Source organism: Clytia hemisphaerica, unplaced genomic scaffold (genome assembly GCF_902728285.1).
Source record: "Clytia hemisphaerica strain Z4C2 unplaced genomic scaffold, Clytia hemisphaerica genome assembly, whole genome shotgun sequence".
NCBI classification, from domain to species: domain Eukaryota; kingdom Metazoa; phylum Cnidaria; class Hydrozoa; order Leptothecata; family Clytiidae; genus Clytia; species Clytia hemisphaerica.
In genome coordinates this window covers 2273833-2418011 of record NW_027103528.1, presented here as the reverse complement: position 1 = coordinate 2418011, position 144179 = coordinate 2273833, and the positions used below count along the sequence as shown (strand labels likewise).

General features: G+C 36.1%; 12 protein-coding genes across 12 annotated transcripts in view; 7 read left to right on the top strand and 5 right to left on the bottom strand.

The window, feature by feature from the left end:
• LOC136799538 (E3 ubiquitin-protein ligase MARCHF4-like) overlaps nucleotides 1-3051 on the top strand; it is a 4492-nt gene extending 1441 nt beyond the window's left edge. Inside the window, exon 2 of the mRNA XM_067056257.1 lies at nucleotides 2083-3051. Within this exon, the coding sequence (XP_066912358.1) occupies nucleotides 2083-2631 (549 nt within the window). The 3' untranslated portion in view covers nucleotides 2632-3051. The remainder of the gene's footprint in view (nucleotides 1-2082) is intronic.
• A 512-nt stretch (nucleotides 3052-3563) lies between these two features.
• On the bottom strand, nucleotides 3564-8610 carry LOC136799537 (tricarboxylate transport protein, mitochondrial-like). The gene is made up of 6 exons (XM_067056256.1): nucleotides 8448-8610; nucleotides 7956-8163; nucleotides 7474-7697; nucleotides 5992-6212; nucleotides 5241-5314; nucleotides 3564-4555 (listed from the first exon to the last, which is right to left on the bottom strand). Exons 1-6 carry the CDS (start codon nucleotides 8554-8556, stop codon nucleotides 4441-4443), a joined length of 951 nt encoding a protein of 316 aa, XP_066912357.1. The 5' UTR covers nucleotides 8557-8610; the 3' UTR covers nucleotides 3564-4440.
• A 4189-nt stretch (nucleotides 8611-12799) lies between these two features.
• LOC136799536 (uncharacterized) lies at nucleotides 12800-19825 on the top strand. The gene is made up of 2 exons (XM_067056255.1): nucleotides 12800-13111; nucleotides 13420-19825. The coding sequence occupies exon 2, from the start codon at nucleotides 13531-13533 to the stop codon at nucleotides 19681-19683; it is 6153 nt and encodes a 2050-aa protein (XP_066912356.1). The 5' UTR covers nucleotides 12800-13111; nucleotides 13420-13530; the 3' UTR covers nucleotides 19684-19825.
• A 22153-nt stretch (nucleotides 19826-41978) lies between these two features.
• Nucleotides 41979-51135, top strand: LOC136799535 (uncharacterized). Its single transcript, XM_067056254.1, has 12 exons — nucleotides 41979-42236; nucleotides 44423-44490; nucleotides 44850-44930; nucleotides 45451-45529; nucleotides 45817-45896; nucleotides 46503-46614; nucleotides 47177-47235; nucleotides 47603-47725; nucleotides 48020-48105; nucleotides 48526-48620; nucleotides 49495-49581; nucleotides 49997-51135. Exons 1-12 carry the CDS (start codon nucleotides 42128-42130, stop codon nucleotides 51028-51030), a joined length of 2013 nt encoding a protein of 670 aa, XP_066912355.1. The 5' UTR covers nucleotides 41979-42127; the 3' UTR covers nucleotides 51031-51135.
• Nucleotides 51136-54463: 3328 nt separating this feature from the next.
• LOC136799534 (insulin-like growth factor 2 mRNA-binding protein 2) lies at nucleotides 54464-65923 on the bottom strand. Its single transcript, XM_067056252.1, has 9 exons — nucleotides 65609-65923; nucleotides 59281-59533; nucleotides 58884-58970; nucleotides 58060-58344; nucleotides 57429-57603; nucleotides 56850-56978; nucleotides 56308-56601; nucleotides 55720-55956; nucleotides 54464-55036 (listed from the first exon to the last, which is right to left on the bottom strand). Exons 1-9 carry the CDS (start codon nucleotides 65802-65804, stop codon nucleotides 54959-54961), a joined length of 1734 nt encoding a protein of 577 aa, XP_066912353.1. The 5' UTR covers nucleotides 65805-65923; the 3' UTR covers nucleotides 54464-54958.
• A 3842-nt stretch (nucleotides 65924-69765) lies between these two features.
• LOC136799533 (uncharacterized) lies at nucleotides 69766-92321 on the bottom strand. The gene is made up of 14 exons (XM_067056251.1): nucleotides 92140-92321; nucleotides 91643-91788; nucleotides 91355-91494; nucleotides 91026-91085; nucleotides 90747-90777; nucleotides 90277-90318; nucleotides 90002-90074; nucleotides 89584-89666; nucleotides 89317-89362; nucleotides 89074-89119; nucleotides 88676-88870; nucleotides 88150-88297; nucleotides 73665-73810; nucleotides 69766-73365 (listed from the first exon to the last, which is right to left on the bottom strand). Exons 1-14 carry the CDS (start codon nucleotides 92228-92230, stop codon nucleotides 69843-69845), a joined length of 4770 nt encoding a protein of 1589 aa, XP_066912352.1. The 5' UTR covers nucleotides 92231-92321; the 3' UTR covers nucleotides 69766-69842.
• On the top strand, nucleotides 80424-81566 carry LOC136799421 (5-hydroxytryptamine receptor 2C-like). The gene has a single exon (XM_067056131.1). It carries the CDS (start codon nucleotides 80441-80443, stop codon nucleotides 81398-81400), a length of 960 nt encoding a protein of 319 aa, XP_066912232.1. The 5' UTR covers nucleotides 80424-80440; the 3' UTR covers nucleotides 81401-81566.
• Nucleotides 85214-86498, top strand: LOC136799532 (5-hydroxytryptamine receptor 2C-like). Its single transcript, XM_067056250.1, has one exon. The coding sequence runs from the start codon at nucleotides 85294-85296 to the stop codon at nucleotides 86323-86325; it is 1032 nt and encodes a 343-aa protein (XP_066912351.1). The 5' UTR covers nucleotides 85214-85293; the 3' UTR covers nucleotides 86326-86498.
• A 12490-nt stretch (nucleotides 92322-104811) lies between the features above and the next one.
• LOC136799530 (uncharacterized) lies at nucleotides 104812-107027 on the bottom strand. The gene is made up of 2 exons (XM_067056249.1): nucleotides 106574-107027; nucleotides 104812-106265 (listed from the first exon to the last, which is right to left on the bottom strand). Exon 2 carries the CDS (start codon nucleotides 106152-106154, stop codon nucleotides 105192-105194), a length of 963 nt encoding a protein of 320 aa, XP_066912350.1. The 5' UTR covers nucleotides 106155-106265; nucleotides 106574-107027; the 3' UTR covers nucleotides 104812-105191.
• A 1390-nt stretch (nucleotides 107028-108417) lies between these two features.
• LOC136799529 (uncharacterized) lies at nucleotides 108418-115397 on the top strand. Its single transcript, XM_067056248.1, has 5 exons — nucleotides 108418-108562; nucleotides 113079-113115; nucleotides 113544-113566; nucleotides 113803-113896; nucleotides 115157-115397. Exons 1-5 carry the CDS (start codon nucleotides 108521-108523, stop codon nucleotides 115324-115326), a joined length of 366 nt encoding a protein of 121 aa, XP_066912349.1. The 5' UTR covers nucleotides 108418-108520; the 3' UTR covers nucleotides 115327-115397.
• Nucleotides 115398-125088: 9691 nt separating this feature from the next.
• Nucleotides 125089-126998, top strand: LOC136799528 (leucine-rich repeat-containing protein 70-like). The gene has a single exon (XM_067056247.1). The coding sequence runs from the start codon at nucleotides 125138-125140 to the stop codon at nucleotides 126593-126595; it is 1458 nt and encodes a 485-aa protein (XP_066912348.1). The 5' UTR covers nucleotides 125089-125137; the 3' UTR covers nucleotides 126596-126998.
• Nucleotides 126999-141700: 14702 nt separating this feature from the next.
• The window catches only part of LOC136799527 (cyclin-dependent-like kinase 5), a 7417-nt gene continuing 4938 nt past the window's right edge, over nucleotides 141701-144179 (bottom strand). The window contains exon 12 of the mRNA XM_067056246.1: nucleotides 141701-142612. Coding sequence (XP_066912347.1) covers nucleotides 142514-142612 — 99 coding nt within the window. The 3' untranslated portion in view covers nucleotides 141701-142513. The remainder of the gene's footprint in view (nucleotides 142613-144179) is intronic.

Here is a 144179-nt window from a genome sequence, read left to right as displayed (position 1 = left end):
TTCATCAAGAGGAGATTTCGAAAATCCTCCTACTCACATTATATTATCATTTGTTTTTCAAGACAAAAACAAAAAGTCAATATTTTATTCAAATAAAAACGATTTCAAGTATTATACTTGTTCACAACAAGAAAATCACTTGAACTGAAATATCGATCCACTTTTACGAAATCTCACCAGAAGAATAAGATCCTTTTCATTACAGTAACTCACAAAGTAAACTTTAAAGTTATTTGTTCAAATATATACCTAAGTGTTAATGGCGTACGAGCACAACATTTCAAAATATTTTCCTGCAGATTTCAAAAAAATACCTTAAAAGATAGACGATAGTGGATATAGAATCTTCTAGAGTTTAGAGTTTCTCTAAAAATATCTCACATGATCTCGCCTCCAAAATTTGGTCAAAGTTTTGTTCCCAACGGGAAAAATGCCCTACAATTTCAATCCCACTGGAAAAAATTGCAGTTCAAAACTATCCCACTATCCTAGCTGGGAACAATAGGATTTACACGTGTTTTTTATAAGAACATTCAAAATATTTGAAAGCCTTCAGATGTTCTTAAGTTTTTGAGTTTTAAGCCTAAAAATGTTCTTAACTTGTTCTTATTTTTACCATTTTGTGAATATTTCTGTCCATTTTTTAAAGAAAATAGGCGGTGGTGTTTTTAACTTGTTCTTTATAATATTTTGGACATCGAAGCCTGATGTTCTTATATAGTTCGTTCTTATAAAAAAAAGCTTATAAGGGGAATCGGAGATGTGATCATACGACCATACATATTGGAAGTCAAGGTCATACATAGACTTCCTCTTGTAGGATAAGTCAACATTAGCAAGCTTTTCACCAAAGGATTAGAGTACGATAGCATCAGACCATCCCAGATATCTCTCTCAACACAAACAAACAAGGAAAGAACTGATTGGATTAGAAGCACATTGAAAATCAAACTGTCTTAGCACATAGGTGATAATCAGTGGTAAACAAAGTTAAAACACAAATCAAGTTTCGAGAATTTGAAATTGAGAGTTTCCGTAAATTTAAAATCCTAGCCTTTTTTTAAATGGTTGTCTTATAGGGTAATGAAAGGAATTTTTATTGAGTCAATATCAGATCCACTTCCTTCTAGGATGTAAGAACTGATTTTTGCAAGAACTAAATTATAGAATCATTTCTTTTCATTGCAATAATGAGGCTTAAAAATGCAAAACGAGGGCAATTTTAAGAACTACGTGACCTAAGGCCGGTCTCCACTTTCGCGCGAAATGAGCGACAGTTTTTTTCTTAACCTTTTTTGCCTGAAGAAAAGATTACGTCATAAAAAAGTTTCGCGCGAACAAAAAAAAGTTGAAGGAAGTTCTACTTTTATCATCCGTTACGTCAATTTCGACCAATGGAATTGCTTCATTTTTCAACCGACCAATGACCTTACAAAAACGTCAAAAGTTTTTGCTCATGTCGCGCGAAAGTGGAGACCGGCCTCTAGTTAGCTTAATTTTAAGCAAAGATTAAAATGTGGAAAACTAGGGTAACGAAGGAAGAACTTAAAACATCCCCCAAAAAAGATCTGAATAATTTATAAGAAGCTACAAAGAAATGCGTGGTATGTGTGGCATTTGGATAATGTACCAAAAAGAAGAAGGATTCAAAAACACCAAAACCCACGTTTTCAAACGTATGCAAGAAAACCTTCCCTTTCGCAAGGTTTTAAGGAGCCAGAAGCGGAGGAGAAAAGGGTAGAAAATATTACCCTTTTTCATCTGTTTTGAGTAAGAAGCTGAAAAAGTGTTAAAAGAAGGGAGGCTCTTACCACGCACCTAATACCTTTTCATTAAGGACCAGTTATATAACTAAATAAAATAGAATTCAATGAAAAACTTTACATCAGAATAAGAAATTTACTCGAAAGAAAATGGAATGTTCCATAAAGAATAATCTTGCGAAAAACTAATTCTTACACAAAATAAAGTAAAGTAAATCCATGGTCAACAAATGGTATACAGTCACTTGTAATCTCATTTTACCGTATGTTAAGATATAAAATCAGAGACTCAAAATTAATTTTTTTTCTTTCTTTTTAGTGGCGTTTACCGGACAGCGGTTGTGATTTCATCGTCTACTTATTCGGTTTATATTTCCTCATCATGATCGTTTTCACCGGAATGATCACGTGGATTGCTACGCAAGGTTGTATCGCTCCCGTTTGTGTTACGTTATACACCGTATGCGCCGTTGCTGTGTTCTATTTTTTCTACTGCTGTGGGTGCGTGGAGTATTCACGCCGCTACTGGAGGGCGTTATTATCCGTTAATAAGGTATGGCGTATTTATGGGCGGGCTGATAGTCTAAAAAACTTTAAGCATCAAGTTAAGAAGGGTGATTGCAAGACACCAACGAATAATATCTTAACGTCCAATAAAAACGAACCTTTTGTGATTAATATTGAGACGAAATTGACGGCACCGATTGAAGTATGCGCCGAAGCCTCCTCATCTAGTTTACAAGAAGACAATAATAATTTGAATGCGGTACCGGATGATTCGATGGGCATTGATAATGTTGCTATGGAAATTGAAGATATGGAATGCACATGTGCAAATAATCAAGATGGTAGCAAAGCAACAGTATGATATTTTTAGAAAAATGTTTTTCAAGTGATTGTTTGATTTTCTAGTTCCTCTTTTCGCAAAAGCTTAGAACTATCCCTATGTTAGTACATTACTGTCGGGATTATTGAAGATATTTCAGATCTAGTTCTCAACATAAAATATGCTCTGTCACTCACAGTGTTTTCAGCACTAAGTGCATTATTTGTTTAAATGACTATTATATAGTTTTATTTTATTTCACTTATAAAATTTCAAATTTTATTTATTTCGTTTTATGATTTTTATTGAAGTTATTTAGCCACCACTTTTTCATACTAACCCACTTTTTACATATCAAGTTTTTTTATTTGTATTGATGTAAATAGTCGACGAAAATTTTTACTTTATGAAATAATTTGTACAAAAAAATATGAAAATTATGTAAAAATAACCATTCAACATAAAAGGTCTTTTTTTTAACATTCCTTTTTGTTATGAGAGTATGTTTATCTTAGACCTTGAATAAATTCCCTCGAAAACAAATAACAAACAGAGACCCGAGGAAAACATATACCAGAGATTACCCACAAAACTGACGAGAAACGATTGAATAGATTTATAATAACGTTGTCGAAATTCGCTATTCATGATATGCAGCATTGCGATGTCTTCTATTCTTACACTGCATCACGAACCCAATAGCTGATTGTTTGTAGGTGACGTATTGACTAATTTTACGTCACATACAACCAATCAGCTGTTGGTTCTATGGTGTGATACCGAAAACATTGCAGTGATGCATATCATGTATACCAAAAACGTCCTTAGGCTCTAATAAAAATATACTTTGCAAAAAAAAACATTATCAGGGCGATGATGATCTTCAGAAAAGTATCCAGATTTAAGAAAATATATTTTTGGGATAATTTTAAAAGGTTCTTGGATTTTAGTCAAACAGTGCGAAATATTCTGTGTTTTGAAATGCTGGAAATTTATATCTTTTCGTTATAAAAATTGAAAGACCTTTAAAAATGAAGGCCATAAAATTTTAGAAGTCAAATATCACAAAAATATTCTGAAGAAAAAAAATTCTAAACTTTCACCTAATAAATATATGTAAAATACATTTTCATCTTTAGAATTAGTTCTTTTTTCAAAATCACTATTAGAATTTGCCCTATAATCATTTAAAAGCGCAGTTCAAACTCAGTGAGAGGATTTCAAAGTGATGAAATCTCCTCCCAAACATGCAAGCTCTTTTAATGAATATCTGAGAAGAACTTTTCTTTCTGTTGAAATCTCAAGGGTGTGTATATGCGTGTGTAAAAAATATTTCACAACTGAAATTGGGAAAAATTGATCAATCGATTATAGAAAATCACTCAGGGGCCATCAAGATGGAGAGAAAGTGACTTTCACAAAAGAATTCATGATAGAAACATGGCTACAAAAAAACTAAAGCTATCTACAATTACAAAATCATTCATTATTTTTTTCATATCTAAAAATACAGCCATGGGCTAAATTAACAAACGAGCGAACAAAAAACAAAAACTAACGAACAAATGAGCGAACTGAACGGACACAGAATTAAACAGATTTCAAATCCACATCTAACTGCCAAAAACCATAAAAATTGTTGGAAACAGAAAAATGTGTTTCCCTAATAGCCACCTCAGCAGAATGAAAAGCCTTTGGATAGCTGTTACGAAACACTGAATGCCACTATACCACCATACCACGAATAATGACAGGATTCAAGAAAACGATACAAAATTTAAAAAAAAATCACTTACAGAATCCAGCAAAAACTTGAAAAGTTCATACCAGTCTGTTTACAAAGGCTAAACATTAGTTAGTGTCCCATGTATAGTCTAATAATTTCATTACTTGTTCGTACAACGTGAACACGAAAGCAACATCGAAACATACACGTCCCAGACGCGGGATAGTACCTTTGTAAAATCTGAAAAAGAAAAAAAAGATCCTGAACGAAATCCATTAGGAGTGTGATGGGTGATTCTTTGTCAAAAACACTGAATCTTAAAAATGTGAGGGTAATTTATGGTGGTGATTAAGGGGATTTTGAACATATGGCAAGAGTATCGAATGTTAACGTTAATAAGGAAAATAATCTTTAATTTTTTCAGCAGCAGCTCATTACATTGAATACTTTAATCGTAGAAATTTTAGCGAGACTAATTTTAGCGTATATTAGCGAGTCGGTAAAATCTTGATTTTTTTTTGGATTTATTTTAGCGAATCACAATTTCAAGAAATTTCGCGTGGATAAATTTAGTTAGCGAATACTCGTATTACATTATTGATTTAATTCGTTTTCTAGCATTTCTTTGCACTGAAACCCTTTCTTTTGATAAAAAATGTATCAAGGCAATATAACCAGAAATTTCGCGTGGATAAATTTTAGCAACCTGTCGATTCGGCGTGATTTAGCGAGATTTGTTTTAGCGAAAATAGGGAAAACTCGCTAAAACGCTAAAATTAGTCTCGCTAAAATTCCTACGATTAAAGTAATGGTTTCGGTTAAAATATAATGTCTACAATGTTCAAGAATAATGACCAAGATAATCACCAGATGTAATGGGAAATCACTTTTTTAGTTTATATCCAATATTAAAAGAATAACATACGCTAGTGCTCCTTCTTCAGCCCATGTCTTTTTCACACAATCCCATGTGTTCTTATATCTATTTGCTTCCAAACCCTATAAAGAAAAAACAATAGCAATATTCAACGTTGAAAAACTGTTGAACGTGTTACTATGTAACTGGTGTAACTTCAGCATCTTTTAAATTATTCAAAGGCACAATACACCTTTTCGACCGTAGCCGCGCGGCCAGGCGCGTGCCACTTAATTATTTAATTATCCCCCTAAACTCGATCCAATCCTTTTTGACACCTTTTTTTATTGTCCATAAGTGTGAAAAAAGGACTGCAACCGTTTTAGTGGGACAAACTAACGAAAAATTTCATGGACCAGAGTGCGTAAAAATTATCACTTTTTAAATGAAGATGAAAATGAGGTAAAACTTTTCACGAAATTAAAAGTCAATATTAATTGTTTCGATTGATTTCTAGCGCTTATCCAGAAAAAAATAGCGAAATAAAGCGAAAGAACAAGTGAAAAGAGATAAAAAATTGGTATAATTTCTGACGTCAGAAATAAAAAATGAGAGAAATGATGTCAACGCATTGCATTGTTCATTTTCCTTTGAAAAAGTGACGTCGCAATGAATTTTCTTAACGACGGGCAACTCTGGACAGTGTAGGCCCGTCGTCATGCGAAAAGAACCAATTGCATTGCGCAAAAAGCCGTGTAGCCCGAATCGAAAAAGTAACCGGTTAACAACATTTAATAGAGAATTCAGCAAAGGAATATACCTGCATGCGAGTTTTAACAACATCGATTGGTGTATTACCAAACACGCTGGCAGCTCCAGCTAATCCTCCAATAGCAAAGGTGCGAACCATGCCTATTTCTTTTGTGTTGTCCCCATCTTGTAACCAAAGCTTCATGTTGTTATAAACAAAAAATCGAATGGCTTGGTTACTACCCTGTTTCAAAATGGTAGCCGTTAAACCTTGGTACGTACCACGAATACCTAAGGACGAAAAAGATTATATAATTTTTTTTTCAACCCTCGTATTACAATCTAGAGCCATGAAATTAGACTTTCTAGACAAGGTTTGTACTAAACTAGATCATTGATAAAGGGAAGGATAATAAGAGCATTTTTCATTGAAAAACAGGGGGGTCAACATCCAGATACCAGACCCATAGCCGGGTGGTGGTGTCTTTTTTTCCTTTAAAAGTCTGAAAAGTCAAGTTGGTATTGATAGGGGTGGGTCCCTCTTTTTTTAGAAAAAAGAGTTATCCTCAGTTGGTTTTGATACCAAAATAGGGGGTGGGTACCCCTTTTTTTAAATAATATGATTCAGAAAGTTGGTATCCATATCAAAATGACAGCAAAACTTTCCTAATTTTTGCCCTTATAGCTAGAAAATACCCCGGGGTACATATCAGTCTAAACAGGTTTCAATTGGATTTGTTTTAGCTTTGGAGTATAATGACTGCAAATAAGTAATAAGTATAAATGACTTTGAAGTTTGTTTATTTTGGACTTTTTCGATATTCTCAAGTTTTATTTTTGATCAAGCCTGAAGCAAAAACATTTTTTCTGTGATAGCATTTGGTAATGAATGAATCTATTATGTACTAATAATAGTTTCTCTTAGTTTATGCACATCAATTATTATATTCAGATAATATTGATTCAGATTGATTTTGCTAGCTCCATTGGGTTTGTTTTTATTATATTGTCAGTTTTCAGTCATTTTCTATTTTAACATATGACATTTTTTGTGTTGTTTTGAAGAAAGAGTTTTCAAAAATGAGTTTTTTTGAAGTTTCTCTTAGTACCCTGTTTGTGTGGGAGGGGTATGGGTCCCCTTTAAACAGCTTTAAGCTCAAATTTGTCAGATTGGTATTAGTACTAAATTAGGGGGTGGGTCCCATGATATTTTGTCAAATTCAAAAAGTCATGTTGGTATCGATACCAAATTAAGGGGGTGGGTCCCCCCTTTTTCTGAAAATTATGATTTTCAAGTTGGTATCGATACCAATTTTGGGGTGGTGGTGTTAACTTAGTTCAAAAGGTCAAAAGTCAGGTTTTTGGGCTATGGGTTGGTATTATAAATGTTGACCCCCCCTGTGAAAAAAGTTTCTCATTTTCCCTAAGCTGTTGAGCAGATGTATTGAGAAATTCCACCGGTAGCTGCTCCCGATTCTAAAAGGTGCGAAACAATACTACTAGGTGAGCTTTTTGTTATATTGATTTTGCTATTATATAATTAAAATCATACCGTCTGTTTTGACGATGGTGTAAACGCCGTGGAAGAATCCTCTGTATTTTGGGTTAGCTTGGGTTTGGTCGTGGATAAATTTTACTTTCACCGTCTCCATAGGACAAACAATCAGGATAGCTTCTGCAACTCCTGCCCCTAGACCACAGGTTAGGTTTCCAACCTGTGTTAGTTTGCCGTTTGAGTCTGCCATTTGGTTTCTCAAGTATTCATACATGGAAAACCTGAAAAGTTGAAAGATTAAAAGAATAATTCATCTTTATTTGGGAAATTCAACGAAAATATGTAGTCCTTCGAATTGAAGCGCTCAAAGTCGGTGGTTTTGCAAATATTTGGAGGTCAAATTGTAGTATTAGAATTTTATTCTAGTAACCACTTAGATTACTCAATTCTACGATGTACAAAAGGCTGTATGAATATGCAGATATACCAACAAGAAGGATTGATCTGCAAAACTTTAATTGGCTGTAAAGTAAATTTACCTAATAGAAGCTTTGGGTATCGATCCATATAAAAGTGAACTCAACCCACGATAGAGTCCAAAGAATCCAAATTCTTTGACTGTAGTTCGTGCACAGTCCCATGGTCCTTTGTATTTTGGAAATTCAGCACGCGAGTCTAATTGTAATTGTGTTTTGACATATTCTGTTGGAAATGTACAGCATATTTCCAGACCTCCAGCAATCCCACCTTAAAATTGAAGGAAGATACCAAGGCTGATTTATACCAAATATAATAAGGTTTCAAAATAACAATGACCTTGAGTGAATGTCTCAAATGAGGAGTGCCATCACAACAAACATGATAATCTAGTTCGCTTGCAAATTCTTAGTAGTAGAATCGTTTTTATAATAATTAAAAATATTTTTAAATTAGGTCATCATTTTGTTGAATGTTTGCAATCATATATGTATTGTCTATTGGATTCAAACAGGATTTGAATGGAACAAAAATCCCAGACAAAGAATGTTTACCTGCAAGGACAGCTTTCACTGGATGTTTCTTTCGTGCAGCTCCTGTAGCTGCAGCCATCAAGTGTGGTCTTTTATAAAGCACTGACGTCCCATTGTCTTTTGGATTCATATTTCTTTTTTAAAATCAATTCTTAATTTTGAACTAAAATTATCCAACATTCTTTATGATGGCTAGTCTCATTCAAGTCAAAACAATCCGTGGGTAATTTTCTAAAGCCTACCCCTATATAACATGCAGCCAAAACAAAACAGGAAAATTTTTAATGAAAAAAGGGTGCTGGGTATGTGCGGACGATAAGGGTTGGGTTTTGCACCGTCAAAAGTCTCTCTAAGGGTCACAAAAATCAGAAAATTTCAAAGTAGTCCCTCTAACGGTTAGAAAATTCAGGATTTTTAGGAACTCTTTTTGATTTTGAGAGAAAGTTTTTCAAAAAAAATCTCTCTAAGGGACACTTTTTCACTTAATATTTGGTCTCTCTAGGGGTCTAAGCAGGCCCTGTCAGTACATACCCCTTATCCCCCAATCCTAGTACCCCTCCCCCCCCCGACTTTTTGTATAAAGAGACATCTCAACTTGAGGGAAAAAAGGGCAATAAAAGCTATCAAACAGAACCTAGGATACTTTCACTCATATGCAAAAGAATATTCAAAAACTAAATTGAAGAAGGAAATTTGATCAGCAATCCAGAAATGATTGCAGGGATTGCCTCTAAGCAACCTCATTCTTCATTCTTCATTCTTCAGTACACCTGAACACCCTTATCCTCCAACAGCTGTAAATTGAATGTATTCCACTAACAAGAAAATGTTTTGAGGCTATACTTGAGGATATGATTGATGAGCTCAATAATACCACTGCAGCTGGTCCAGATGGCTTTCCAGAAATCTTTCTGAAGAACTGCAAAGAATCACTGTCTTGTTTTGACTGGCAAAAAATGCACACATCTTTTTTTCTGGCAAAACCTTTTTTCTTTGGATGGGATGGACTTAAAAAAGTCTCTGCCACTACATACCGTCAACAGCTCTAACTTGTACTTATGTGTACTTTCTATTCCACTGATACACTGAGAAGACAATTATCGAAACCTAAAGACACAGTTCCTATGGACAAAAGGAATAATGTTGTATACAAAATCCCTTGTAAAGACTGTAATGCTATATTTATATCAGCGAGTCTAAGAGATCTTTCGGTGTCAGATACAAAGAACATAATAGAGCTGTTCGAAATGGTGATACAGATAAAAACGAAATAGCTGATCATTGCTGGGGAATGATCATGAAATGAATTGGGACGAAAAGAAAGTGATAGATACTGAGGCTTATATTAAGAACAGAAAGATAAAAAAGACGATTCATTCCTTAAAGGATGAGAATCACATTAACACCATTTCATACATTCTACCCAATATTTGGGTACCTAACATCCAGACAGAGAGGCGAAAATGGAAATAAGAGTAATGAGTAATCTCGCAAATTCAAGAGATAATTTACCTTACACCTATGGTAACATGGGTATTCACACCTTGTAAGGAAATTAAACTTGATAATTATGGGTAATCAAAAGGTCTATTAGAACAAATAGTAGCCAAACATAAATCTTGTGATCCAAGCCACGATAAACTTCCGTTATCAATATCACTGGGTCGATAAACGCAAACTTATTTAGATTAGCTCTAACTTATTTGGCCTGTATCTTCCCTTACTTGATTTTTTTTTTATACTTCAACCAAATTTATCAATCAAACCACCCATAATCACAACCAAATGTTTTTTTAGAGCAGTTTAAAAGTACATAATTTGAAGAAGTAATTAAAAATCTAATCACACACATGCTGCTCACATATTGACGCCATTTTTTGTTTTGTACTGTTTTTCTCTAAAGACTTTTTTCCAGTGTGCACGATTCAGCGCGATTGATGGACATGTCAAAGTTACTGAGTGTTTCCGCGGAAAAACATCATTTGCTATCTATGATTTGCGGTATGTTAATTAACTGACTTTGGAGATACAGAGAAATGGTGGCTGATATGCCGTCTTATGTTTTGTCAGATAGTCCAAAGTTAGAGGCGTTGAAGGTATCGTTTCGTAGTACACTCTGTGTGAATTGTCTGTTTGATAAAAAAATCCCTCTTTGGAAATCTCTGCAATGAATTATAATTTAAGAATAGCAACACTCTCGTCGTTTCTCCTCCTCTCCCCTCTCTCACCCACTCTCATCCGATACTGTCAACGACTCTAACTTGGGACTATCTGACAAAACATGGGATTGCAATACTTGTTTTGGAGAACGCGTCGGCCTTTTGAATTACAAATTACTCCACATACTACTTTCCCTTTATTTAGCTAATAAAAATGTGATAAATTATCTTGTCTCTAGGTAACTGTTGTGGAGTAATTAGTTATTCAATAGGCCGTCTTGTCTCCAAAACAACTATTTGGCCACCATTTCACCAAACCTTGGAGGTCATTTGATTAACATAATTGCAAATCATAGATATCAAATGATGTGAATACGCTTCTCTCACCAGGTAGGTTTTCCATAGTGGAGAAAGGGGTCTGACCCCCCCTCCCTTCTTGGCATCCCCCCTAACCTTTAAAAATGCCTATTCTTTCCCTAGGATTTTGGACAAAAATAGCTAAGAAAGATATGTGAAATATCTTTAGAGAGAGAAAGCGAAATAGTAAACTTTTTTCTTCTTTTTGACTCAGACTACTCTAACAGAAAACTTCCTTTCATAAAGAAATTTCATAACAGTAATGAAAATAATCTACAATATATATGTAAGCCCCCCTTCCTTGCTGCCCCTTTTTCATATGAAAATTTCTGATCCCCCTTCATTTTTTCGGAAGGTGTCATTCCCCTTAAGAACAAACTATGGGGGGACTATGCTTTCACACTGCAAAAGGAACAAATCTTTGTGATGAGAAACGTGTAAATGCGACTGAGCACAGATATAAAAAAATTTCATTCTTCTGCGGAAAATTGTGAGATCTGTTATCGAAATCAATCTTACTTTTGGGGGGGGGGGCTAAGAAATAATTTGGCCTTTAAAGAGCCTGGGGCTAAAATTACCAAAATATTTGGGGGGACCTAGATTGTTGGGGGGGGGGCCTAGATGAACTGACTGAGATTCTCGGGGCTGTTCAGCTATAATTTCAAAAGGTCTCTTATCTCACTATTAAATCAAATAAGTCAAAAAGCAAAAGATTTGTAAACATAAATATTAATACAAGTAGAAATTAGTTTTCATTTATCAGTACTGTACTCACATATATTTCTTATTGACTTCTTTCTATGGGGGCGAGAGGACAATGCTTGGGGGGGGACCTGAAGTGTTAGGGGACCTAGCACAAGGTAATTTTTGGGGGGAACCTGAAGTGTTAGGGGAAGCTAGAAACCTGGTTGAAGCTATGCCAAGTTAAAGCCAGTTGATGGTAAATGTGAGATACACTCTGGTACAGAGTAGGGAGAAAGAGACTGGATACCGTCAACTGCTCTAACTTGGGACGGTTGGACGAAACATGGGACTGTTGATATCTGGCCTGTATTTTTACTTACTGTTAAATCTCTTTGACAACTAATTTGTTTTGATAATTCCACCAAGTTTATCAATCATACTTTCTGTCATAACATGTCATGATAACTTAAACTGGACGCCAATTGGAAAATCAGAGAACACCCACCGCCTAACCACCTATCGCCCGATTGGATTAATAAATAACAAGTGTGTAACTTGCTGCGTGAGTGACGTCAAACGCTCCATTGTTTTGCAACTAATTTAATCTTCTTTGTTCCAAACATTCGCATGTGTTCCACTACGGATTTTTTTCATATTTTTCAATTTAAAAGCCTACTTGATGCGAAAGAGAACTCGTGTATATTTTTTAATACGCCGTTCATTACCGTAAGTTGGTCTAATGTCGACATCCGTCTTCTAATTCCGACACTCTTCTATAGAGATAGGAACAATAGAAACTGAGGAAGGTTGGAATCGCTGATTGACTTTGATTAGCGCGGTGAGAGGAAAAATCTTTAGTCTATCAGTGATTTCAACCTTTTTCTTATTCCTATCTATAAGAAGGAGCGAATAAGCGGAGTCACTAGCCACACGGAGTATCAATATTGGGTTTGGGAAAGGGGCCAATGCGCCCTTTCAAGTCAGTTGGCATGAAACTGATTTTATTGTTTTTTTTTTTCTTTTATTTAAATATCTTCCTTGAATTTATCAAAATATATTTCAAAAACAAAAATAAAAAGTACAAAATTTAATTTATAAATCATGAAACAAAAATTTGTTGCACCTTGGAAATAGTGTTTATTTATCATATACTTACTGTAATTTATCTCATTTGTGTGCCATTAGTCTAGGCTAGCTAGACTAGGCTATATTTATTCATTTATTTTATTTTAGTATGTTAGGCACACCTGGTTTCCATGGCCTCATTTTCAGTATCATGTCACAGTGTGAACTCAGTCTATTTAAGGCCTCACTTCAGTCACACCTCAGAGCTACCATTTTGTGTCATGTCATGCTGACTGACCATAATGGCATCATAATTCATAAGGCTCTAACCTTAAAGTAATTTTCAATTCAATGTGTCAATGTTCAACTCAAGTCAATCAATAGTCAATTCATTCACAGCATTTTTATATTGGCTACCTGGTAGGTTTCATTTCTTGTTCTTGTTCTTTGGCAGCCATCTTGTTTTTGCATTTAGGCAGCCATTTTGTTTTGTTCTTTCAGTTCACACTGATACATTAGGGCCTTGCCTTGACATGATTCATAGGTTCAGTATTTCATTCAAGCCTTTATTTTCATTTAAGAACTTAACTTTTTCAATCAGACTTATACTTTTTCATTTTTCAATCAGACTTATACTTTTTCATTGAATTCAGACATTTTCATTTTTGAACTTAGACTTATTTTTTATAAACACAATACTCATAGACCTTTGTTATTTATTTCTACAGTTTGAACACATCAACAAAATCAATCAAACAAAGTTACAAACAGTGTCATTTCCTGTAACGCCACATTCAAACAGAACGCATTGAACAGTTACCAACGTTTCAACGATTTACATGTCAACCAACCGGTCAAGACGCACTATCAAGCGCATTGACTACTCACAACTCAACTCAACCGGTCAAAGAGTCTATTTGACGCCAACTTCAAACGACGAAATGTCTCAACCCGATGAGTCGTCTAACCCAAACACAAGTTCTCAATCAATTAATCAATCGTCTCGTTCCATAGAAGATACAGAACTAGATGCACACGTTTTAATGCATGAAGCACTTGACCTGATCGATGAAAATCCCATCATTGCCGAAAATGCAGATCACATCTCAGTCACCATCCAGCGACTTCAAGCCCTACGAAATAAATTATACCGTCTTGATGGGATCTTGAAGAAAGCCAAAAGCAACCCTGAATTATTACATGAGATTAATGCCACCCTACTTGCAATCAAGGAATACTTCAAGGATTCAAAGAACCTCAAACCAGATATCAAATCAATTCAACCCACTCTGGACGTCACCAATTTCAAGGAGCAATCCAGACGTTTTGCAATCAGTGAGTTGAAAAGAACTATAAATGAACTTAAAAAGGATTTTGATATTACCTTTAATGATTTAACTGACAATGAACTTATCCAGTTAAAAGCTGAACTATCATCAAAAGCTGAGAAAGTCGACAAAGCTGCAGAGAGGTATGAATCTATTCTTCAAACACCAGTCTCAGAAACCAAGGACGTAACTGAAATTAAGGACCTTGGTGAACAATACGATTCATTGCTGAAATCCAAGTCAAGCTACACCACTCAACTTCTCAAACTTGTGAAAGACCGTGACGTCTACAAAGTTAAGTCTTTTACTGAATCAAAACTGAACATTCGCCTCGAAAAATTTTCCGGCTCAAGTGATTCCAGTATCGATTTTTATACGTTCAAATCAAACTTTGTTAAGCTTCATGAGAGATCTACACCTCGACATTTGCTACCTGACTTGCTCAAAAACAACTATCTCAAAGACCCTGCTCTGAGCATGGTCAAAAGTCTTACCGATATCGAGAGTATCTGGGGACAACTTCAATTTGCCTACGGAGACGTTAAACATCTACTGACTAGGAAGTTGAATCAACTCAACACCATCGACAATATTTCAAAGATCAAGGGCGCAGACAATATTGCGTTCGCATTGAGCAAAGTCATCAACCTCATCAAAGATCTCATTCTCATCGCGGATACTCACAACATCCAGGAATACCTCTACTATGGGGACGGTATTCAACGCATCTACGCACTGCTCGGAGATTCTCGCCTATCAAGATGGTTATCAACAATGGATGAAAGCACCTCACCTCACGTCATATGGAAGAGATTGGTCGAATTCCTAGAGAAAGAACTGAAGCTACAACAACAAAAGGTGATCATCATGGGTCCATCAGAATCCTCGTCAAAAAGACCACCATCAGACCAATCAAAGTCTAAGCAAGATTCATCCAAAACAAATCGACGAGGAGGATACAATTCCAACCCGCCATCACCATCAACCACAACATGCACCATCTGCAACTCAGCCGATGGATCAACAGATCACATATCAACATCTGGACCAAAAGGAACACGACTCATCCAGTACCACACCTGCAAGCAATTCGTGGAACTGACACCAGCCAAACGTCTTTCACTACTCAAAGGGAAAGGCTACTGCTTCCAATGCCTCTATCCAGGGGCTGACATATCAACTGGCAAACACAAAGAGGGACGCTGCCAACACGATTTTGTTTGTCCACATCAATCCCACGACAATGACATCCCAAGAAAACATGTTCTTGTATGCGAAGAACATAAGGACACTCAAGCCAACAAAGATGTTTTGCAGAAGTACAAGGAACGTTGCACTAGAAGTCTGCGGCTACCAACATTTGCCAAGGAGATCAGCCTGTCATTCATGAATGCCTGCTTCAAATCAAACCCAATAAATGATGTTGACGTTCCTCAAGGTATCTTCTTATTTCAATCAATCCTGATCAACAATCGTCAATATACAATCTTCTTCGACAATGGCTGCTTTGATTTCATTGTCAAGCACTCTGCAGTGAAATCTCTCGGACCGCTGGCTATTCAAGAATCATCTCGATCCATTGAAATCAGTGGTGTTGGTAACACCACAACTCACTCAACCTATGGTACGTACAATGTCAAGATACCCATGCACAATGGTCAAATGGCATCAATGTCTGGCACATGTATGGAAGAAATCACTGCTGTCTTCCCACACTACACACTCGATGAACCATTTCAAGACATCCAAAGATCATATCAAACCTCTGGTCGAGATTCAAAGACACTTCCCATCCCATCATCAGTAGTTGGAGGAGAAGTGCACCTCATGATCGGTATGCGTTATTTACGTTATCACCCTAAGATGATACATCAACTTCATTCTGGCTTAGCAATTTACGAATCTCCATTCAAGAACGTCAACGGTGGTAGAGGAGTGATAGGAGGTCCGCATCCTATCTTTACCAGCATCCATCGGTGTTTCTTTGCTGACAAACCAGGAGCTTCAGCATTCTTCACCAGCCAACTCCGATTGTACAACTCTGGTTCAAATTTTGATCCTGACGTATCATTATCTGTCCTGCCTTCTCATCCAGGAAAGCATTTTGACACATCAGAATCAGTTGGCTCAGAAATAACCTATCGTTGTGTCAATTGTAGAAGCTGCAAGGACTGCAAGCAATCAAGCCATCAAGAAGCAATCAGCATCAGGGAGGAGATAGAACAAGAAATCATCAATTCTTCCATCACAATTGATACCAACAATCAGACCATCACAGCAAAACTGCCATTCATCGAAGAGGCTGATGTCAAGCTCACCCCAAACAAATCAATCGCACAGAAGATCTACTACCAGCAGCTGAGGAAACTTGATCGCAACTCTAAAGACAAGGAAGATATCCTGAAGTCTGAAGCAAAGCTACAGAGCATGGGCTTTGTGGATTATGTCAGCAACTTATCAGAAGACATCCGTCAATCACTTCACGCAAACTCAACTCAAAACTTCATCCCATGGCGTGCAGTTTGGAAATCAACTTCACTCAGCACACCATGTCGTATTGTATTTGATGCTTCCTTCCCTACCGCATCTGGTTACAGCTTAAACGACTGCCTTGCCAAAGGAAGCAACAATCTAAACAAGCTGCAAGAAGTACTGCTACGCTGGTCAACTCATAGAATTGGCATACATACCGATGTATGCAAGATGTACAACACTATCCACCTCAACCCAGACCATTGGTGCTATCAGCGTTATATTTGGCACCCAGAACTTGACTCATCAAAGACACCAATGGAAAAAGTGATCAAAACACTAATCTATGGAATCAGATCCAGCGGAAATCAGGCGGAGCGAGGACTTCGTCAGATTGCCTACTTATTTCAAGATCAATATCCTGAAGTTTATCGCATCGTCAATGAAGATGTTTATGTCGATGATTGTCTAACAGGAGAAGAATCAATCAAGATCGCCCATCAGCGTGCAGATGAATTTGAATATGTCATTGGTCATGGAGGCTTCCGTCTCAAAGGAGTCACTTTCACTGGCGAAGATCCGCTAACAGACCTCACTGATGATGGTGAATCAATTATCGTTGGAGGATTGAAATGGTATCCAAAGACAGATGAGGTATCACTTAACATTTCTGAACTGAACTTCTCCAAAAAGACAAGAGGCAAGAAGAATCAAGATCGATTGAATATCATTCCTGAAAAACTCACACGTCGTCAATGTATCTCAAAGGTTGCAGAGATCTACGACCTCACTGGCAAGATTGCACCTCTTGTGGCTGCAATGAAGTTAGACCTCCAACAACTAAACCTACGACAACTTCAATGGGATGATGTCCTGCCCAACGAGCTGCGACAAGTATGGCTCAATCATTTTGAAACAATGCAAGAAATTGGATCCATCCGCTTCAAACGATCAATCGTACCCAAGGATGCTGTCGATATGCAAATCGAAACTCTGGATTTTGGGGATGCAAGTCAAAGCTTGGTATGTGTTAGTATCTATGCACGATTCCGTCTCAAAGATGGCTCTCATTCCTGTCAACTTGTCTTCTCACGCACAAGAACTGTTCAAAAGACATCATTACCAAGAGCTGAGTTGTATGCTGCGTTATTGAATGCATACACAAGTGAAATCGTCAAAAGATCATTCAAAGGACTTGTTGTATCATCCAAGAAGTTTACAGACAGTCAAATCGCATTACATTGGATCAGTAACGATCAAAAGCCATTGAAGGAATGGGTCCGGAACCGTGTCATTGAAATCAATCGTTTTTCATCAAAGGACCAGTGGGCCTACATTCAATCGAACGACAACATTGCTGATCTTGGTACAAGACCAGGAGCTCAAATCAAGGATGTTGACCAATCTTCAAATTGGATCAATGGATTACCATGGATGCGGTTGCCATCATCTCAATTTCCAACACAATCTGCTGACCAGTTGAAGCTTACAGCCCAGCAACAATCAGAAGTTCAAAAGGAGAAGTCATTCCATTATGTCTCGTTCACATCCGAAAGCATTCTCAATGAAATGAAGAAACGGTATGAATATTCCATGTACCTTCTGGATCCAATGAAACACAAATTTACAGTTGTTATCAGAATCATGGCTTACGTTATCCGTTTTGTAAGAAATTTTGTCAAGCGAGCTCGAGACAAATCAGAGATTGTATCATCACAGAATGTATCATCACAGAAGAACAGCATTATTCTGACCAATGAAGAAATCACAGATGCTGAGATGTACTACTACAGAAAGGGATCAGATGAAGTACGTCATTTCACTTCCAAATCAAAGTATGAGAAGATTTCAACCGACAAAAATGGCATCTTAATCTACACAGGCAGAATTCTTCCAAGCAAAGGTGTATCGATTGTTGGCGCATTCACAGATATTATGAAGGATCTATCAACCGATTCATTTTGTGTACCATTGCTGGATAGATATTCACCAATTGCGTATAGCATCTCAATGGATATCCACTGGAATCATTCCACCGTCAAGCATTCCGGCATCGAAACAACCCATCGGTATGTTCTGAAGAAAGTTCATGTCATCGAAGGGAGATTGCTCATCAAACACATCAAGAGAAATTGCCATAGATGTCGATACCTCGCTAAACGCACTGTGGAGATGGCAATGGGACCAGTATCATCCTTCAATCTAACCATTGCTCCCTCATTTTACTACACACAGTTAGATCTGTCTGGACCGTATCAGTCATTTTCACCAAGTCACAAACGTACTACCGTCAAAATATGGCTTATAGTATTTTGCTGTTGTGCTACATCTGCAATCAAAATAAAAGTCATGGACGATTATTCAACCACCTCTTTCATACAAGCATTCACGAGATTTTCATGCGACCATGGCTATCCAAAACGCCTATTGTGCGATGAGGGTAGTCAACTTCTGAAGGGATGCAAGGAGATGCGTATCGATCTCCATGACCTGAGATCCAAGTTGATGCAGAACCTACACATTGATTTTGATGCATGCCCTGTTCAAGGACACAACATGCACGGAAAGGTTGAACGTAAAATCAAGGAGGTCAATCAATCAATTGAGAAGAGCCTTCAAAATCATCGCCTATCTATACTACAATGGGAAACACTCAGCTCAAGTATCGCAAATCAAATCAATAATCTTCCTATTGCCATCGGTGACATTACAGGAGATTTCGAATGTCTAGATTTGATCACCCCGAATCGTCTCTTGTTGGGTCGTAATAACGAACGATGCCCTGACAACACCATTTTCTGCGACAATCCAACCAGAATAATGAAGGAAAATCAAAAAATCTACAACTCATGGTTCGAAGTTTGGTTGCTAGTTCATGTGCCCAAACTTATGAAACAGTCAAAATGGTTCAACAGTGATAAAATCAATATCGGTGATGTTGTAATTTTCACCAAACGAGAGTCAACGTTAACAAATCAATATACCTATGGAATCATCAAAAGCCTGGAGTTCGGTGATGACATGCTTCCGAGAAAAGCAGTTATTCAATACAGAAACGAAAACGAGGATATCATGCGAGAAACGAATCGTTCAGTACGTGGTCTTGTTATTATTCACCCTATTGATGAATGTGATTTTATGGTCGAGCTTGGCGAAATGGCTAAGAATGTGGACATGAAATTTGTCAATTAAATTTTTCCCTTTTTGGTGGGGAATGTAAAGTGAATTTTATCAAAATATATTTCAAAAACAAAAATAAAAAGTACAAAATTTAATTTATAAATCATGAAACAAAAATTTGTTGCACCTTGGAAATAGTGTTTATTTATCATATACTTACTGTAATTTATCTCATTTGTGTGCCATTAGTCTAGGCTAGCTAGACTAGGCTATATTTATTCATTTATTTTATTTTAGTATGTTAGGCACACCTGGTTTCCATGGCCTCATTTTCAGTATCATGTCACAGTGTGAACTCAGTCTATTTAAGGCCTCACTTCAGTCACACCTCAGAGCTACCATTTTGTGTCATGTCATGCTGACTGACCATAATGGCATCATAATTCATAAGGCTCTAACCTTAAAGTAATTTTCAATTCAATGTGTCAATGTTCAACTCAAGTCAATCAATAGTCAATTCATTCACAGCATTTTTATATTGGCTACCTGGTAGGTTTCATTTCTTGTTCTTGTTCTTTGGCAGCCATCTTGTTTTTGCTTTTAGGCAGCCATTTTGTTTTGTTCTTTCAGTTCACACTGATAGATTAGGGCCTTGCCTTGACATGATTCATAGGTTCAGTATTTCATTCAAGCCTTTATTTTCATTTAAGAACTTAACTTTTTCAATCAGACTTATACTTTTTCATTTTTCAATCAGACTTATACTTTTTCATTGAATTCAGACATTTTCATTTTTGAACTTAGACTTATTTTTTATAAACACAATACTCATAGACCTTTGTTATTTATTTCTACAGTTTGAACACATCAACAAAATCAATCAAACAAAGTTACAAACAGTGTCATTTCCTGTAACGCCACATTCTCTCTGGGAACTTCACCCCGTGCACGTCTTGTCGTTTTGGGAAAAATGACAGTTTTACGCTTTCCGCCATAACTTTTGATCTACTAAACCGATTCAAAAAAATAAGCCCATTCTGGAAAGCCCAACTATCTTGCTTTTCAAAAATGTTAAAATAAAGGATTTTTCTCTATCAATGGTGACACAGTAGTCTTCTGCCTTAGAGTTGAAAAAAATTCAAAACGCAATTTGTCATATTTTTCAAAATTTTTAAGTTCCGGTTAAAAAAAAAGTGGGGAGAACATTTGCGATACCATAATTCTCTGGCTCATTGTTTCCACCATTATAACTACAACTGCTAGCCAAAAAATCACCATCATACCTTTATTAGAAAGGGCAGAATTCATTTTTAGAAAACCTTGGTTTTCGAGAAAATTTCCACGTAATTCAGAGGCACGTAAGGCAGAGGCCCCTTGAGGTAATTTTTATGGGAAATATCACTAAAAACAGCTTAAAATGACTTTCCTATCATCAACCAGCATGAAAGCAATAGAAATAACATAGTATATACACTTTGAAACTCTTTGCAGCCTTATCAGAAGCCTTAACTTGGGTTTCGGTAACGGTCGATGACGGCCGACAAGCCTCCAGTCCTCACCCTTAATGTACCGTCATACTAATAAAGAAGTCAGAAACTTACCTCAAACACTGACTAAACTACAAACAAGCAATACATAACATTTCCAACCAATAAAACAAACCATTTTCCACTAAATAAACATAAAAATATAGTCACAGCAGTCAATGAGCTCATAATTTCCCAAAGAATATTTTGCCTGATTTTCCAGTTTGTTTTGACAGTTAAAATCGAAAGTAGGTGGTTTCAAACTATTGAAAATATATTGTTTACATTTTCTCTCTGTCATATAAGACATTTCCCGGGATTTAAAGGCGTCTTTAAGGCGGTAGGGCGGCTTTTCTTAAAACCGCACGAAAAACGTATATTTACGGCCTCGGCTATAGCTTAAAAAGTAAATTTACGGCCTCGGCGTGGTAAAGGTTAAAGAAGACAGAAAAGTGTAAAATCAAACAACAAACCACCACACCTGGAAAATGCCACCCTTATAACCAGAAATTTCTATCAACCCAGTCCCCACCTTTTTTAAGTCTGAAAATCCTCAACCACCCCCTTCCCCAGCAGAATCATCCAGCAGCAGGTGGGGGTGCGCACTTTCTTTCAGGATTGAGAATTAGGTTATTACACGAAAGGATGCAACCATCACCCGAAAGCTATATTTTTTGCAAAAAGTAGCTAGGGCTTATGCCAAATCTCAAAAATTTCAAGACAAATTTTCATTTTTAAAGCACAAAATCCACACAGTTCTTACTAAAGCCCTAAGGAACAGAAAAAAATAAAAAAAATAAATTTCTCCCACTTTTAAAAGAAGAGCGCGACTCCTTTGTGATACCGATAACAACTTGAAAACCTCCTAGCCCTGGAAATTTATGCTGCCATGCAAAAACTGATGAAAATTCCACAATATGACCAGCCACATATCTTGTCTTGAATTGTCAAACCAGCCCAGTCAGTGCAATGAGACAAAAGTAAAAAGGGAAATTCTCTCATAATGAAAGAGAAAATTGAAAGGAAATTTGTGGAAAATCACCTAATTAATAATACATTTAATTAACAATGTAAGTTGGCAAGGAGAAAAGAAAAAAAGCAACTACTGGCGAGGGGCTTTCTATTTTGATTTTGCAAGTTAGCTAAAAGTATAAACAAAAAACATGTAAACAGAGCAACTTTATGTACATATATATCCTCCCACAATTATACCATACTATATCACGATGGACAGTCATGACCTTGACAAAAAAGTTAGTCAAAATTCAACCTTTGGATCTTTGGATGGTATTTCTTTTCTCCAGAGAGCTGCAACACGGACCTGCAACACTCACAAATTTGATTGATTGTATCCGGGTTTGCGATTATCATTTATTTTTGTAAAACCATGTAAAACAGCAGTAGTTAAGTCAGGGGGTTTTTTATAGAAAAGACTTTATAGTATTCTTATATACAAATTAATCTATCTGAATTCTGTTTACCTCAAAATTACAATTCTTCAACTAATTCTATCAAGAGTTTTACCATTAACTGATGTCCAGTTTTCTTTAAAAAATAATCTAATTTCAAAATCTGTACAATATTACTCGACTCCCTGAAAAAATTGGACACACACTCTACACGCCGCTTGGTTGTTGTGATCACGTGCTCAAAACATATGTATTATTTTCCATTGCTTGAAATATCAAAACAAACAAAATGGTAGAATTTCCCGCGCGAACTTTTTCCTTGAAATTTTGACTTAAATTTGCAAGCATGCATGTAATGATCAATGTTACTAAGTACAGAACAAGAGTGTCATCCATCAGGCAATCAGAAAATCAAACTTTCAACAAATAAGGAAGAATATAGAAGAAACATACGAGAGTGACAACAACAATAAAAAGAAAAGGTAATTTTCTTATCTTTCAGTCTTTCCATTTCATAATCTATTTGGTCTATACTATATATAGGGCTATTAGAAAAATCTCATTCGGATCAAAACACAAGTAATCTCTTCCTTCACAAACATAAAATTATCAATTCACTCCAAAAAATAAAATGATAGCATATATTCACTTTTGAAAAGAGGTGCTTTTGAATCTATTCGTAGTATTCATTCTGAAAATTGGTTAAAACAGATTCCGAGCGAAGTGAGCAAGAAAATCTTTAAGATTTTTACCCAGTCCAAGACTACAAAACTACAAATTTAGAGGGATGGGTTCAGAGAACTTTGCTAAGGCGTTTACCCCCTTTCTAGATGACCCTCCCCATTTAGAAAACTTCCCTCTTTCTAGAAGAAATTCTCTTAGCCCTCCCTTTCTGAGATTTTTGAACATCGCTATCCACTCGCTTTATAGAAAGGCCAATGTCCCTTGACACTTGGTAAGAAACCCCCATGGTTAATCGGCAAGCAAAGCTGCAAGGAAAAACTGTTCGCGATTGCCAGAGTGGATGCCGAGTTGATCATTCAAAAGTGTTATGCAAGATGAGCTGCTGAGTTGACGAGATACACTGCCAACGCCGGAACTGCGGTATAGATTTATAACTGAAAACCACCGATATCATACCCTGACAATGAGGAATGTACACAAAGCCTAGTAAAAGGAAGGAGTCGCCCTTCCTCACCATTTCGGGGATCTCCAGCGGGGCCTGAAAACCTATCAACTTATAACTATATTATGCTTACATAAGCAAAAAATGTTTTTCTTTTCCTGTTTCTGTCCAATCTTACTCCACATCCGTGTCAATTCAATGTGAAAAAGCTTGAATGTGAATTAGCCACATTCCGTAAAAGGGCCTGGTAACTAGCTGTAGGGACTTTTTCGATGATATGCGCCATCTTGCGAAAATTCCAAACCAAAACAAGCCAAGATTGAGAGGAAAAGTTATAGAGAAGACTGAAACTTTTAGCAGATTGGAGTTGTTTTCACAATATCCACAATGAAAAGTAACTGCAGTTCCAGCTTGTGTTTTTGTGAAAGACTTTAATGGTAACCCTATTAAATTCCATCGTTTGCCAAATGCCAAAGGATCCTGAATTGTCAAAACAGAAGGATTTGGAAATTTGGTGTCATATGTTATGACCATTGGAGTATGTTTCAGATCATCTTCTAATGATTTACCAGATGTTATAGTTCCTGAATCCCAATACAAACTGATCAAGAAAATTAAGTATGAACGAGTAAAGAAGCGTTGGGTTTTTTATCTGGAATTCTATCAGTTTCAAGAACAGTGCTATGGAGAAAATGAGCAAGCAGCAGTACATAATCGAAACCCCAACAGCAACAACAACCAGGAAGTTAACCATCGGGAGATTTCTTTTGATAGTTGCTCACTTAGCTTTGTTTTGGTTTTGGTCTTGGCTTTGTTGAACACTTTATTACAGCTCGATGTTTAATAGCAAATAGGATACACGAAGGGTACAAACACATCAAAGGTCGTGCTTCAAGGATGAGGTTGCAGAAGACATTATTTATGTGCTGGCTTGAAAATTAATGCCAATAATGGATGTTTTTATAGAACTGAATTCTGAAGTTCATAAAAAAATTACATATATACAAACAATATGAGAGTCCTCAAGATTATTGCAGTCAATCAGTCAATCACGGTATGAATTCTCCACCCCTAGTTTTGAATTCAGGATGTGTATTATATTATTTTCATTTGCGTAGTCATATAATTTTGCATACAATTCAATCCCACTGTGGACTGAGACAGCGAGATTGAGCCTATGGACTCTGATCAAATTACAACATGGGATTATACAGTTAAATGACATTTTTTTGTATGGAACTCTTGGAATTCAAGATTGCAAAATAAATTTCAAAACAGACAAAATATTTTTTTGTATCAACAAGAATTTCTATTTGGTGGGATGTTTGTAATATATTTGTAGGTATATATGTAATATCTTTAAAATGTAATTCATGGAAAATATTTTATGACTTCAAATATTTAAAAAAACAAATTTGAAAGAAGATCTTATCTTTCTCACTCTATACTGCCCTCTTTACACACTTTTCTTGTTATACAAAGTACAGTAATAGATCAAACTCTCAATTTTTTTTTTGCTCTTTTGCTGTTTGCTTTTCATTAAATATTTATATGGTTTCTCTTTTATTTGGTCTTGTTATTATTATTGGTATTATACAGAGAAAAGAACGATTTTGTTTAAATTTATACTATACTGAAAATTAATGGTTTTTATGAGAGAAAGCAAAGGACAAACTTTTCATACTAATTCCGACTAAAATTTTAATGTAAACCTGATAAAAAGGTTAAGTTTTTGCATGGTACCCTCAAAATCCTAGATCCATCCCTGATTCCTCAGCTTCTTCTTTGCTAAATCTGTTTATTTCTCTTATAGTGCTCAGATTTGCTCAGATCCATAAGCCGCCTAACTGAAAACGAAAGTGAAATCTACCATTTTGAAAAATTTATCCCTACACGCCAATTCGACCGCGTCCGCGGAATGTGGCTAATTAAGATTGATGAGTAAGCACTCCTTCTTTTCACTAAACCTTGTCAATGGTGAGGGAGCTTGTGTGCATCTACGATCCGGAGAGCTATGTCGGCGGGAGTTCGTCTCCTGGTAGGTTCAACCAAGCCGAACAGGTCAAAGGGGAGAAGCCAGACGAATGTAGTGAAACAAACAAACCTCTATTCTTGCGGGTAGTTGAAGTCTCCTTAGCATATATTGACAGACTAATATTTTGGTTTTGAGACAACGTGTTCATTCAGTCACATCGCCCAAGTTAGCTGGGAACCGTAAGGCAGCAACAGAACTGGCTACTCGACGCTGCTATTTCAGCCATTAGACAACATGAACAGTTCTTTAAATCGCTCCAGGGTTGAAGCCCCTGATTTTCGTCCTTTCCAACCTATTAAATCGACAATCGATTCCAATGACGGCGATACCCCAAACCCCACAAGGAGGGTACCTCCTGATGATAGGAGAAAGAAAGGACTCTTTAACCAAAGGCATCACATTCACATCGCACAACTCAATTGTCGCACTCTGAACTCTCTTAACTCACGAAAAGAGATGGTCGTCCACCTTGAGAAATTCAACATTCCAATATGCTCTATCCAAGAACATCGCTTCCTCCATAATGCAAACGACCCTGAGATAATTGCTCAACCATTGAATCGATAACACGCTTCCGCCTGGAAAGCAGCAAACAATGCAACTATTGGTGGAGTAGGAATCATCATCCGAACAGATCTTCTACCAATTCTGTCGTCAGTTCGAAAGATTTCAGATCGCATTATCATCGCTGATTTCAGAGGTAACCCAAAATCCAGCATAATATCTTGCTACTCTCCACATAGCGGTTACGATGAAGAAGATATCAAAAGATTCTACACTGAAATGCGCAACCTAGTTCTTACAATACCAATTCATTCATTCCTTGCAATATGTGGAGATTTCAACGCCCGTATAACCGACAACTCTTCATACCATAACATCTGCAACCAGAATGGTGATTTTCTCCAAGAGTTCATTGCAGAATTCAACTTATTCTCCACAAACACATCTTTCAAAAAACGAACAAGCTCCCTTTGGACTTGGAAATCTCCCACCGGAGACCTTAGCCAAATTGACTATATACTCTGCCGAAAGAAATGGAGAAACAATATCCATGATTCTCAAGAACACTCTTCTTCTGATCCCATCGGTTCTGACCACCGCTTCGTCGTGACCAAGTGCAAGCTAAGCCTCCGTGCCCCAAAGACTAACCGTAAACTCGATAAACAAGAATCTATCAGTAAGCTGGGAAAACTGTACGGACGAATCGTATAAATCCTTTACTGTACAATGTATCAACACGGCAAAAACAGTCCTACTGACAAAGAAATAAATCTATCAATATAACCTGAAAGTGTCACCAAAGCTCGCACAGAAGTGTTAAACGCACCACTGGAGGATGTATCGTTAAAACAACAACACCTCAAAGCAACACATTACCAAGAAGAGGAAACAAAGATCAACATCATCCTAGACGAATTTGACAAGTCCAAATCGTCACAGATCGTCAAACAGCTCAAAAAACGCCTGGAAACTTGTTAAGGAAAAGAAAAAGCCCTTTACTTGTTTCATTTCAGGAGACGATAGACTAAAAACTTGGAAAGACCACTTCCAGAAACTACTTAACAACGTTACCACTGATGAAAACGAACTTTTTGATCCTTTTTGAACTCAACGAAAACATCTCTACCGGAGACTTCACTATGACAGAAATTGAAACAGCCATCAAACAAATGAAAAACAACAAGGAACCCGGTCTCGATAGTATTCCACTCGGACTGTGGAAGCTCCCTAAATGTAAAGAAATTCTTCTTACCTTTTGCAATGCAACTCTAGATGGCGCTCGACCTCCTGAGTGGGGATTGTCTGCCATCGTACCAGTTCCGAAGAAAGGTGATTTAACTAAAACCGATAACTATCGCGGAATCAGTCTCAGTCAAGTCTCGGCTAAAATCTATAATCGCTTGATTCTAAATAGGCGGCGTCCTAAAATTGATAAAGTACTTCGACCAAACCAAAATGGGTTTCGTAGCTCTCGATCGACATCATCCCAGATCCTTGCCCTCAGACGAATAATTGAAGAGATGAAAGATCACAAAATGGAAGGGGTTGTCACATTCATCGACTTCCGTAAGGCTTTCGACAGCATCGACCAAAAACGTATGTTCAAAATCCTGCATGCATACGGAATTCCACCGAAGATAGTTGATGCCATCAGAATAATGTACGAAAACAACTCTGCGACAGTTCTTACTCAGGAAGGTGAAACTGAGCTCTTTAAAATCGAAACAGGGGTATTACAAGGCGATCCACTTGCACCTTTCTTATTTATCATCGTTCTGGACTACGCACTAAGAAAGGCCATAAAGAGTTCTGATGGATTGACTTTGTTCAGACAAAGAAGCCGCCGTCACCCTTCAATTCATATTGCCGACTTAGACTTCGCAGACGATATTGCCCTAATTGACGAAAGCATCAAAGAGGCAGAGCGTGTTCTCCACAAAGTTGAATTAGCAACACAATCTATTGGCTTGTTTTTGAATATACAAAAAAACCAAATACTTGCATATCAACTCAACAAGCAACCAAAGCTTCAAAACCATCGATGGATCAGAACTTGAAAAGGTCCAAGACTTCAAATACATTGGCTCGTACTCCGAAACATCTACTGAAGTCAATAAGAGAATGGCACAAGCTTGGTCTGCTCTCAACAGGCTTGATAAATGCTGGAAGTCGAAAATCTCTGCTAAAACGAAACTAAAGATCTTTGATGCGACAATCATGTCGAACCTTTTTATATGCATGTGAATCCTGGTCCCTCAATAAATCTCTCGAGAGAAAAATTGATGGGACCTACACAAGGATGCTGAGAAGGGTGAAAAACATCAATCCCCAATAAATCCTCAATCAACCTCCAATCAGCAAAGTCATTCATATCCGTCGTCTCCGCCTAGCTGGCCATATCATACGTGGTAACGAACCTGCAACAAAACTTTTGTTCTGGGAACCTGAAAAGCCTAGACGAAGAGGTCGACCAACCAAAACGATTAAATCACTGATATATGAAGACACTTGGTTGGAAGAGAGGGAACTTATACGGCTGATGCACGACAGAAATAGATGGAGGGAACACATCATGTCACCCCAAGTGAATGCCTAAAGTAAGTAAAGTAAGTAAGCAAACGATATCCCTCTTATTTAAAAACAAAAACTTTAAACATTACTTTTTTTACATTACAGAAAATGTCCTATTTTGTAGAGGACATTTTTATTCAGCTCAATACCAGGGTCAATCGAAAACAAATTAAAAATAGAGATTGACACTACCAGTACTAACAAAACCTCCTTAGAAATTTTCAGGACAGCTAAATATCTTTTGAGATAAACTTTTCTTACTTTATATTCCATCACAACTAATACAGTTTTTTTGTTTACAAGAAGTCTGTAGAAGTTATTTTATAGCAAATTTTATTAGATTTTTAAATGTGATGTTTTATGTACACAATAAACCACAAAATTGCGAAACTTTGAGGTTTAGCAGAATATCGATCGAGTGACAACCGATTAAATTTAAAGTTATTTCTTTTATGGTTTCTCCTGTATACTTCCACAAAGAACCCCTACTTTTAAGGTTCTCAAAGTACATGACCAGTTTTTAAAAACAGGGCAACATATTGCTCTAAAGTTTATGTATTACAATTATGCACTAATGTTTCCTTGCACATTTTTCAACGAATAATTCAAATCTAACAAATGAGAGATAGTGCCTCTGTACCAAAGATAAAAATTTTTATTTTTGGTAAACTTCATTTTCTAAAATGTCTTGAGTTATTTTTTTTCGGGAATTCCAATGCTCTGAATTAGAGTTCTGATATTCGTCGAGAGATACTAGGTGTGAAAGACATACTAGATACACCTATCAATGACATTATCGCACTTGTTGAAAGCAAGGAGATGGCGCGCGATGCGCTTCCCCTGTCAGTTGGGAGTGTATCATCCTCTTCCTATCGTCGCAACAGGTCGAAACAAGTCGAAACATCTCAGACCGACATTCCTGTTCCTTGCCCTGGATGCCAGAAGCCATTCCTGCGTTTCAGTGAAGGTCGAAATGGTCGCAATAAGGTACCTCACAAGCTCTGCATCGAATGTTACCGTATCCAACGTCGCCAAGATAAAACCAATTCCAATCCGCCGACCAAGCCAGACGCATCAAATACTGCCGGTGTTGGTACCATGTTTAGTCAAGTATCAGGAATCACCACTGCGAGATCAGATCCCACTTCTGTTGCCGACCAAAATGCAATTGCTTCACCTCACAGTATATTTACCAAGGGCCAGTGGCGGAAGTCGAAGTTCAAAAATCACCCTAGGGTAGAACTCTTATTATCTGTTCTGTCATCTGATTATAAACAGTTCAGTAAAAGATGCCCTAACGTTGCTCCTACCAAAATCACAGCACTGGCCGATACCGGTGCTCAGTCTTGTCTTTGGTCGCTGAAAGAATTCGAGTCACTTGGCTTCACGAAAAATGATTTGATTCCCGTTAACATCAACCTCATGGCTGCAAACAAGTCACCCATAACCGTTGAAGGAGCTGCTTGCGTTCGATTAGAGGGTGTCGCATCAGACGGCTCCAAGCAGTCCTGCTCCACTATGGTTTATATCAGTCGGCAGGCACAGGGATTCTACCTTTCGCTGGAGAACATGATGGAACTGGGTATAGTCCCAAGAGACTTTTCTTCCATTAAACCGTTGTCATCGATCGATCAAGTTGGTCACACCACGAGCACCGTTGATATCGATTCCATCAAGGAAAAGAGTTGCTCCTGTCGTATTCGCACACCCGTTCCAGAAATGCCCAAAGAGTTACCGTTCGATTGCGTGCCTGAGAACAATGACAAGATGAAAAAGTGGATTCTAGAACATTTTGCTTCTTTCACTTTTAACACCTGCCCTCATCAGACCCTCGAGAAAATAGAGGGGCCACCTGTTGAAATCCACTTGAAGGAGAACGCAATTCCCAAAGCCGTTCACACTCCTGCAAGCATCCCAATCCATTGGCAAGACCAAGTGCACAAGGACCTTTTGAGAGACGAAGCACTTGGCGTTATTGAAAAAGTGCCATATGGTAAACCAGTGTCATGGCGCCACCGCATGGTCGTCACACTAAAACATGACGGCTCCCCCAGGAGGACTGTTGATTTATCTCCTCTGAACAAACATTGCCAACGAGAAACTTTCCCCACTGCATCTCCATTCCAGGCTGCTAGACGTGTACCACCCAACACCTGGAAGACCGTAAACGGCGCATGGAACGGCTTCCATAGCGTCCCTCTTCGCGAGTCAGACAAGCATCTAACCACGTTCATTACACCCTACGGTCGTTGGAGGTATCGTGCTACACCCCAAGGGTTCTCCGGGTCCGGTGACGGATACAACCGCCGATTTGATCAGATATTATCGGACTTTGAAAGGAAGGAGCGTGTCACTGACGACGTTCTTCATTATGACGCTTCTCTCAGGGAACATTGGTGGAGAACCTTAGAAATGCTTACCACGTCTGGTAGAGCAGGAATTACGATGAACCCAGACAAGTTTCAATTTGCCCAAGGTACTGTGGACTTTGCAGGTTTCCGAATTACAGATACGTCCGTTGAACCACTCCCGAAATACACTGATGCAATACGTAATTTTCCGACACCGAAATCAATCACCGACATCCGCAGCTGGTTCGGTCTTGTAAACCAAGTGTCAAATTACGCCCAACTACGTGATTATATGGAACCCTTTAGACCTTTCCTCAGTCCACGTGTACAATTTCAGTGGTCTCCCGAGCTCGATCTTGCTTCCCGACAATCCAAGGAGTCAATCATCCAAGCCATAAACGAAGGTGTTACCATTTTCGACCCAGCCCGCAAGACCTGTATCCGTCCTGACTGGTCCCGTAAAGGTATCGGCTTTTTCCTCTATCAGCAACATTGTGAATGTCCAACCGATACACCAGATTGCTGCAAACTAGGATGGCGGATTGTATTTGCAGGATCTCGTTTCTTGTCAACAACGCAACAACGCTACGCACCTGTCGAAGGTGAGGCATTAGCTGTCGCTTGGTCGCTCGAACAGTCCAAGTATTTCACACAGGGCTGCCCCTCCCTTATCGTTGTAACCGACCATGAGCCTTTGGTGAAAATCCTTGGAGATCGAACGCTCAACGAGATTACGAACGATAGAATTTTTCGACTGAAACAGCGAACACTGCCATGGTCCTTCAAGATTTATCATCTACCAGGGAAAACGAACCTTGCATCCGACGCCACGTCACGCTATCCATCGGCTGTCATTGGATTATTGACTTTTGCTGACCAGGTAGAAGATGCCATTAATGCGGCCATTCGTGCTGATACCAACGCCACCTTCAACATGAGCTGGGACCAGATCATTGTTGAGACAGCTAAAGATCCATCGCTTTCCCTCCTCCTGAAGCAGTCTGGCTTCGACGAAATCCAACCTGACGAAATTGCCACAATATCCCAGTACTGGCGATATCGCGAGTCTCTCTACATATTGGATGATGTATTGCTTTATCAAGATCGGGTTGTTGTTCAACCATCTCTTCGCGAAACCGTCCTTTCGATACTTCACTCAGCACACCAAGGAGTATCTGCCATGTCATCCAGAGCTCAATCCACTGTCTTCTGGCCCGGTATGTCAAGAGATATCAATGCAACACGTGCCAACTGTACCCAATGCAACCGAAATGCTCCATCCCAAGCGGCCATGCCTGCAGCCCCACCATCGACACCGTCCACTCCATTCGAGATGATAATCGCTGACTTCTTCTCTTATGCTGGTTCCCACTATTTACTCGCCGGAGATCGACTATCTGGATGGGTTGAAGTTTATCGTTCGCTAAATCTGGTGCCAAGGGACTCATCACTGCGTTACGCTCTCTTTTCGCCACATTCGGTGTACCTGAGGAGCTATCGAGTGATGGCGGCCCAGAATTCTCCGCACATGAAACTGAATTGTTCTTGAAGAAATGGGGAGTGAGTCACCGTATTTCATCGGCTTACTTTCCCCAGTCCAACGGTCGCGCAGAGGTAGCGGTTAAGAAGTGCAAACGTCTTCTCATGGAGAATATCGACCCGAACGGTTCTCTTGACAACGATCGTTTCCTACGTGCTCTCCTTCAGATGAGGAACACACCCGACACCGACTGCAAGATCAGCCCCGCTGAAATTATCTTTGACAAGCCGTTACGTGACGCTTTCTCCTTCGTAAATCGTCTCCCGATGTACACCAACCCGTCCATCCGTCCAAGATTTCTCACCGACGATTGTCATTGATTCACCACCCTCTAACATTCAAACCGAGGGTGATAGGAGAACTGTAACTCCAACCAACGGGGATTCAGTCGCATTGTCTCGTCCCCGTCGTACTACAAGACCACCCCCAAGATATGAACCAGAGAGTGGAACTTGGTCTTGAGCTATATTGATGATTTGGTTATTTACGCGAGTTATATTTGTTTCTTATTACGAACGGTCCTTTGCGATCTGATACGTTAACGTTCATGATTTACTCGCTAGCTTTGTTTCGTTTCTTAGGGACACTCCTTGTTGCTTGACGTCTTGCACGTCATTACTGACAGTTTACCCGGCGTACGGGTGGAACAATGACATAATATGTGTTATTTTTTTTTCTTATGTTGATCTCATCTTACATGGTCTCAACATGGGGGGATATAGGATTTTATGTCATGTATATATCTTTCTCTTGTTCTTTAGATTAACATTCATAGTTACTTTAAATAAACATATGAATAAGACATTCTTCACTTGATATGCTGATGAAGTCTCAAAAGATGACGAAAATTTCTACTTAATCAGTCGCTTCATTTTTCTGTTTCCTAATTATTCTTAGATTTGATGAATCATTTACATATGCATACTCTCTTGCCCCTCCTCGTTCAGCTTTGGGACCCCAATAATCAATGTGACGATGTTAAACTTTGTTATTTTCACTTATATAATTGAAAGTACAAAATTAAACATTTTGCCATCGCCAAATGAAAGATGTTATAAATCAAATATAGATACATGTTATAAATCTAATACGTTAACCCAATACATACAAATATTGAATGTTCACTTTTCTTTAGTTTTAGAATAGAATAGAAACAGTAAATATACATGTTTATAATGGTTGTAAACTTTGAAGGGGTAGCTCAGACCCTCATATCCAATATTTCTAATGGGTCAACATTCTTTTTTACATAAATGAAATAGATATATAACGAGTATCTACGCTTGGGAATTTAAGTTGTTAAATTATATTAAATGAAAATTCTTATTCAGATAAGCATGTAATTATTTACTTTTTTTTCTACTCATTAAATCTGTAGAAAAAACTTTCTTAAATCATAATTTTGATGAACTTGTTAACTTGAGAAATATGGTATGATAGGCTCTAATACTTATTTGCTATGTGTAGTTTATTGATCGGGAAAAAGCTAAAAATCGGATTAAGTTGTTTTCGCAATTCCGCGGTAATTAATCCGATTAATGTATTCATTCAATACTTAAGCTTTTGATTGAGGAAGGATCAGCAGTACAAAACTGTTTGCAATGAGTAATAGTGAGTTTATTGGAAAACGTCTATGTTGTTCCAATTTTTGTACTCTGTACTCTCAGAGTGTATCTCACCTTTATCGTTTCGTAGTAATGAACTCTGAAATTAGCCGTAAATATCGGGTCAGTGTATACACGATTTTTTTTAATAAGAATATGCTTTATAAGAATGTGCATGATGAAATTTGCCAAAAAAATAATAATATGCTCAGAATATCACCATCATGGAACTAGGCAACAAAACCTACGAATGCCATTTACAGAGCAATTTTAACTGTGAATTGCCAGTCCCCCCATAGAATATTTCAGGATGATTTTTCCCAAAAAGTTAATAATATCCATGATGAAATGGATTGAAAACCATTCTTATAAAAAAAGAGTGTATTTTTATCGTCGGAGGAACAATCTTGGATTATCATTATTCGGACATATCATGCTACTCCCCTACTGTGGTGTATTAATATTAATAATCACTTTATACCTCTATATTTCCTTTTTTGGAATTGCAGTATCAGCAGATCCAAAACTTATGGTGAGAAGCAAGAGTTTTGAATTATACCTTTTTCATAAGAGCAAAGTATATAAGAACTTAATACTTCCAGACTGAAAAAATTAATAATATTTTGCAAACTTTAAAACATGCTATCTCTTAGAAAATGGAATTTTGAAAATAAATCCGTTTATGAACATTTTAGGCTAAAAACCTAAAAACTTAGGAACAACAATGGTTTCAAAATTTTTTGACGTTGTTCAATTTTTCGACTTTTGGTACTTACTTTTACCTCTACTGGCTGAAAAAGATCCGACTGGATCTGTGAGAAGGGGGTGTAATAAAGTTTTTCGAAATTTTGGAACTTGAATGTTTTAATTTTTCAACCTATCTATGGTTGGGCTTTAGACAGTATGTTCTTTGTAAGTTATGGAAGCTGAGGTTCAGATTCTTTTTATTAATATTCTTTTAGAGGCTCTTGTTTTCATGCGAAAAAGCGTTTGCTGTGCAACTAAATCGTATACTGTTGTTTGAAAGTGCCGAAAGGGAAATTACTAGAACTGATGGATCTTGAAAAAAACATGAGGCTTTTTTATAAAGCACGAGTGACACAATCAAATCTAAAGGCTAAAATCAAGACTTTGAAACGATACATATAACCAACAGCGAATTATTTTGATATTCATTGTCGGGTATCTTATGGGGTCCTTAAATGAATATTTCTTTTAATACTTTTACCAATGTTGACTTGTCAATAAAGAAGACCCCTGTGTTCAAACTTATTTGTCAGCAGTACGAGAAAAGCAAATATGATATTCTGTGAAGTAAGGTATTTTTCACAGGACAATGAATGAACTACAAACTATCTGGGGGAGTGTAACTTGTGATATCTGTGGGCTTTTTACACTTGATATACTCACACCTTCGGAGGTGTTTTTGAGTGTATTTTTGAAACTATATGGTTCCATAAATGTATCTAATGTCTAAAGTAGTGAATTAGTTTATTAATCTTTTTGTCAGCGTTCTGTCTTGAATTGAGTACGTTCGTTTGGGTCGACAATGTAGAAATGTTTTATCATGGGAGTTTGAGAACTTTGCGTTATTAGAACACCCCTGTTTCAGTGATCCGATGAGAAGTTTTCAGAAAGTGTGGATAAATTGAAGGGATAAATGCTAATGGGAATGTCGGTAATTTTTGAGATTTCTAAACAACAATCTTATTAATCTTATTCTCTTTCTAATTTTTCGAGCAGGAATATGTTAAAGAGAAGATTGGTCTCATCCAGAAAACTTTTGTACATGGGGGTGGAGGATATACACGTTTTTTTTTTATAAGGAACACGTTTATAATAAGGAACTCGAGGCTGAAAATGGTCCAAAAAATAAGGAATTGTTAAGGAACTGCTCAGGCTGAGAATAAGAAAACAAGTTTTAAGGAACAGTAAGAGATGGTTATCCAAACTTAGCAGCTATGTAAATAAGGGACTCGATAAGGAACTTTGAGGCTGAAATTCTCTGTAAAAATAAGGAACTCAAGGCTCAGAGCAAAGTTAAGGTTCCTTATAAAAAAAAACGTGTATTGGATATTTTGTCCGGGGAAGGGTGCAAATTTTGCCTTGTTTTGGGGGCAAATTTGCTCTGTTTAGGGGTAATTTTAACTGTCCGGGGGGGGTCAACTTATGCTAGGTAAGTTCTGTTGTCCGGGGCGTCATAATTCACTATGTCCGGGGGGGGGGGGGGGGTAAATTTCCAAAAAATGTTATATCCTCCACCACCTACAATCAAATTTTTTCTGGAAAAGCCCGTTGTCTGTGACTTCCAGGTGTTTCAGATATTTCAACAAGTTTTCAATATTTAGATGACCTAGTGTTTCGATGACTCCCTTTCTCTTTTTCTCATTGGCCAGTTGAATATGTTAATGAAGTAATCAGTACAACTTATATTTAGACTGGAGTCGTTTATAATGCGTGTAATACAGTAATATAGGCGTTATATGATAATGCGATTATCGTTACCTCCATTACCTTTTGCTTTATTTTGTCGTCTAGCTTGCTAGACTACTTATATCAAAAAATGGTCTAATTACTTCAACATCAATATCAAAGTCTACTAATGTATTTTATGATGATGATGACGTTGATGATTGATTTCCTTTTCATGGTCAAATTTCATTGATTCCCTGTTGTTGCTGTTTCAAAAGTTTGTTTCAGTTCCAAGAAGACTTGTACAAAATTTCCCTTTTTGTATGGTGATGTATCACAGCAAAGTATGACTCGACACGTTTAGTGTATAGCATATGATTTGTGTTACACGTTTTTTTATAAGAATATCCAACATTTTTTAAAGCCTTCGGATGTTCTTAACTTTTTGAGCTTTAAGCCTAAATATGTTCTTAACATGTTCTTATTTTTATCAGCTTGTGGTCATTTTTGTCCGTTTTTCTAAAAAGTCGGGTGTTTTAGAGTCTCCAAAGCCTTAAAATGTTCTTAACATTTTGGCCATCGAAGCCTTATGTTCTTATATAGTTTGTTCTTATAAAGAAAAACGTGTTGGCTAAAGACTGGATACAAAAGTGCAAGGATATAAAGGTATAAAAATGCCGTGAAGTGAGAATGATGTCAAATTGCTTATAATACTCAACCACGTAAAAAGAGAAAAAAAACGGTTTGGGTTTACTTTTGTAAGAATGCAAAGCCAACAATCTTAATTGCGGTGTGATGAAAGGTTTAGTTTTACATGTGTTCATGGATTTTTTTTGCGTGATGTTCAATATCGCTATAAAACGGAGAAATGTTGCAATAGCTGTTTTCAAAAATGATGCTACCTTTTTATAATCGATCTGAGGGGTATCACATTCGCTAGAAATCATTTTATAAATTGTTTGATAATGCGATCATATCATGATACGAAGATCTTTGTAAACCATAGTGTATTATTTAATCCAATTCACAAATAATTTGGATTAAAGATGCCATTTTTTTTGTTTAGAGGCTTTGAAAGCATATGTGACGGTATGTAAACTGGCTTGTTAATGTTTCTTAGTGGTAGGCTTTAAAAACTTTAACGGTTGTTTTTTTTCGAAAAAGCTCAACTCATTCTACGTAACTGGTTGGTTCAATTCAGGGTACAACTTTATCGAAATCTTACTAAACTAAATGGATTTATGAAAAATTCATATCACGCTATAGCCCAGCGGTTGACGACATCCCCGATCGTAATTTTTGGCATTTTGGGTCCAATAACGTCATTAAAACATTTTGAGTTTGAGAAGGATTAGGGCTCAAAGCGAATTTTTAACCTTTCTCAGGCAAGAGAAAGTGAAGCCTTAGAAATACGCCTTATTTTTGACGACTGGTTGAATTTAGCGGTGTCTTTGTTTTCGATTGGTATATATTTTTAAATCTAGCGGGAAATTTTACTTTCAATCCGGAGTTTTGAATAAAAACCACATGGGTCGCTCAAGGCCGCGCAACTTAGGTAGGATCTAGCGCCTTCAAATCCTACCTAGGAGATTCGCTTCTAACCCTTCGGGCTTTTACTTCATTGGGTGTGACGCTCGGTGACGACATGATATAGATTTTTAGACCTAACTCGGAGGTCCTTTAATTTAACCTTTGTTCGTTCGTCTGTTACCAGCTTTTCTCGAATTAGTTTTTTCCGGATTTTTTGCATAGTGACGCAAAATGACAGTACCTAAAAAGTGACGGAGCCTGATTTTTTTTGGGAAAGTTCGGACCAGAAAGTACTTAAAAATTGGGTTTTTTGGACTTTGTGTGTGAAATTGCTTCATTTGTTTTTCCTATTTTTTTGCATAAAGATAGCGAGAAAGTTCTTTAAAAAGTGGCTGGAGCAGTTTTTTTCGGAAATTTTTCTGGTCGTAAAAATCGGATTTTCTTATTTGGTGAAATTCCCTTTTGTCGTTTTTAGGAAAAATAAGCATTTCTTGCGATTGGCTTGATATTTTTTTCTGATTTCTTGCACAATGATTTAAATTATGATGGAGCCCGAGTTTTATGGGGTACAGTGACGTGACGTTGGTCAGGATCGAAAAATCACTAATTTTTGAAAGTTGTATCCGCGTTGGGCTCGACCATTGGTCATGTCAAACGCATTCAGGGTGTGTTCAGGAAAGAATAGCCAAGAAAGAGGTTTCAAATTTTGTCTCACAATGTTAAAATTCCAGCGGAGCGTCGTCCTAATGGCCTTGAAGATCAGTATCAGCACCCGCAGTCCTTGACCTTCGGTCTGACTTTTATTTACTTTATTTGTATTTTCTCTCGCATGATAAAGTATGTCTGAAATTTTAATTAATTTTAGATAATTGATTTTGTAAAAACCACCCAAAAGTGTCTCGCAAAGACTTGCTAATTAAGGAACATTTTCCAAACTTTGATTTGTCTTTTTTGTTATAACCGTAAATTCAATAAAGTTTTATCGGTATTGCTTTTGTCTGGATCAGTATGACAGTATACCGAATATAAAAATGATTAAAATTGCTTAGTCTGTATCAGAAAGGTGTCTATTGGTTCCTGCAAGTAATGTAGTCTTACTAATGTAGTCTGCAGTAACGTCTATGTAGGATTACTTAATTTCATCATTTACGGCTATCCTATTGTCTACACAAGGTCACTAAAAAGAGAATAATTTACGAAGCGGGGATAAATTTGAAAATAGAGTTTAGCCCGGGGCGGATTAAACAGCGGCGGAGGTGTTTACAGCTTGTTCCAAACTCTACTGCTACTTTATTTTCCGTAAACCACCCTGATTCCCCGTAAATCGTAGTGAGCACCTCGTTGAAAACCGGGATTTTTCATCCCGTTTCTTAGTGAGTTCCACTTTGACGATTTTCGAAAAATAGAAGCCTTTCAAGTGCTTTGACGCAAATTCGACGCAAATTTTTTTGCTACTGCAGGAGCTTCGAAAGTTAAAAGTGACGTCAAAAAATTGAATGTTTAGAGCCCGTAAAACCCGGGCTCAAAACATTCGAAAAATTCGCAAAGTGGAATAGACGTTAATCACGTTAAAAAACGCGGGCGACGTCTAGTATAGTAAATCGCTGTGGTGGTGTAAACTCTGCACATTATATTTCCCGCGTTTACTATTCCTAACGAACGATAGCATCGTCTAAGCTAAACTTTCCTATTGCCTCTTCAAAACGGAGAAATGTCAATACTCCGGGTAGGCTATAAAGTAGATCCAACTTGTTAAGTGGACAGTCTTTAGGCTAGTGTTGTCTACACATTTTATACCTGAATAAAAAAAACATCGAAAAAATCACGGAAATGCGCAAGGAATGTTTACCGGAACGAGAAAGTTTAGCCGCTCTACGGTATGGACTTTAAATGATCTTTCTGATCTCTTTTGTGTTTGTACAAAATTTAGCATCTCAATGTTAAAATGTTGAAATCAATCGTCATCAAAAATTATTTTCTTGAACTTTGAACAACACTTGTTACGAGAGAAAGGTTACAACTTTTTTTGAGGGATTTTGGACAATTTCGACGTGCAAAATCTTTCTATGCATTTTCCCGCCGCTCCTCTTTTTATTTTGCATTCTTTCCTAAAGTATTTACAGCAGCCTATTTGCCAAAGAGTGTTACAAATTTTGATGAGCTTTCGGAAAATGAAAACGAGAAAATGGGGATAAAATCTTCTCTTTTCTATGCACCGAAGGGAACTCTTCAATATCTTACCAAAGAACTCAATATATTTTCAAAGATTTTTTGAACCTTTCGTTGACTTTAAACGGAGACGAACATGTTTTTTTTTCTCTCGAATATATCATTGGAATTTTTATACAGAAAACAACATATTTTTCACACTTGATAATGAACAAGTGACATAACACTTTCTTTTAACCGAAATGTTTTTACACCAACATCAAGAAAATTGAAAATTTGGGAACAGAATTTTATTTGAAGAAGGTGTCATCATTTGACGTTCGAATTGAGCTGTTGATAGACCGCCCTCGCTATGGGTTCTTCCCCTCTTTTCGTGGGTGATTTTGACATTTTGGTCATGTGGACTAAATGATAGTCCTATATTGTATCTCTTTTCTGTCAATTAATACATTTCAATTATGTTGCTGATCAGTTTGAAATTTGGTTCCTCGTGGTGATTCGTTTACAATTCTTATCAAGCTTCAGAGATACTTTTCTGGAAGTTCGGTATTTATTCATGAAATGATCTTAGTTTTTTTAAGTGCTACAGTATCAGTAAAACTGTTCTTAACTTGTTCTTGGTATATTAACACACACTCGAAGCCTTTTGTTCTTATATAGTTTGTTTCTATAAAAAAACGTGACCATTTGTATATTGCGTTTTCTTCATCAGCAATTTTGTCTTTGTACTCTTTTGGGTGCTAAAGATATTTGACAATTTGCGAGACTTCCTTTTTCTAATAATTGTTCTTAGTTTTAGAAGTAGCTTTATTACACCCCTGTCTCACAGCCCCGGTGGAACTTTTTTCCTCAGTGGGGATAAAAAATCCTATTGAAACCCCAATGGGGATAGAAATTCTACTGTTCCAAAGTTGAAGAATCCAGTGGGGATGGGTTTGGAGTAGAATTTGTAAACATTGAATAGGGATAAAATCAAAATCAATTTCCAAATAGGGCTGAAATTTCAGAGTATCTTCCCACCGGGGACGAAATTTTGTTAAAATTTCCAGTGGGGCCTGGGTCAATCTAGAATGCTTTCTGTTTTTATTGCGCTCAAAAAAGGGCAAGGAGCAAATGATATAGTTCTTATAAAAAACAATGTAATTTGTATTACGTCTCTACCTTTAACGGATGCAAACTTATCCCATAAGATGGAGACCATATATTTGAAACTGTATAAAATGTATCATGAATCCAAAAGAGCTCTCCACAGCAGGCAGATTCTCATTTATACATCATATTTTAATTAAATACCAACTTTCTATTCAAAAGGTGAAGGGATTGCATTCTGAGATTTTCTATTTATCACCACATTGAATCCAACTTTCATATTCTGCTGATCATTTAGAATTTCGTCAAATGAATGTTTTCCTTGTTTTCATGATTTCTAAACTTATTACCTCAGTACTGGAACAATCTTTAGCGAGCTTCAGTAGGAATTCAGTCGGAAAACTCCATGTTTCTTGTCTTGCGAGTCTTGTCTTTCGAAAGGGTTTAGATATTATATGGTGCATATATATTTTTACCTGAAACTCTTTTCTTTGTTTTTTTTAAGTTGAAAATATTTCGAACATGAAAAAGTTGAAAAATTGATAACCAAATGGACTAGCGTGAAAGAAAGCAGCAATCGATCCAACGTAAACCGATTACCCAGCACTGACGAAGTGATATCCCGATTTTCCATTTTGGGATTCTTTTGAATGGATCGGGTGATCGATTTTCGGAGACCGGATTCATCGACCAAACAAAATGTGGAAACAAAATTATCAAAGACGTCACGTATTTTCTTCACACTCAACATTATTCAAGGTATCCTTTCATATACGAAGCTCATAATCTAGACTGGAGTCGTTTATGTACAGTAGTCTGGATGTTATGCAATAGTAAGATAATTTTTACGGGGTAATATCAGTCTGTATAAACAATTTTTTCCTTTCATTTTTTTTGCTTATTTTTTACTATGTCTGAATTAGTCGTCTAGCTAGACTACTAATAATCCAGATGTAGAGGCTGATGTAGAAATACGTTAAAGGCATACGGCACTTGAATAGACTTGTTATATAGTCCGGCAGTTTAGCCTGCAGAAAGCACCGTAATAATTTTTGTTATAAGAAGCCATATTAGAGTAATCTCAGCAGCCCATGGCAAAAAAAGTGCTGTTCGATGACTCCAAAGTTTTTAAGTTTCGCTGAGTTTTGCATTGCCTGGATATTCATATTCATTTTAGAAAAAACAAAATTTACCTTAACCATATAAAGTTCTAAAATTATAGAGCTTGGTCCCACTAGAAAATGAAAGTCCAAACCCATGTTTCCAAAATTTTCCTAGCCAACCCAGGGCAGCAAAGCAGAAATTAATAAAAAGCTGCCTTACAAGATCTAAAACCATTTAAAACATCCAAAGATTACACCAGAGACGCAGAGTCCATAAACAAGTTTGCATGCATCATCATGACCAGCCATGTTTTCTTGGGAAATGAACTTGCCTCTGTTTTCTTCTTTTTCATGTTTTCATGTAACAGAAAGCTAGCAAGTGGAGGATTATCCTATTTTTGTTACAGAATTGCTCCGCGCCATCGGTCCTTCCGTCTTTAGCGAAGTGAGCGCAAGAGCAAGCGGACTGCATTCTCATATGGAGAATGCAAATCGCTCTAGGGAGACCAGGCTGTAGACCAGAACATAAAATATCAAAAACTAGACTGTGAAATAGTTTACAGCCTGGGTATCCAGGCTAAGTTCAGCATTGTAGATTGCAACCTTTTTTTCTCAACTGGGGCATAGTAGATTTACGAGAAAAAAGTTGCCACGTTACGTAATCAAGAAACAAATCTTTGTCCCATGTTTTCAAATATTACGTTATTATAGCTGAAACAGGTTTACAATCCATAGAGTTGATGAAAACAACTTTTGACAATATTATACGAAAGACTAATGGTTTCATGTTGATAAGATAATTGAATCAGCAAGACTCAATAAATATGGCGCGATTTCTACTACCTTTTATCCATTTATAAATATCAATACAACAAAGGCTTACTGACGATCCTGAGATTTTTCCTCGGATTTTTCGATCAAATTGTTTTGTATAATGTATGTTCGCTGTGCGATTTTGAATTAATCATGGCTATTAAATTTACGCCCTCATTTTTGGAAGGTTAGATCCCTGGGTTTTTCGTCGAACTTTCAGAGACTTGGATTTTCGAAAAATACGGGATGTATTTTGCCAAAGGAGCGACTTCAGCTCCAAACCAATTCATAAACGAGTTTCACTACAAAAGCGAGTTTACAGTGCAGTGCGCAACTTTCCCAACCGTTTTATTGTTCCTACGTTTATTGAACCTACCTCGGAGCTCGGAGGTCCTTTAAATTAACCTTTGTCCGTCTGTTCGTCCGTCTGTCTGTTACCAGCTTTTCTCGAGATTGGCTCATTAGATTTTTCTGATTTTTCGCACAAAGGTGCAAAATAGTGATGTCCAAAATGTGATGGAGCCTGATTTTCGAAAAAAAAATTTTCCGGCCGAAAATTCCAGAAATATGCCTGAAAAACCGGTCTTTTGGCATTTTCTCGAGATATCATCATTAGTTTTTTCCGATTTCTTGCACAAAGATGCGTATTAGCAATGTCCAAAACATTTTCGAGTCCGATTTTTGAGAAAAATATGCCGGAAATCGCCGTTTTTGCAGATTTTCATTGAACTTTTTCTTTATATTTGTTCGTTTCGCTCAAAAACATTATTGATAACAATGCACACCATCAAGCATGATTCTATTGTCAATAAAATTGATTTTTGAAATCGGAATTATCTAAAAATCACCGCAACAGCCGATTATCGCCGGAAAAACGGTTTTTCTTGAATTCGTTGAACTGTACTTAATATTTTTTCATGAAATTTTTACTTTCACTTTAGCGAGCGATAACTTCTAACTCTGTCTGAGTGTGAATTGTCCAACTATTGGCAAACATGATAATAGTCAAATTTGAATTCTTTCTTACAGTATTGGCGGTTGGGAGCATACAAACGACCATGATGCTTTTGGGCGATTTCAAGGGCGTGGCAGAGGGCGTAAGTGAAAATTCGAGTTAAAACTTTAATAGTCCTACTATCTTGTTTAAATGCATAGTAAAATTCTTTATTTTCTGAATCCCTGCGGCTTCTGTATCTATTTTTTCTAATTTATCTCTTAATACATTTGAACGATCAAAACACTAGTTTTATACACCGAAAGCTTGAATTTTCTACTAAAATTATACCTAATTCGCGAAACTTTATGCTCGCGAAAATTTTTTTTTGTCGAATTCGCGAAAGTAAATGTTTCTACTTAAGGATCTCGTTATTTGTAGTCCACAGGCTATCCCTTGAGTTTCCTTGAAGCAGAGATGTATTATCTTTTTCTGAATCCGTCTTCATCTTTATGATTTTAGGGTATGGGACCTGGTCGAAAAGTATACATGGCTTTGTTTTGTTTTGGCGTTTTATATTCTTGTTTCTTGTGCTTATTTGCGGTAAGTTTATTTTCCATTCTTAGGATCTTTTGTTGTGAGAGTCTTTCACTGATATATAACCATGAACAAGTTAACGCTTACATTGAACTTGAAAGACATCAGATAGTGATGCTTGGCAGACGAGATGTCGAACATTGAACATTATATATGAAAACATCGTCCATTGAAAAATCGTTCAGTCGGATTTTTCAAAACACCACGGTCAAGCTCGTGAAGATATTTCCCGTACTTTTGAAGAAAGAAACATATCCTCTACCTACCGTTTGCTACACATCATTTTTAAACAAGAGAAAGAACAGCTTTCTCCTTTTGGCGCCGCGCAAGCACAAATTTTCGAGAAATTCTTTTGGTTTTCAGCTTTGGTAACATATAGGCACGCCAGGCCACAAATTCCTAATACTTGATCAAATTTAACTGATTTTATGAACATCGATCTGTTTGGTTAAATTTGTGTCTGATCGTTTTATAGAATATTTTTAATTAATTAGAAAGAATGTTCTGACGTTGCAAATTTTTTCAGGTTCGAAATGAAAACTTTCTGGAAGTGGTTGCATTTGTGATTCAAAATTTCGCGTACATTGTTTACAGTTTTGTTCAAGGTAAGATTTTGGCATTTAATTTCAAATTGACCGTACTAGACCCAGCAGTCCTATTCAATTCATTTTGGCTTCTGCCATTTCGAACTCGAACAATAAGTCTTTTTTGTTGGGATTACTGGAATATTTTGAATATAGAGATTATATTATGAGATCCCCCTTCACAGGTATTTGGAATTTTTTAGAAGTAATGGGGGTAAAAATCGTAAATGTAAGGAATTAGTGACGGAATTATCGAAAATGTAATATACCTTTCGACACGTTACTCACCAGGGTTTTTCTCCTTTCAGTTTATCACATCAGTTATAAAAAATATCACGGATTGGCTATGAAGATAGATAAAAAGCTCGGCATCTTGGTTATCGTGAATGTAAGTGAAAATTTTTTTTCCCCATTTTCTACTGGCTGGTAGCCTAATATGCCCCCTTATACTAGATAATTTCAGATTAAGAAAATAACGAACAGAATAGAATTAATCTTTACAGATAGAGTCCAATCATTTGGGTAACTCAATCGGTTGAACATTTCTCTTGCAATCAAAGAGTTGTGCAAGAGTTGTGCGGATTCGATCGCCAGTCACTGTCAACTCAACAAATGAGTACCATAACTCGGGTGATCTGATCTAAGTAACTGGGAGCTGAAATTAGGTGTGGCACTCCACCCCAGCATGCGATCTTTGAGGTCAGATAGTGCTACTAGAAAAACTCTACCGACAGCCACCGAATGGATATTCTTAGCTACTAATTATTTTTATTGTAAGCCTCTGTCCCCTTTCCAACGGTTTAGCAGTGAGTGCGTACGAATTCTTTTTCTGCGTGATGTATATATACTAATTGAGGACTGGAAACTGACGGTAGTACTTACCATGGGTGAATAAATGTAAACTTAGTGATCCCTTTATAATATAATTTATTTCATTAGATTGACGCAATTAGACTTGTTAACCTCACATCTGTTTTCGTTTTCACATTTTCAGTGCGTCGTATTAATCATGTTGAACATCATCTTCACATATCTCGCTCACCAACTCTTCATCGAGTATGGCTGGAAAATTTATAAACGCGTTCGATTCAACGTCCGATTAAGAGGTCTGTATTACACATTGTTTATTTCTTCTGAACGGGTTTTTATTTTTAATTTTCTTCAAGCAGATACTCTATTCTTTACCATTTTGGATTTTCAATACACATTTGGATACATATATACATACATCATCTGGATTTGTTATTTTTTGGACAATTTTAAGCCTAAAAAGTCCTCATAAACTGAGTTCTAATAAAAAAGTATATTACTGAATGAATGGATTTGTTGAACGTATCTAGAGTTTCAAGCAAGTATTCGTTTGCGAAAATTTTCAAATGATCAAGTTTTTATAAACACAATAGCACAATAGCGAGTTTATGTATTTGCACTTTTGAGGACGGTAGAGTGGCTGAAACGATTCGGAAAAACTCATAGTTCTGACCCGCAAAATCTAGGACGGTAAAAGTGCTGATTTTCCGTCGTCTTTAGTCAGTCAAGATATAAACAAATTAGAACCTTACCGTCTCCGTTGCAGAAAAACACACATAAACTCGGTAATAAGTCTAATCGGTAATCATACAACCGCATTAGAATCTTTTAACATTATTTTTCTTTTTTCATTTTCAGCTGGTTATCATTATTATGAGCTTGTAATTTGTTTAATGAAAATGACCCTCATGTTTGTGGTAAGAATTTATCGTCTTTTTGAAAAGTAATTATCGCTCGCAATAAGAAAGAATATTTTGATATCTCGCCTTATCATAGTCCATATAAAAATCTCTTGAAGGCTAATGTTGCAACTTTTTAAGCACGTTTTTCTTCGTTTTTAACAAAATTGGGATTGGATTATAATTTAATCACGTGATCAAAAATTGGTCAAAACAAACTAATTTCTCAACGTAAGCTCCAGGCCGGGGCTTTTCAATACATATTCAACTATTTAGCAACCGAATGGAAGGGTGTTATAATCTTCTATTTATAAATACTCCATTCGATAGAAACTTTTACTTCACAGACAATATCATATATCACTTTTCCGCTCTCTATTTTCAGACCATGTTTTCGATCTGTTTAAACCAGACCATCTTACGAGATTTTCCAACCAGCGTGAATTATATCATTAGTATATGTTTCATACCAATCACACTGTTCATGTGTTTACTTGCTGTTTACGGAGTAAGTATTATACAAAAAGTAAGCAAATATAGGTATTGTTAGTATGATTTAGCAATCTGAAGGGTCTGAGGTAACTTGAGGTAGCACTTGAGATTCGGAAAGCTTTCAGAAAAATCAAATTGTCTATGTACAATTTTATGGTAATATACAAAGACACGATCTTGTACCCAGAGCCACTTCTTGGTTATATTGATGGACCTCCCCTGAGCACTATCAGAATCATAAAAACGCTAACTAAGAAACTGGGTTCAAGTTTGAAAATGCTGTAATGGTCACATTTCTCTCGATTTTCAGATTCGGAAAGAGATCAAATTCATCATGGTGATTTTTCTCATCACACTTCTTACTGGGATCGGATTGAATGGATATGAGGTTTACAGGTAGAGGATCTTTCTGTTTTAATGATTATCAATTGATTATCAATCTATCTTGTTTGTAAACAGACTCGAAATCTACGGAAATCTCAAAATTCATTTCTGTAGAGGGTCTGTTGCCATTGTCTGTTCACCATTTGAGATTTCTCGAATGAAGTGCACTGTATGTATACGCGAGCTATGCTCTGATACAGAGTACAATCTATCACACAGGTTGTCCTATCAAACAATGCACTTCGAAACGACCATTTGCGACTTTTCATCTGATAGCCCTTGATGACGCTGAAAACAGACTTTAGTCTAATCACAATATGGTTTCCTGCTTATAATCCATTTAATTAGTTTACCTAATGTTAATTTGACCATTCCACAAAGAATGTTATTATATTTTGTTTGTCACCTACAAATCATCTTGTTCACCCATAGTGTTGGCAAAAAGACGTGCAAATATTGTGAAGCTTTTTATGCCAATCAAACGACTGACATCCCTGAAGAAGTTATCCTGCATGTCGTGTATTTAGGTAAAGGTCATAGATTTATAAAGCCCGAAGGGCTAGATGTCGTGCTTTGGCTGAAAAGTGTGCCAAGATTAGGTAGGAAATCCTACCTAGGTCACGTGACATTACAATAGAATTTCAGCGCTTGACCATAATTAGAAGCTTCGCGGGTTTTCGAAAAGAATAGCAGCAATATTTTTTGGGATATTCACTTTTTTTTTCTTGGAAGAGCTTAAAGCACAACATCTAGCCCTCCGGGCTTCACAGAAATCTGTGGTAAAGGTTGTGCGTGAATTAGATTGATTTAAGACCTCCTATTTTGACGCATCTTACTCTACTTATCTCTGTAAGAAACAAATACTGGTAATTGATTCCAACCACATTCACGAGTTCTTTGTAATTCGCTCCTAAGTTGTTCTCGTAGAGTGTTACAATCATGGTTGAGATATATAGAGATTTTTGGGAATTTTCGGTATTTAAACTTCGTGCGAGAACGGCGATTTCGGCATTTTACACTTTTTTTCATTTGATACTTTGATTTTCAAGGGGTAAAGTGCTTTCAGGCTATTTATTATTCTCAGCAATATGGCAACAATTTATTTTTGAACTTTTGGATCCTGAGACCCTGAATTCCTAAATCCTCGGTCTAATCTCGCTTCTCTATAAGTTTGCTGGAAATTCCCTTTTCTCTCAAATATTATGAGCATGGTTGTAGCACTTAATCTGAAGAATACAATTAGAACTAGACATCTTAGGCACATTGAATATCTTTACCGTATCGTCAAGTAAGAATGCATAATATTTAGCTGGTCATTGACTATTATCTTGGCTTTTCAGCCACAAAAACTTTTTTGAATCAACCTTAAATCTCTGAAACTTCTTTATCTGTCTCTTGCAGCATCAGTCGCTCTGGTAATGTTCTTCTTGCTATCCCTGGCAACCCTCAAAGTCATCTCCAACTTTGGCATCGGATTAAAGAGTCATTGTAAGTAATAGTTTATGACTTTTTACAATTTACGATAAAGGTTTTATACCAAGAAACAACTGAAGTAAACTTGACAAAGAACCTGTATAAAAACATCAAAATGGGCTTTTCCAGAGAAAATTTGAATATGGGGGGGGGTGGAGGATATAACATTTTTTGGAAATTTACCCCCTGGAAATAGTGACCGGACAGCAGGTCTAACCCCCCGGACAAGATTTAGTTGACCCCCTGGACATTCAAAACTACCCCCAATTAGAGCGAAATTACCCCAAAACAGAGCATATTTGGAAGAGCGCAATGTAACCATAGGGAAGTGATAAATCAAATCAAAAAGAATACTCTTTAATAAACTTAAAGGTTATCTTTCATTCTTTTTCTTATGTATTCAAAATTATTCTCCTCTCGTTATTTTCAGTCGAGGGACAGCAAACGAGTTCAACCATTTTAGCCATGGGTTTCCCAAGAGGACTGGTACGATCGTTATTCTCAAGTTCCATGTCCAAAGCTGATAGCATCTCCTCAGATCTTCCAGACATCACCAGAGATAATATCATCATAAATACTTCTTCGGCGAGGGATTCTTTGAATTCAACCGATTCCGCCATTTTGGGGCAGGGTGACAAAAGGCGGCATTCCTCCACGAATTCAACAGTAAGTGATATTTCGATAGAATTCAATGACTCAGAAAACAATAATAAATCAAAATTGAGTGTACCAAATGCTGGTGATTTTGTGAAATCGAATTCAATGCCAGATCGGTTAAGTAACGAGCAACGTCCAAGTGTCATCGAACGAATATCGAAACAAGCATCGAATCGATTACATAAATTATATTATCGAACCATATCGGTTGAAAGTGAGCACGATCTTTGTGGATGTTGCTTTTGGAGGAAAAGGGAATCTGTCAATTCTTTCGGTGTGTCTATAGACGTTAATGATGATACCTTATCAAACATTTTGTCAAGATATAGAGTCCGATCTGACTCGACAAGCAGTGGTATGGAGTTCTATAATCCGAACTTTTTACCGAAATCGTCATCGCAAAATTCTGACTTTTCCACAGCAGGATTTAGTGAACAACATACTTCAAATTTCAAAGATACTTTTGTTATGCGACCCATGGGTAGAGTGCAAAATGGCGGAAAATTTCGCCGAGCGTCCGAATTTCGAAACGGAGTATCCGATATAGTGAGTGACGTCATTATTGAGGAGATTGAGGAAATTCCACGACCAGTAACCCTTGTTCGGCACGGTAAAGCCAAATCTGTAGAGACAGTTTTCAATATCGGTACACATGCTTCTTCAAGTATTCAATCGTCTTCATCTGAGATGCTAGACATTCTAGACCTGGTCAATGCAGAAAGACGGCCTTCAAAGAGTAAGGTAAAACCGAAACGAAAACGATCAAAATCGTTGAGCTCGATCAAAGATTTGTATTCGAAAAGATGATTTAATATACCCACTGTTTAAAGTTCTTATATCAAAATTCAAAAACTATTATTTGCACATTTAGTAAATTTGAAAACTAATAAAATCGATTAGAAGTAAGTTCTGGTAATTTGAATATATCCTTAACTCTAACAAGCTTTCTTGTCCTTTCAGTTAAGAATGGCTCATAAACCATTATTTCAATAACTCGACCAAATTTGTGATCTTCATGGTTTTCGAGTTTTCGAGACTCCACTGTGCATTGGCGCTTATCAATAACTGAATATTTTAGCCTAGTGAAATCAAACTCCCTTCATTGATTTATCTACTTTAGGTTTGAAAATATCTCATTTGTTAAGCTATTTTTCCAGTTCTTCCGTTCTATTATGATTCGATTCAAAATATCATTGTAAATTTTTATCGTAATTTTGTATCAAGTTTATAAATATAAATTATTTTGTTACTGAAAAAAGATGTTTTATATTTTAAATTTTTTATAATATTTTATTATTTATTGCTAAGTATTTTAATCAAATAAAACTACATGTATATTAGTATTTCAAACTGATGCAATTTGATGCCTATAGTTCGGGTGAGACGAGGCGTTTCTAAAGTTTGAATAATTGGGGAGACAGCAAACCCCTCCAATTACGTCACGGCAGGGTCCTGTTCTTATTTGTATGTACCAGACACTTAGTTCACATTTAATGGCACTGATACTTTTCACAAAAGGTCCAAGTCTATCGGTAAAATACTTGTGCATTCTAACCTAAGAAGACTCCATTTTACCTGAAATATCCGGAAAAAGGAAGCTTTTAACCACAAATTCTCTTCTAGAAGAAAGTTCATCCTAGGGCAATCTCGTAACCAGAGCCACTTGATCACTTTTCTATTTAACTGATGAATATGATACAATCTCTTTTCGTGAGCGAAATTTTATTCGATATTCGCGAGAAAAAGTCAATTCTTAAAAGGCAAAATGTACTCAATAAAGTATAAAAAGTATAAGGATAAAATTTTTCAGTTCCAGAGCTTTGTCCTTTTTGAAAAACACAATCCACTTTCATACTCTGTTTATTTGAAATTCTCATCCTGAGTATCTTTGTTTGTAATTGTTATTAATCGTTGACATAAAAACAAATAGCTACAGGCTAATACAAGTCAACCTATTTACAACTTATATAGTTCTTAAATGAAGCTGACACCGCAATGTACATTTTACATATTCCGACATATTCTACACGGACATGACGTTGGTTCCCAATGCTTAATTTTATCTTTAACTTTAAATTCCTTAAGGTCATTAAGATGTCGAAGTTCTTGGGGAAATAATTTCCATATTTTTGGGCCTTGATAAGATAGAGACTCCTCACCGTGGAACACTGTTCTGATGTTTCTAGGTTTGAAAAACATTTGATGTCGTGTATTCGTAGACCTTTCATTATGAACAAATATTCCATAATTTAGCTTTGAAATGTTTGATTTGTATTTGAATAGCTCTGTTGCCAGAAGCTGAATATTACGATGGTGGTTAGTTACTGAACTGTCTTTCTCTAGAAGTTCTTCAAAACTCAAATTTTCTTCAGGGAAGAATAGACTTAAACATTGTTCATGTAAATGGTTTATCTTATTTTCTAAGCGGCGGCTATATGAAACATCCAAATTAACAGACAATAGTTAAACTGACTTTTGAAAAATGCTTTCATTAGTTTTTGTCGTTTAGCTTGATTCATATGAGGGACTATTCTCGCTAGAGCACTTATCGACTTATCTTTTGACTTGCCTTTTTACAGCGTTGTTCGATGTAATTTTCGAATGTGAGATGGTTGTCAAAAGTCATTCCTGATATCTTATTTGGTTGCTATTTGAAACCCGCTGATCTTGAATTGCCATACTTAATTCATTATCGATGCTGTTAGCAATGAATGAATTCGGTTTTCTCGGCATTTCCTTTCATTAGATTATGTGATAACCATTCAAATATAATGGAGGCAGATGTATTTAGTTCTTTACAACGATCACAAAATCCTGTCGAATTTGAATTCTATCAAAAGTTACCATTTTTGTCTCCAAAGCTGTTTCTGAGACAGACTTATTTATGTATTAACGTTTTGGATGTTTTGGATTAATTATTAACGTATGGATGTTTAGCGAACTTTTGGAAAAATAATGTTTGTACAATAATAAAAAGGTTTCGAGGAAAAAATCGGGATCAATCACTCGAGGCGATAGCATAAAGGATTTCATCTCGTAATGTTAGATCGTGATAGGATGTTTGCTTCTTTCTTTCAGTCACTTAAATTAGACCATTCCATTTTATATCCATACAGGGGGTGGACGAACATTTCCAGATGGTAATCGAAGAAATATTTCCAGTGTTTTTTTTTTCTTTTTGCCATTTTTCAAGGGGTATCCTCACATTTTCAATAATTTTTTTTGACTTGTAGAAGTTCATCCGCCCCACTGTATGGTTTTTAATGGAACAGCCCAATGGGTATGAAAATTGAAAGTATAATACGAGGAAGTGTAAATACAACACAATGAAAACAAAAGTTAATTTAAAAATAACATTCGTAAATGTCTAGTATTATTTCTTTCTTAATTTACTTGGAATATAATAATTAAATGATATTATTGAAAAAGAGTATCAAAATTTTAAACAACAAACTGTCAAATAGAATAAACATATTGACTTTTACAATACTATAAATACACAACTTTAAACACCCAATTAAGTGCAGTGAAATGATTTTTTGATTGAATCTTCACATGCTTCGATTTAGTGTGGTCGTTTAGCATAATTTACGGGAAAACAATATGATCTAGCTGAAACTTTCTCCAGACCTTCTCTATAGGATGGTTATGCCTCAGGAAAAATTCCCCTAAAATCCCACTGGTGGAACATCCCTTTTTTGGGACATTTCCTTTTTCCCCAGGCAAAACCCTAAGGGCGAAATTTTTTGAAAATTTCAAACTCATTTTCAGACATTATCAAGTATACCATTCGAAAGCTCTCGAAAAACTATATAGAAGACTTTTAAACGGGTATAGCCGATTTCATTACCTAACTCAAGATAATTCACGCAGAAGATGCTATTTATGGTCAATTTTGACCAAAGTGTGGCGAAAAGTGGAACTTGCGCATGGAATATCTCGAGTTAGGTAAGGAAATCAGCTATAACCGTTTAAAAGTCTTCTATATAGTTTTTCGAGAGCTTTCGAATGGTATACATGATATTGTCTGGAAATAAGTTTGAAATTTTCAAAAAATTTCGCCCTTAGGGTTTTGCCTGGGGAAAATAGAAATGTCCCAAAAAAGGGATGTTCCACCAGTGGGATTTTAGGGGAATTTTTCCTGAGGTATAAGCATCCTATAGAGAAGGTCTGGAGAAAGTTTCAGCTAGATCTTATTTTTTTCCTACAAACAGCCTGTATTTTTGTAACACGACCACACTATTGATAACACAATGAATCTATTCTGTTACCTTTATAACGCCCTATCCGCCCACATAAATTCATAATATAGGTTCAAAACGTCCAACGGTTCGTCCGATAAAAACGCAAAACGTCAATATAACTGTTTCAAAATTTTCACTGCACCCGTTCTTTACTTTGTTCTAATACTTTTAGCTGTAAGCATAAAAATTTTGATTTTTCATAAAAAATATTCTATTTACAAATCAAAGGACTGAATATAACATTTTGGAAATCTTTCCACAATGAATCAAAAACAAATTATTAAACTAATGACGCTGAATTTATAAAATGGTGTCGAAATAATACTTGTAAAACTCGTGAAACTACAATAATGATGATGATGATTTAAAACGCTACATAAAATATTTGACCTAAAAATTAAAAACTGTCCCGAGTTGAAGATTTGATATTTAACTGAGGAGTACAATGGAAAATTAACCATAAACACCGTTTGATGGATTGGAGCAAAAACTCACTCTTGTTCTTCTTCGCCAGCCATCGGTTTAACGCGAGCTCGTTGCATAATATCACGGATACGATTTAACGCGATCTGAAAAAGAGTGGAATATTAAGCAGATATTCAATGGGTAAAAGTTGGTTATTGAGATTTATTAACCCTCGGTGATGTAATATTCAACGAGGCGAAGCCGAGTTGAATATACATCACCGAGGGTTAATAAATCCAATAACCAACGAAAACCTATTGAATATATGTTTTATTATATACCTCCAGGCAAAAATAAAACATTAATTATGTCAATGGCCAAACGTTTCACTTAAAACACTCCCATAATCGAACGTTCGAATGTTTTTCTTTTTTAATGATTTTCTTAATTACTTAGAGTCATAAAATTTGTTTATGAAATTGACAAGGGATTTATTTTAATGAATTTCTTTGATAACAACAACAGCAACAAAAAAATCAAACTTTGAAAGCAAAATTTGAAAAAAAATTCTACCGTGGTATAATAGCCATGGTATATCAGGAATTATTCAATGGCCTGTTTTTGCCTACAGGTATATAATAAATAATACTTAAACCACTGAAATATCAAGATTTTTTCGACCAACTTTTAGGTCGTTTATCGGGGTTTCCAAGATATTAAAGCTCCAGGGTAGTAACAGACAAAATGCTACATCCAATGTTATATAAAAGAGCACTTAACTTGATGAAAATGAACACTTTTTGCTGAAAGTGAATGAAAAAATACAAAACGAAGGCAGTGCAAGTACCTGTGTGCCATTGAAGGTACCGGTGATATAGACAGGAACATCGTCACCCCCTTGTTTATCTTTGGGAACTTCAATATCAGTCTGAGCTTTATCTTGTATGTCTTGAACGACTTGTCCCTTCTTTCCAATGATTCGACCAACACACGATCCTGGAACCATGAATTCTGTTCGTAATTGAGCATCGCTGTAAGGTACTTTCATCGTTTCCTTGATTTTTCCAAACACGCATAGAGAAGCCTGTAACGGAAGAAAGGGATGAATGTTATTACCAGCCTTTCTAGAAGAAGAGGTTCTTACTCAATATGTTCTTTTTGCAGTCGGTGCCACCAAGCGCGCCGATTCGATAGCACCCATAGAGGTGGTTCAACTTAATCTCCAATCACAGTTGAAATCTTTTTTTGGAATGGACGCTTTAAAGATTCGATCAATTTTTACTTTAAATACATCATTATACACACCCACATTAGGGTCTATTTAAAAGCAAATACTAAAGAAAGGCATCTTTAAGGCAAGTCTGCACGCAAAGTGAACATAAAGTTTCATACACAAGTTACAAAATTCAAACTTGTTAATTATCGATTATCTTACCCGCCATTGAGCATCGGGCGTTCCTCTAATCTCCACCCTACTTTCACCGCCTTCTTCACCCTTCACCACTCTCACTTGTGCATTACTATATTGTTTCACTTTGTTGATATATCCGCCATTCCGCCCGATGACGGCGCCCACTTCTTTGGTAGGAATGAGGATAGCACAGGTTTCTTCTTCCCCGTATAAGGCTTGAGGTGGGGAGGTCATGACACCGCTGAATGGAGGGTAACCTTGACCAAGAACACCAGGATAAGTGTTTGTGTATGGATAAGGATAGTAACCTGCGTAACCCTAAAATCACAAACAATGACACCAAGTTTTAAGTTGTTAAATGCAAATGAAGGGAAGGTGTTGAAAATTTTGAGATTCTAGCTTTTGCATGTGATAAGAAAAAAACAATTTATCAAATCCCGCAACAAATGAAACAAAAACAAACTTCCTCACTGATACTGGTTAACGAATTCATTACCCAAAGTGCCAGATAATATGAGGTGAAGAGATATCCAAAACCTCTATAAAGTACTCCATAAGAAACGTACCATGGGGTATTGCTGATAGGGGTTTCGGCTGGCAGGATACATCATCTGCATTTGAGGGTAGGAACCAGAAGCATTACCGCCACTGCCGTAATAGTTGTTTGTCTGCCCACCACCACAATATCCGTTACTCTGTGAGGAAAATGGAATTCCAAATCATGTTTATTTATAACATGCACCATTGCAATGTCTTCTGATATTACATAACGGACCCAATAGCTGATTGGGTGTAAGTGACGTAATGACTGATTTTACGTTACTTTCAACCAATCATCTGTTGGGTCGGGGAAGACATTGCAATGACGGTGCATATCATGAATATTACCTTACGTAATGAGGAACTTTTCATTAGTCCATAACACCTTTCACTTCGTAATACTTAGATGCACAAAGAATCATTTCAAATACATGGTCTGTTTTTTCTTGTTGTAGAATTAGCATAAGCAATTCTTTTTTCAAAGAGAAAGGAGCTTAATTATCGCAATGGAGGACAACACTGTCCAATAACAATTCTGAGGTCATTAACCTTTATCCACATTTGTAAGCTACATAAGTGTTGCAATAAAAATCTAATCAGCTTACCACTTGTTGGTTGTTTGTTGAATTCTTTAAATCTTTCTCCATGTAATCGCGCAACCGTTGGCTGATGATTCTCTCTGCAGCAGAAATTGCATCAACCGTTCCTTCAACGGTTATAACTCTCTCTCCTAAAGACACCATCATACCATTGGGACCGAATTGACCTCCTTCGTCGTAACTGAAAGAGAGAAATTTGGTTCATTGGTTCAAATAAATGATAGAATGAACGAAAAAAGTCAAATATTGGCTTATCAAATTTGCTTCTAAAAACGACAATAGCAATTACCTTTTGATAATGAGCTTTTGTTTGCAATTTGCAGTTTAAAAACACAAATTTATTAACTTAAAATTCATCTCTAAACTTATACTTGAAATAAATGATAGAATGCATACTCCAAATATTTAATTTGATAGCCAGATTTTAAACATTTTCAAGCACTTTTTGAAAGTGAGTTTTTCATTCATTTGAACACAACTTTTGAGCTAAGAAAATTAATAATCTTCCCCTTTCCAAGGCAACAATTTTTATTATTTTAGAGTTCAAAGAGAGCGAGAAAATTAAGTCCAGAAGAAAACTTTTTTGTGGCACACCCAATATTAAACCAAATTTGGACTTCAAAATAAGTGTACATACATGGAATTAGAAATGATCAGCTTTTTGATGCCAGATTCTTGTCGAACACTTTTCAAGTTGTTTCCACCTTTGCCAATAATTCTGCCACACAACAGATCATGAGCAAGTAATTTCAATTGAAGGGGCATAGGATCTTCATTTTCTTCACTTTCAAGCTCTGCATTGATTACAGTGAGTAGTTCTTTGATTGCATTTGAAAAAGCTTCAGGATCACCTTTGATGGAGGTTAACGTATCATCCGTTTGTCTCCCTCGTCCACTACCTTTGTCCCTGTGTATGTCAATCCTGGAAAAGTAAAGGTAATTTCAATTGAAAAATGGTGCATCTTCTATTCTTTATCTTGTATCAGAGTAGTGGTAGCTTTATTCCCCTTATAGCATGTGCTGACCTAGGTTATTTACAAAGCGATGCGAATCGTAGTGCGGGGGCACCACTAAACAATGAGCTCTAGTTTAAACAGCCGACTTTCTGCCCTGCCTATTCTAATTGTTAGAGTAGGCAAAAAGTGGGCATAAAGTTGGCAGTTAAAATCTTTGCTTGGAAAAGATTAAAAGAAATCATGCATGCATTGACGGCAAAAGAGGGCATCGACTTTAGACAGCCCACTTTATTATCCACTTTAATTCACAATTAGAATGGGTAGGGCGATAAGTGGACCGTCTAAACTAAAACTGATTTACGATTATGATTTTAACAGTAAAGAGTTTTGGAATTCTAGGAAAGGAATCCTTCAGAATTATTTTATTTAAACCTCTTCCTATCGTCACACTCCCTAAAGTAAAATATAGTATACAAGTATATTCAACCATTTTTAGTTTACTTACTTAGTGTTAGTCTTCTTTTGAATACTGGTGATAGTCGTGCCATTTTTCCCCAGGATCACTTTCACCATGTGACTTGGTATCAGCAATCTGAAAATGATGACAGGATGAATGAATGACAGATGAAAAATGCTGATTCCATTTATTCATCAGTATAAGAAATCTTTTTTTTAATCTTGAAGTTTAAAGGATGGTAGTAAGTTTGAAGATTGTGCGTAGTAGTTTTGGCCTGTTGATTTGACCAGACAAATAAAATAAATATAGAAGAGATAAATTATATTTGGGGCGCATCATGGGTTCTCCTAGAACATGCTTTTGGGAAGCTCTGAGAGCTTTTAATGATAGAAAATCTTTGACTTCATTTAGCAAGGAGAAAAACACAGATTCGTCGTCCACAAACCTGCATGGATATTGATCCATTTGCTGTGGTTGATGTGGCTGTTGCTGCTGGTAACCATAATTGCCTGGTGATTGATCATGCATATGATTCTGATATCTTGGACTTGTGTACCTTCTATTGTATCTACCGCCACCTCTTCGATCATAAGTTTCTCTATGCTGTGGTCTAGATTCTTCTTCATGACTTGCTTCTGCATCACCATTTACTTCCTCTGGCACTGTAACTACTACATTTGATCCCATGACATCTATACCTACAAATTCAAGATTGACTTAATATACTAACACTCTGCATGAAGGACATACCAAGAGATTCAGCATACCCTTTGCCTTGGTTTAGTAATGGCAAATGGAAATTCCTTCATTTTTCAAATTTTCCATTTTTCAAAGTAAAATTTCATACAAATTTAATTGTGATCCTATTGATAAGCCTATCCCTGCTGGTGGGGGTTCAGGGGGCAAACACCCCGAAAGCCCTGGGATATTTGATTTTCTCACCCTAAAAAATTGCTAAATTAGTTTTACATTTTATTTACACTCGACCGTCAACTGCTCTTACTTGGGATGATTGGTCGAAACATTGGGACAGTTGATTACCATGAAGTCGGGTAACTTGCATCAGTGGAGGGAAACCAATTTTCAGATCATGGCAGATTTCATCGAGATCTCGGGGGCAGCACCTTCTTACCAGGGCAGGGGCAGAAAGTGCAAGATCCAAGAACCCAAGGGCAGCATCTACAGACCACCGCCAACGGCCAACATCTTTTTTTCTGTAAATGATTTTGATAAGTAGTTAAAAATCAGGGACCTTAATAAGTTTATGCCCAATCGACCGCCCTTTTGGCAAAACACGGTCTTCTGTCCTGAAAAATAATGCCCTCAACACTATTGAACATCTCAATTGCGGTACCAAAACACAGCACAGAAAAATTCAGGGGCAGAGATTCAGCACACAAAAAATATCTCAGGGGCAGCTCTGCCACGATCTGAAAACTGGGAGGGAAACTTGCATAGCCATCAAATGACTGACCAATCAAAGCAGCAAAATTTCAAGACAAATGAACTATGCAGCTCTGCTCACAGCTCTACTATCATTTTTGTTTTGATTTAACTTTGTATTTTAATGACCAGCCAGGTTATCATTTGAGCGCTATGCATGTTAGCCTCCACTGATACAAGTTACCCAATCTCACGGTATCTGGCTTGTATTTTCACTTACAGTTAAATTTCCAGACGATGTCAATCAAAGGAATTGAACGCCGATTCAATTGAACGCAATTTGAAATTGAATATTACCCAAGATTTGCCGTTCGATTGCTGCGATTAAGTTTGATTGTATTAGATTTTATTCGCTTTCGTATGTTACTTTTATGCGCTCGGCCACCCACACTAAAAAGCTTTAATACACCATCCATTAACTCAAATCAAATGAAATGGTGGCCGCATTGCCGTCACATGTTTTGTCAGATAGTCCCAAGTTAGAGCAGTTGACGATATGTAGTTATATAGCGGTTGAGGAAGAGGGACTTAAACCTGGCATCATGAAATTGGGCGTTAGAATGACAGTGTGCCTCTCTCATCTTGAAAAGCTTTAACTTGCGCCAATATCTTACTTTATATTCGCTCCAGTCCCTAAGTTTCTAAGTAAAATCTTAATTATCACCCAAGAAAGTTTCTTTTTATGTCTATTTCTTTTAAATAGATAGTCCCAGCCTTATCCCTCCTTCATCAATAAAGCTTCCTATATACCTTTTGTCCTTCAGAAAAACCAAACATGTTGGCCTTATTTGTTTGCTTTCAGTTCCTGTAGCCACTAGTGTGACCCCCTGTAATTCTATTTTATTCCGCACGGGTTTTTCAATCGAGATGTCACATGACTCAAATCCCGCAGTCTTATTGGACTAGAGAAAGCAAAAGTGAAATCGTGCAATCTGATTGGATGAAAAAAAGACTGTGGGAACTGGAACCAAAAATAATTCTCATTCTAAAACAAGATGGTGGCGAGAAAAGCACGTCTTTTGCTTTGGACAAAAGGTTGTAAATGCTGGTTGATTTTAAGGTTTTATTTTATCTTATCTTATCTCATTTACTTTAATTAGCAGAGACTTCTTCAATATTTTGGGAAGGTAAGTCTATAAAAGTTATTTGTTTTTCGGTGGAAAAAGTGTTTAAAAAAGTTTTTTGTGCTCAAGGTTTATTTTTCTTCACAAATTTTTGTCTTCAATCTTAAATAGATGAAAGAGTATTTCACTGATGGTTATGATTTTTTCACAAACCATAGTAAAACTATTTAGGAACTTGGACCTTTTTACAGAATTTCAAAAAATCTATTAGTTCTGGAGATATAAAGTGTAGCTCTAACGCTAAAAAGGCATCTAATAACATGAAAACCAAAATATGATTCTTCAATGGGAATCAAAACTATAAAGTGCACTTACAAACATCAATTTGTCAGATCTAACAAAATTTATAACGACACTGGCATCTTTGACAATAAAACAAACAACATTCTGTCAAGAGCCTTGTAAACATTCCAACAACTTCCATCGAAATGATCTATCACAGCTCAGTCTACCATTTTTAGCGCGGTCAGAGGATTGAGCCGAGAACTCTCACAGAGCGCCCGAGCTCCCACGCGGCGCCCACCGCGGGATGAAAAACTTCAATCTGTCAATCATTTTCTCAAGTGAAGAGTACGCGAAGCGATTCTAGCTTTACGATAGTGCCGCAGATCATCAATGGATAGTATTCAATTATCATTATCCCTTTATTTTCATTCCTAGAACTTTTGCAAAAAAAAGGAAAAATAGAAAAGTTGTATTTTTTACTGCTCTATTCACATACTGAATTTGAAAGGTCTTCTATGTGGCGTTTTTTGCAAACTTCAAAAAACTGATTTTTGTCCCACCTTTGCGGGATTTTGGCTCAAGTGCTTGAGTGCAGCATAGGGTAAAAAGTCCAAATATGCGTTTCCCGTAATTTTTGTATGAAGAGTTAGGTCTACACTGATGTGATATATTGAAAAGTTTAGACATATTAGTAGTTCGCGTTCGCATTTCACGTTCCCAAACCAAAAGTAATAACTCCCTCACTCCGAATATATTTGACGTGCTGTGCACTATCCCCCCCAGCCTGGAATGGGCCATTCCAGAAATTTTTTTTACTCCCCTGTCGGACGACGTGCATTTTAAAATTCTATCTAGCCTTGGAAATAATTTTTCTTTTCCAGTGGCAGTGGTGGTCGGAAATTCCAATAAAAATCCATGTACTCTTTTTTGCCTTTTTTAATTCAATTAATTGTCTTGGAAATTCATACGTTTTTTTCGCTCATCTTGGAAATTTCGAATTTTGGTAAAAACTTTTGCCCTCTGAAGTCCTGTGTCGTCCGCCCCCATGTTACAGACAAATTCTGGAAGGACCCTCCTGCCACTCCGGAAACGGCCAGAGCAATAAGTGTCGTTTCTTTCATGCTCCGGAACACAGGAAGATTCTGGAGCACTTCGGGTGTTCCAAAGGTACAGTTTCAGCGATTGGTCTGCACTGGAACTCCGGAAATTTCCGGAGAAGATATTCGCGATATAATTACGATAGCGCTTGCAGTGCTGATCATGCATGTGAGAACTAACTGCGCATGAGTGTATTTAAAAAAATCAGCCTACTCATGGAAGTGAAACCTCACGTTATTTAATTTTTTCGATACTTCGACCAGTGATGCTTCTGAATATAATGTGACAAATTCAAACCATGTTTAAACGGTTTTTTAGAACGTGTTAAAAATCACTTGCTCTGGAAGCACCGGAAGAGCTCCGGAACTTTCTGGAGAGAAAAATAGTGTTTTTTAAGCTGCTCCGGAAAACTCTGGAAGTTTCAGGAGCGCCGGGAGGATCCTATTCTGGAATGGCGCTCAATAGAGCTAGAGGCAGGGGATCTCAAGTCTCTGGACTAGCACTACTTAATAGACCTTTTCGCCTTTCCATCCGCAATATTGAATTGTATGCAAAAATTATGGTGGCCGAATTGCAGTGGTGAAATTACCTTAGAAAGTATGCAAAACATATGCAAAAAGAAAGTATTAATGTAAAACTTACATGCATAATTGGCATTATATTAAAGTGTAATCTTGTAGAAGAAAGATTAAATTTGCTTCTTCTGAAAACTAGAAATAATCAAATTCGCTCATCTCTTAGAACAAGCACTTCAAAAAACCATAACATTAGACATAAACTCAAGCTGAAAAATCACCCACGTAGGACAAAAATATTCCTAATTTGGCTGGACGGTAAATTATTCTCCTGGGAATAGAACCATCAGACGATCAAATCAAAACATTGATTTGAACCCGCTGAATGTGTGACGTCATAATTACTGCTTTTCAATTTGCGTCACGTTTTGAAAGTTTGATGTGTGTACTCCGTCTTGGTGGAATTCTTTAATGGCATGAAAACAGAATATGCAATGTCTTTAAGAACAAATTTCTAAAAGGCTTTTGTTGTTCTGTAAATATTTCTTTTTGGATTAAGAAATTCCATCTTTTATTGTTCTAATGATTATAATATTTCTTAACAGTTAGTCACACTAGGAAATCTAGCTCTCAGAAAAAACACCATCAGTCATCTACAGGATGTATTTGCACAACAAGGATGATTCAGTTACCTGAATCAAGTTCGCAAGACAATTAATCAAAACTTGAAAGTTTGAAACAAAATAAAACGTGCAGCAGGCAAAATCAACCAACTAAAATTTGTCATTCAATTCCCGAGACAGCGCTTCGATTTTTAAGGCCTTGTTTATACGCTAAAGTAAAAATAATTCCACACATGTAAATGGGTCATTGTTTGAGGTCCGGCAAAATTTCCGGGAAACAGCGGGTGCGCGGATCTAGGTGGGTTCCGCCTCCCCCGATCTTTTTCTTGGGAAGTTGATCTTCAAATTAGTTTTGAAGGTTGGCTTGGCTCAAATTTTTTCATCTATGGCTCAAATTTTAGGCAATTTCTCATAGTTTCTGAAAATGTTAATTTCATTAAAAAGCGCCGGGTTATTTTTTCATGAATCTCTTTAGAAGTTTTGCGGCGCATTTTTTTGCTTGAGAGTCAAGTAGAGTACCCTGCCCAGTTGGCGACCAAAATTTTTTTGATTCAAAATTTTCACTTACTTTTTACTTTTTTGAAAATCCTTCTCAACCAACGGTTAGACAACTTTTAACATGTCTTCGTGTTTGTTTTGATTTTTTATTTGAGGCGATCTTCTTAGAATAAAAAACTTTCGAAGCGAGAGGCACTAGTGCCCAGTTCCCGACCGACGTACCACCAGTCTGCTACCGATCGCAAGAAGGAAAAAATCAGTGCTCTACTTACAGGTAAGGTAGAATTAATTGATCAGGATGATAAAAAAACTCATAAGCTTTCCCGTATTACATTTATTTACACTCGTTTTTTTGTTTTAAAATAGCTTACTTACATTTCCCTTCGGCATGTTTATTCAGAATTTTTCTTCAAGTCGCCATTTTTTTCTATAGTTTGTTTTGTTTTATTTTGAAAGTGGCGGTCTATGGAGAGTCTTCATTTGATAAAAATGCGGGAATTTTTTGTCTGTTTTTTTCTCTTCGCGTCTGGAATGTTTTGATCGCAATGTAGAGTCTTCTTTTTCATTTTTTGAGTTTGGTTGGTCGCAGACTGGACATCAAATTTTGAAGCTGATTGTATCAACTTTTTTATCAATATTTCAAACAAAGGAAACTGTATCGAGCTGATTTTTACAGAAATGCTTTCTAACATATTCATCGTTTTGGACAAGTATTTTTTGGAGTGGGAGTTGAAGCGTTTTTTCTTACGAAGCTTTTTTGTCCACAGGTAGCCATTTTTTATTTTTTTCGAAAAATCCGGGTTTTTCATGTGCTTCCGTGCAAAGTTGGATCTTTCGGATTCTACTCGTTCTTTTCTAGAACTTTTTTTACACAGTACGGGAAATAGGTCAAGGCAGATTACTACCAAAAGAAATTCTCAAGAGGTTTGTTTTTGCATGACTTTTCTGGGTTCAAAGACGTTCGGTCGCAAACACTAGACCGGTCGCCAACTCTGGGCAGGGGCTATCTTTCGCAGCATTTTAAAATCTTTGATACGCATTTTGGCGGGAAGCTAGTGTGACTAACTGCTTAATAAGATGCTTTTTTGACTTTTTAATCTTTTTGTAAACTTGCATATGTTTTGCATATTTCCAACTAAATCCAACCACGGCTTTTTCGTTCCTCTATTTTTGCATACAATTCAAGATGGCGGATGGAAAGGCGAAAAGGTCTATCCTGAATAAAACAGATTTAATCATGATCTTACCATTTAAATTATCCATAGCTTGTATTGCCTCCTCCTGACTTTTGAAAGTAACAATCACAGACGAGGAGGAATCTTCTTCACTTTTTATTTCATCATATTTCAAATTGCATTGGCTCATCAAATGGATCAATGTTTCAAGAATTGGACCTTCCGTGGTTTCCCCATCCTTTTGAATTTCGATTGAGAGTTGAGACATCTTTTTAACCAAATTGCAGAGTGAGGATTTAGAATTGAGCAGAGGGCCAAAAGCTTGGAAATTTGAGCGCTTTACCTTTCTTCGCTAGCAGCAACTTTCATGTTTTGTTGTTCACATGTGAAGCTAGCCTGGATATCCAAGCTCAAAATTTAAGAAAAAACAAAATTTACCTCAACATACAAAGTTCTTAAATTATAGAGCTTGGTCTCCCTAGAGAATGAAAGTGAAAACCCATGTTTCCTAGCCAACCCAGGGCAGCAAAACAGAAATTAATAAAAAGCAGTCTTACAAGATCTAAAACTATTTAAAACATCCAAAGATTACACCAAAGTCCATGAAAAAGTTTGCATGCATTATCATGACCAACCATGTTTTCTTGGAAAATGAACTTGCCTCTGTTTTCTTCTTTTTCATGTTTTCATGTAACAGAAAGCCCTATCTTCACTAGCAACTGGAGGATTATCCTATTTTTGTTTCAGAATTTCTCCGCACCATGTAGATCGGTCCTTACGGCTTTAGCGAAGTGAGCGCAAGCAAGCGGACTGCATTCTCATATGAGAATGCAAATCGCTCTAGGGAGACCAGGCTGTAAATCAGAACATAAAATATCTAAAGCTAGACTGTGAAATAATTTACAGCCTGGATATCCAGGCTAATGTGAAGCCGCCATTATGAACCCGTTTCTTCAATGTTGCATATTCTTTCGGAGATAAAAGCTCTAAACTGAAATGAGTTGTAAATGATGTTATCCCCATAATAATTAAGCTGGTTTAATTTCCATTATTTTTGCACGATCAGCAAAAATACAAAAAGTACCTGTTTTCGCTAACACTATTTGCGCGCCAAAAAGGTAACTCGTTTACGTCAAAAGGGAGAATGGGTTTCGGGGGTTACAAAAATCCAATTCACTCTCTGGTTCAAAGGGTTCAAAATTCGCGAAAATCGAAATTTCCCTCTCTCAAACTGTCAAAGGGTCTTGGTTTTCAAAAATTTGGATACCAAGCAAAATGGAGTGAAAATCGACAAAATTTTCTGGGAAAAGTCTCTCTAAGGGTCTCAAAAAGCGTCATTTTTTCAATTTTCGATTTTTGGCTCGGCTACCCGTCTCGCAAACCCCAGAGAAAGATTCGAATATTACAGATTTGAATCAATCCAACTAACGCTGGCTATCCACCAAATGTTCGCTCTCACAACAATCAAATCATGCATGGACAATATGAATATCCGGGGGGCGGGTACTACCCTTCTCGACCGACGGGGGTGCTCCGCTGAGGTTCGAAAAATGGACCCTACGTGGGTCTCGAAATTTGCGAAAAAAGTGACCCTGAATGGGACTGAAATTACAAAATGTTCTCAAATTTTCTACTTTTTCCCCAAATTTTCCAAAAATAGGCACCCAACGAGGGACTGATTTTTCTATTTTGGTTTTTTTGCGACCCTCTACCTGGGACTCCTGGAGGTAAAAAAGGTACCCTGACCAGCGGGGGACAAGCTGGAGTTTTTACAAGCTCTCGTTTGATTTGGTTGGTCGTTAACCTGTAATAAAACAATTTTGTTACTTTTTCTAAAGAACGCGTCATCTCTATTACTTCAAATAACCAATAATTAGTGAAGTCTCTTGTAAAAACTCCAGCCCATCCAGACCAGCGGAGCATCCCCGTAACCCATCTTGCCCTAGTAACCCCCCCGGATGAATATGTAAGAGTTTACACTTCCATAAAATTTATTCGAAATATATCAATAAAACTTTCGTAAGTTAATGTTCGAGCGCGATAACTGCGGTTTCAGCATTACCATTACAAGAGGGGGGAGGGGGCGTACGGTATTTCGGAATTAAAGTTTTTATCCCTCTTTTTCGGAATTCATACATGAAAAATCAAATTTGATGAAAAATTAGTCAAAACGAGGAATAATACCCAAAAAATCGGTATCGCAAGTATTTTTTTTACTGAATTTCGGAAATTTTGGCAAAATTACAAAGTTCCTTCATTGGGTATTTCCATTTCGGAGGAATTCACGGCTTCTAGGCTATATTCTCCGAGAAAAGTTTATGCTTCATATTCTCAGTCTTATCGGAACAATCCTGAGCTCCTGGAACCTGAGCTCCTAAGATTATAAGTTTTATATCTCATGTGGAAACTCTGCATTCCAGAAGAAAATTAGAGCACCTAAAAATCATTTTTTTGAATGGACACACCGTTTGAGGCTAAAGAATTACAAAACAACAAAGAGTCTCGGAATTTTAGTTTCTGTAAGTGTGAGAGTGCAGCCCTTGGGTAGGTATTTTGGACTTCGGAAAGTGCACTGTAAGAGTTGATTTGTGAGCAAGTGGGAAAAAGTGCACTGTAAGGGTGTAAAATTTGGGAACATATCAAATTTTGAGGTAAAATTTGAGAAATTGCAAAAAATTTTGCCCTGAAAAGGGCAAAAAAATTCGAAAAATTACACTATAAGGGTCGATTTTCAGCCAAATTTAGCATCCTCTTTATCAAAACTAAACAATAGCCAAATACTAAACTGCACAAACGATTCGATTTCTTTATATGTAAAATAGTTAAAATTTTGATCTCTTAAGATCAAGTGGGATATATTTTAAGATTTACTACACATCAATATACAAAAAGAATATCTACATAATATCATAAAAGGTAAAATCTTCATTAATCTTCCCCTGGTAAACTTTGACTTAGAATTAAGCTCAAAAAAATACAATTCCTGGAAATTGCAGATTAAACAGAAACATAAAAGCAAAATGTTCATTGGTATTAATCAAGAATATTTTAAACAGTGGTGTCTCTATAACTCAAACATGCACGAAGAACACAAATCTGTTCGAATAAGGGAAATTTCGAGTTTTGAAGATTGGTTTATAAGGCATTGTTAACTGAAGGAACCAGAAGACTTTTTCGAGTTAACAGAGACTCCACTGTGCAAAACAAAATTGTATTCAAATGCCAAAAGGAAGTTACGGGCATCTGGTAGATGATTTCGAAAGAATGCGCGCAAAAAGTGAAATGTGAAAATTAAAAAAGTTACTGAAAGGATTAATTGTAAACCGTAAAATCATGAAAATATAAAAAATTCTAAGATTCCTATTTCAGCTTAAAATTTCTATCGAAAAAAACCTTTTCACGAAAACGTGATAACATCTATCTACTTTAGTCGTAGAAATTTTAGCGAGACTAATTTTAGCGTTTTAACGAGTTTTCCTTATTTTCGCTAAAATAAATCTCGCTAAAACACGCCGAATCGACAGATCGCTAAAATTTATCCACGCGAAATTTCTGGTTACATTGCCTTGATACATTTTTATCAATAGGAAGAGTTTCAGTGCAAAGAAATGCTAGAAAACGAATTAAATCAATAATGTAATACGAGTATTCGCTAATATTTATCCACGCGAAATTTTTTAAATCGTGATTCGCTAAAATAAACCCAAAGAAAATCAAGATTTTCCTGACTCGCTAATATACGCTAAAATTTGTCTCGCTAAAATTTCTACGATTAAAGCCGGTGACAGTGGCAGAAAAATCCTTAGCTTCAAGTTGCCAAAATTTCCCTGACCAATACTCCATATAGATTCAAATGCAAGAAGTTCCACCTTCAGATTTTACCTTCCCTTACGTAAGAACTGACGATTTAAGAACACTGGAACCATATTAGGATTTGAAGTATAAAAAATCTAATAAAATTTGAGCCTATTTGGATAAAATAAACTATTAGAATTAAACCTAAAAAAATTGATGCCATTTCAAAGATTCAAAGTTGGAAACTTAATTATTAGTTGGTTGGTTTGTTTTAATTTTTCAAGTTCTCATCTTAAAAAATATCCATTCAAGAATATTAACAATCTGACTAACAAAACCAGTAAACTTGCTCATAAAATCCAGTTATACCTTTGTTATCGAATAGAAGTGAAAATCTCGTATTGCGATTTTGAAAAAAGAGACACTTAAATTCCCAAACTTAAAATATCTAAGATCAAACAATAAATAAAACAGATTATACACTAAAATGTACATGTTAAAAAGAGTTTTTCTAGGGCGTCTTTTTATGACGACGGAATCGTTGAGTGTCCGAAAAGTCAACATCATGATCATCAAAATCATAAACGCTTTCCTGATAAATGACCTTGGATAAAATTTTACATTTCCGACCAAGTCGTGTCCCCGTAGGGTCAGTAACATCGACTTCGTTCGTTTTGTCGGTTGCTTTTTTACTTTTATTGTCACGTTTCTGTCGATTGGATTCGGAGTATTTTGAAGTGTCATTATCGATCGGTTTTTTAGAAGCCGATTTACTTCTTCGAGATTGTTTAGGTGAGATTGTGTTATCTAGGTCCACAATGGTTTCGGAAAAAACACCGTCATTGAATGAAATATCTTTTACGTTCGATTTCTTTTTACTACAAGTTTTTACGTTACGTTGTTTACGCGGCGATGGAAGTTCGTCCGTATCGTAATCGCAATAATGTCCTCTCGAAACCGCCGATTTACATCTACGCGAAGGTCGAATTGTAGAGCGGGTATTTTCTTCTATCACATTTTCAGTTTCATCTGTCAAACCTCTCTGCTTTTGCGAGACTCTTTTAATTTTGGTAGCCGATTTCTTTCCTGAAGATTTTAATGTATCGTCGAGAGTTTGAAGATCTAGACCTTGTTCAAACTCATCAAGAACAGAAGTGTTTTTATTTTCCACATTCGGTTTTTCGAAAGGAGTCTTTTTCTTTTTGACAAAAGTTAACTTTAGGTCACCCGAATGCCCTGGACTGGATGTCCATTCTGAACTTAGCATTCTGTCGCGTTTTCGAGGACTAGAGCGGGTTGGTAAGCGTGGTTTCGGCATTTCACTGCTAGCACCCGCCTTATCTATCTCTCTTCGAGTTGTTTTGGTTTTTTCCGATTTGCTTCTTTTCTTGGTCATAGCGGGTGATGTCGATCGTGAAGAAGACTCCACACTAGATGTTTTACTAGATCGCCGGTTATTTTTGATACGGTCAAACATGCTTTGACCGAAATTGAGGACCATTTCTTTCTCGAACTCCATATTCTGCTGACTCACCCCATCATCGTCACAAGAAACAACAGATCTCTCCGAATCAGTTCGCCGCGAACGACTTCTCGCTTTTCGAACGATTGGTGGTGTACTTTTAGGCAAGGTCTCTTTTTCAATTTCACTGCACTTTCGGTCGATCAAAGTTTCATCAATTGGAATAATTGAATCTTTCCTTGGTAATAGCGGCATATCAGTGCCGGAGGAGAGTAAGACTTGTTCAAGTTCATCCAACCGACTATCTACACCATCATCATTGAATGTTGACGCTTGGGAAGGAGGCTTCACATTTTCTTCAAAAACTGTATCGTCCACATCCATTTCAATTTGAGGAACTTCGGCATCTTCCGCGATTTCATTTCCATGATTGACGGGTAGAGATTCACAACTGATTGTACGACTTCGTTTCCGATTGCTTGGAGTCACCGGTGTTGTAGCGCGTCTCTTCTTAAATGAAACAGCAGGTTGAGATTTTTCAGACGAGGATTTCTTTTGCCTGGTACGGAGAACACCTTTAAAAGGCGAAAATTGATGATATTGGTCAACATCCTCTACCAGTTTTGTCGGAGTCCTCAGGTTTCTCTTGAAAGAGGTGACCGGTAAGGATTGCTCAGACGAAGAATTTTTTCGTAATCGAGGACTCTGTCTCAATGAAAACGGTGATGATATAGCTTGTCGGTCCTTAGTCGTAAGCCTTTTTGACGGGGTTTTAACATTGGTCACTGGCGGTGATAGTTGCTGTTTACTGCTTGTCGATGACGAAAACCTCGATCTCGTTTTACAGCCTCTCTTTGGTGTTGTACCTTGCTTGAATATGGCAACAGATATATCGTCTACTAGTTGAAAGTCTTCAACACCGACCCCCTTGGCGTTCAACTTCTTCAGATTTTTTTCATACTCAGGGTTATTGATGATTCGACTCAAGTTGTTTGGTTGGTCATTTTCATCCACGTTCTCGTCACTGAACTCAAACATCTCTTGGTCAGAACTCTGATCAACTTTATTCTCTGCATGGAAATGTTCGTTCGTTTTAATAACATCATTGTTATCGTTGACAGAAATCGGTTCCTGTTTCTCGATCTGTTCAATGCCGCATTGAGGTGATGGTACAGTTTCAAAATCTCGATTCTCATTCACGTCTTTCGTTTCACCGTCAAGAGATTTAACTTGTATATTATGTTCATCATTCTCTTTCAAATCGAATGGAACGACTTCAGAGTTCGGCATTTCATCAGCTTGTACTTCTTCAGGTGGTGCTGACTTGAGCACGTGATCAGCATCGCAATTTTCGATTTCACACTCAACACAACCGTCAGTTTCAGGGTCAAACCCGAGTAAACATGGTTCAGATTTCGGTTCAGACTTCACATATTTATCTTCATCGTTCGAGAAATTCTCATCAACAAACGATTTCATTAAAATATCTGTCTCGTTTAGCTCTGTATCGTCTTTTGTAGTCTCCTCGTCTAACCTGATGATTCTAGAAACAGACTTTGAAGGGTCTACAGGCTGCACTTGCGATTTCAGTATCCGTGTAGGAGTTAAAAGCTTTTCAAGTATGGGGTTTTGTTTTGTGTTGAATATAATTTCAGGGTCGTCCCTATGTGCGTAGAAGCTGTTACTCGTCCGGTGAAGAATATCTATCGGAGCACTCTCATCCAAAGAAACATTTTCGTTGTTCGGTGGAATCTCGTCTCTCGGTGAATTCTCGTCTTCATTTTCGTTGGCGAGCTCTTCTTGAGTGTCTATAGTTGACAACTGCGACGAACGATGCGAGTTACGTTTTCGGGTGCGTTTCACCTTACGGATAGGTTTGTCTGGCGTTTTTACTTGGTCGGTCACACTACAGTCTTTAAGAGGTTTCGCGATGTGATTTGTGTTGTCTGGCGGCTGTAGTATGGAAGTTATTGGTCGCGTTGACGAGTCGAGAGGTGTTGAAATATTACTGACGTTACATAATCGTGATGGTGAGTTGACAGTTGTCGTAATTTCGAGTTTAGCAGGTGTACTAACCATTGGAAATGAGGTGATAGTCGATAGAGCTGTTACTGATGTCTCAAGTTTTGATGGCGAGCTGACGTTCGGGAAAGAGAAAGCTGTATCTGGTTTGATGGGACTTGCATCCAATGTAGGCGTCCTGAGTGGTGAATTCGCATGGAGGATGGTCGTTGCTGTTGGTGGTGGGAAGTGGTGGTTTATGCGTGGCGAACGTCGAGGACTGAGAATTAAATGTTTCTTGAGCGGGGAGTCATGTTTTATTGGGCTACATGGCAAAGATGTTTGTTGCTGTGTCAGCACTTCTGTGACATGGTTGTTCGTTGTTGGAGCACCTTTTGTTGAAGGAGAATTTCGTTTTAAAGGACTACGCAGCCTTGGGAGAGGTAATTTGCTGACCGTTGTTGAAGTAGTGGAAGCTTGTGACACTGTTGTGATGGTTGATTGAGCTTTTGTCGAAGAGGCGTACTTGGTAGAAGCTTTATTTGAAGGGACAGCTGTTGTTCGAGTTTCCCTGAAAAAGAAATTTAAAAAACTTAAATCAATTCTCGAGACTAAAAATTCAAGTGAAACATATTTCATTTTATCATGCAAGCTAACAATTATTACTGTTGTAGCATTGTGAAAAGCTTTTGTCTGAGCTACTACCCCTTGATGAGAAAACATATCAAAAAGTAGGCTGACTCCCTTTTTGGGACTCTGCTGATTTTTTTTCTAGACATACCTATTGCTATTGAACTTAAGAATTCACGGAATATGGGAGATAAATCTTGTAAAACAACATACTTTTGGTGAAAAATGATGTTAACTTACTTTTTAGACAAATGATCAAGCTTAGCGATGGTTTTAAGGTCGTTGACGAAAGCTAAGAAATTGGTGCCTTGACCGATGAGTTTATCCAGTTGTTTGAAATTGTTTGAATCACGGGCAAACTTCCTGTGATGGTCACTTCGTAGGTGCTGACAAAGAAAATGATACGAAAGTAAAAATGCAGTTAAGGTTCCAATATATTAAGGCCCGAAACTGTCAATATGAGCAGAAATGGAAAACTTCATTGAATAGTTTGAACATGAGAGATCTGTATAATTGGAATCAGCTAAGTCTGACTTTTCCAAAGGATGAAATTCACAAACTACCTATTTGGCTACCGGCAGGGAAATGACTTATTTATCATGATCGGGTCGGGTCACAAAGTAACTTTTCCGAAATGACTAAACCTCGACCGAAGTTTTGAGAAAAAAATGGAATTCCTTGGCACTTGGTTTCGCAGGACCTTTTGTTGCTTGGGGAGAGTCAATTAATTTTCATCTTTCCATAAACACTTTTTTCTAATAATTTGTGCTTCTTCCCTCAATGAAAATAAATTCAATAGAATATCTCATCTCATATTTGCTAAAATACTTAGGAAAGCTCTTCATTAGTTGCTAAAACTAGTTGGTATTTTGAATCTTGAGAACGTTTTTAGTCTTTATCGACCGCCGGAGGCGGTTTCTTTCATAGTGGTACGCTAATCTCGTTTTGCCTTGGCTCATTACTTTGTCTGCCATTTACTTTCGGTTTTTTTAACTAGATTACCCAGGTGTTTCTCTTTTTTTTCGCTGAATGTCTTTTATTCGGAATTGAATAATCGAGACATGAAAAATGACTATATTGTAATCTGTTTTCAATGAATAATCTAAAATGTACTGGAGATGACATGTAGGCGTTAATAATGTGCACCCGCTCTCTCGCGAGCGTGATGCGTGATGGAAGGCGGTCGTTTCAGTGTGGTTTAGATCCACACTGTGACCTAGTCGACCGCCGGAGGCGGTTTCTTTCATAGTGGTACGCTAATCTCGTTTTGCCTTGGCTCATTACTTTGTCTGCCATTTACTTTCGGTTTTTTTAACTAGATTACCCAGGTGTTTCTCTTTTTTTTCCCTGAATGTCTTTTATTCGGAATTGAATAATCGAGACATGAAAAATGACTATATTGTAATCTGTTTTCAATGAATAATCTAAAATGTACTGGAGATGACATGTAGGTGTTAATAATGGGCGTGCGCTTTTCGCGAGCGTGATGCGTGATGGAAGGCGGTCGTTTCAGTGTGGTTTAGATCCACACTGTGACCTAGTTAATTTCGCATAGCGAAAGTATTACGATAGCCTTTCGCGGTGTCATCGGAAAAAAAATTAGAAAACGAAAGTGCTTGATACGGTGGACGAACTCACTAAATTTAATTTACAAATTACACGCTCGTATAACCACGGACGATTTTCGCGGGTTTTCTTTGGATTACGTCATATATCTTTGTGTTTTTAGCTCCACAGTTTTGATTTTTTTTTTATTTTCTTTATAAGGATGGCGCACAACATCAGCATTTTTATTTTTCTTATAAGCATTTACTTTATAAGAATCAAATCAATAACTCTGGATAGACGGTAATATACTTTTCGGTAATTAGTTCTTACAAAGTAAACAAAGGATGGCGCACAATATGAGCATATTTATTTTTCTTATAAGCATATACTTTATAAGAATCAAATCAATAACTCTTGATAGACGGTAATATACTTTTCGGTAATTAGTTCTTGCAAAGTAAACAAGGGATGGCGCACAATATGAGCTTACTTATTTTTCTTATAAGCATATACTTTATAAGAATCAAATCAATAACTCTTGATAGACGGTGATATAACTTTCGGTAATTAGTTCTTACAAAGTAAACAAAGGATGGTGCACAATATGAGCATATTTATTTTTCTTATAAGCATATACTTTATAAGAATCAAATCAATAACTCTTGATAGACGGTGATATAGCTTTCGGTAATTAGTTGTTACAAAGTAAACAAGGGATGGCGCACATTATGAGCATATTTATTTTTCTTATAAGCATATACTTTATAAGAATCAAATCAATAACTTTTGATAGACGGTGATATACCTTTCGGTAATTAGCTCTTTCAAAGTAAACAAGGGATGGCGCACAACATCAGCATTTTTATTTTTCTTATAAGCATTTACTTTATAAGAATCAAATCAATAACTCTCGATAGACGGTGATATACCTTTCGGTAATTAGTTCTCACAAAGTAAACAAGGGACTGTGCACATTATGAGCATATTTATTTTTCTAATAAGCATTTACTTTATAAGAATCAAATCAATAACTCTCGATAGACGGTAATATACCTTTCGGTAATTAGTTCTTACAAAGTAAACAAGCGATACTTTTATGGACCTACCTGGTTATCAAACTAATCAGTGAACATTGAAACACATAAGACATAACTGGTCAAAATACAAAAAAAATAAAGAAAATGAAAGCATATTGAGAGAAACTATCAACACTATTGAAAAAGATTTTTGAAAAAGAAATAAAAAAGCTATTAAGCGCTTTTCTTTATAAAAACCACTATCAGAAAAATGCACAGCTTAATAAATAAGGTTTCCAGAAAACTCAAACCGTCCCACTCTACCGTGACATTTTCTTCTGTTAGAAAAAATAATAATAAAACAATTTGGCTGATAACATTGATATATGCTCATAAATAGTGATTCTTATAGATAAAGATTCGTTTTTCAGCCAAAAAATAATAAGTGTTTACAGAAAACTCAAATCATTACCCTCCACCGTGACATTTTCATCGTAAAAAAACTAATAAAAATAATAATAATAATATGGCTAAGAACATTGATGTTTTCTTATTAAAAGTGGTTCTTATAGATAAAAATGCGATTTTTGAGCCAAAAAAATTTTTTTGCAAAAATCTGCTTGAGCCAAGCTTTAACTATGATTGTACCTACTTTCATGCTAAAAATCAGAAAAAATTAATGATCCAATTTTTCACAAAGTCCAAAAAACCCGTTTTTAAGCCGTTTTTTGGCCCAAATTTGCCCAAAAATTTTTTTTTTCGAAAATCGGGCTCCGTCACATTCGAGGGTTTATGGTCATGCACCTTTGTGCCAAAAATCAGAAAAAACTAATGAACCAATCTCGAGAAAAGCTGGTAACTAACACACTAACTAACGAACGAACGAACATGGGTTAATTTATAGGAAGTCCACCAAACCGGGGTAGGTCCAACAAGAGATAGCGCACAATATGAGCATATTCATTTTTCTTATAAGCATATACTTTATAAGAATCAAATCAACAACTCTTGATAGACTGTGCTATACCTTTCGGTAATCAGTTCTTACAAAGTAAACAAGCGATGGCACACAATATGAGCACATTTTTTTTCTTATAAGCATTTACTTTATAAGAATCAAATCAATAACTCTTTATAGACGGCGATATACCTTTCGGTAATTAGTCCTTACAAAGGGCTACAAAGTAAACAAGGGATGATGGTGCACAATATGAGCATATTCATTTTTCTTATAAACATTTACTTTATAAGAATCAAATCAATAACTTTTGATAGACGGTGATATTACCTTTGTTTATTAGTTCTTAAAAATTAAACAACAATTGTTCTTAAATTGGTCTCTTTTTTTAGCGATTTTAAGCCTCGTTGTTCTTGCAAAATTGTTTCATCAAGGCTCGATGTGAAGTAGATTTCAAATTGGCTTCAATCTCTACTTCTTGTTTTTCCTATGTAGTTTAAATTCTAGGCGAAATTTTCGACTTCAAGTCGTCTTGTTTAGTTTGTATCCAGATGTACTGTAGCCCGGGGTCCACTTATAAGGTTTTTTGATAGACTGGATGGCGCGGTTAAGAGGCCCGGTAGTTTATGGTAGTTCTCAATTTTGAGCTTTTGCATAGTCGGAACAAAAACAGCCCGCCAGATTTCAGTTGTTTTTGGAGGAATGTTTTTATTTGAAAATAGGTTATCAGATTACCTCGTCAAGTACTCCACGTCTACTACTTTACTGAACTCAGCGTCAACAAAAATGATGGAAAAGCAGCAAAGTTAGACTCCAGTTAGCCTATACTAGACGTCACCCGCGTTTTTTTTAACCAATTAACGAGATGAAAAATCCCGGTTTTTAGTGAGGTGCTCGCTAGACTCCAGTCTGCGGCGTTAAAATAGGGCATCATCGCACGAGACCGTTATTGTCAAGATACAGGACATACAATCAAATATTTCAATATTCAAATTGGAAAATTTATTAATTAAAGTAATTTTTTGAGGATAGAGAAAGTGAAAGTAAAACATGAACAATCAGGTTTGGATGAACGGAAAAGAATTTGCTTTATGAAGAGAATCACATGAATCAAGTCAAAGAGCGATCAGATTACAACACGACAGACCGTTGATTTAGGCGGATGGCAGTTTCTTGTAAACAAAGTCTATGTATTTTGACTTTACTTTCTGACTGATGGACTGTATAAAAGTGTATAGACTAATTAGTTCATATGGGATGATGTGAGAAGGTTGCGTGGTATCAAATTGAAATAAGATAAGATTTCCTGGTTAGCAGAAGACAACTGAAAATTGTCTTAAAATAATCATCAATAATGAAATATGACTCAAAGTTGCTTTTTTAGCATCCGAAGTATTTTCATGTTACATTTCAAACAGGAAAATTGTATTTTATTATTTTAGCTGTGTAAATTTATGTTTGAATTTTAAATGCCGCGAATGGCAGTTTCTTGTAAACAAAGTCAATGTATTTTTACCAGTTTTCACTTTACTTTCTGACTGATGAACTTTGTATAAAAGGGATGAGGTGGGAAGGTTGCGTGGTAGCAAATGGAAGTGAAAATGGTTAAAAATCGGCAGATGAATAAACGATGAATAAACGATAAGTTTTCCTGGTTAGCAGAAGACGGCATAAGATTGTTTCTTTTCTAGCATCCGAAATATTTTGATATTTCATTTCAAACAGGAAAATTGTATTTTATTAGTTTACCTGTGTAAATTTATGTTTCAATTTTAAATGCAGGGTGTCTACAAACATGGGCAAGGCAAAAATTACTTTTTTTCCTTAATCCAGCTCTAAACGAACACGAATGAAATGTCTCTATTCTAAATATTTTCAAGTATTTTCTCCCACTCTTCTTAACTTTACAGACAATGAAGCCTTGCCGTGTTCTTAAATAAAAACATGTGCCCGATATGAAACGGGAACACTTATGTAAAAATAAAACCTTTAAGGCAAGACCAATTTAATTCGTTTTTCTACGGGCCCATCCTATCCTATTTTTGCTAAAATCAAAAAAAAAAAATATTTAATTTCCACTACAATATATTTAACACACTAGTTATTTATTTGTAGGAATTAAATTTGAATAAAGCTGAAAATTAATTCAAGAAATTGAGAAATTTAGAAAATTAAGCATTCCACAATAAAATTTTATTGTGATCTTCATCGAAATAGTGTGAATTTTTGATCCAGATACTTTTGGAAAATATTTTCAGTACCTTAACAACCCTGATAAATGAAAAATGTATTCTTATTACCCATATCAGGGATATGTTAAAGCGGAGCTGGATAAAGCACATTTGAAAAAGCCTTGTTCTATCTCTGTCCCTGACATTAAAATTTGATATAAAATTAAACTTTTTTAATTACAAATTCGTGAAATTTGGATTTCTTTTTAGCCAATCATTCTGCTGCTGCATTTAGTGTTCACGATTAAAAACTTTTAATTATCAAGAGGGTCTGTAAAACAGGTGTTGAATAACAATTTAAAAAGATGAAAAACATTGTTTTCATTAGTAAAGTTATAAGAAATTTCTTCTGTAAGATAATAAATAGCTCTTTTTCAGTAGAAATACCGCGCTACACCGCAGGGTGCCTCATTTTCTAACTGATATTTTCAGATAGCAAGTCGGTATGTCTGATTATGGAGAAAATTTCAAGTCGATTGAAACAATATTTGTCAAAATATTTACATCCGAAATTTTTAAAGAGAAATCATGAAAGCTTCTCAAATTCATAACACACGCTGATAAAATTAGATTTCATTTACAAAGAAGCTTTTGGGGTATCTTTTGCAAATATTATTTTGATGAAAAGCGAGAACATCATAGCAAAATATATGCAAACGTACTGCATGAATACTTTGTCTGATTTATTTTTCTTATAAAAACAGAACACTTTAGGGGACAGAGATAGATTTCTATATTATGAACAGTTTACAATAGAAAAAACAAAGAAGCAATCCGCTAAGGAATTCTCGTCCTTTATCCAGCTACGCTATAACATATCCCTGCCCATATTTTTCTAACGATCTGCCAGTAGAACAACAAATTAAATTGGTCTCGCCTAATATTCTTTCAATTTCAAATTTATTATTCTTTTAAAAGTTATTGATAATTCTGTTCATTGAAGGCAACGATCTTGCTTATACACACCCCTTCTCAAAGATCTGGTGATATTGATATTATTCCCATCTTTTCTTATGGCTGGAGATTAGAATTCCATTGTTTTTTTGCCAGAATATTCAGTGGGAATGATAAACATAGCACAATATTTTGCAGAGAAGAATGATATAAGATATTAGTAAATCTGATTATTTTCAGCGGGGACGATTGTGGCCAATTTTTCCAATGGGAAGGGTTCCAAGTGGATCTGTGAGTAGGGGGGTGTTTATTTTATATAATAGACTGTTCTTGTGATAATGTTCATAGAAAATAAAACAAATAAACAGGATGCCAGCGGAGATGATGTGTTTTGGTGAGGTTTGGGCACCAAAAGAGCTCTCCTTGTTCACATGCGTCACCTCATTCGTTATCTCCTTAATAGCAAGCATAGGGAATGGAATCATTATTTTTGCGGTAATCAAAGATCCTTTTAACAAGCTGCACACACCGTTCAACTACTTTTTGGTCAACTTAGCTGTGGCGGATATGATTGTTGGCTGTGTATCAATGCCCATTTCAGTGTACATTCACTATATGGAATATACAGGGGTAATGACAGCAGTCCTTGGAGACTTGCTTCACATTTCCTCCCTGGTTTCAAACATGGCCAGTGAGCTCAGCATAGTTGCTTTGGCCGTCGACAGATATTTAGCTGTTTCTGATGCCATCAAATATCGAACCAAAGTCAGCTGGACACGATGTATCATCGCAACCGTGACCATTTGGGTCGTTTCGCTCTCTGTACCGTTCCTAAGATTGACTCTTGGCTACATCCAGTACCTGACTATCTTTGTAAGCAGCGCCATACTGGTTGGTAGTATCACCTTGGTAACATTATACTTCAAAGTGATTAAAGTGCTAAAGAAACAATCTGCAATTTTAAGTCAACACTTAGACAACTCAAAAAGATCAAAACGAGAATTCGACAAAAAGCGACTGGCAATGGAACAGAAAGTCACCAAAGTTTTTTTCATCATGGCTCTGGTTTTTCTTGTCATACATCTTCCAGCTGCCATTATGATTTTCATTTTACGCACATGCGCAAACTGTCACTGTAAATTGCGTCATGTCTTGAGAGATCTCCAATTTTTGCTGACGTCCGTAAACAGTACGACAAATCCTTTTGTTGTTACACTGCGCTCAGGAATCTATAGGAATGCTGTTAAAAAGATTTTTTGCGGGAAAGAAGAGCAAGAACGAAAGATGACCGAAGAAATTTCGATCAGCACGTCACAACAAGAAGCATAAATTATGTCTTCATAAAGAAGCAAAAATTATGTCTTCATAAAGAAGCTATATACAAATTTAACGAGAAAGACTTTAATGACTTATGAAAACATTGAAGGCAAAAGTTTATGTTTATGATAATAATTCCAGTTCACGTCTCCAACAAAATAAATTATACATTTCCTAACTCCTTAGAATTTTCATGCACTTATCGGGAGACCTCTCCTGAAACTGTGAGAATCGTGAAAGTTTTAACTCTTCGAGCATCTTTGGGGGGTGGCAAAACGAATTTTTTTGACAATATGAATTGGCATCTTTGATGAAATTTTCGCCATCATTGATGACGTCATCGTCACTTGATGACGTCATCATTCTTTGAAAATGTGACCCCCTCTAACTTTTTTTTCAGGCAACTCCACGTTATATGTATTTTTGGGCAGAGGATGAATTTTTTGCCACCTGTTGGTATCGTATATTTTACACACTGTCCCAAAATTGCCTGTTTTTGCCTAAACGGCCCAAGAATACTGTATCTAGTGATTGGAAAATGCTGTTGACTTGAATAGCATGATCCGTTTTTTATCTAAAATGTCAATTTTCAGCATAATCGTCCGATTTTGCTGAAATTTTGGCTACAAGCTTGTCTCATCATAAGATGGTCCAAATTTCAAGTTCATAGCACTTGCCAATATTGAGATTTTAACGGGGCGTCGTTGTATATTAATCCCTAGGAATGGACCGAAAGTAACAGTTTTTCTTAGCCGGGATGTACACGTGTATTTGAAAACTAAATATATTTGAGCATTTGAAGTAAGGTAGACAAGGCATTCTATGGGTTGATAAGCACAGATATCTTATCTAAATCACTAGATTGAGCTTCTCCGTTTCTAGCTGAAGCAAAACTATACAATATCCTGTAGTTTATGTCTATGTTTCTTTTCTTTAAAGCTGATGTAAAGTAGCACAGTGTGTACTTAGCTCGAAGCTAATCAATATCAACTATTAATTACAAATCTATCTAAAAGGTTGATAACCTTCATTTCTTTACGTACATGTAGAAAGAGAGTCAAAAAGGGCAATCATTCCTGAAGAAGAGAACGTCGTCAGTAAAGAAGAGACTTTTAAAGAAATTGAAAATTATAAAAATACTAAAGGAACCTTACGAGGAAAGGGCTGGATGCAACATACGGCGCAAAAACATCTAAATATTTGAATTTAAAAATGTAATTGAATTTTGAGTAAAAGGGTGATGTTTAAAATTTTTAAATAAATTTACTTTGGATGGAGAAGGGAACATCAACATGAAAATACATGCTACAGTAAAAGGCTAGATGAGCTACTTTCATTGACTTTCAAGCCCGAAGGGCTAGACTCGAGACTCCTAGATGGGAAATGAAGCCACTTACTTCCTATCCAGAACGCATGCGCGTGGCTTTTACACAAACACCGGATTGAAAGTAAAATCTATCGCTAGATTTCAAAGAATGCAGTCATCAAAAACAAAGGAACCGCTAGATACAATCCGTCGTCATGATTACAGCGCGTTCTAGGCACGTTCTGAATGGGAAATAAGTGGCTTCACTTTTTCTTGCCAAAGGTAGAAGATTCTACTATATAAACTCAATGGCTACTTTGGCTGAACTTTGATCTACCTTTTTTATTTGTTGACAATTTTGAGCCTAAAAGGGTTCCTGATGACGTTTGTGAAATGAATTCACTTTAAAATACAGAATTATCTGGGATTATAAAAATTGGTCCTCAAGTTGATCAATTCTGCTCTATTTAAAGTTGAGAAGTAAAATAATTACTGCAATTACGAAAGTTTCTTACGAATTTAGATAATTTTGACCAAATTTGACTAATTTTCCGATTCTCAAGCTGACCATATGCTCTTACGATATTCTTATATCTTCCCCGAATTCCAACCTATACGTTTTTATAAACTGGATTCTAATAAAAGTGTGTATTCTGAATCAGAAAAGTGTATAAAGGGATAGAAAACAACTTCTTAAAAACAATTGAAAAACGGCTCGCCATATACCAGGTCTCTTGCCCTTAAGGGAGTCTGCTTCGATTTAATAGGTTTCTTTTGTTGTCGCTATAAAAAAAAACTGCATAATTAGCATGAGACATCTCTTGTACATTTGAACAAATGCAGAAGCACGAAACTTTAAGTCGTGCACTTTTAAATTTTACTTGGTTCTGGTACCTTGTTTGTTTATCATCGAGCACTAAAGTCTGTCTCAAAATAATTTGCAACTGGAGACAAAAATGGCTGTAACTTTGGATAGAATTCGAATCAAGTTGCGATTTTGTGCTTGTTAAAAAGATATTCGTGAGTGGAATATTATCAAGTAAAAATTTGGAAAAAAAAAGGAAAATGAAAATGAAAAATGAAGAAGAAAAAAATCAATTTCTTGTAGAAATGTGGTATAATTACCATTTTCACAAAAGTGATTCTTCAATTTTAGATCATCATCACTGTCAAAAAATTTATCAAAAATATTCATTCAATCAAAAGATATCAAACAAAGTTTATTGCTGGTTGATCAATGATTAAATTAGCATGATGTGACGAAATTATTTTGCTTCAGTCCTGATTATGCGTAAACTTTGGAGACTTATATTTTGGTACACCTCGCTCATAGTAAAATATACCTATATTTTATTGCTCAGAATTTCCTACTGATTCTACTGATATAACCGCACCGTAAAAAGCTAGAGCTCAAGAAAATTATAACTTGATGTTGATTTTACACATGATTTCTAGCAGTTTTCAGAATTTCAGAATCAATTTGATATCAATGTATTGAAAATGTTTTTTTTACCATAAATTGGTATAAAGCTTGTTGCCTATTCTTAAAAACTGAACTAGTAATCAGTGAAAAAGGTAAGACATATTCTCATTTTTATCGTCAAAGCATGTAGAAACAGTCCTTTTTATATGGCGAGCCGACTTTTTTAGACTTTCATTGAATGAAAATGAAGTTTTCAATGGAGACGATCGCTGCATTTTGGGTAATTAGAGAAGCTATTTTTTACCCCTTTACACTTCTCTGTCTGAATGAAATCAGAAAATATTACGTCATCTATTTGTTTCTTAAGCTAAGCATCCATCTATCTGCAGGACAAAATGCCCAATCAAAAAGTCTTTCGAACACTTCCAGTGACCTATGCAGCCTATCAAAGAGCGCAAGAGCCCCCGAAGGGAACACCAACTTTTAGCAAAAGAGGAAAAATCAACGAAATCAGTAAACCGGACAAACAAAATTTAGACAGTAGCAAACGAAAGGCAAGATGCAGAATTTCGTATTTTTTCTTACATAAAGCAAAACCTTTGTCTCCACATTTCGATTGTTATAACAACAGGTCACTTGTGGATTTTTGTTCTAAAATTTCTAAAAAGTCTATGATTTAGTGAACAAAAATATATATTGATAGTAAAATGGCAGTTTCTGCCAAATTCTATTATCACAGGAAAGAAATCATCAAATCCCAAAGTTTGGGAAACATTATTTCTTGATTCGGGAATGGTGCATCTCCCAAACCTAATCCCAAGGTCGGGATCCTGCAACTGTTGACTAGTTTGGGAAATGTAAAATCACTGAGCTAGATATAATCCGCATAGCTCAGCTGCGCCAAATGTACTTTCAAAACTTTTGAATTTCCCTCTGAACAAGGAACTAACTTCAAACTGCATTACTCAAAACAACATTGGAATATAAGAAGGCATACTTCGTAGTCATCAAGGCGAAACAGGCGTCATATTGAACTTAATTTAGATGTTAATTTACTGTTTTAGAGGGAATTTCACTGTTACTTGCACGCACGATGCAGTACCTCTGAAATGTTAACGTGATTCAAATGAGTTATATTTGTTGTTTCTTCAGAAAGATGTAAACAAAGATTAAAAAATGACTAAAGAATTGATGTGTAATGGTGAGGTTTGGGCACCAAAAGCGCTCTCCTTGTTCACATGCATCGTTTCAATCTTTATCTCCTTAATAGCAAGCATAGGGAATGGAATCATTATTTTTGCGGTAATCAAAGATCCTTTTAACAAGCTGCACACACCGTTCAATTACTTTTTAGTCAACTTAGCTGTGGCGGATCTGATTGTTGGATGTGTGGCTAGTCCGATTACAGCTTACGTTCTCTGGATGGAGTATACCGGCGTGTTGACAAAAACTCTCGGAGATTTGCTGCATGTGTCCTGTTTGGTTTCAAACATGGCTAGCGAACTCAGCATAGTAGCCTTAGCTTTTGACAGGTATTATGCCGTTTCTGATGCCATCAGCTATCGGGCAAAAGTCAGTTGGAAAAAGTGTATTATCGCAACCGCGGTAATTTGGGTCATTTCGCTCTCTGTCCCGTTCCTGAGATTATATCTAGGTTACATCAGATATCTGACTATCTTTGTAAGCAGCGCCATACTGGTTGGCAGTATCACCTTGATAGTATTACTTTATAAAGTGAGAAAAGCGATGAAGAAACAGTCAGCTACCCTAGGTCAACATTTAGACGACTCAAATAGACCAAGAAAAGAATTTGATATGAAACGGTTGGCAATGGAACGGAAAGTCACAAAAGTTTTCTTCATCATGGCTCTGGTTTTTCTTGGCATACATCTTCCGGCTGCCATTATGATTTATATTTTACGCGCTTGCGCAGAGTGTCACTGTACGGTGCGTCATGTCTTGAGAGATCTTCAACTTTTGCTGACGTCAGCAAACAGCACGACAAATCCTTTTGTGCTCACACTTAGCTCAGAAATCTTTGAACGGGCAGTCAAAAAGATTTTCTGCAGTAAAATATGGAAAAAATACGAAGAACGAAGCATGACAGAACCGACTTCAATCAGCACGTCACAACAAGAGCAAAATCACAACACAGCTGAACTACAATCCATTCGGCACCTAGAACATGATGAAAGCCAAAGTGTCTAACAGCGATTAACCAAACTGGTTATTTTTAGCGGAGGTGACCATAACTTCTTGGGGGTTAAAACCTGCTCTTCAAAAGTCCAAAAAATAATTTTGAAATTTGAGCAAATTCCCATCTAAAGAAAACTCACGTCAAACACGGTAGAATACCTTTTCATCAGCGAGGTTAGTGCAAATAGTGAAAAATAATCAAAAAAGCCGCAGACTCAAGATTTTTATAGTTAGATTTTAGCGATTCCTGCAATAAATCACATATCTGAAACCCCCATGAAATTGTGACCCAATAAAAAGTTGTTTTAAAGCCTCATAACCTGCTAGCGTCAAATGTTGATGATTCGGAAGAAATTCCATCTTCTTTATTTTAAAGCATATGATTGAACGTATCTTCTAGAATTAGCCTTTGACACAATGCTTCCCAATAAAAGAAGGAACGACTCTCGTCATCATCCATCACACGTGACCACAAAATATGAAAGGTTCTTTTTTGAATTTCTATTTTATATTTCTATCTTTAAGGGGGGAGGTCCAAATTTTCAAGAAAAGGGGGATAGGACTCGAATAAAATAGGGGAGGGGGTTTGAATTTTTAAGAAGGGGGCCAAGATAAAGATAGAGGGTTGATTTATAAGTATATAATATCTAAAACGTATTACATCGAATATTGAATTTTTTGGACTTTAGAACGGGCGTTTATCCGAGGGGGGCGTTTAAAAAAGGGGACATTTATTAAATAATCTTTAACAAAGGTCACTTTAACAAAATGAATGGGAACCTTTTTTTGCCTTTTCGTTTTCTTGGAGTGCAAATATGCCATTATAAGTTTGAATACTGAAAGAATGCAATTATAACCCATATCTAAGTTTCCCTCCATATGATTCTCCCTTACAGCTACTTGTTTCAAACAAACAACCCTCCCTAATTATAGAGGGGGCGTTTATTGAAAATTTCCCTTTAGGGAGGGGTGTTTATTCGAAGTAATACGGTAATTCAATAGGACAGTTGGACAGAAATTTTATGAATTTCTTCATGTATATAAAATAGCTCATTTTGATTAACATTTTGTATATGGTATGTGCCCAACAAAATGTCAATGTAAATAGCAAAAGTTTTGCCTGTCACACCATAAAACTGTTGAACTTGAAGTTTGAAGCTTTTTGCATATTTTTTAAACGGTTGATAAATTCCTGCTGTAAATAGTGTGGGTTCCTGATATTCTAAAAAAAGGGATGTTTATAAGGGAGTAGCTGGAAGTGCAATGTAAATCGGAGGTTGAGATCCTCCACAAACTACCGGTGAGCTTTCTCGAGATCTGAAAAGCACTTTTCGAGCACTCTTTGAAAGTAACTTTTTTATTCAATGGAACATATCTTTTGATCTAGTGAACCAAATCTAATAAATGGCCCATCAAAATTTCAGTTAATCTTTCTTCTTTTCAATGGACAAGAATTTGTTCTTTTAAAATTTACAGAAGTCAAGAAAGTCAAGTTCAAAGAGAGAAGCTCATGGACTTAGGTTCCAGACTTGATCATTTTGTTTAAATTCGATTTCTTTGTATTTAGCTTACGCAAACCAATTTACTTTATTCTAATTACCCATTTTGATTTTACTTATGCACATTTTCCTACCTATTGTATATTTCACGGACTTGTATTTTTTTCTTTACCCAAATGTATTGATTATTTTTTATAATATTTCATCTTGTTTAGTTGAAATATGATTTTGTTGAATCAGATAGTTTCACTTTTGATTTCACTTTACTTTCGATAAGAAAATCGAGATCAATATTTCCATGTAAGAATAAGGGAGAAATGACAAACTTAATACATACCTTATTCAAGTCTTTGTACCGTAACGAACAGCAATCACAATACCCAGGTCTTTCGCCACCCCCGTCTTTCTTTATATCACATTTCCTCTTTGTGATTTCTTTCTCTTTTTCTTCTTCTTGCACTTGTTCTTCTTCAGATAGCTTATCACTAGAAATGAAAAAAAACAGCATCAGTATCTAACCGATTCAGTTGAACAACTAGTTAGTCAAAGCTAGAAATCTCATGTCGATATTTGCAGGTTTACAAAAATGTATATTTTAATCTTTCCTATTTCAAATACAAGCTCCAATGGCGGATTGTTTAAAAAGAACGAACAAGCTACATGCAATTCTTTAAGTCCAAAAAAACCCATTTTTAGGCACATTTTGGTCCAAATTTGCCTTCAAAATCTTTTTCCGGGAAATTTGGGCATTTCGGCGAACGAACAGACAGACAGAGGTTAATTTAAAGGACCTCCAAGGTAGGAGATTTATAAAACTATGATTGTAGCTTTCAAATGTAAAAGATGAGTCAAATATCACTCACCTCCTTACAGCCAATGAAATGGTCTCCTCTTCATCCTTACTACTGGGCTGTTCTTTTGGTGTTTCTAGTTTCACTTTCGATTTCGATTTCGATTTCGATTTCACTTTGGGCACGTCAAAGGGTGTTTGGGTCAACGATGTTTTGTAGTAGATGACAGGCCACTCTTTGAATTCATGGAGAACAGGTCGAAACGCACTGAAGAGAAACATGGTCATGTATTGTCAGTAATTGCATAATACTTAGTACTAGAATGTGTAGAAGAATAATCATTTTAGCTTCAAACATTTTTGTCAATTTCTAACACGTTCACTGTTGACCCCTTTGTAGAAATCGAAGAACTGACCCCTTCGATTGACGTCAATAAAAATAATAAAATATTCAGTTGTAAAAAAACTTACAAGGTTTTATCTTCAATTTTGAAGCAGGGAGGTGTCGACTTGGTAACTATAAATGAATTTCAAGTCAAAGGGAAACCTTTTAAAATTTCATACTATCCTGACTTAGAACAATGGACTTGACACTAAATTGGGTTAATCGGATTTCCTAGGAATTCATTTCTACAAAACAACTCTCCTACTTAAAAAAAAAACAATTTTTAGAATTGTCAAAATCAAGTTCAAATTGAAACAGATCAAACCAACCTTTCACATCAGCGACAATTCTTGTGCTTGTTGACATAGATTTGGCCTGAAAAACAGAAAAAACTTCCTCATGTATTTGTTCTTCGATGTTTTTGAATATTAACTTTTTAAGCCAACCTTTACCAGGTTCTAGGGTGGATTCTATCCGAAAAAACCTTGGGGTTACTTTACAGTAGGTAATAATCATAGTGAAAGAAACTTTTTGATACATACAGTAGTGTTTTTCCTTCTACTGTTACTATAGCTTTAACTTTAAGAAACACTTACATTATTGGTAAAAGATTTTTCTTTTAATGCCTTCATATTACTTTCGCTGTTAGATTTTCTTGGCATATACTTCCTCACAAATTCTAAAAGGGGAAAAAAAAAACTCTGTCCAGAAATGTAATCCAATACATTCATCTAATTGGATTTGTGGTGTGGTAGCAAACGCTTTTCAGGTTTGACCATGCAATGATGATGCACTTTTCACCCGAGTTGTTCGATTACAGTTACAAGTTGGCAAAGTCAAGTTGATGTCACAATACTAGGGTAGTGAATGCTGCCCTAGATAGGGTCTGTTCTATTCAGAAGGATATCTCTCAATACATTAATAAATCCTTGTCCTGAAATCTCCATAGCCATGCTAAGTTTGTTTTAATTAATTCATCAAACTACTGTGATTCTTCAAACCCTGAAATCTTACCATCAGCACTTATGACTTTTGCTCCACAAATTTTTGCTTTCTCCCAGACATTTGAGGTGCCTGCACCTTTACGCTGAAAAATCATGATATAAGTAAAATTATATTACTGTTTGGCTGATTCTAAGAATTAAATTGTACTTCTATAGCATTGTAAAACTAAACCGAATGTAGTCTTCTAAAAGAATTAATGAGGAAATTTAATGATTGGACTCAAATATCTTGGTATAAATTTGACTTTATGACAAGGAAAATTCTAATAAAAACGATTCACTTACATTGCTTAAGACTTTGCTCATCAAAGAATAACTACGTGACATCTAAATAATATAATAATATGCAAAGAAAACAATTTAAGAAAATCTCCCAAACCATCCTAATTATACAAATCCTACTTACACAAAACATATTTCCTAAAATCAGTTTAAAAGATTCAATACATTCCAGTGGTCCTCCCAAGAAAAACGGGGTCCATGCAGGAATATGCCTCTGGTTGGGTAACATTTTAGGCTCTAAAAAAACCTAACATATAAATGGTTATGCATTTACTAATTCTTGAGACTATCTGACAGTTGATTTTTGGTTGTTTTTACTAATAGAAACGAGAATAAATCTTTCAGAATTTATATATTAGGGTCAAATTTTTGTCTGGCAGGGTTCCAAATTATTCTAATCTCAATCTGAAAGGGTAAATTTTCCAAACTTCAGTGACATGTTCTCGTTGTCAAGGTGGATTCTAGATACTTACAGATCGACTGTCTCTCCTTCCGGCTTCAACACTGAAATAAAACAAATTCGATTCCAATTTTGAAATTCGATTTGAATATTTTTACTTTATTTGTGATCATGGTGCAATGAAGACACCAAAAATCAAGCAATGAATAAAACTAAATTTTAGTTTTCACTTAATCATTAAATTCAAAAAAGTTTTTTTAAATAAAAGTCACATAAGGGGTATTATTTTTCAACATTCTGCTTTCTTGAATTCTTTTTATGAAAATAGAAGGTGAAATACAGGTAGTCACACCTCATTTGTGGAGAGTCAGTACTGTATGGAGAAAACTTCATTGAATTCTTGTTAGATAACCTACAAATAGAAAAAAATCGAAACAATATGAAGGGAAAATAACATAAAGATACCTGGCTGGACTTAAATAGGTCCGTCTCTTCCTATGTTAATAAGCTAGAAAATCATGAATTCCCTCCTAGCTGTTCCATTTGAATTTCATATAATGACAAAATTCCCGACCGATCGACTGGGATTATGTGGCGGCAAATAAAAGTCCAGCCCTATTTTAGCAAGCTAAAATCAAACAGAAGAATGAAATATGCCATTCTCAAAATTATTTTACATACACTGCTTGAGGACTTGGACTTGGGCGACCTGCAGAAAGTGGACTATTTTCAGCCTGTTCCCCATTGTTAGCTTTTTCAACTGGTTTTGGAACAGTCGTGACAACCAATTTCACATTTCTATCAAAGAATTCTTCTGTTTTCTAAAAGTAAAAAGATTTGCCTAAAGGTTACTTTTATTTTAATCAAGCAGCTTTGCAAGAAAACAATGCATTTTTTGTATTCATAACCAAAACTTTCTGTTTAAAAAAGTAATAGGAATTGCAGTTGTGAGTTTTTCTGAAAACTTACCCCACCAAGAGCAATAACTCGATCTATGATTTCCTTTTGTCTTGATGCATTATTTTGAACGTTTACAAAGACAACAATGTCTTTCAATCGCTTTTTATCTTTATTGAAATCCAATTTCCTTCTTCCTTTTTCATTGCTTTCTTCCTCTAAAAAATATTTGAATCGAAAGGCTTTTGTGTGTCCTTCTTTGGTAGTTAGTTAAAATGAAATTTGTAGTTAGGTGTTATTCATCCTTACAGGCAAAGCCCAAGGGACAGTGTTATTCCTTAAAGTATAAGAAGGAGTATAACCCTAAAATAAACATTTCCTCAGATTTTTAAATAAAACACAACAAGAAAATAGAGTCAATGGTGTAGGTTTCTTGTTGTTTTTTATTTAAAAATCCAAGGAAATGTTTATTTTTGGGTTATGCTTCTTCTAATCTTCTTATACTTCATGAAACTGTCTGGCACTGTTAGATTATACCTTAAAATGAAACAACTATGAACATTACTTACTTTTACGAGGACTCCTTCTCAGATTTTCAATACCATGTTTCTTTGAAGGTGTTCTTTTTCTACTTTTTCCAATCCCTTTGTTTCCATTCATAATTTTAAAATTTATTTTTATTAACGAGTCATTTTTGTTTTGTTTTTTACATTCTTTAAATTTCAACCCAAGAAGACATGTATGTTCTTTATTAACTGAAAGAAAAGGTAGTGGAATCATGGGTATTGTGTCTTTGCAAAACATACAGTGATTTAATCTACTGTAGGAGAGAATAATAGAAATTAACAGAGCCTAACAGTCTGTTTCTCTAAGTAGCATGTATGCATAACTTGTTGTTTTTTTATAACCATATGGGGTTGTGGATTTTTATGAAATTTGTCGTTCTTTTTGCTTATTTTTAGTAAATGCAGGATTCTTTAGATAAACCCCCTCTAAACTCTATTTCAAGAGGATCTGTAACAAACCAGCTTCTGTAAATGTAATATTGTAAAGACGACTGGTTTAGAGGCCCACTGTGCGCCTACAACTGTAAAATCTCTATAGTAAAAAAATATAGCATGATTTTCTACTTTCAGACGGAGAAATTTTTGCAGCATGCCATTTACTATTGTCTTTTCAAGGATCAATTAAAACTCAGATACCCGTCATTTTTGCACCTGCTAACAGTGCCTTAAGGCACTGTCCCGAAATATTATTTGATAAAATTTGACTATATTATAATCAAACTAATCCAACTATGAAAAATCTATTTCTTTAAAATCAAACTTAATTGAACTTTATATTTTGAAGACTTTGTGAGTACTCCATTTAAGGTCAACAACCAAACTCAGTCAAGCATCAATCGGACAATAAAGTGCGATGTAGATTGATTCAAAATGCATTTTAATTAGTTTGAATAATTACTGGTTTAGAAATTGATACCCGTTTTTCATAAGAACATCTTATTCTTAGCTTTTTCAAGTTTCCAGCCCAGAAATGTTCATAAAATGTCTTTATTTTGAAGGTTTTGTGAGTTTTTTTGTCAGTATTTTGGTGTTTCAGGGGGTTTATTTGATGCCGACGACCATAGTGTCCTCTTAGGTTGGTTCCCCCTACTAAAAATTCAAATTTTTCTTGATTACCCCTCTTTTTTAATGCCCATCATATTTAAAAAAATTTCTGTTTCGCCCTCTTTTTTTCTTTCCTCCCAGTTATTTCAAAATTTTGCGGTTCCCCCATATCGCTAACATAAAAATGCTTTAAACAAGTTTAGAGTTTTGGAAAGCTAGAAAATAGCCTTGAAACTACTTGAAAATGAAGTTTTATTGAAAAGTTGGTTTGGTTCAAGTAAGGTTTGCTGATTTTATTGCTTTAAAACAGATCTTCTATGAGATTACCTTGAGATCACTTAAGTTCCCCAATCAAAATTTCGCGAAGAGGGGAATTCTAAATTTTCGCGAGGATAAATTTCGCGAATCAGCCCCTTTTTGACCGAATTTCTTTATTTTCCTAGGGGTTCAGGCAAAAATCATGATTTTAAATTTTTCGCAAGGATTATATTTTGCGAATTTCGCGAATCCACAGGTTTTTAAAATTTTCGCGGGGATTATATTTCGCGAATTTCGAAAAAACTTGCGAAATTCGCGAAATATAATCCCCGCAAAAATTAATCCCCTTAAGGTACCTCAAAAAAAGGGGCAAAATCAGAATCCCCCTTTATAAAGGGGGGAGGACACTATGACGACCGGTGATTTTCGCCGACTTCAAAGCCTTAAATGAGCTCAAAGTCATTTTGAATAATAGGTGCAAAAAAGTGAAACATAGAAAACTTTTCATTGAATTATACGGAATGGGGGATTTGGAAACTTTTCTATATTTAGTTTTTTGCACAAACCCCTGTAACTATGGGCGAGCACCCCGTTGCTAAGATGTTGGCTTGAAATCGAAAATGATACCACTCAAAACGAAAGTAAAATCGGCCCGTACTCGAAATCCTGTAAGTTTGATATACACAAAAGTTTAAAGTCTATACTGCCAGATATCAACAATCCCATGTTTCGACCAACCGACCATTTTCGTTATCCCCAGCAGACGACGTACAAAAAATTTTGCAAGTAAGTATCCAGACGATCTCAATCGAACGGAATCGACGATCGAACCAATCGAACCAGTTGAACCAAATCGAACGCAATCGACCGATTGAAATTCGACTGTCGAACGCAAACGAACCTCAAAATTCTGGGTAATATTCAATTGGTTTAATTGTTGTTCGACTGGTTCGATCGTTGATTCCGTTCGATTGAGATTTTCTGGCTTTATTTTTGCAGCTTCCCAACATCAAATGAAATTAATTTCAATTTCCCGTAGAAATTATGCGATAAACAAACCGGGGGTCAATGAATCGACGATCGAACGCAATCAAACGCAATTGAACATCAATCGAACGCAATCGAATATCAATTGAATCTGAAAATTGCGGTAATATTCAATTGAGATTCGATTGCGTTCGACAATCGAATTTCAATCGGTCAATTGCGTTCGATTTGGTTTGACTGGTTCGATCGTTGATTCCGTTTGATTGAGATCGTCTGGAAGCAGTGCGTCACAAACAGCGATATTTCGATGGCACGGAAGCGCTTCAAAACACCAGCTTTTTTTGGAGTTTTGTCTCGTTTACCCAAACGCTTCAATCTCCCGTAGGCTTAGGGGTCAAGACTAGAACCCCTAATACGAGACATTTGCCTCACCGAAAAAAATCATCATCATCAATTTTGTTAATTGTCAGAATAATTTACTCACTGGAAATACGGAACTTTCTGAAGTTTCGTTTTTTTTCGGTTGTGCTTCATTTTATAAACAACGAAGATGAAAAGGTACCATCAATCCCGCGAGTAAAAGAAAGTACTCTAACTAGTCTAAAAAAAATGCGCTCGAGCGGCAAATAGAATATCTCGCAAATCAATATATGCATAAAACTGACGATATCCTTTCTTTTTTATGCTTGGGTGACGTCACCATCGATCCTGACTTGACAATGGAGAACCAAATTTGGCAATGCATAATTATTACGAGCGGCCAAGAAAGTTTGTGTGACGCAAAAATTGCGCGATAAACGAAGCCCTAGAAGAACGCCCACTGAAAATTGAAACTAGGAATTTATTGAATATTTCACTAATGAAGTATCAAACTTTTTGTTTTTTGTAATTATTATAAATTCATAATTTTTGAATATTATTTTTTGAATGTCAAAGGACAATTAGAGTGAATTTAAGCTGTTGGGGTGGATATTGGGCAGACGGGCGTTTTGCACGTTCCGAGATCGGAAATTAAACAGGAGTAAAAGACGGGGGCGTCTTAGTATGTAATATTAATTCATTATTCTTTTATTTTTATTTTTCGCGAATGAAAAATGAATTTTTGATTTTTGAATTAAGGAAATATAGTATAATATATTATATTTGATTGTCCATGGTGTCAGCCCCCCCAGAAATCTGAAGGGCACCTAGGACAGGTTAGTAGAGGGGGGCTAATGCCTTGCAATTCTTTGGGGTTACCTAGATTCATTAAGGGTACCTAGCTGTCTTGATGGATGCTCTGGGGGCAGGTTATATTTTCCAAATCGAATATTTCAAAATATTTAAAATTATTGAATTTTTTTACCCCAGCACCTAGTTTCCCATCCAATTTCTCTTTAGTTTCCCATCACGCCATCTTTTGCTATATTTTTCTAATGTGGTTGTTTTGATTTACAGCCGCCATCTTTATACTATAACAACAAAGCTTATTAGCAGGCGTTCATGCGTGAGCGCTTTACACGCTATCATTAAGATTTTAGGAATAACAAAAGAACAAAAAGTGTCAATTTAAAAAAATTTTTTTGGCTGAATGGGGGTACCTAACTAAAAGCAATTTCTCAAGGGGATCTAAATTGCTGGGGGCACCATGCTCAATGGGGGCACCTGAAAAGTGGGCTTAAACCATGTTGTCAATGCCAAAAGATACTTAGAATAATCTGCTGTGTTGCTTCGCCATTTACCCCCGGATTGTTTTAGTAGGCACTTCAAAAAAAACATGTGTATATGTTGAAGCCGACTGTGGACTGACCGAAATTGCAATTACATAAATTATTGTGGAAGTGAACGCTTGAGACAAATGTTTGGGAAATCAAAAAGACAACTTTTGTGAGGATGTGGAGTTTTGTTTATATGGCTGTTTGTGATGCACTGAGAAGTGTACCTATTCTTCAAAATGAAAATATTTAGGATTTTTAAGTTCTTCTTTTTATTCAATGATTTTTTACGGCACTTTGTTGACAATCTAACTCTTGCATCAAATTCCGCTTTCTTCAGTAAATTGAAGATGAGAAAAAAGCTAAGCCTAAGGTAAGGATAACGAATTGAAACAAATATTTATTAAGGGTGGGATTTTACAGCCGCTCATCTTGCAAGGCACTGAAAGGCGCAGAAAGGCGCAACGGGGTGCCAAAAAGAAGGGCCGTTTGAAATGCGGCAACCTTATTGGTGGAAATTTGATAAACAGCTGCGAAGGAGTGCTGGGAAGCAATCAGTAGTAGAGATAGTCCAGGGTCTGGAGCTCAACTATTTTTTGCCTTTGATAATCTGATGGTGGAAAAAATATCGCAGCGCCATCATTCAAATCAGAAAGCGAAGATAGTATACGGCAGACTTTCTGACTATAGTAGAGACCACTTTTGTTTTCAGATTTCTGTAAAAAAATCTCTCAGGGATTACCGTAAGTTGGTCTAATGTCGACCGTCTTCTAATTTCGACATCCTTCTTTAGAGATAGGAATAATAAGAAGGTTGAAATCACTGATAGACTAAAAATTTCCCTTCATCGCGCTAATCAAAGTCAATCAGCAATTCCGACCTTCCTCAGTTTCTATTGTTCCTATATATAAAGAAGGGTGTCGAAAAATTAGAAACGGATGTCGACATTAGACCAACTTATGATGGTACTTGTCAATAGACCTTTTTTCAAAGAGGCCACCCTGTTGAGTAATTATGTAGTCCAGCAGAAAAACACTGATAAAACCATGCATAATTATTACAATATGCATGATACAGTAATTATGCATGGCTAGGACCCTGCCGACGCACCGGACTTAACGAACACCGGACACGCAAAAGTTCGGTGTGAAATGAGAATTTTTTTTACCACCGGACAATTTCTACACCGGACTTAAGGAAGTCGGAAGTCGGAAGTCCGGTGTCGGAGAAGGATTTTTTTCCCACCGGACAACCAAAACACCAGACATTAGCCTCCGTCTCGGAAGAGGACTGGGCCCGAATTTGCGGACGTTTTCACAGTTTCACTTTCGTTTTCGGCTATACGACAGCGTTTTCAAGCAGAAAGCAGAGGAAATCTGTGAAATTATGGCAGGGAATGCTAACCTATTTTTCCAGTGTTTCTCAAGATTGGAGCAAGATAATTGTTCTAGAAAGTTCATAAAGGCCTAATATTTTCAGATTAGTATGATTTCATCAGAAAAAACATTTACACCAAAGCTCCTTATTGATATGTGAAGGCTACCAAAAATAGCAATATCCTCCATCAGAACAACTTTAACATAAGGGACAAGGAGGACAGTCAAGAAGTCTACTTCTTTGTTGAAAATTTGCACAAAATACTTAGAGAAAATGGTACTATGGAAGCCCATTCCATACTCCTAAATGATAGTTGAAAGATCAGCAGTTGAGAGGGTTGATTAAAATAGAACTCAAAGCACAAAATAAAGTATACATATGTATTTGTCCAGAAAGAACTGGCATGTTGTTTGCTTTGTTTTGGTGTTTAAAAATATGTACTTATCAGTCCTAAAAAATACAAATTCGAATATAATGAGGGCAATGAGTCTGGTTAAATGTTACTATATTTACAAGAAAGGATTACTGAAAAAATACTACTGTATGTACTACTGATGAACTAAACTCAAAAACTAAAACTTTACCATAAATTTACATTACGACAATTTAAAAAACGACCCTGCCTATGCCCCGGACAGTCCGGGGCAAATGTCTGGGGTCTGAAAAAAATAACTTTTTCCCCGGACCTATGTCCGGGGCTCCAATTTTTGCGCCATAAATTTACCCCGGACGTATATCGCCGAGCACACTTTAAACCCCCGGACTAGGCAAGGTTAATAAATTAATTAAAAATAAAAAAACTAACTTTACTTACCTTTCTCTGTCTGATCAGGATCCATTTTTCAGCTTTCGGTTAGATTTTAGAATTTGATTGCTGAACAAACCACGCTTGAGATTTAAGGTTCAAATACAGGCCTCACACACGAAACGCCAAAATCAGGACATTACAAGATCTTTTGGAAGACGGCGTTTGTCCACGGAAGAATATTTCAATGAATTAGAAAAAAGCCCGCGCGGTCAGCGATTCTATAAAAAGCGACCGCGCGGGCTGTCTGGGGCGTCCGGGGTAGTCTCTCAAAAACAAATAATACGGACCCCGGGCACGCATCAAAAAAACCCCGGACTGTCCGGGGCATAGGCAGGGTCGTTTTAAAAATCCATCTTTAATAGCAACAAAGAAAAAAACACGGCTCAGAGCTAGTCAGAGATTCAATTCAGTAGGTATAGAGCTTTCAAAATTTGAAAACAGACACTGGATTGGTTATTACAAGACATACTATCCACACGGTTTTTTCGATTCATGAAAAAAATAAAGTATTTATCAAAAAAAGGTTCTCTTTTTTTTTGGTAATCAATTCCAACAAACAACAATCAATATAACAGTTTTTTGAAAACCATCCCACAGTGTAAACATTATCAACCAACTAAACCCTCACCGCCAAAATGGTAAAAATAAGTCAATATAATTTCTATCAACAATTTCTCGTAAAATGTTTTTTTCCAACATTCTGATACCAATCATGGCTGGAGGCATCATGTGTAGAGTGACTGTGTGGCATTTCATTGCTTTTAATGATCACGATACCAAACATTAACCAAACAAAACTGACGCCAAGCCAAATTTGTCGATTAAAAATTTCCATTAAAATTTATAATTGAAACTTATCTCGTAAAATGCTTTTTTCAACATTCTGGAGGTGTTCAAAGTTAGAGGTATCATATGTAGAGCCAAGCAATACATGAAAAGTCATTTGCTATCCCATTTGCCATGAGATATATGAGTCAACAAATCAAACAAAAACCAACAAATCATGTCTCTTCACTTTCATGTCACATCGTGTTTATATGGGGTATCAGAAAGCCAATCCACAAGAAGAGCCATCTTCCTTCATTATGGAGTGTTCCAAAACTATTGGTAGGTTGTTTGGAAGTAAAGAAATCCACACAGTTTGTTTTATTTTGAAGATTTAACTTGAAAACAAACTGCATCTTTCCAGTAAAAACTCATGTTTCAACCTGCTACATAACATTGGTCAGTCGGGTCTGCTACTAACATGTAATAGATTTATTATAGTCGAGCTTGAGAATCCGTAGGCAGAACTTGTAACATGTATTATGTGTATAATTATGTCAGTCGACTTGAACTATGATACATTACACACATTTCACTGGATGCATTTTCGCTGTGAAATTGTCCGCAAAATTTTCTGACCGCGTTCTGAGACGGAGCCTTATGAATTATGATGCCATTATGGTCAGTCAGCATGACATGACACAAAATGGTAGCTCTGAGGTGTGACTGAAGTGAGGCCTTAAATAGACTGAGTTCACACTGTGACATGATACTGAAAATGAGGCCATGGAAACCAGGTGTGCCTAACATACTAAAATAAAATAAATGAATAAATATAGCCTAGTCTAGCTAGCCTAGACTAATGGCACACAAATGAGATAAGTTACAGTAAGTATATGATAAATAAACACTATTTCCAAGGTGCAACAAATTTTTGTTTCATGATTTATAAATTAAATTTTGTACTTTTTATTTTTGTTTTTGAAATATATTTTGATAAAATTCACTTTACATTCCCCACCAAAAAGGGAAAAATTTAATTGACAAATTTCATGTCCACATTCTTAGCCATTTCGCCAAGCTCGACCATAAAATCACATTCATCAATAGGGTGAATAATAACAAGACTACGTACTGAACGATTCGTTTCTCGTATGATATCCTCGTTTTCGTTTCTGTATTGAATAACTGCTTTTCTCGGAAGCATGTCATCACCGAACTCCAGGCTTTTGATGATTCCATAGGTATATTGATTTGTTAACGTTGACTCTCGTTTGGTGAAAATTACAACATCACCGATATTGATTTTATCACTGTTGAACCATTTTGACTGTTTTCATAAGTTTGGGCACATGAACTAGCAACCAAACTTCGAACCATGAGTTGTAGATTTTTTGATTTTCCTTCATTATTCTGGTTGGATTGTCGCAGAAAATGGTGTTGTCAGGGCATCGTTCGTTATTACGACCCAACAAGAGACGATTCGGGGTGATCAAATCTAGACATTCGAAATCTCCTGTAATGTCACCGATGGCAATAGGAAGATTATTGATTTGATTTGCGATACTTGAGCTGAGTGTTTCCCATTGTAGTATAGATAGGCGATGATTTTGAAGGCTCTTCTCAATTGATTGATTGACCTCCTTGATTTTACGTTCAACCTTTCCGTGCATGTTGTGTCCTTGAACAGGGCATGCATCAAAATCAATGTGTAGGTTCTGCATCAACTTGGATCTCAGGTCATGGAGATCGATACGCATCTCCTTGCATCCCTTCAAAAGTTGACTACCCTCATCGCATAATAATAGGCGTTTTGGATAGCCATGGTCGCATGAAAATCTCGTGAATGCTTGTATGAAAGAGGTGGTTGAATAATCGTCCATGACTTTAATTTGATTGCAGATGTGTAGCACAACAGCAAAATACTATAAGCCATATTTTGACGGTAGTACGTTTGTGACTTGGTGAAAATGACTGATACGGTCCAGACAGATCTAACTGTGTGTAGTAAAATGAGGGAGCAATGGTTAGATTGAAGGATGATACTGGTCCCATTGCCATCTCCACAGTGCGTTTAGCAAGGTATCGACATCTATGGCAATTTCTCTTGATGTGTTTGATGAGCAATCTCCCTTCGATAACATGAACTTTTTTCAGAACATACCGATGGGTTGTTTCGATGCCGGAATGCTTGACGGTGGAATGATTCCAGTGGATATCCATGAGATGCTATACGCAATTGGTGAATATCTATCCAGCAATGGTACACAAAATGAATCGGTTGATAGATCCTTCATAATATCTGTGAATGCGCCAACAATCGATACACCTTTGCTTGGAAGAATTCTGCCTGTGTAGATTAAGATGCCGTTTTTGTCGGTTGAAATCTTCTCATACTTTGATTTGGAAGTGAAATGACGTACTTCATCTGATCCCTTTCTGTAGTAGTACATCTCAGCATCTGTGATTTCTTCATTGGTCAGAATAATGCTGTTCTTCTGTGATGATACATTCTGTGATGATACAATCTTGATTTGTCTCGAGCTCGCTTGACAAAATTTTTACAAAACGGATAACGTAAGCCATGATTCTGATAACAACTGTAAATTTGTGTTTTCATTGGATCCAGAAGGTACATGGAATATTCATACCGTTTCTTCATTTCATTGAGAATGCTTTCGGATGTGAACGAGACATAATGGAATGACTTCTCCTTTTGAACTTCTGATTGTTGCTGGGCTGTTAGCTTCAACTGGTCAGCAGATTGTGTTGGAAATTGAGATGATGGCAACCGCATCCATGGTAATCCATGATGATCCAATTTGAAGATTGGTCAACATCCTTGATTTGAGCTCCTGGTCTTGTACCAAGATCAGCAATGTTGTCGTTCGATTGAATGTAGGCCCACTGGTCCTTTGATGAAAAACGATTGATTTCAATGACACGGTTCCGGACCCATTCCTTCAATGGCTTTTGATCGTTACTGATCCAATGTAATGCGATTTGACTGTCTGTAAACTTCTTGGATGATACAACAAGTCCTTTGAATGATCTTTTGACGATTTCACTTGTGTATGCATTCAATAACGCAGCATACAACTCAGCTCTTGGTAAGATGTCTTTTGAACAGTTCTTGTGCGTGAGAAGACAAGTTGACAGGAATGAGAGCCATCTTTGAGACGGAATCGTGCATAGATACTAACACATACCAAGCTTTGACTTGCATCCCCAAAATCCAGAGTTTCGATTTGCATACCGACAGCATCCTTGGGTACGATTGATCGTTTGAAGCGGATGGATCCAATTTCTTGCATTGTTTCAAAATGATTGAGCCATACTTGTCGCAGCTCGTTGGGCAGGACATCATCCCATTGAAGTTGTCGTAGGTTTAGTTGTTGGAGGTCTAACTTCATTGCAGCCACAAGAGGTGGCAATCTTGCCAGTGAGGTCGTAGATCTCTGCAACCTTGAGATACATTGACGACGTGTGAGTTTTTCAGGAATGATATTCAATTGATCTTGATTCTTCTTGCCCTCTGTCTTTTTGGAGAAGTTGAGTTCAGAAATGTTAAGTGATACCTCATCTGTCTTTGGATACCATTTCAATCCTCCAACGATAATTGATTCACCATCATCAGTGAGGTCTGGTAGCGGATCTTCGCCAGTGAAAGTGACTCCTTTGAGACGGAAGCCTCCATGACCGATGACATATTCAAATTCATCTGCACGCTGATGGGCGATCTTGATTGACTCTTCTCCTGTTAAACAATCATCGACATAAACATCTTCATTGACGATGCGATAAACTTCAGGATATTGATCTTGAAATAAGTAGGCAATCTGACGAAGTCCTCGCTCCGCCTGATTTCCGCTGGATCTGATTCCATAGATTAGTGTTTTGATCACTTTTTCCATTGGTGTCTTTGATGAGTCAAGTTCTGGGTGCCAAATATAACGCTGATAGCACCAATGGTCTGGGTTGAGGTGGATAGTGTTGTACATCTTGCATACATCGGTATGTATGCCAATTCTATGAGTTGACCAGCGTAGCAGTACTTCTTGCAGCTTGTTTAGATTGTTGCTTCTTTGGCAAGGCAGTCGTTTAAGCTGTAACCAGATGCGGTAGGGAAGGAAGCATCAAATTACAATACGACATGGTGTGCTGAGCGAAGTTGATTTCCCAAACTGCACGCCATGGGATGAAGTTTTGAGTTGAGTTTGCGTGAAGTGATTGACGGATGTCTTCTGATAAGTTGCTGACATCACAAAGCCCATGCTTGTAGCTTGCTTCAGACTTCAGGATGTCTTCCTTGTCTTTGGAGCTGCGATCAATCTCAGCTGCTGGTAGTAGATCTTCTGTGCGATTGATTTGTTTGGGGTGAGCTTGACATCAGCTCTTCGATGAATGGCAGTTTCTGGCTGTGTCTGATTGTTGGTATCATTGTGAGGAAAATTGATGTTTTCTTGTTCTATCTCCTCCCTGATGGATTGCTTTGATGCTTGATTGCTTGCAGTCCTTGCAGCTTCTACAATTGACACAACGCTAGGTTATTTGAGCCAAATGATTCTGATGTGTCAAAATGCTTTCTGATGAGAATGCAGGCAGATATGATACGTCAGGATCAAATTGGAAACCAGAGTTTTACAATCGGAGTTGGCTGGTGAAGAAATGCTGAGCTCCTGGTTGTCAGAAAGAACACTGATGGATGCGGTTAAAGTAGGATGCGGACCTCCTATCACTCTCTCCCCGTGACGTCTTGAATGGAGATTTGTAAATTGCTAAGCCAGAATGAAGTTGATGTAATCTTAGGGTGATAACGTAATACGGCATACCGATAGAGGTGCACTTCTCCTCCAACTACTGATGGGGATGGAAGTGTCTTTGAATCTCGCAGAGGTTTGATGATCTTGGATGTCTTGAAATGTTTTATCGAGTGTGATTGTGGGAAAACAGCAGTGATTTCTCCATACATGTGCAGACATTGATGCCATTTGACCATTGTGGCATGGTATCTTTCCATGTACGTACCATAGGTTGAGTGAGTTGTGGTGTACCAACACCACTGATTTCATGATCGAGATGATTCTGAATAGCCACGGTCCGAGAGATTTCACGCAGAGTGCTGACAATGAAATCAAGCAGCCAAGTCGAAGAAGATTGTATATTGACGATTGTTGATCAGGATGATTGAAATAAGAAGATACTTGAGGAACGTCAACATCATTTATTGGGTTTGATTTGAAGCAGGCATTCAGAATGACAGGCTGATCTTGGCAAATGTTTTAGCCGCAGACTTCTAGTGCACGTTCCTTGACTTCTGCAAAACTCTTTTTTGGCTTGATGTCCTTATGTTCTTCGCATACAAGAACAGTTTTCTTGGGATGTCTTGTCGTGGTTTATGTGACAAAAAATCGTGTTTGCACGTCCCTCTTTGTGTTGCCAGTTGAATGTCAGCCCCTGGATAAGGCCTTGGAAGCGTAGGCCTTTCCCTTTGAGTAGTGAAGACGTTTGGCTGGTGTCAGTTCCACGAATTGCTGCCATGTGTTACTGGATAAGTCCTTTCCTTTTGGTCCAGAGTTGATATGTTATGTTGATCTCGAGTTGCGATGGTTCATGCTTGGTTTGGTGATGGCGGGTTGGAATTGTATCCTCCTCGTCGATTGTTTTGGATGACTCTGCTTATACTTTGATTTTTTGATGGTGGTCTTTTGACGAGGATCTGAGGACCCATGATATCACCTTTTGTTGTTGTAGCTTCAGTTCTTTCTCTAGGAATTCAACCAATCTCTTCCATATGACGTGAGGTGAGGTGCTTTCATCCATTGTTGATAACCATCTTGATAGGCGAGAATCTCCGAGCAGTGCGTAGATGCGTTGAATACCGTCCCCATAGTAGAGGTATTCCTGGATGTTGTGAGTATCCGCGATGAGAATGAGATCTTTGATGAGGTTGATGACTTTGCTCAATGCGAACGCAATATTGTCTGCGCCCTTGATCTTTGAAATATTGTCGATGGTGTTGAGTTGATTCAACTTCCTAGTCAGTAGATGTTTAACGTCTCCGTAGGCAAATTGAAGTTGTCCCCAGATACTCTCGATATCGGTAAGACTTTTGACCATGCTCAGAGCAGGGTCTTTGAGATAGTTGTTTTTGAGCAAGTCAGGTAGCAAATGTCGAGGAGTAGATCTCTCATGAAGCTTAACAAAGTTTGATTTGAACGTATAAAAATCGATACTGGAATCACTTGAGCCGGAAAATTTTCGAGGCGAATGTTCAGTTTTGATTCAGTAAAAGACTTAACTTTGTAGACGTCACGGTCTTTCACAAGTTTGAGAAGTTGAGTGGTGTAGCTTGACTTGGATTTCAGCAATGAATCGTATTGTTCACCAAGGTCCTTAATTTCAGTTACGTCCTTGGTTTCTGAGACTGGTGTTTGAAGAATAGATTCATACCTCTCTGCAGCTTTGTCGACTTTCTCAGCTTTTGATGATAGTTCAGCTTTTAACTGGATAAGTTCATTGTCAGTTAAATCATTAAAGGTAATATCAAAATCCTTTTTAAGTTCATTTATAGTTCTTTTCAACTCACTGATTGCAAAACGTCTGGATTGCTCCTTGAAATTGGTGACGTCCAGAGTGGGTTGAATTGATTTGATATCTGGTTTGAGGTTCTTTGAATCCTTGAAGTATTCCTTGATTGCAAGTAGGGTGGCATTAATCTCATGTAATAATTCAGGGTTGCTTTTGGCTTTCTTCAAGATCCCATCAAGACGGTATAATTTATTTCGTAGGGCTTGAAGTCGCTGGATGGTGACTGAGATGTGATCTGCATTTTCGGCAATGATGGGATTTTCATCGATCAGGTCAAGTGCTTCATGCATTAAAACGTGTGCATCTAGTTCTGTATCTTCTATGGAACGAGACGATTGATTAATTGATTGAGAACTTGTGTTTGGGTTAGACGACTCATCGGGTTGAGACATTTCGTCGTTTGAAGTTGGCGTCAAATAGACTCTTTGACCGGTTGAGTTGAGTTGTGAGTAGTCAATGCGCTTGATAGTGCGTCTTGACCGGTTGGTTGACATGTAAATCGTTGAAACGTTGGTAACTGTTCAATGCGTTCTGTTTGAATGTGGCGTTACAGGAAATGACACTGTTTGTAACTTTGTTTGATTGATTTTGTTGATGTGTTCAAACTGTAGAAATAAATAACAAAGGTCTATGAGTATTGTGTTTATAAAAAATAAGTCTAAGTTCAAAAATGAAAATGTCTGAATTCAATGAAAAAGTATAAGTCTGATTGAAAAATGAAAAAGTATAAGTCTGATTGAAAAAGTTAAGTTCTTAAATGAAAATAAAGGCTTGAATGAAATACTGAACCTATGAATCATGTCAAGGCAAGGCCCTAATCTATCAGTGTGAACTGAAAGAACAAAACAAAATGGCTGCCTAAAAGCAAAAACAAGATGGCTGCCAAAGAACAAGAACAAGAAATGAAACCTACCAGGTAGCCAATATAAAAATGCTGTGAATGAATTGACTATTGATTGACTTGAGTTGAAGTTGAACATTGACACATTGAATTGAAAATTACTTTAAGGTTAGAGCCTTATGAATTATGATGCCATTATGGTCAGTCAGCATGACATGACACAAAATGGTAGCTCTGAGGTGTGACTGAAGTGAGGCCTTAAATAGACTGAGTTCACACTGTGACATGATACTGAAAATGAGGCCATGGAAACCAGGTGTGCCTAACATACTAAAATAAAATAAATGAATAAATATAGCCTAGTCTAGCTAGCCTAGACTAATGGCACACAAATGAGATAAGTTACAGTAAGTATATGATAAATAAACACTATTTCCAAGGTGCAACAAATTTTTGTTTCATGATTTATAAATTAAATTTTGTACTTTTTATTTTTGTTTTTGAAATATATTTTGATAAAATTCACTTTACAGGCTAATGACTAGACTAGTAAACTAGTCAGTTATTACTTATAATAAAACTGTCAATCAAATAATGTAAACACTAATTAAATATTCAGCGCGCGTAAGAGAAAAGGAAAATAACCGACTAGAAGCTTCTTCCAACGCCTTTTTTTCTTCACCTAAATTCGTAAGGAGAGACATACAGATTTCTGTATGTCTGACCCGTGCGGGATTGCATTTATTTTTCTTTCTGTTTATTATATTTTTGGAAATGCTCATTTATTTATATGTTCCCATGTTTAATGCTACTATTAAATATCATTTAGTCAAAAAAGTTGGATGGATTCTCAAAAACCTAAAAAAAGTTTTAAAATTAAACAACGTTTTTAAAGGGAAGAAGCTTCTAGTCGTTGAAATTCAGAAAAGACACGCAACCTCACCTCTTCGATTCTTTTTATTTGGAGCTTGAATTTTTTGTATTTGGGTCTGTTTTCAACGACTAGTTTACTAGTCTAGCTAATGACCAGTCCGGTGCGCCCGGTGTTTCTAAATTTTTTGTTTCACAAATGTCCGGCGTCCAGAATTCCCTGTATGCAACACCGGACTGACACCAGACTTGTTACGTCCGGTGTAGCGAAAGGATACTTTTTGCCACCGGACAAATACACCGGACAGTCCGGTGCGTCGGCAGGGTCCTGCATGGCTTTATCATTGTTTTTATGGCTGGACTAAATAATTATTCAACAGGACATCCTCTTTGAAAAAAGGTCTATGTACATGTACACATGTGTTGTGTAAACTTGTCACTATTGTATTGTTGTAAAGGAAAAGATAAAAGAGGTAAGACTAGCATAGTTTTTAATCCTGATGAGAGTGTGAAGTTTAGAACTGGGCCTTCCTTAGACTACTAGTGTGACTTTTGTGAAATTTTTATGATAAGATGGTTTCTTCGAAAACTTTTTAAGTTAAAACCTGACAAACCCATAGAATATAACTAACTACTTACTAATTATACCGAACATTCTAACATTTTCAAGCAGAGGTATAAAACTTTAAATTTTTTTTAGTTCTCAGATTTTCGCTTTTCGCAACAACTTGCGCCATTTTGTTGATGTTTACATGATTTCGCGCCATAAGTTAGACTCTCCGCCACAGTTGTTTTAATTGTACAGAATTGCAATCATTTTAATAATCCAATCCTGGAGGATGTCTCAACCGATGTAAATCTAATTTACTAAAAAATTATGAATTTTTTTAAAATGTTATACCTTGAGATCGAGATTTTATTTCCAAATTACTAACACATAACAAAGAAAGTATAAACGGTGGAGTTCTTCTCCATTTCAGTGCCAATTCGTCCACATTCCTTCTGCGCATGTGTGCGAGGGTCTTCGCACTTTCCTCTTTCATTTCACTCACGTTTGTCGTAGAAAGTCACTGGAGGCAGAGATCTTCCAAGCCAATTAGGCTACCTTGTACCTCTTTTTTACTTAGTTTTATATCATAATAAATAAAAATGATCAACACTGTTCGATTGGCTCCACTCATGAGGCAAGCTGTAAGTATGATTTACTCCAACTTAGATGTCAAGTATCTGTAAACATGCACCTGATTTCAATATGGTTACAGGAGGATTTCTAAACAAACTCTGTATTGTTTTTGTTATCAGCAAAATTTACCAGAAGAGTATGAGATTTATGGATTTTCTATTAGTATTTCATAAACTATCTGGGTTGCTTTTGCTCAATTTTGCTCAATTGCTTAGGTTGCACCATTTGTAATTAGGTTTCTAAACTTGGTGTCCCTTCCTTCGGGTAAATATATGTTTTGAATTTGAATTGAATTGAATTTGAAGAGCTCTATCACGTGATATATAGGTTTTTTTTTGTTATTGAAGACCCACAGAAATCATGACTTTTTGGTCTTAAGATTGCCTGAAAAAGCAAAAAAATGCAAATTACTCTTGGCGGCAATCACAAATATTTTCATTTTGCGTCCTCGTTGGTAGCGACTCCAGAAGTCATGCAACTTTCGTTGACGTCAAACCAAATGTTTCATTTTTCCGTGAACTTTGAACCCTTGGAACTTTTATTCAATGTATGCTAAAGCGTTCCGGTTTTTACTAAATGAAAGCCCGTGATCTTAGCTTTCCAGCGGTATATAACACTGTGGACACGGGCTAGACGGCAAATTGGTAAAATGCCGAACGTTTTGCAACATTTTGAAAATTGTTTGCTGACGGGAGAAAAAAAATTTACAACTATCGAAGAACAAATGTGTCTGGAAACAGAGGAAAATGTATTTGGAGGCTGAAACTTTGTATGTTTATCAGAAAAAGGGTGAGGAATTCAAAAATCACAATCGCTGCTAATTCTAGTTCTTTCATTTTCATGCAGTTTTTTTAACTTTTTTGCTTCTTTAGCATGGGAATGTCCCAAAAAAAAAGTTTTTTTTTCTGCCGAAATGGATTTTCTTTTCATTTGGGGTTTCTCCTTTCAGAAAAACTTATTCTTTACTCATAAGTTTTTGTTCCTCCATTTCCAGAGGCCCCTTGAAAATGGGTCCTACCACCTTTTTTGACTCATTTCAACCTTTTCCAAGCTATTTTCTTCAAAAACAAAAATAAAACAAAAATAAAACAATGCAATGTCTTCTTTTTTTCAAAAAAAGATATATCTTTCGTTATTTTGATTTAAATATACTAAATATTTTACAAATATTTTTATATAATAATAATTTAACACCATCAAAGAATTCTCCCTCCAAATTTGAGGTAGAACTATATATAACATCATGGGGTTTTGTGAATGTGCTGGAAAGATATTGGTTCTTGAAAGGTCAATAAATGGCCCATTTTGGATTAAAATTTGATGAAACAATGAAAATCACAAATATGAATAATATATTATTCTCATCGTATTTCAACATATTGCCACCAAAACAATTATTAAATTACTAAATAAAATCATATACTGAAAAATTAGTACTGTTTAAACAATATGGACATTTTTTGAAAAAAATGAGAATGAAACATTTTTGAAAAAAAATCTGTTAGTATTTTTCCTTTGGCTATTTCTAAGGTATGACTAAGTCTAAAATTAAATTTTAGCAGCTAAATATTACCAGATGACTTGTTTGAACATGTCATATAAACATCAAGTTGATTGATGAACAAGTTTTGGAGAAAAGATGATTTTAAAACGCCAACCTGGATTTTCCGTCACGGCGCAACGCAAACTTTAAAGTACACTAAAAAATTACCTTGGTGTTTTAGAGTGAATTCTTTTAGTGATTCTCAACAGTCCTATAAGTCTAATATTTTAAACATTTAAAAACTGAAAAATTTCTGCTTTGTTCAATTTTATTTAGAAATTATGATTTTCCGTCACGGCGCAACGGAATTTTAGACCCCCAAAAAACTCCATTGGACATCTGAAATGGCTTAATTTCTTCAGTAACTTCAAAATTATCAATATTTAAAAACATTTGGTAAGGTAAACTACTTTGTAGCCTTTATATACCCATTTTGTAAAAAATCTTAATTTTTGTGAGCTTTCCAGGGATTTTAGCCTGGAAATCGGAAATCTGGTCATAACTTTTCGATGGAGCATGTTCCTGCTCAGATTTTTTCACATATTGTTCATGAAATGATATTCTTTATGTCTATATAAAAATTTTTGACATTCTGAAAACTTCATTTTTTGCCATTTTTCAGATTTTTTGGGACGAGCTTTTTGCTTATTGCTAAATCAGATCTTTTTACCCTACCCACCATCCAAAGGGCTTATGGTGCGTTCAGCTTATCTACTCCTCGACGGGTGCGACGACAGGCGTCAGCTAGTTTATATCCTATTTTTATCCTAGACCAGCTTTGCATATTTATGTTTGTATTTCAGAAGTAAATAGGTGTAAATAAGATCATTTTCTTCGTTTGCTCAAAAATTTAATCTCTACAATTGGAACTTGAAAGGTTCTCAGGCCATCATCATGGAAGCTTTAAAGTTTTTTTAAATTTTTTTTGCTGATAAATGGGAGCAGTTTTTTTTTATGTATAGACAAATTTTATCAAACGATACCTTCGTAACTGGGTATTTTATATTCACCTTTTCATATTTCTGTTTATTAAATTGATTGATCCATCCAAAAAGGTTTATGGTGATAGTATAGTTTGGTTACAATGAAATTTTAAAGTCCTTATTTCAAATTTACCTTCTTCAACGATATGGAAATGAGATTAGTTTATTTAGTTCAAAATAAAAGTAATGGTATTATCAAAAGATAAGGATTGACATCAACATTTGCAAGAAATCACCTATTTAGGACGCTTAGAAGGCAAAAATTTTCTTTGTCGCCGAACCATTGAAACTCAATTTTTAAGACCAAAACAGTGGTAAGGAAAAGTGCTTGGAAATTACCCTGTTTGAGCCTCGAATTGTTCTTATCCTGTTCTTATTTATACAGAGTGTCTTCGGGACCTTGAAAACCTTGAGTTGGGCCAACTGTTATGATCGCCATTCCTCCAAGAAGACCCCTCGCTCTAAGCTTGGATTTTGTGGGAAAAGGCTTGAAAACAACTATCAATGTCAGCAGCTTAAAGTAGAGAACCGCTTCTCAATAGTGTTTAGATCATTAGTGCATGCCTGAAATTAGCTTTAATTACAAAGTTGAATTTGATTTTGAAAACTGTATTGAGGGCAACCTGACAGCTTATACTTCACATTTTATAATATTGCAATAATCCATCCTGATGGAAATGTGCTGCCCGTAGGATTGAAATTCACGAACGTTTATTTATTTGCAAAACATTCTTGACAAAATGGTCAATATGTGAAACTTCTGAATATAAACTTCTGATACACTTTGCTTGATTTACTTTCACTATCAATCGTAATTCATTTTTTGTGGGAAAAGCCAATATCAAATATAACTGATTATTTCAAAAATATATTTCAAACCCAAAAAATTTAAAAATCCATAACTCGTAGTTTCATGCTCTAAGCAATCATCAGATGTAACTAAAAATTAAAAAGCTGTGTGAAAACATATGTTACAAAATTGGTAAAATGCTGATTAAAAAGTCGTAAAAAAGTGATAAAATCGTAAAACTATGAATTGTCACGAGGGACATCAAATGTGTCCAGAGGGACGTCTTTAAAGTTTTTTTAAAAAGAATTTGCTCATATGACGGCACGTGGAGATTAGTTCGGTTCTTTTGTTTATAAGTTTGTCTTTGGAAGTAATTATGCGGTACTTTTCGGTCATGCAAAGGTTGCACGATTTGGGTGATTGATGACTTTCCAGGATAACAGGGCGAAATGTTTTTGCGCTGTAGTTTGTTTGTGTTGGTTCCATCTCGTTTTGAAGGTATTTTCGGTAAGGCTGATGTAGTTGACACCCCCGTTGTCTGGGGAGGATTTTACCGTGCATTGGTATATTAAATGCCTATCCAGACAGTTTCCGTTTAGAGGACATTCATTTTTTTTATTTTTTTTTTTTTTATCGAGCACTCTTTGAATATGATTTCACCTTATTTGATTAACTGATTATTTCTAAAGTTTCTACTCGGAGTGGTACCACAATTTGTCCACTCTTTAATCAAAATCATAAAAATGTTCATCAGGGCTACTTTTTTAACAACATTAGCTTGCAGCTTGTAAATTTGTTGTAGTTAACACAAAGTAGTTTAAACTAAAAGTTTGGTGTATTTGATATCTGGATAACCCAGTCTCACCAAAAGATTAAATGTAAATACATTTAGATACATCTCTTTTAATTGCAAAATTGCAAAGACCATCAATATTCAGATTCTTATCAAGCATATTACATTTGCCAACAGCTATCTAACTGGTCAGCCTCTACTGACGTGTCTGTATCATCATTAAAAGATCAACACATTTAAAAAATAAGGAGACTTTAATTGGGGTTCTGGTCCTTCTGCACGCTATGTCATCGTAACATAAATTTTCGTACATAGTTGAGTGACCACAGCTAATTTCATACTGGTAAAGGAAATCAATGTTGTCATAATCTACAATCCCTGGACAGTCATAAAATTACATTCTTTCTTATTTTAGGCCAGAGTCACAATGCAACAAAGCAAACAAGGAGCTGGTATGTAATTATTTATGTTGTTGTACCAATATCAACTTTAACAAGACTAACAAGATTTAACAGTAAATGGAATGTCGAATGCCTTCTATAACAGATATGCAAAATAGATACAATGGAAGGTTAGGGATAGCAGGTCAACTTTGAAAACCCCAACCCCAAAACATGATTGCTAGCAGATTGACAAATATGAATGGGCTCTTCCAGAAAATGTCTGTACATGGAGGTGGAGGATATAGTATCTGGGGGTAGTAAAAAACCTTCAAGATTTGACACCCCCCCCATATTCAAATTTTTCTTGAAAAGCCCAATGGTTTCAATCGTAATATAAATTAAAACAATTCATCAATGCAAGGTTGTGTCTTCTAAACGTGAACTGATAGTATGTGCTGAATAAACAAGTTTCTTTTATATATTTTTGTTTGTTTTAGCTTTGGCAAGAATGCAACCTGCTGTAAGTTATACATTTTTATTCTGATTGGTAATTTAATCATCTATATCAATTATGGGGCCTTGAGGTGGTAAAAAGTTTCCCTACAAAACAAGGGTCGACTAAAATATTACATTTTTCAAATGAGCCTAGGAATGTTACAAGAGTAAAGTTGGGCTAGTTTGGTCAGCCTGTTAAGATATTGTGCAATGACGATTAGATGTAGGGCAGCTCAGTGTAGATTACATTTTCTATTTTAGATTACCCAAGGACTACACACAAGTTCGGCAAATCGTGATATCGAACAAGCCGCTAAATTTATTGGAGCTGGTGCTGCCACCGTAGGATGTGCTGGTACACGTTTTTTTTTTTTTAAGAAACACACTTTTAAGAAACATGAGGCTCAGAATGCCTAAAAATTAAGAAACATCTAAGAAACATGCTAAGGCTGAGAATGACAAAATAACATTTTTTAATTCGGTTGTTTTTAAGAACCTTCCAATCCAGCCTTCAATATGGCTGATTATGGTCAAAAAGTTTAGAAACATGTAAGAAACATTTAAGGCTCAAAAGGCCGATTTCTTAAGAAACATTGAGGCTGCTTGGTAAAACTAGTTTCTTAAAAAAAAAAAAACGTGTAAGTGTACTTTGAAGAAAAAGTTTCTATTTCTTTTGAGGCTGGACTTCAAAAAATGCCGGTTTGCCCTCATTTTAAGTCCAGCCTTGAAAGGTTTTATCCAAGGGGCCGTCCACATAGTACGTATGCACTAAGGGGAGGGGGTCTTCTCAAAAGCGTATGCTTGCATGCAGGGGGAGGGGAGGGGTCAAAGGAAAGTGTACGTACACAGAAATTTTTCTCATAGCCCTTTTTTGCTTGTAGAATCTCTTAAAAGAGAAAAAAGTTATTGTTCGTTATGAAAAGCAATCTTTCTCTTACGCTTCTTATACGCATTGAGGAAAAGAAAAAGTTTCATGTATGAAATAAAGGTCCCAAACAAACGATTTGAATTCGAAATTTTCTTCAACTGAGGGGGGGGGGGAATGAAAAAGTACGTACTTACCAGGAGGGGGTATAGCCATTTACGTACGCTTGCGTACAGGGAGATGGCCCATAGTTCGTACGCACTAAAATGTCGAAAATAGAGTACCCCCTTCCCCTTGAATTCAAAGCGTTTGGTTCGGACCTTTATTTCACACATGAAACTTAAACTCAATGTTCATTAAGAAACTTTTTCTTTTCCTTGATGCGTATAAGAAGCGTAAAAGTCCAGAAGAAAACAAGCAAAGAAGGGCTATGAAAACATTTTTCTCTGCGTACGTACATTTTCCCTTAACCCCTCCCCCTCTACGCAAGCATGCGCTTTTGAGAAGGCTCCTCCTCCTCCCCCCCCCCTTAGTGCGTACGTACTATGTGGACGGCCCCATGTGGACAGCCCTCAAGTATAAGATTTCTTTTGGATTCAATTTTTGCAGTAAACATTCTTAGTGATCTCACAAATTTAAATCTCTGAAAAATTAATCTGATTTAAAGTTTTGAATAAATGTTTTGATTTTCCTATACTTGAATTCATTGCACTAGATGTAAAAAAGTCATTGTTTTCCCCATTCTTTCAGGATCTGGTGCTGGTATCGGAACAGTTTTCGGAAGTTTGATCATCGGTTATGCTCGCAACCCATCTCTAAAACCACAACTTTTCTCATATGCCATCTTAGGATTTGCTTTATCTGAAGCTATGGGACTGTTCTCCCTTATGATGTCATTTTTGATCTTATTCGGTTTGTAAATGCTAATGATTTGTAAATTGGTTAAATAGTACTACTTTCACCCACAAATAAATTGAAAATTCCCAATTTATATATTACCTTGTCAGTCGTTACTGTTTTATTGCCTCCCTTTACATCACAATCATAAATTTTCGCAAAGCATTGTGCGTTACCTACCTCAAGGAATTAATTTTGTCGAGCAGAGACCTACTAGTAGGGGGAAATTTTTTTTAGGTCGCTCGATTGTTTTGGTCAAAGCACTTGTTAAACATTTTTGGAAAGCTAAGGGGTAGGGGAATCAAAATAACTTAGTTTCCAATTTTAGGCAAAAATTATAGGGTCAAAAATTAATGAACATTTTAGCTCGAGAAAACGGAGACCTGTTGTATATTTTTGGAATAATTAAGAATAAAAGATATATTGTGAGGAGTCTGCTAAATCACGTGCCCTATTTTTTCACGTGTTCTGAATTTTTCACATTTACTATTTTTTTCAAGGAAAAATCAAACATCCGATATCACGTGAAAATTGGCAAAAATCAAGATTGTCTCGTACAACTTTTCGGGAATGGTTTACCCCTTTTTCATGTGCCCTTAAATTTTCACGTAGCTTTTTGTTTTTCACTTGTCCTAAATTCTTCGGTGTAAGCAGGATTTTGCAAACTGAGCGGAGTACACGTTTTTTTTTTTAAGAAACTAGTTTCACCAAGCAGCCTCAATGTTTCTTAAGAAATCGGCCTTTTGAGCCTTAAATGTTTCTTACATGTTTCTAAACTTTTTAACATAATCAGCCTCATGGAAGGCTGGATTGGAAGGTTCTTAAAAAAAACGAGTTAAAAAATCTTATTTTCTCATTCTCAGCCTCAGCATGTTTCTTAGATTTTTCTTAGTTTTTAGGCATTCTGAGCCTCATGTTTCTTAAAAAAAAAAACGTGTATTACACTTGCACCTTTACTTTACTTTAAATTGCATTTTAACGCACAAAATTCTCGAGTTTCAAATTAAAATTAAAAATGCGAGTTGCAAATTTAGTATAAAGTGATACTTTTTATATAAGAACAAATATCATTGTCATTATTTTTCAAAGCTATATGCTTTTATTAAAAATAAAAAAAAAAAAGAAATCAGTAAAAAGCGAGCAAAAATGTAGTCTAGCATGCTAGACGACTTAACTCAGTAAAAAATAGGAAGTAGAAAACTTGACAGGAGCATCAATATAGTCGTCTAGAATATTTTGTGCACAACAAACTTTTCATAAAAATTCTCTTTTTTCATGTTTTTGGATAACATTTTCAGGGGGTCTTGTTGGTTTGTTTTTTTTTGTTTTTTTTTTCTTTCACTTAGAAATTCTCATTGGCTGAAATTTTTATTTGTTTATATATTTTGTTGTATATGATTGTTTTCTCACCCCGCAGAAATCTGCGGGCCCTGCTGGAACTCCCGTAAGCTACGGAAACCACCTTAGCCCAGTCGTTTATTTTAACCATATCCCGACATAAAAATTTCCCGCTTTCAACAAAAACGTTATAAACGACTGGATTCCCAGTCTAGCAAAAATGGTACTTGAGTTTTTCGATAAATCAAATGCATCCGAATTGTATGTTCCACGCAGATGTAACGTTTCTGCATTTTTTCGCAAATATTATTTTTTGAGCTGAGTTCTGATTGCTAAAAACTTAAAGTAGAGAATTTACGTCATTTGAATTTAAACTTTGCTTTCGCCGCTAGGCGCACGTGGTGGTCAACGGTTATAGCTGTAAAAATTGTAGTCGAAACAAGGGGCAATTATCTTGTCACTAGCGAGTACTTGTCAACATCAAGGATTTATTATACACTGGATTTAAAAGTAACAGATTTTTTCCGATTTCTTGTGTACTAGCTATGTCCGCAGTAATGATATTATTGTTCACTCTCCTTCCCTCGTTAAATGATTTTTCGAAGCATTTTTAACCGGAAATTTTCAAACTTCAACCTCAAAAAAACCACCTTGCCATCACGTGCCTCCAAAGGATTTTCCTACCACAGTGGAGCCAAGACACTCAAGTCTTATTTATGTTAATTTCAGCTCTTCTTGGAAAGATATTTCCAATTTTAAAATTTTGTGTCACTATAAGCATTTTGTCTGAATTTCTTGTCTAATGATGTTTTTCTCACATTAGATTTCACAAATGTATCCGGCTTGAAATGCTAGCCTTACTTTCAAACTTTTTTTCTGTAAATGTACAAAAAGAAAGAGCTAGAGAACTTTTTAAAAATAAGACTGATAAACATTTTTTTAAATCAGACATCTTCGAGCCGCCATGACAGTTGTCCTTTGCGGACAAAGCTAGAACATCAATTGTTTTCTGAAACAAAGGAAATACAATGATTGCTCTCCATCGTTTTATGAGTCGTTTATCCTGTGTATAATAAATCTTTGTCAACATCATTCGCTGACACTTTTTCTCTCACTCTTTCTCTTTACCACAGATCTGTACCAGTGCTTTTATCGAAAAGTGGAGCCTAGGTTTGGAAGAATTTCCTACCAAAGTCACGTGACTAAAATATGCAATTTCACCGGTTTGAGAGGTGTGAAATAGCGTTTGCCACCTACTTTTTTTGATCTCGCGCTCCGAAAACAATTAAAATGCTAGATCCTATCCATCGGCACGAAATTTAAAAAGTCAAATTTTTGCTTCACTTTTTTTTTGCTGGAGAAAGCTTAAAGTTGCCTATCTAGCCCTTCGGGCTTTACAGATATCTGTGCTCTTTGTCACGACTGCAACGGCTACAATCTTTCAAGAAATATATTGAGAATTCCGGTTATTTTGACGTTTTTCGAGATTTAAAGTTCGGTCGAAAAAAGCCGATTTTGGGCTATCTCTTTAATTTAATCGAATATTTCAATTTGAGACGGGTAGGCAGACTTCTAGGCTATATTCAGAGCCTCACTGGACCATTTTTGAACTTTTGGATCCTCAGATCCTAAAGTCCTAAGTCTTAAGTCTAGCGTTAAAACTCAGAGTTAAAACTCTACCCTTCGAACCTACTTTAGAGCACTTACAAATCGATTGTGGTTTCAAAACACCCCGGTGGATTTCCCTTTTGTCTCAAATATTTCTTGAAGGATTGTAGGTGGAAACATTTGAGTTCACACCGAGATCGTTGTCGTAGCAGCTAGTTTTTCGTTCGGAATTGTTTTCAGGTTGTCGAACAGAAATAGTCAGAATAATAAGAAGTGGTCAGATATTTAGTCCAGACAAGTGGTAGCTGTAATTCCTTCCTATTTTCCACTCCTACTTATCTTACTCAAAGGGTTCAAAACACATTGAAAAACACATATTTGTTTTCTCTGAGCATTTGGTCTTTGGCTGGCGTGAACAGTGTACAGTATATTACATATCTTACTTCCTACCTAGGTGTTAGCCTGGTTGCAACATTGTGAGACGTACTTCTCTTTGTCGTGTTCTCAAGGTTGACGAATCAGACTAACTTTCGGATAGGGCTGAATAGGGGCCCCGAAGGCTAGATGGGCCCCAATTCCTCATGGACTAAACCCTCAGTCTCTTCCCGAACTACGGAAGTACATACCGAGTATGAGTATTTTGACAGGGAGAACCTTTGAGCTACCGTTTATCCGAAAGCCAGCAATAAAGTAAAAATATTAATACAATTCAAAAACATTTATCTTTGTCGTTTGTTTGTTGTCTTTTCCTTAGCGCCACTGAACTTTCCGTTCGACCCGATTGACACGCTCTAACCATCGTTTTTTCTTCTTTTGAAGTCTCGATTGACCAGTGATACCGGAAAAATAATGTTTAAAGCTTGCATTAGATTAATTTTTTTTTTTTTTTTTTTTTTTTTTTTGATGATGAAAACTGCACAGATGTTCAAGTGAGCCGAGGGCGATAATGAAAAATGCTACCATTTTTATTTACACACGCTACACATGACAAACTCGTTCCCAAACCGTAAGGAAATCCGTTTCCAACTCCCTTCGTCCGTCGGAAACTTCATGGTATGTAGTGTATAATATAAAGGGAAACTTAAATTACGATAATAAATATCAATTTATGCTGTTAGATTAGAAAGTTATACTTATACACCGTTGGAAAGATACTTCCAAGGAGATTGAAAAAATGAAGAAGAAAAAATTTTTTTCTTCTGGTTCAAAAGTCATGACACCAGGCTATTTAGAAAATTTGAACCATGCTGATAAAATTTGTGTTAAGAATTTTCGTACATATCTTACATTCTTAGAAAACAAGTTACAGCACTGTAAAGTTTCTGCTCTTTTTTTGCTCTTTTTGGTCATTTTTACTTTTAGGCCTACTTCAAATGGCTGTAACTTTTTATCAAAGAAAGATACGCAAGATCTGAGCACAGATTTTAAATCAGCAAGGTTTTCAAACATTTTAAAATCCTATATCCTTTAGATTATGCGCGTTGGAAATATCTTTTCAACACGGTGTATAACTTTCTAATATAGCATATAGCATGAATGGATGCTGAAAAAATGCCCAAAAACTAAAGTGTCCTAAAATGACTTTAGATAGAACATTTGCACTTGTGTATATCTAAATAGAATTGAAAAGTAAAATATTTTCACCTTACAACATGGCCACGTAGCCCGGGGGGTACTTAGGCAAAATGGGTGCCGGGTATGTGCGAGCCATAAGGGTACCTTTTCTCATTCCTCAAAAGTCTCTCAAAGGGGTACAAATTCAAAAGTTAGTCGCTGAAAGGGTCCCAAAATCACGAAAATCAAAAATTTCTCTCTCAAAGGGTCACGATTTCCAAAAATTTTAACCAAAATTTGGTGAAAATCAAACCAAAATTTGGAAAAAATGGACCAAGATTTAGGAAAGTCTCTCAAAGGGTCCCAAAATCACCAAAATTTTGTCTCTCAAAGGGTCGATTTTCGATTTTCGGCTCGGACATACCCGTCACCTCACAAACCTAGTACCCCCCCCCTTGGGCAACGTAGCATCGGATATCAAATGGCTTAAGGCCACCTTCTTCTTTTTTCTTATCTTCGGATCGCTTATAGTCTCGAGGGCTCAGTCAGTAACAGTTAGGGTGAGTGTTGGGCTTGAGGAGTTATAATAGAGGCACTCCTACCACTCAGTGACTACACATAGGGTTGTGCAGCAGCCCTTTGAGTTTGAGGATGAGGATCCTAAATATGTAGTGTTACAAAATACAGGCTGTTTGTAGGAAAAAAATAAGATCTAGCTAAAACTTACTCCAGACCTTCTCTATAGGATGCTTATACCTCAGGAAAAAATCCCCTAAGACCCCTACATCCCTTTTTGGGCAATTTCTATTTTCCCCAGGCAAAATCCTATGGGGGAAATTTTTTGAAAATTTCAAACTTATTTCCAGACAATATCATGTATACCATTCGAAATCTCTCGAAAGACTATATAGAAGACTTTTAAACGGTTATAGCCGATTTTCTTACCTAACTCGAGATATTTCATGCGCAAGTTCCACTTTTCGCCACATTTTGGTCTAAAATTGACCATAAATAGCATCTTCTGCGTGAATTATCTTTAAAATGTGCGTCGATGGCTCAACTGATTATAAGCTCTGGCTTCCGATGAGAATAAAGGTCTTTCTTTGGTGGTTTGAATCCCGATGCGATGATATGCTGGTATGATTGGTCGAAATATGATACAGATTTTAAAACTCAGTCAGAAATGAGCCCGGAAATAAAAAACTAAGACAGCTAGAAAAAGATAGGATCATAGATAGGAAATGAAAAAGGTGACGATTGTCCATCCGATATAACTTCTTCTGTACTCTGCATCCTGTGCATCCCACATAGCAACCAATTTAAATCAAAATCGTGCGAGTTATATTTCTGTTATTTAGGAATAGTTTTGTTCATGAAATTTCTCCTTTAATTCCCGAGTTTAATTCACATATTTTTCCAGTGAGGTGAAATTTTAATGGTGCTTAGACAAAGGATACTATGATAATGCCTTGAACTAAACTTGTCTATAATAGCCATAATGTTGCTAATGAGCTTGCCGCCATCGTGGAAGTGATTAATTTTTAGAACACAGTTAAAATATTTTACGTTCGTTCGTTCGTTCGTTCGTTCGTTCGTTCGTTCGTTCGTTCGTTCGTTCGTTCGTTCGTTCGTTCGTTCGTTCGTTCGTTCGTTCGTTCGTTCGTTCGTTCGTTCGTTCGTTCGTTCGTTCGTTCGTTCGTTCGTTCGTTCGTTCGTTCGTTCGTTCGTTCGTTCGTTCGTTCGTTCGTTCGTTGTTCGTTCGTTCGTTCGTTCGTTCGTTCGTTCGTTCGTTCGTTCGTTCGTTCGTTCGTTCGTTCGTTCGTTCGTTCGTTTCTTCTGAAACGCTCTACATGACTGAAGTTGGGAATATTTTCAAATCTGAAAGTGTACTAGATTAATAAGTTTTGCCAAACCGAGTCAAAGATTTTGCAGTGGGAGGCAAATCCAAGCCCTTGTTTTCATTCGGGTTATCATGGTAATCACGATGTTTGCATGGTGCTTTCAAGACCTGAAGGATTAAATGAACTTAAGTCATTTCCGCTCAAAAATTATCTTTCTCCAAAGTCCCTCAAATTGGCTCATAAATCAGCAGATTGTCTCACGCTTGGTCGGTAATATTCTGAGATAATCTGAAGCATCAATTTCCTTTAACACTTCAAATTGGCCTAAGGGGTATTAGTGTAAGTGGAACACTCTCAAAGTAAGTAAGCATTTACGCAAATGGTAAAATGAAATTTAGGCCAATAAACTGAAAAGTGGGGGAGAGTTATGGTATTTATTCAAAAATCTTGTTTTAATGTCGATAGTACGCTCTCCTTCGCATAACGCAATTATTAAATAATCGAATCAAAATGTTTTTGATTAGGACGTGCTGAATTTGTTTATTTGCAAGTCCACTTAGTTTCATTCAAGTTATTTTGATTGTAAGTGGGATGAGCAATACATTTCTGGGATGGATGAGTTGATCCTGTGCTAGATTCACTTGAAAATGCAGTATGAAACCACTAGAAATGAACGTGCTATATTCAGCAGCGCGGTGGGTCGACCGCGAAAGCGAACATACGAAAATGTTTGGGTATTTTTTTTTATCAAACTGTTAATTTTAAGGTATATGAAAAGGTAAAGGGGCGCCGAAATTAGTTATCAGAGGCGCCTTTTTGCACCCCTTGTCTTTCAGCGCCCCTAAAATAATAAAACGGCCACTGGGGACACCACCTGCGACCAAGCTACTGGCTGTACTATTGAGAGATCCTATGATATTTTAGCCTTTCGTGTTTTTTACTACGTTTTCTATGGCTTTAAGTCGGCACAGAATTTATCCGTGTTTAATTGGATATAAAATCTACATTATCATTGAAAAAAAGGACTTGCGGGTGATCATTTCTTCCCTGACTAAGGTATTGTAACAGATCAACAGTCCATCGCCACCATCACCCATCAAATATCCAAAAACTCATTTTACCGTCGCACCAAAGGATTACCAGCATCAGAACACCGACACTCATCAAAACTCGTATACTTATCAGATCATGGCACGAATTAGTCAAATTTTTTCTTTCCAAGAAATATAATCTACACTATGAAGATTGAAGGAGGGTACAAGGAGGACTTGAAATAATTCACATCAATCACAGAGCCAAACTGTCACAAACATTGCCAATTTCTCGTGCATCAAGAGTAGAGTGATGTCAAATGCTTCTTAACCTAAATCAAGCTGTTGAAAATAGCCTAAATAACAACCTTGTTCCCAACGTATTACATTACCAGCTTTTTACGACGTGTACTGACGAACACTGGAAAAAATTCTCTGGCCAACATAAGAAACATTTAAATACACGTGGACGATGTTGAAAAAAAATTATCGTGAAAATATTTGAAACTTTTTCGTAGTTACGTTATATCATACGTTATTGGCACTAATATCAGATTTTGTTTGGAATACCTACAACACTTAAAGGTCAATCAGCATTTAGGCTGCTGTCCAAGTCAAAAATTGAATTGTACTTTAAAAGCTCTTCACACTGCTTTCGATATATGCTTATACTGTTCATACCTCTCTGTATTTCTAAAATTCTTTGAATTTCGACTTTGAATACATGAAAGTTTTACATAACCTACTCATAATATTTGATGCCATGTGATTTTTCTTGCCTGGGAAAGGTTACAGATTCAAAGTCCTTAAAAGAAGCAAACACAATAATCCAACGAAGAAACCCCTAAAAATCAAAGTACGTGTTGGAATAGGGAAAAAATTAAGTTAGTATTTCTTGTCCATCGTCTATTTTTGAAGATGTTTTAATGGAATTTTTTAAGTACATTTTCTCAGGTATTGAAGGAAATTTATTCATCTTTCGATGAAGTAGATGGAGGTATAAATAAGCTTATTTCTCCTATTTTAATACTCTTACTTAACACCAAAATCTCATAGCATGGATCCTCTTACACACAAAAGAAATGTTATTTGACGTTTATGTATTTTTTGATGAAGGACTTTTTGGCATGAATTTTCCCATGAATTTTTTTGAAAAAAATTCGATCATGGATTAACCCTTTGAGTGCCAGGGTCCTTTTTTCTAAGTTTTTTTTAAAAAATCGCTAGTTCAAACTTTAAGGGCTTATATCTCCTGATCTAGAAGGAATTAGAAGCTCGTATATAGCTCGTTGGATAGCTTAGAGTCTCTTCTTTCTTTTGGGCGCCTTCGGCGCCGCCCGATTTAGGAAGGGCGTGGTGGGCGGCGGCCAAGGGGGGGGGGTAGGTTAGGGAATTAAAGCAGTCAGGCCCGCTGCGCGGACCTGACTGAACGGATGAAAAGGTGCCCAGTTGTAAAATTTCAAATCAATTCACTAGAAGACAGTATAAAGTAAAACAGGGCCAAATTTGGAGGTTCTTGGATCACTCGTTGACCAAAAATAGTCAAAAAACGGTCAGAATCTCAAAAAAGTGAATTTTTGTCAATTTTTTGCATTTTTTTGACTTTTTTGCTTAAAATTTCGCTGGAAAGACTCACTTTTGAATTTTTTTTTTGCTTGACCATAAAGGACAATCTAATTCCTACGAGTTCGACCAAAAATAACGATTTCTAACTCAAACTGGGCATTACAGGAGGGCTTCGCCCTCCTATATAGCCCATGTCGTATATATACGACATCGGCACTTAAAGGGTTAAAAAAAAGGTGTTTTTAATTCTAAATAACATTGCAGAGAATTTGTGCATTTGAGTGCTCAACGCCTGCGATGACTAAAAAGAGTGAATGATAAACTTTGTCTGTGGTTATTTGAGGAAAAAAAGAGATTCTTTTGAGAGAAGAGTGTACACGTTTTTTTTAAGAAACTTTTTTTTTAGTTTTACCAAACAGCCTCAATGTTTCTTAAGAAATCGGCCTTTTGAGCCTTAAATGTTTGTTACATGTTTCTAAACTTTTTGACATAATAAGCCTATTTTTCATGCAAAGAAAAAAACATTTGTTCTGATTGGAAGTTTCTTAAAAAAAACGAATTAAAAATGTTATTTTCTCATTCTCAGCCTCAGCATGTTTCTTAGATGTTTCTTAGTTTTTAGGCATTCTGAGCCTCATGTTTCTTAAAAGTGTGTTTCTTAAGAAAAACGTGTATTCGAAAGATTTCTACTTCAGTACATTACATAGAGGACAACAGGTCCAATATGTCACGTTTTTCTTGCCTGCCAAAACACAAATGTTGGAATGTTTTTTTAGCTGAAGTACCCACATTATTTAACTTTGCACACTATAAAAAGCAAGTTCCTGTGTAAAAAAGCACGACAGTCAGTATAGGACATATAGTATAGAAGGTATCTCAAAATCAAGGTCTTCAACATGAAACCGTTCAGTTTTATCATTTTTCTTCTGACAATCAACAAAGTAGCAGGATGGTCGAAGTTAGTCACTAAGTATTGCCCTACTCATTGTCAATGCAACCTGTTCAGAATTTTTTGTCAAAACAGAGCGCTTTCACAGGATGAGTTTGTCCGTTTGGGAAATGAATCGAACCATGTGGCAAGCGAAGTGGTTTTTCAACATCAAAACATTACAACACTCGACATGTGTATTTTCAAGAAGTTTACAAACTTACAGAAATTCATATTTACTCATTCCGCATTGAAAGAAATACCGAGGAATCTTGATTGCATCAAAGGACGTGGTGTGAGTGTGGTTCAAATCAACGATAACCAAATCACAGAGATTAAAAAGGACGATTTGAAAGGCTATGAACGTGTTATTAGACTATACCTGAATAACAACAAGATTAAAAATTTACGAGCCAACACTTTCAGTAAGTTGAAACAAGTCTTTCTCTTACAGCTTGATAGCAATGTTATTGAATCAATCGAGCCGGGAACTTTTAACGGGCTGAAAGACCTTCAAGCTTTGTACCTCGAATACAACCAGCTCACCACAATCACGAATAACGTTTTCCAAGCAATCAAGCGGATCGGACATTTATATCTAGACAATAACAAAATATCAATGCTAGCCGATCAAGCTTTTGCACACTTGCAAATGGTCACCTTGAGATTGCAAAACAACAGAATTGTAAACATCCCACCGGAAGTTTTCACAAACACTTCAATCGATACCGTCGTGTTAAGCAATAATCCTATACATTGCTCTTGCAAGACATTATTAACCTTCGAAAATGTTGGTTATACCACTGTGGCAACATGTACAACGCCAATAACTTTTAAAGGTAAAAGTGTATCAGAAGTCATCCGAATTGTTACAGACCCGTGCAACAAAAAACTCCATTGTCGAAATGAAGACCCCGTTATTGTAGAGACCTTGTACAAGAAATATAACAACGGAACAGTCATCTGTCCAACACAGCCTCCAGTACCAAATAAAAGCCAAGAAAAACTAAAGCTCGTCTTGTACACTTCAGTCGGCGTGTTAGTTCTAATTTCCTTATTGTCTTTCATCATTGGGTATAATTACAAGAAAAGGGTTACGGGAACAGCGCAAATTAACATGGACGTCAACCTTAACGGGTTCCAGACGGCGGACGGAACTTACGTACGTGACACGACACATTACGTGGAAACGTTAGATGAACCAAGTAAAGACGTCACAATCAAGAGCGTACGCCGTAAAATCAGTACGGCCATTTTCGGACCACCTAGAAAACAGTCTTTACCGAACACTGCTATTGTGAATGGGACGCCAGCTTCGAATGGCGTAGGCGGTTGCCCGCCAAGGCGTAAAAAGAACACTTTTCTTCCACAACCCAGTATCACAGAAGAAGAGAATGGAGCGAATCAAGGCTTCGAAAAAGACTGAACATTTCCAATAGTTGTCTTAAATTTTACAGTGTACAGATACTTTGGTAATATTCCTAGAGTTCAACTATCATAGCCGCAAAAGAAACTGTTGGATTCGCACAAGAAAAGCTCTTGCAAAGACTTGATGCAAGAGCTTTTCTTGTGCGAATCCAACAGTTTCTTTTGCGGCTAAAATATAACAAAAATCTCAAAGGTTTTAAATTCCGTTTTTTAAAACCCCTTTGCTTCACCCAGAACGCATGTGTTGAGTATATTTGTTGCACAATTACAGATTCATAAATGACGAATTAAATTTTATTTGTAAATATACATATGTGAATAGGATATAACTAAATTTCATATTATAAAATTTACATTGTCTTGTAAAAAATTCTTGACTTGACACAAAAATAAAGCAAAATTTAATCAAAAGAAATTTTACGATTTCTCATTAAAATTCCAAACCTTAGGGCGTGAATAATCTCTACAGCTAGAAAAACAAAATGGCTTAGCTTGGGATAGGTAGAACATTTTTTTTGGAATCTTGACATAAGGTATAAAATTGACATTCGATACTGAAAAATTCGACAAGTGGTGATTACTTGAACACCCCTACAAACTGTCACTGATCTGCAAACGCTTGTCAAGGTCTAAATAACCAAGAAAGTAAATAGAACTGAGACGGCCACTTGAAGAAATAGACGTGAAATGTCGAATACTTTCTTGTTTTGATTTGGTTATGAAAGCTTTGAACATGATATTTTGGTAGACCACCTAAATCGTATAATATGGATGGTTGGTTGGCTGACTGTACTTTATATAATTTCAATATCCCATTAACACATTGTGGTAGCCGGTGACAGATCATTTAGAGTTTCGACTAAAGGATGATGATGTTTTTAGAAAAATGTAAGAGCTAGATTAGACAAATAGCACCTTGCATTTGAATATAACACTCATGTCGCAAAGAAATTATTATTTGAGCATAAAGGGATCACCGAAACTAAAAAACTTTTGGAATCACATTCAAAAATCAAATACAGCCACATCGTTTCATGAAAATAATGAGAACCAAACTAGACAATAGTAAGAACCACCCTCAGCCTGGAATGAATAACTGAACCTTAAGCAAATTAAAGGGCAAAGTAGTATAAAATAGGATAACAGGGGCCTAATCTTATCCCAAATTTTAGCTCTAAATAAAAACAGGATAAGTCCCTAGAGTAAGAACACCCGAGCCTAAACAAAAAGTTACTGGTTTTTCCAAAAATGGAGTGTAGGGGAGATACGATAGGACTAGAACACATATCTTGGCAACATAACTCATATCAAATCAAGATTTCTGACCCTGAAGTAGTCACAAAAGACTGCCAAAAGATTCTAACGGAAGAACAAAATTGAATACAATTTCTGAGGCTCACTTAGCATTATTCTTAAGATTTCGCAAATTTGAGTCTTTTGATTCTTAAAAAAGATTCTAACTCTTAAGGAAAAAATATGTATCAAGAGTAGAACATCGGCTTAATACAAAACTTCTAAAGCTTTTAAATGATTAATCTTAGAACTAAAAAAGCCAAAGAAAAATGAAGTTCACATAATTTGTCCCTTCTGGTTTAATTCGGGGTCCAATTTACTGAAAAAAGGGTCATTAGAATGACGTCACCTTCTTGGGGTAAAACATGTCAACAGGAAGAGAGCACTCACTTCCTCCAAAATAACAACAAACAGAATCTAAAACTCAAAGCAAAACTATCAGGAGGAGAGTAAACACTGTCATCTTTACCAAAGAAGTAAGAACAGCTCTCCTCCATTGCTGGTGATCCGAATGCGGGGGACGGGATGGAGCCAAACCGCTTCAAACAACAACAAACAAATATCTCATTTGAGCATAGAACAGCAATTGTTAATTGTATCTGAATATCAGGTAGAAAAATATTCAGTACCCTAAAAAAAAAAACAAGTAAATTTAACTTCAGTAAGCAATTCTAAGTCCTTGACAAGGAGAACTTTCATCCCATATTTTGCAATTATATAACCTAATTTTTCAAAACAATTTAATTTGTAGGTCAAATTTGTTTTTGTTTTTGTTTGCCCTAAAAACCCTACTTTTCCCATTCGAAACTTGTTCAAACATTTGAAAATCTTTTCATTTTGTAAACATAGCACTTGGTATAGGTCAAGAGTGTTATCTTTGAATTGGGACAGGCTTTCGACTAGACTCGTGGGAAAATCTTACAGATTGATGAAATTTGTCAATCCTCCCTCAGAAAATAGATTTTCCTCTGAACTCCGAAGCTTGTCTAGACGAACTTTTCATTTGGCGAATGCTCAATTTTGTTAAAATTCGCCAAATTTAAACCCCGCTAAAATTTATCCACTTAAGGTAGTTCAAACACGTGGAAAAATCTATGTGTTTTTATAATAATGGACCACCACCAACCTCTTTGGCTTATACATGAGTCTGAATCGATTGATAGTGGTTTTCAAATATTTTAAACTTTGAAAGAGGGTCAAAAGCTTAATTTTAAACATTAACACCAAATTTTGTCACCTGGCCACCTTCCAGATGACGTCATCAGGTGGCTATGCAAAAATTAAATTTTTTAGAAATTTCGGGGTCTGATTGTACCAGCATAAAGAGCATTAAACTCTGATGAAAATTGAGGTATAAAACATGCTTTGAAAATGTTCTTATCGAAAGTTATGAAGGTTGAGAGTTTTGTGATGACGTCATCATAAGCCTTTCCAGGCGAAACTTAAAACCTCATAATTTTGGAATACCGTAGGCTGCTGGCATCCACCTGTAGTTTTGTAGAGTGATTCAGGTGATTCAGACTAGTATACCGTAGCATAATGCTCTACCCCGGGGGGGGGGGTACTAGGGTTGCGAACTGACGGAGGGGTGCCGCCCGACTTTCGAACTTTGGACCCTTACCGGGACTAAAAAGGAGAAAAGAAAGGAAAATTTTGGGAATTTTACGACCCTTAGCGGGACTAATTTGACCAATTTTGACCAAATTTCGATGTTTCAGGGGGTAAAAAGTTGAAATTTTCCTATTTTTCCGACCCTTACTGGGACTGAAATTTGATTTTCTGATTTTTCCGACCCTTAGCGGGACTTGGGAAGTCCAAAAAAGGTACCCTTAAGGGCGGCACATACCGTACCCTCCATCTACCTAAGTACCCCCCCCCCCCCGGGGCTCTACCTTTAAACTAAGTCTGCTCAAGACAAGCAAATTAACAAGCAAATTATGAGAAAAAGCTGACTTTGTCATGAATTCTTGACTTTTGGGATGTAAGGCGTGTAAGCACAAAGATACTGCAAATGGTGATAAAAGCATAAGATTTGGCTCAGATGATCCTTAAAGGGTCGTGGGTTCAATATCTGGTTGTCCTAAATATTATCCAAATAGTAGTTGGAGCCTTTCTGCTTAATGATTGGCAATTAAAGAGAAAGAACAGGAGTGCTGTCCCTTCCTTTGAGTAGACAGCTTCAGGTCGCCCCCGAATGCAGCCGCAAGACGTACGACTTATCTTAAAATTAAAACTTTCAACGAGAAAAAGATGATCATCATTGTAAATTCTTAAGATGTTGAAAATATCTAAAATTAATGACATTATTGCAAAAGAATTTAAATTTGTAAATATTTTCTCATAATACCAAACATTGATTCAATGAAGAGGCTACCATATTTATGAGTGCTTTGTGACGAAAGAAAATATCATTACAGCGAAACAAAAACTTTCAACATCTAAAATAGAGTAATGCTTCAAAAACTGACCTTTGTTCTTTAAGTACCCTTATCGAGATTTGACCAAAAATAAATTTTCGGGTAGGAGTATTTTTTAGAGTCCCATTATCATCAAAATAGAAAATACTTGATTAATAAGTAGCTTTCGTGTGGAAATACAGTTACATAAAATGATTCATTTGAGCAGAAATAGAATTCTTATCCGTGATAATTGAAGATTTTTCTTATGGATGATCATTGAGTTTCAAACCCGAAGGGCTAGAGCCGAGACTCCTGGATTGGAGATGAAACCATTTATTTCCCATCCAGAACGCCCACGCGTAGTTTTTACACAAACGCCAGATTGAAACTAAAATCTATCGCTAGATATAAAAGAATGTAGTCCTCCGAAACAAAGGAACCGCTGGATACAATTCGTCGTCATGATTACGGCGCGTTCTATGCGCGCTTTGGATGGGAAATAAGCAGCTTCAATTTCTCTTGCCTGAAAAGGGTTAAAGTTTTGTCCCTAGCCCTTCGGGCTTGAAACTCAATGGGGTTAATGCAGCTTCTTCGAAAGAAGCTAGGAGGAGCTTAAAGAAATGGCTTTAAGACAGTCAAGATTCATCTAATCAAATAGTTTTTAATTACCAGTCCATTTGGCTTGTAACCTGCTGACAATTTTATTGAAGAATCCTTTTACTTAACTTTTAAAGTTTTGAATATAAACGTTCAAAATTATCACCAATTTAGGTTAACATTGCAAATTGGCCTTTTTTATACAGTCTCTTAATACGCCATAAGCCTGAAAACAACGATGGCCAAGGTTTGTATCAAGAAACTTTAAAAAGATGATAAAAAAGATTCACCATACGCACCCCTATCTTGACCCAGTGAGACCTTTTAGATCGTCTACCTTTTACCCAGTTAAAATAACAATGAAGACAAAACAATCACTTCTTCACATTCTTCTCACCAAAATCCAATGAAGATTCTGAAAGTATTTAGCTGAGGAAGGTACTACCCTTGCCGACCGACGGGGATGTGCCGCTGAGGTGTAACAATGGACCCTACGTGGGTCCCGATTTTGTGACCCTGAGTGGGACTAAAATTCCAAAATTTTCTAAATAATTTCCACTTTTTATCCCGATTCCCCAAAAAGGTACACTAAGAGGGACTGATTTTTCTATTTTGTTGTCTTTGCAACCCTACCTGGGACTCACCATGGAGGTGAAAAAAGGTACCCTGACCAGAGGCACATCCTGTGCCCCTTTTTGCCCAAGTACCACAAACCCCGGGGTATTTAGAGAAATTTTGGGAAATTGAATCTTGAGAAAATAATGCAGTTTTTGGTTAAGGCCGAGGTAAACGATTCCAACATTCCATCCAACATACCATTTTCTCTCTGTTGGACGGAATGTTGGAATCGTTTACTCGAATGCAAAAATCGGACAGGAAGAAAAAATTATGTTGGAAGAAGGAAAAAACATTTTGTCCAGCATTTACTTCTTTTTTTCGTGTTGGATCATGTTGGATTCGTTTACTCAGCTCACATCCAACATTTGAAAGGGAATAAACCAGCCGAGGCTGGAAGGTCAGCCAATAGAGCTTAGCTAGATAGCTTTAATAAGTGGGTTAACAGATGTAAGAGATGTACTGAAACAGAGTAGACTAAAAATGTTGAATACACGCTTTTTCTTTTATAAGAATAACTTCTATAAGAATATCAGGGTGAGATTTCGGGTTTAAAACAATAGGCCTATTGTTTAGAACAATAGAAAAATAAGAATAATGCTTACCCTCAACCAAAGTACACTATTCTTATAAAAAAAAGCGTGTAATGTATAAAATGTGAAACATTTGATAACAAGCCTGAGAGCTCCTTCACACCTCCCCCCCCCACGAGAAACTCAAAGTATACTTCTCTTTAGCATTGTAGCACTGTTTTTAGGACATCAAACAATTAAGCTATAGTTCATTACTATAAAATAAAAGAGAAACATAGTGTAATTAAACTTTTTGTTAATTTCATTCCAGTCAGTTATGATACATTTTTTCTGTTCGATGTAGACAATATCTGACCAAAGTGTTATACTAGAAATAAATAAGAAAATTGCCAAAACATCAGAAACTGTACTTTTTGTTTTACTTGATAAAACTCCAATTTCACTTTAAACTAACAAGCTACAAACTTTAAGTCACAAAGCGCAAACTCCAGAAAAACACAATTTGCATCAAAAACTTTACAAAGCGTAGTTCATATTTATAACATTTCAACAGGAACTGTATTTTGGTAGACTTGGTCAAATTACAGAAACCATTTATCAGTTGTCTGCAAGGGCAATGAGGTATGTAAATACTGACTGCTATTCAGTCAAAGCCAAAATTTGGCAAGGTCAGAAAAACATAATTTGCATCCAGTCTGCGTAAATAAATTTTGTAGTTTAGTTGCAAATGATAATCGAAAGCAAAACTTAAAATTCATAACTATGCGGGGAAGCTCATTTTTCCCCCGTTTTGCTTTAAACTCCCTTTTGATTGGTCTATGAATTTGGGCGATCGCCTTACCGCCTTAGCGGAATAAACACACGACCATAATAAATAAATTCAACAAGGCAGCGAAGTAGCAATTAATTTCAACTGGGAGTCCTCTCTTCTGTGCCAAGCACTGGCAGTGTTTTTTAAACTTTAAAACAATGTTAAATGAAGACCAGATGGATCTGTTGTTGTGTAACTTGGCGATATAATTCATTAAATTCTAGAAACCATTTTTCATAACTTTCTGCAGTCCGCTTTCTGCAAGTCTGATAAGAGATATGTATAAACTGTTATCGCCATTCATTCCATTCCATTATTCAGTCAAAAGGTGCGCCAAAGTTAGGAAAGGTTAGAAAAACACAATCTGCGTCCGGAACTGCATGAAAAATAGTTTGATCAATTTCAACAAGAACTGTATATATTAATATTAATATAATTGATCAAATTCCAAAGACCATTTGTCATAATTTTGCAAGTCCAATAATAGGAGATGTGATGTCATCATTTGGTTCCCGTCATCTGACCGACCCTGATTTACGGTCAGCAGGTAGAGTTGGAGAGTCGGAAGGCTTTTCCGCTGCTTTGCTGGATTTCCACTGTCGACCTCTGCACGCTCTGTGTTTTCAAATCGAAGTAGCGAGCCACGTGCTAATGGAGAGTAAACCGAAAACCAGTTTATCCACGGTTTCTCAATTTCTTAATTCGGATCAGTTCACACGACGGAATCCCTTTCAACAAGATGTAGCTGCTTCTTAAAAGAAAAATATTTTCAACCGAATGACCGAACGACCCCCACTTTTTAAAGTAGAAATGACGGGCACCAAACAATTTTTTGCGATTCGCCTTTTAGTCCAAAAAAGCACAATTGCATCCAGTCTTTATCAAATTTAGACAGTAGCTGTACTTTTGTAAACTTTATCAAATTCCAATAACATTATAACACCATCAATCCCACCTAGAGGCAAACAAGAAAAATATGTTTTTATTGCAAAAACGGCAATAAAAAGTATCAGAAAATTCAACATAAACAAAAACTTGAGCAAACGGCTTTAAAGCTTCAAAAGATATAGAAAAAGAGTCCCCTTGATGAAAATCATGTGTTTGATTTGCCGAGTTAAAAAATAAATGACAGAAATTGAAGCTTGCAACAGATTTATACTGGAAATACTTTGGTACAACACTGACTTTTATCACATCTGACTATCGCTTGAGCCGCCATCTTGAAACACCACATTATGATCTGTTAAAACAACGTACGCTAAAAGTACCCAAAAAGTTAACCCGATCGGAAGAAAGTTGAGAAATCAAAGTGAGCACATTATGATCTGTAAAAACAACGTACGCTAAAAGTACCCAAAAAGTTAACCCGATCGGAAGAAAGTTTAGAAATCAAAGTGAGATCGGAAAATCGGATTTTTTTTTTGCCGTCTTATGATGATGGAACTGGAAAATTTTACCTATTTGAATGCTCAGCTTAGGCTGACCAATGACGTCATTAGAAATAGAATCGAATGTTTTTTTGTCAAAAATTCGAAAAATCTCGTAACAAATTTAAAAAGATGGCAGAAAAGCTAATAGCTCGAATGGTTATTTTCCGGAAAATAAACCAAGATGGAGGGGCACTGAAATTAAGCGATCTATCGTAGAGGTGTGGCGGGGTGACCCTTTAAAGGTACGTTTTTCAGGCTTCCTAAAATGCACTGTAAGTGTGTAAAAAATGAGAACATAGTTTTTGTTGCAAAATTTTAGAAAATTTGACCATTTTTTTGCCTTGAAATAGATATAAATAACTTTCAAGAAATTGCACCATAAGGTAGATTTTTCGCCAGAATTTTCTCTGCATTTTAAGAGGCCAATTGTTAGAGTATAATTTTTGTCCGCATGAACAGCTGTAGTGTCACTGGTTACACTGGGTATAAAAATTCTCGCCATTTCTAATTTGAAAAGAGCGAATTAAAAAAAGAATGAATGAACACCCATGTTGGATGGAAATGATGTTGGACGTTGCGACGAAACGATTTTATAGAGATCCAACACCTTTCCAGAACTCATCCAACATTTGTCCAACATTTCAATTCCTATTTTGGATGAAATGTTGGAATCGTTTACCTTTAAGTGGACTTAACTAGCTCAGAACATTTCATAGCTGGAAACTAATCATTCTGAGGTCAAAACATAACGAGTTTTCATACGATGATGTTTGCAAAACAAACTATAAACTGACAAAAAATACCTCAAAAACCAACCTGAGGAATATTTCAACCTTTATGAATACTTCGTCACGAGACGACTATTATTTTATCTCAAGGGTTCAAAAGTGTTAAATTTTCAGGAATTTGAATCATTTTCTGGCATTTTCTTTGAGTAGATACCACCCCTTTTTTGAGTGTTATGTAGTATTCTGTCCAAGATTTAAATACACACGCACCACACACCACTAATGCTACTGCTACTACCAAGAAATCGATCAGCCATGTTTAATATCAGTGGTTTTTCAGTTTGAAAATTTTTATGATTTACTTTTCAATTTTATCTCATTCACCTTACATATTGGTGATGAAGGTTTTAAACTTTGAGTTAACTTTAATATAAGAAATGCCCAAGATCTGCTTTTTGTTTAAATGTTTTGTTCATTTATTTCAATAACAAGAATAATGAGCGCTATAATGATTTAGGTCTTTTGAAAAATTGGACAGAAATTCGTACCCATTGTGACATCTATACAGTTAAAATCTTGATGATGCAAAAAGTTCTCATAAAGTTTTGAAAGCTTTTCTTGGTAATCCTGTGGCAGTCACCAAGAAAAGAGAAATATCTGATATGGCCATAACCGGCAGAAAAGGACGAATGACCAACCAAGCACTGATTAAGGTCTTAGCAAGAAATTTAGCAGCTTAATATCGCAAGGCTATTATCAATGGCACAAGGAAGAGCTGATTATTCAAAATACCTCAGATGAGGTTGAAGCATTGAAAATATTTCCTTTAAACCATCAAAGGTCCATTTAAGACCCGAGCTCCCAACATTCCGTGTGGCAAACTGGGTACAAGTTCCCAATATCCTTTCCAATCCCAATGTTCTTTAAATCTTTTACAAATAAGTCAAGTCTGTGATACCGATTATAAGGTTAAAGTGGTAGAAGGAGTCATTTGGAGCCAGTGCCGTACCTTTTCACTTCAATAAATCAATTAAGTACTGGACCTCGCAAACCTGAGAAAAAATAACATTACAATGACTCAATAAACATCACAAAAGTAAAGTACATTGATAATGTGTTTTAAGTTACTTAAGCAAGGTAATCAACTATAACATTTCAACTTCAAAGGACTTTTTGATGCAAGCTTTATTTGACTGGTTTAGTCATAGTATAAGAAAGCAGGGGCTGGAATGATAACATCTGAATTTCTGTTGTTCTATCTGTCGTATTTGATTACTTTTGTAGATCAAGAAATCAGTAATGTAGCATTTTTAATGCTGACTTCGACTTTCGCGTGGATTAATTTAGAATTTTAAAATCTTTAAATGCTCGTCTCGCGAAAATTAGTACACGCGAAAATTTATCCAATTACTAGTAAGGTATTTTAGTAGTATTGGTAGTATTATTTCCTCAAAATACCCATAAAATATGTCCAAAATTAGTTCATAGTGTTTGTTCTATCGGGCCCAGATTCAAATGTATCTAACATCAAAAACTTGTTATGAAGGAAAATAAGAGAAAAATTCACAAAACTATCTACCAAGAATAAACTGGCAATTTTGACGTTCTTATAGAGTTCGTAAACAGAGATAGAAAGACAATGTGGTAAACGTTCCAGCCGCGGCTTTCTTATACTATGGTTTAGCTAGCAATTAAGAGAAAGTTAGCTGACCTTATTAAAGTTTGAATAGAATTCATTAAAGGCAATTAACAAGATGGTATGAATTAATTATATTTTAAACGAGCAAAGGGATTAATTAACAATTGGGATTAAGTAAAGGAACATAACAGGTGATAGATCTCATTAATTTGAGATCTCCTACCACCGTTTGATCATGCAAGTTCATTATAGTAAAAGGTTCATACCTAGTTTTGGTACACTACTTTCTTGTTGCTGTTCTTATTTTTTTGGTACTTTGGTATACTTGTATCATGTTCTTATTTGAAATGAAAAAATTGAGGTGAAATTGAGGTATTTTAGGCTTTAAACCCAATTTTTACTGCTGTGACCCCTAAATTGCTTGAAATTGAGTAATTTCAGGCTCAGCATTCTTAGATTGTTCTTATTTTATGGTTATTTTGAGCCTCATTGTTCTTATAAAATAAAAAGATTATACCAGTGAATACCCCTTAACCACATGCCCCTTAAAACCTACAAAGTTGCATTTTGGGTTCTCTTAGCCACCAAACTTAATTTTATATTTTATATTTCACTTTTTTACAACCCCTTATAAATCTAATTTCATTGGACACCTTATTTCGAGAATTTCAACTATCGCAAAGTGGAGAAAAAACTGGTTTCTACAAAACATCACTGCTAGCAAACCATAGACAGCGCACTTTAAACATAAAAAGTTTCAGCCTCAAATTCCACCTAAATTTTCAGATAGAAGGTTTTTAAAAATAAGAGTGATATCGTTTGCTTACTCATCAATTTTAATTCACATCGGATTGACACAGATGTGGAGCAAGATTGGTCAGAAAGAGGAAAAGAAAAGGAATTTTTGCTTATATCAGCATAATATAACAATAGGAAGACACTGTACTGATATGAAACGGGAACACCTATGTAAAAATAAAACTTTTAAAGGGGTATCCATTGGTATAAAAAGTCACCAGGATACGAAATGTCATTTTAAAAGTCTTGTCAAACATCATCAAACATCGTCAGTGCAAACAGATTTCGTGATGTCTTTTTGTCAAACATCATCAAACGTAGTCAGTGCAAAGAGATTTCGTGATGTCTTTGAAAAAAAGTAGAGAGAAAGTACTAAAGGCTTTTTAACTATGATAATTTGATTTGTACTTTCTGAAATCATGAAACTGCTTAGGTTAACAGGAAAAATTAACACATCAGAAAGATTAGAAGTCATTCCTTGAATTAAGACTGAAAGTTGTTTACATTTTGGTTTTGAGTGAGAAGTGTTTTTCTTGGTTTCACTGTAAAGGATTTTTGGTGCATTGTGATCGTGTTGTGGTTTGGTTCTACAATAACTTCTTAAAAGTATCATAATAATCTCTTGATTCATAGTTGTATAATATGTTTAAGGTTGTGTTTTTGGTAACAATATATAGGGTGCTAAGCTTTTAACGCCACACATAGTGAATTGAATAGTTTACTAAGCTTTTCATATCAAATTTATATTGATGACTTTTTATGTGAATTTCAAAATTTACTATCCGCTAAAAACATTCAATTGTATTGTTAATTTTTGAAAAACTTTAAAGGGTACCGGGTACCGATACCCCTTTTTTACCTGTTTTTTACACTTTCCGAAAAGTGAATTTTGAGTTTAAAAGGTCATAAGTAGAGAACTAGTTGGTCAAATTTAAAAAGTGATAGCTCAAATTTTAAGTTAGGATATCTACTTTTTAAATACCAAAATTCCGAGCACTTTGGGACATTTGTTCGGTCTCAAGACGCCGAGAAAGGTCCGAACTTTTTCGTGGGTCACCCGGTATATTACGCGAGAAACACAGAAATTTGGATATTACGATAGTATTGATCACACAATATATGAACGCCCTCATCCCCGAACATTCGAGTTTCGGTTTAGAAAATTGTAAAATTACCAACTTTGAGAAGGAACATTTCGCTCCATACATAGATGATATGTAATTACACGAAATGGCTTCCTCGACAATTTGAAAGGGTTAAGGTCATTCAAAACTTCTTAACATCTTTCGCGAGTTTTAAAAATTGAGAAATCCTGTTAGAGGCTCATACTTTGTTTGTCTTCTAAAATGCAAACATCGTAGTATTAGTGAATTAAAAGATTTGGCAGTCAAAAATGACATCATGTTAAATGAATGAAATAAAATTTTCTAGCATTAGAAAGACGAGTTCAATAAAGTGATTATGTTTTTGTTTTTGGCCTTGTGTGAATATAATTAAAATCGATTAAGATTTTTGTAACTTCTAGTAGAAGCTAGCATAGTTAAGTGTTACTAGCTAAGTATAGTGTAAATTTACATAGAGATGCTAGTTACAAAGTCTTGGAGCTAGGATTTTGCTTTAAAAAATGATTTATAATTCATTTCTAGCTGCTCTTCATTTTCCTCTCTTTGGAAATATACGCAGAAGAATTTATACATGGGAATAAATATTTAATTTCCAGTAGGTAATAATCTTTAAACGCAGATTTTCTTCTTTTTTTAATTACTTAGGAGAAAATATGAACGCTTGGGGAGTTGATTGACTGAAAAAAAAGAAGAGGAAAAATCACTCACAGGACAGCTTGTAGGATTTGATGATCTTTACAAACCCTTGTTGATTTATAATCAAAAAGGATAGTCCAGTAGGAGGTTGTGTCGTCATCTGGTGCCCCTGTTGTCATCCGAAGGTGGCCTGGTTGAACTTCATTATCACCATCTGGTACTTCAAACGCTGTAAAAATGAGAAATTGAAAGACATTTAACGTATGCAACAGGGGGTGGAACCCTAATAAGCCAAAGGAAAAGTATTTAAATACTAATGAAACGACATAGTATTATTAAATCGAATCGAATCTAAAAATTGTTTGATCTAGTTTTCAACGACCGTAGGTTGAAGGTTTCACATAATTTGGACTTTGTAAGACAGGAGAATCGAAATCGGATGAAAAAAACGATGGAAATATTATTTATTACCGGTATTGCTTTATATTCCATAGCAATTTTTTGTCATTTCATTGCCATATATTTCTTGATCCATTTCAAGTCGAACTCCCTGTGTTCAAAGAACCAGAGGATATGTTTATTAAATTTATGTTTTTGTGAACTCCTGCTCTCTGTTATCGGTATCGCTGGCAAATTAATTTACATTTTCGAATGCGAGACAGTGGCACAATGGGTTTTATTATGGCAAGATGGATTCTTAAATGTTTGGTATATTTGTACCATGACCTTTATAACTTTCGATCGATTTCTTGTGGTACATTATAACTTGAGGTATGACGTATACTGGTCTACTACAAAGACCAAGATTGGGTTGATCATAATCGCTATTATATCATTACAAGTTATGCTGATATTACATGTTATACCAAGTACGATACATCAGAAGTTTCATATTATTTTCATGTACATTTGGCCCATATTCGATGGTATTTTTCTTCTTGTGGCAATCATAACGTATATCTACTTGTATCGCCGTATCAAACAGAATCACGTTTACGAACGTAATCAATTAAAAAGCTTACGCACCAACGCCAGACGTAAAAGTTCAGTATGTTTCAAGAAAATCAAGCATGGTTTCTACATGCCCACGTTCTTGATTTTGTCTTTCATTTTCACGTGGGCGATACCAGACATGATCCTAACTGGACGCTTTATGTACGAGCATACGATTGATGAGCAATTTCACGCCAAGATTGCAATTGTGTATCCAGTGGGGTTGATATTTGATGCTTTTTTGTATATCTTGTTACCCTACTCTGATGTCATCCATAAAATATTCACAAGATCTCGTATTAAAAACTAAAAACGAAAGAATATTATAGTCAATGTAATACTGAATGGGGATATATGAGCAAAAATGACAAACCTATATTGAAAAACATTATTTTCCTTTATAAAATACATAAAAAACTGCTCAGCCCAGTTTTGAAGTCGACTAGTCCGCCATGCTGTTTTCTAATTTAACTGAGATTTTCAAACGTTCAAATTACGCTGTTGACGACCAGAATTGAAAACAAGATGGCCGACTAGTCAGTTTTGAACATGTTTCCTTGTTAATATATCATAGGAAGCCCGATCCAGTAAAGTAGTTTGAGTTTAGTAATTAAAAACTAATTTATATGGCTAAATATCAAAACCAAATAGTTACTGTGGCATTTTGACATCAATGCAGCGGCTTCTTTCAATCATTTCTAAGGAAACTGCGATTTCTTTTTCTTCTAGCATCGATCAGAAGAAAGACAGAAGTCTGAAATAGAATTGAACCTAAAGGTTGACCCCCCCCATTTTACGCTTCTTAAATTGTTTCCAACTTTTTTAAAGTCTTCATCTTTTTATTAGGCTCTTGAGAGCATATAGAACCATAGAAGGGAATTCGGACGGTTCGCTTGTGCAAGAAGTTTTAGTTTTCACCCGCAAATTCTCCCAAAAAGGTAAAGGAGAAAATCTTTTCTCTCATATGATAATGAGAAATAGCTGCATAACAGGGCTCATTATTTTCAGCTAAAAATCGTGAATTATGTTATGAGAATTTTGCTAGATAAAATAAGTTTGTGCAAATATGAAAAGCTTTCTCTTCTGATTAGCGCTTGCTTGAGATAACTGGATATTGCGAAATAATATAGATTATATGAAGATTATCATAGCTTTCCTTTAAGGATGAAATACGACCTTTTATAAGGACTTTAGTAGAGCGATTAGCGAGATTATGTATCGGAGATATTCTACGGCTACGGTTGCGGGGCTGACCGTACGGGTCGTCACCAAAGGCGATATGTCGTTGTCTACTTTGCTCTGTACGGGAAAAACACCAAAACACCGTATAAGCAAAGTCGACATAATGTCGTACGTCAAATATCGAACTTGCTTTCACCCGCCATTACTTGCCTTACTCGCCATTTCCCTCGCCATTTTAGCCGTAGCCGTAGAGAATTCCAGATACATAATCTCGCTATTGATAGCTTGAGTGTGTTCTCAAAAATTGAAAAAGTAATAATAAAAATTATCTTTCGTTCGGATATATTTTCCCGTAAAATTCAAATAAATAATCTCTATGTCCAAGGATAAAAAAATTCTACTAGTACTAAACATAAAAAAAATTCATTAATTTACTATTTTCCTTTAATGTAATGTTGGGCAATGTTATTGAAAGGTGACGCTTTGACGGGACTTAACCCATGAGTAAACAAATGGATAATATTCGCGATAATATTCGTGATAAAAAGGGATCGATTTTAACATGCACGGTTTCACCTTTCGAAATCCCTATCGTATTAATCCCAAAATACATTCGGGGTTTGGCGCCGCAAAATAAATGTGCTCAAACCAAAAATATTATGGATGAAACGTGATAAGATCATTCCGATGTTAATGTTTGACAGATTGTTATAGAATCCTTGAGCTCTACAACAAATCGTGAGAGTACGTTAATACCCGCAAGAATGTCTTACTTAATCTCGTAGATTTATAAAGCCCGAAGGACTAGATATCGTGCTTTTGCTGAAAAGTGTGCCGAGGTTAGGTAGGAAATCCTACCTTAGTCACGTGACATTAAAATAGAATTTCAGCGCTTGACCAATCAGAAGCTTCGCGGGTTTTCGAAAAATAATAGCAACAATATTTTTTGGGATATTCACTTTTTTTTTCCTTGGAAGAGCTTAATGCACGCCATCTAGCCCTTCGGGCTTTATAAATCTATGCTTAATCTCTCTCATACGAGCCTCGCTCTCCCAAACGAAAAAGCGCAAATGACACACCAGCCAAAAGCCAAAAAGTAATCAAATTATAATCTCCGACTTAGGTGTTTTCTTTGGTGTTACATGTTTTTTACGGCTGGGCTTAGATCATTGAAATAAGGATGTAGCATGGCCTCTTCTGCTGTGATACGGTGTGCGGGATTTTGTACCAAGTGTTTCTATCATAAAAAGAAAAGGGGGTTATTTGATCAGTGGATAATCTTTTCCTTGTTGATTTGAAAAGATGACGCTGGCTCTAACGAGTGAAAACGTGAAGATTTAATTAGACTCAAGTTATTGAGACAAGGTAATAGAAATACAATTATTTTTCAGAAATTTAGGTAGTCCCTCTACTCACCGATCACACTGGATTGAAGAGGGCAGAGGAGGAGTGTCATGCAAAAGTTAGACCAGTTAATATTTTCAATAAATTAATCGCATCTGTTACCTTACCATATACCCATAACTGTTATACCGGGTGCACCAAAAAAAGTATACAGGTTTGTTGAGATATTGTGAGCTTCAAGATTTAAAATTTTTGTTTATTTATCGAACCAGCTCGAACTTGAATTTTGAGCTATCATAAATTAAATTCAAACAAGTGATACTTTTATGGACCTACCTGGTTATGCATTTAACACATATATAATTGTTATCTACGTGAGCATGAACAAAAATAGTGACGATTTATTAAAATTAGTCGTTTGTTTCTTATAAAAAAAACGTTTAGAAACAAAAATTTCGTGCTCTTGAAATATTCTTTCATATTCAAGACTTCGTGAGCATAAAAAGACATCTATCTCATCAAAAAATTGAGTAATTTGGCTAAGAACATTGATGTATGCTTATTAATAGTGATTCTTATAGATAAAGATGCGTTTTTTGAGCTGAAAAGTTTTTTTACAAATATCTACTTGACCCATCTTTTACCTACTTTCATGCAAAAAAATCAGAAAAAAAACAACGATCCAGTATTTCACAAAGTCCAAAAAACCCTTTTTTTAGCCGTTTTTTTGGCCCAAATTTGCCCAAAAACATTTTTTTCGAAAATCGGGCTCAGTCACATTCGAGGGTTTATAGTTATGCATCTTTGTGCAAAAAATCATAAAGAATGAAAGAGCCAATCTCGAGAAAAGCTAATACTTAATATAATGTGCTTATAAAAAAATATCGAATTTGGCCAGTTTTCCTATAAAAACACGACAAGCAACCAAAATTTCATGTCTAAACACACATATTCTTCAAAAGTAAGCCCTCATGAGCAAAAAAAACTTCTATCTCATAAAGAAATTGAGTAATTTGACTAAGAACATTGATGTATGCTTATTAATAGTGATTCTTATAAATAAACATGCGTTTTTTAAGCCAAATAAATTTTTTTGCAAAAATCTGCTTGAGCCATCTTTTACCTATGATGGTACCCTACTTTCATGCAAAAAATCAAAAAAGTTTAATGATCCAATTTTTCACAAAGTCGAAAAAACCCGTTTTTTAGCCGTTTTTTGGCCCAAATTTGCCCAAAAAATTTTTTTTTCGAAAATCGGGATCCGTCACATTTTGACCACCACTGTTTTGCACCTTTGTACCAAAAATCAAATGATTTCTATGATTCAATCTCGAGAAAAGCTGGTAACGAACGGACAGACGGACGGATGAACGGACAGAGGTGAATTTATAGGACCTTCACCCCACCGGGGTAGGTCCAAAAAGCAGTTCGAAAATTATTTAAAAATAAATGACTTTTAA

Coding starts and splice junctions, on each gene's coding strand:
- LOC136799536 (XM_067056255.1), top strand. CDS start 13,531: ATGTCAACCAACCGGTCAAGACGCACTATCAAGCGCATTGACTACTCA.
- LOC136799535 (XM_067056254.1), top strand. CDS start 42,128: ATGGATCGGGTGATCGATTTTCGGAGACCGGATTCATCGACCAAACAA. Junction 48,106..48,525: donor AATGGATATGAGGTTTACAG/GTAGAGGATCTT, acceptor GTTCACCCATAG/TGTTGGCAAAAAGACGTGCA. Junction 49,582..49,996: donor CATCGGATTAAAGAGTCATT/GTAAGTAATAGT, acceptor CGTTATTTTCAG/TCGAGGGACAGCAAACGAGT.
- LOC136799529 (XM_067056248.1), top strand. CDS start 108,521: ATGATCAACACTGTTCGATTGGCTCCACTCATGAGGCAAGCT. Junction 108,563..113,078: donor CTCCACTCATGAGGCAAGCT/GTAAGTATGATT, acceptor TTCTTATTTTAG/GCCAGAGTCACAATGCAACA. Junction 113,567..113,802: donor TGGCAAGAATGCAACCTGCT/GTAAGTTATACA, acceptor TTTCTATTTTAG/ATTACCCAAGGACTACACAC.
- LOC136799530 (XM_067056249.1), bottom strand. CDS start 106,154: ATGTCAACCAACCGGTCAAGACGCACTATCAAGCGCATTGACTACTCA.
- LOC136799421 (XM_067056131.1), top strand. CDS start 80,441: ATGCCAGCGGAGATGATGTGTTTTGGTGAGGTTTGGGCACCAAAAGAG.
- LOC136799533 (XM_067056251.1), bottom strand. CDS start 92,230: ATGAATGGAAACAAAGGGATTGGAAAAAGTAGAAAAAGAACACCTTCA. Junction 91,789..92,139: donor GAGAAGGAGTCCTCGTAAAA/GTAAGTAATGTT, acceptor AATATTTTTTAG/AGGAAGAAAGCAATGAAAAA. Junction 91,086..91,354: donor AGTCCAAGTCCTCAAGCAGT/GTATGTAAAATA, acceptor TTCTATTTGTAG/GTTATCTAACAAGAATTCAA.
- LOC136799534 (XM_067056252.1), bottom strand. CDS start 65,804: ATGTCTCAACTCTCAATCGAAATTCAAAAGGATGGGGAAACCACGGAA. Junction 58,345..58,883: donor CAAAAGAAGACTAACACTAA/GTAAGTAAACTA, acceptor TTACTTTTCCAG/GATTGACATACACAGGGACA. Junction 56,979..57,428: donor CAACAAACAACCAACAAGTG/GTAAGCTGATTA, acceptor TTTTCCTCACAG/AGTAACGGATATTGTGGTGG.
- LOC136799532 (XM_067056250.1), top strand. CDS start 85,294: ATGACTAAAGAATTGATGTGTAATGGTGAGGTTTGGGCACCAAAAGCG.
- LOC136799537 (XM_067056256.1), bottom strand. CDS start 8,556: ATGAATCCAAAAGACAATGGGACGTCAGTGCTTTATAAAAGACCACAC. Junction 8,164..8,447: donor AGTGAAAGCTGTCCTTGCAG/GTAAACATTCTT, acceptor TTCAATTTTAAG/GTGGGATTGCTGGAGGTCTG. Junction 6,213..7,473: donor CACCATCGTCAAAACAGACG/GTATGATTTTAA, acceptor TTTCGTCCTTAG/GTATTCGTGGTACGTACCAA.
- LOC136799528 (XM_067056247.1), top strand. CDS start 125,138: ATGAAACCGTTCAGTTTTATCATTTTTCTTCTGACAATCAACAAAGTA.